Raw genomic sequence first — 104,994 nt, 5'->3', positions numbered from 1 at the left:
ATTGGTGTCTGTACCAAATTTCAGGCAGTATGTCACAAACGTGGCATGAATGTCTGTAGAATATTTTGTATCTCTCAATCTACCATGAGATTTTACCAGATAAATGAAAACTCTTACCTGCTTTGGTGCTGTAAGGAACAATTCTGGTGACACTGGGACCAGATACAGTATCTTTTAGTTCATGGCAACCCATCAAATAGTTGTTGAAATATTTCAGTGAGTGTTTTCTTTCTCATATACAAGAGGGCTCAGTCTTAAGATAAGATAAGGTTTTATTTTGTCACGTGCACAGCTATAGTACAATGCACAGTGAAATTTATTTTTGTACCTGCAGCCAGTGGTAAAAAAGTAATACAGTAAAACAGTAATAATTGCACATACCACTATTGTTTATTATTTAGTGGGTCTTTGTGAAATGTATTTGTATTTATGTCTTATTTAAGTCAAAGGTCTATGAATGTCACATCTTCTGTGCTCTGCACCATCATGTCTAACGCTGCCATTTATAAATGCTTATCTCGCCCGACGTGAGCACACCATGTTCTTCTAGTTCCACATTTCAGAGGCTATTACACCAGCCATGTGCAAACCAGTGTATGATCCAGCCATCCTCCTCCTCAGTGGGCTGTTGTTCCATTGTTTCTTCAAAACTCTTCAGCAGGCTCTCATATAATGCTTAATGTCAGTCGGGGAGAAATAGCGGCACTAATCTCAGAATGATGCCCTTATTTCCATCATTACAATGAAATGAGAGGAAAAAAACAAATGTGGTTTCGTTTTATTTTCTCGCTCTCTTTTTTTTCTCTTAGGGCTGGTGTTTCTTCGACGTTTTATGGAGCTGCTGTCGTCTAAGTGGCAGCCACAGTTGTAGCAGACTGTGGCGAGCCGTTGGTGGCAGGAGTTGTGTTGTGGGCTTGTGACTCACTCTGTTATTGTTCTTTGGGAAGTTTTGCACTTGCCTCGGCTGTCTTCTTTGAAGATTATCTTCATCCAATAGTAGTAGAGTGGAAGTACTTGTCAGTTTAGATTAAGATCTCTCTATTATCACATCTGTCTTCCGGTGTAATACAGACTTTTCAGCTGATATCACCTGTCAGGCAATTTAGCCTCCAACACCATCTTGGCCTGTGCAGACAATAGATTCTTCTGTAAAGCAGAGCTACGCCTCTGGCTTGGCCTGCTGAATTAGGCAGCGTAGCTGATTCATATTTGGGTGTTTTAATTTGCCTGTGTTTTATAGCAGGCTGCTGAGCCGGCGGTTTCCTCATTAAAGGACACATGAAAGCGGGCTGTAAAGGAGCCGTGGTGAGACCGGCCTGCGCTGACGTCTGAAGGGGATGCGAGCGACCGAGGTACCGACCGAGTCCCGAGCCAGCCGGTCTGAGCCGGAGGGCCTCACCCTCTCAGCCAGGCAGCCAGTGGTGGGACACCAGACACACCGCACTGACTGTGTCAACAGCAGGATATAACAACAGACTCGTGTGTCAGCAAGAGTTCAATGTTCGATTCGTGACTTGTATTTTTATTGAGGGACTCAAACTGTTTTAAAATACTGAACTCTGAGATACACGGCATTTATTTCTTTGTCAAGTAGCCTGCAACCCTTTCATGGCTACATGCACTTGTGCTAGAAAATCTGAATACTCCTGAGCTAAATTAGTCTTGAAAATAAATTTCTGTACATTATACGCAAATGATGAAGTTTTGCATTACTCCAGTTTCTGCTTCTCAAACTTTGTTGTTAATTTCCCGCCTGGTTAAGCCCCCTCTGTGCCATTTAGAGATTAAAACGGCCTCGGCTCTGGGAGTTGCTGCTGTGATAAATACCTGAGGCAACAGCGTTCATTATTTCCCCATTATAACTGCTGGTGGATCCTCTCGGCTGTTTAACGACTTGCTCTTTAAGGAAGTAAGAGCGGTGGGGTCACGGGGCAAAGAGGGTGGAGGGGGAAGCGAGGCTCCTCTAAGCACCCCGTGATTCATATCAAACGCACGTTAAGTGGCATGTGGCTAAATTAGTGGCTGGAATCTTTGCAGGTATTATAGCTCGCCCAGTGGTGTGTAACGAGCTACTGTCTCGCTGCGTAGTAATGTGGCCTTGATATCTTTTACATGAAGCCACCAATAATATCCAGGCCATTTAGCCCCGGCTCATATCCACACCCACAGCGTCTGCACATCAGCAAAACACCCACACGTCTTCTTCCTGTTTTGTAGACATCATTCCCCCATCCTGAGTCACTGACTCCGCTTAGGTTCATTAGTGAAGATAATTCCATTTCAGACAGCGGGTCAGCACAAAACATGTCATGCCGACAGCGAGGCGCATAACAACAGCTAATTATAACTAAGAAGTCCTCATTAGAATATCTGTGGGGGTGTGGTGAGTTGTTGTTGAACACGGACCCACTACCTGGTCAAAAGGTTACATCTCAACAATATGAGTAAACATGTGGGGCCCATAAAATATGCCCCCTACTCGTCTTGTCATGCTGGCTTGTTTTCATTCACTTTCACTACTCCTGCCACTGCAACTTGCTCTAAGTTGAACATGTGGGGTTCAAAGGGGGTGCTATTAATCGGTGATTGATTTTTAAAAACTCACCATCCTTCTTTCTTCAACATCATCATCAGTTTGCTCTGCTTCTCTTGCTTTCTTTTTCCACCCTTTCCTCCTCTTGTACTCTTCTTTCTTCACATTACCCCCCACACCCTCTGTCACCTGTGAGTAACGACAACACGCACGCACTATTCATCACACACTACTGCACATGCTCAGTAGCTCTTCATTATATTAATTACTCTCATTGGAAGAGTGATCATCAGCCCCCGTCAGAATCCATCACCCCGGTTCCCACAGAGGCCCAGGCCCGGTAAATAATCACTGGTGTCGGTAACAGGGCTCTGGCCCTGCAGTTCCCGTCAGACCGACGATGGTGGGCCCTAAATACCCAGGGGGAGGGCACAGCTCCCAGCGTGCCATATTTATCTCTGCCACAAACTGGGGGAGAAGGGAGCTGAAACACCTGATCCAGGTGCGGCTTCAGAGCTGTAATGGGTAAGGGCGGGTGAGAGGAAAGTAAAGTTGGTCTGATTCAGGATCAGCGATCAGAAGGAAGTAACACATTTAGTTTTGCAGCAACTTCTGGAAACGTGCATGAGGATGTGTGGAATCGTTCATGTGGGGTAATAGTGATTTAAAGAGAAAAATGCAGTCTTGTATCACACCAAATTTCTACCTGCAACCAGCCAAGCATAACTGGAGAGAGTGTAGGGTTGAGTTCACACCAGGCAGTCATGATGTGGTTCATTACGAAATTATGAAACTCTTTGAGTATTTTCACAGTAAATCATGTCAGTGGATTCCAGGTATACACACAGAAAAAGGGCACCTGAATATGTATAGTACAATCTAATAGCTTTCCCAGTAACATCTTAAATTTAAAATATGTATACTTGATCTCCTTGAACATCTGATAAATCAAATCAGTGCATCTCCATTGAACTGGATTTTATTTTAAAATACAAAGCTAGGGTATTTAAGATATTTTGGTGACAGCAAAACAGCAGCCGAAACAGATCATTAAAGTCTTTGGGCAGTTTGTATTTAGGTATATGTGAACCCCCATAAATCAAATGAAAAAGAACAAGCCTTTTGCACAAGGGCTCTGAGAGTCTTAGATGAACAACAGCAGCAGCAACATCTGAGGTGCCGGTGGAAAATGTTTGGGACTGAACGCACAAAAATTCCAACCTTTAGAGGTCCTGAGTGTGGCAACTTTGCGATGTCCTTATCTCGCTCTGTTTAAAGCTCTCTTCATGGCCAATTGGCTTGATACCTCATTCCCGTCTCTGGCTAATTGAACAGTGAAGGAAAGGGAGGGAGAGAGCGAAAACGAAAGGCGAGCGAGGAGGAAGGAGTGATGTGATGGAGGACGAGCGTTGAGGGGAGAAAAGCGAGCGGTGGTGTAGCGTGCAAGGCCTCATTGATTAGGTGGTGAGCGGTGCAATGTTTCTCTCCTGACACTTACGCGCATTAAAGCTACATAAACACCCATAATTGGTTCGTTTAGAGCAGAGTGGAGGGAAACGGTGCACGCACACACAAACACAGCCATCATTGTCTGCATGTGTGCGAGGAATACAAAAGAGAAAAGGGGAGCAAAATTAAATGCTCTCGGCAAAGAAAAAAAAAATAATAATAAAGGTGGTCGGTGTGGGTGGAAAGATGCTTGAGAATGTTTGTGTGTGCCTCTCAAGTCCCAGTGCTGTACTAAGCAGGAATGATAAAACCATCCTCAGAGACTTGGGATGACAATAACCCTCACTTGAGGGAGAGTAAGGAATGGGAGGGACGCTGCTGACTGTGACAAATTAGCTCTGAAATATCGAGGCAGCCGATTGGCTGTGGGCGTCAGGAGGGAGAGATACGGTTGGCTGGCTGAGTTGATGGATAGTTATTATGTCATTCTAATAAAAGAAGATGCAACTTTGGGGCTTTTCAGTTCAGTCGTGGCTGTGGAGTTCTGTTCAGCACTGTCATTTGGGAACCTATGTGCTCGTCTGTGCATTTGTGCAGTTCTGTCTATGTACTAAAACCCAACAGTGTAGCACTAAGAAAATTAGACTGCTGCATGTGTGGCGCATCCTGCAGCACTGATATAAGTGAGCTTATCCGCTCTTGGATGACAGTGTGTGCCAGAGGCAGGGTGTTCTCTGCGTCCCACAGCGCCGCATCCATCAGGTCATAAGACCCCATGACGGGGTGTAACTGTCACCCTCCTATATTGCCCCACCCTCGAGGGTCATGTCAGTGGCCGAATGGAGCGCTCCCTGGACGTGGAATGATGGGATTCCTCAGTCTTGGCTGTCATCTCTAATCCAACACTCTAACCCACACAGCTGAATCTTCATCTCTCTCTCATGTCGTGCGCTTGTACACACACACACAGCTATCCTGTTTTTTCCCCCCATCCCCGCGCTCTCTGGGCCACAAATAAATTTGCATTCGCTGCCAACTCAGATGCTGCATCAACATCGCTGAATCTACATATTGTTGACGTGTCCAGGTGCTAAGTCACCATTATGTCTCCCTCCAACACACTCGTGCGTGCGCAGACACACTCCGGCGGGCAGGTCACAGTGGCCCCAGAGCACTGGACTGTGCTAAGCAGATAAATATAGCGAGGACAGGCTTTATTAGAATAGAAAAGGCTCTGCACTGTGAGGGATAAGCATGACCAGTTGGCACAAATCTGTAGCTCCCCGTCTGACAGTCTTCCTCAGCTATTCTAAACCACAGCTTCCACGTCTGCGTTCTGTACCTACTCGCAAAAGAGGAACTTGGGATGTGAAGTCATTTTATTTAACATCACAATACAAAAAAGGATGTGTCCGCGTGCGACATCTTCAATTTACCACAAATGTTCCCGGTTCATAAATACCAAAAAGAAATGTGCGTGTCACGTCTCTGTAATGTAACTGCCCCGTAGATTACTGCATCTGCCTCTGAATCAATACACTCAGCGGTGAAAAATAAGGCCCATGCTTCATCTCGGGTCACCTCTGCATCCGCTCGGCGCACGCACACAAAGGGACACGCATGCATTTTCACATGCATGTCTGCGATGGCGTTGCAGTGTATTGACAAATCTGGAGAGCATGTGCAGAGCGTGTGCAGAAACGGAAAGATGACGAGAGAGAGAGAGAGAGAGAGACGAGGAGCTGAGATTGTGCAATCCTTCTGCTCCTGTCACCGCTAACAGAGCCTCCACACCAGGAACCATCCATTCTCAATCCTCTAAAGCTCATTGATCCTATCAACATCCAGACTGAAAAAGGACCCCCCCTCCACCCTTTTGCATCGCTTCGCACTCACTCTATAACTGGGATCAATATTGATTATCATCCTTAAACTGCCTGTTTTTGACCATGTGGTTTGTGCTGTATCTAAAAGGGGTTGTGGAAAACTGAGGAAACAGTGAACGGCTGTGATAAGGTTTGTTTTTCACCTTCCGTTTTGGTGTTTTGTGATCAAAAGCTTGAGAAATGAGATAGAAGGATATTACCAAGATGGTAAGTTGTAGATATAAGAGGAAAATTTACTCTTCTAATATGTAAAATGGGACTTGAATCTCTACGTATGTGCATTTTCTCTCAACATCGCTCTTAACTAATCTGACTGCTTCACAATTACCAATGAATACAAGAACATATGAGCATCAGAATCAGTGTCCAGCTCCCCTCTGTCCTCCTTTATCCCACATTTCTGACACCACCCCCGTCAATCATGCCCCTCAGATAGCCCCATGATCACAATCGACACTCAAATGATGGAAGTGAATAAAACTCATTACTGACAGTCAGCGTGAGTCATGGACGGGCATTAAAAGTTGCGTCTCGCCCGCGGCCATCCATTCCTCAGCCGTGCTTTATGATGGGGGACCTGGTCGGGTTCCCATCGCATTTCTGCGCCAATCTCCATCAATCCACTGCACCTACGGACACCTCCGCCTCCTCCGTACATAATGCACCTCGCGTTGTCAGACATCCAGTCGCTTTTATTCTGGTGGTGGGAAGAGTTTCAAGCTGTGGAGCTGAGGCGAGTGGTGTCAGAAAAGGATTGGTGTCTGGAGGTTGCAAATGCGGTTGCTGTAATAAAACAAATGAGCTACCACTATTTTTATGTACAATTAAACACCAATTGCTGCCCTCTGGAAAGTGGGACCAATTATTTCTCACACTACAGAAGACGTGGTTGGACAAAGTACTTCACATCTCAGCCATTAATGCCTTTAGACTGCCGTTGTCCATTTACTCTCCACCTGACCACGCTAACCACTGCCTAAACAAGTCTTTACCATAACGTAAACTAAAGTGAGTCACCCAAGGGAGAACTCCTCCAAACTGGTCTTGTCCTCATAAAACCAGCACAGAGAGAGAAAGAGAGGGAGAGGGATGTGTTTACAGAAACACAGGAGCGGCTCACCTCTGATCTGCCCTGTGATAGAGGGTAAGACAGAGTAAGAGACAAGGACGCGGAGAGAGAGAAACAGAGGAAAGGAGACGCCAGGGGTTTCATGATTGCAGAACAAACTCATAAAAGTTCCATTAACCCGCGAGGAGTTAAAGAGGCCCTGTTTTCATCCAGCAGACAGCCCTCACAAACAGAGCATCACCGTAAACCCTATATCTTCCTTCCTCGCCGCCATCTTTCTCTTGATCTCTAAAGCCCTTCCACACGGTCTTCGTCTCATCGTCTTTTGTCTGATTCTTTGTCATATTCTCACACTAATATATTTTACTCCTTGCTTTCATATGGAGTGAACATGCACAGACACACACAATCTGTAAAACAAGGATTCCCCCATTGCCTCTCATGCTCCCTTCCTCCCACTCAGTCTCCCACTCGAGGCTCCCTTGTTATGTCCTTTCCACTCTTAATCTGGGTGCCTGGTCTCTGAGTCACAACCTGAAGACGCCACAGGTCTATCTGTCAGCGTCGGCCTGTCTGTCTTATTAAACCAGTCTGCCGTTTGTTCATTCGTGTGCATTCATCACCGGCTTTCATTTTGACATGACTGCTTTAATAGACACATTTGCATCAGACTATGAGTTACAGTTTCACAAATAATTGAACAGGGCATGCCGTTTAATTGAATATCCACACACACGGGCGACATTTAGTTGACTGAACTGGTAATCTAAAATCGGACCGTTTCAAGTCTGTTGCCATCTTTGGTATTGAGCCGAGCTCTTTTCATCTCCAGATTTTCCAAAGGATCACTATAAAAATCCCTCATTCGCTCTCAGGCCCACTTTGCCTCACTCAAAGCATCACATCCTGCTTGGGAGACGCAAGTCACACTGACTTTTCAGAAAAGTGTAGCCAACATGAAAGTGCTCCTGATCAGGGAGTGAGCCCAGCAATTCATCACTAACCGGGTGACCTTGAGGGAATCTCACATTGTACTTGATCTGACTAATTCAAATGGAGATTCTGACACTAAACCAAAACTGGAGTCTTTGTCACATATCTTACAGAAATAAAAACAAATTGGGCAGAAGGAATACTTCCTTTGACTGATAAGTCTCTCAGTGCAGATATGGTAATAAAAATATTGCACTGACATAAAACATAAGTGAATCGGCTTTATAAGGTCCTGCAGATGAAAGCATATAACATCACCTGAATGAGAATAGCTACAGAATGTCAAAATGGTAAAGGCTTAACAGATGCAATCAAATGCAATCACGTTTTACCATCAAGGTTAATAATCAGTCAGGACGATCATGCCAGCCTTAATCCTGACATTACTGGTACTTTGCTATCTTAAATGCGTACTTGTAACCTAAATAAGCTTGTTTGTGGAGATCTTTGGAGCGCTGAACGCAAGCAGTTAACCCCACGTCTACATTGTCAGTCGGACTTTTATAGTTTTAGGGAGGCCTGCTCCCAGCCAAACAGTGTGAGTGTTCTTTGAAACCCTCCATTAGGGCACTAAGCACAGGCTCTTAGCTCCTCTTCTGATGCCCTCACTATCTGGTACCACCATCTCTCCTGCGCCCTTTCCCATGGTGTAACCTTACCTCCCAAACCTCTCTTGCCTCAGCACATGGTCAAACACACCTCTCTGCTCCTGCATGAAAGCCAAATACTGCATGTGTGTGTATATATATCAAAATACACAGCTTTAGTATTCCATTGGTAAATATCAATTTGCTAAGCTGAGTCCACCTTCACATGACATTTGGTTTCCAGCAGACTCGTTTTACAACAATTATTGCCTGTTAGAACAAGTGTCTTGTAAAATGGACGGTAAATATGGATCCAGGCTAAATGAGGGAAGACAAAGGATCAGGTTTGACATGACGAGCCCAGTTGTAAACCTACATAAAATTTACGTGAAATCCACATTGGATACATGTATTAAATATTCCATTTGAAGGATCCTGATTTAGGATTTATTTCAAATGGTAACGTGTTCTGGTCGAGATGTGGGATATGATGATATTAGTCAGGTGTGAGGAGGATGTTTTTTGGACATGTCAACAGCACATTCTAAATATTCATCTATGTTGCATTTTTATAGTCTGCAATGCATGGCCACTTCCAGATCTGTGCATTGCACACAACGCGACAGTTTGCAGGGCTGTAGTGGAGATGCATGCCCGAAGAAAATCTCACATTTGTTGGAATGAGAAAAACATTACGAGAAACTTGGAAATTAAAAGGTTTTCAGACGAGTGCTAATATCACACCTGAAACCTTTTCCATAGAATGGTTAACTGTTTGGTTTTCATTTTCCATGTAAACAGCTTAGTAGGAATATTTAGAATAAGGGCAAAAAATGAATATGTATCGTGTGTGTTTGTGTTGTCCATATTTTTCTTATGAGATCCTACACCCGATCCCTCAGCGCTTTCAAAATGTAACCTTTTAAAGTCCAGTTAATTATACCACAGTCACTGGTCAGCAGCAGTGAGAGGTCAGTACGACTCAGCACTTCACACTGTGTGCAGGCCAGGGGATGTGGGAGGTTTGAGTCAGACGGGTAGGGGATTGGGAGATGGAGGAGTGGATAGAAGGGGAAGCCCAGACTTCCCAGTCTCCCAGGAGAGAACCAGTAGGCTGGGTGTGACGGTCATGGGATGGGGGCATAATGAGGATGCATCACTGCAGCAATGAGGTACTCTATCACAGGCGCACACACCAACCGGCAGGCATACACATGCTTACTGTGAACAGACATTGCCAGTGTTCAGCGTGGACACCACATTGCCATTCCCACTATGCAGATGATGCTAAACAAGGCTCAACTTCTGCACTTTCCCACTGTAAAGGACAAAATGCTGCATTTTGGGTGATGCAAGCCCATTGTAACTGTGGGAACTTTTTCTCCCTTATACTTTGCACTGGAGTCTGTTTGACTCTCTTGGAAAGAGGGGGAACAACTTTTTCCTGTCGCCCTCAGCCACCGCCGTTGCTGAGCAGTAAAGCAGCCAGCGTGCAGTAAAATAAAGTGAGGTACGGAGAGAATTGGACTGATCCGCAAAGCTATTGGCTGCCGAGAGGGTCGTAAAATAATAACACGGCGTCGTAAAACGAAGTGGTTATTAAATCATCTTAAACAATATCGCACAAAGTGGTGCTCTCTGTGAGCGACTCCACAAAACACAAAGATCTCACAGGGAAAGCAACTGAACAATCAAATGAAATTTAATAAAGTTGATCATCATCGTAGCGCTGAGTAAGACTTTTGGGAGACCTTAGTGGCTGAGCGTCTACCAGCACCATCAATAAAGTGACACTTGGCCATTATGTGGCCATTACTTGGACTTTAAGAGACAATTGTATTTCAGGGGAGCACAGGCTCTTCTGCATTTCTACACCAAGTCTCTGGTGTTTCTGTGGTCTGTGAGGTGGCAGGAATAACATACAAATAAATTCTCAAGGTCATAAATGTGTACATGCAACATTTATATTGTAAAGCAACTTGCTTTGTATTACATTGTCACCCCAATGTAATGACACTCCTCTCCAAACTGGTGGCCTGGATTTGTCAACATTAACATACCTGTACATCCCAGTTGTTACCATCTGCTGGACTGATTTAACCGTGTTTCTCACCACAAGTGCAATGGAAGCCGGTAAACAACCTCACGAGGCCTGTAAATCTGAAAAGATGTTTCCATCTGTGGAAAAGAACAGTAATGACAGGATGTGAAGTGCTTCAGCTCATGAGCACAAGCCATACAGTGTGCACTCATCACTTGAAGGGCCAGCGTCGTTATCAGAATCATTTCAAGAAAAAAAAAATCTGCACAAGTATGTCAAATTTATTGGCTTTAAGGCATTTGTTTTGATAAATCCTCTTATTATGAGTGTGAATAACATGATTCCTGAGAACATTAAGCTTTGTGCATGCCGGCAAACTGATGTTTAAGTATTTCCGAAAAATAACTGAACAGTCTTTTCTTGCAAGTCACTACAAAAAAGGATTAAAAGTCTCTGATCTTCAGATTTCTTCAATGCTATTACTGGAAACTCATCAGGAGGCTGGCTCGGTTACTTATGTGGAGCTGGATAATTTGCATGCAGCCATGAGCCGGTTACCCATGATGGACAACCCCCCCCCCACCCATACAATGCTGGGGTTAGCCAGCATGCTCCGCTGAACACCACAGGAGCTTCGTACTCCATGTAGTCCATCCAGTTATACAATTCCTCCTTCAATGTCAGAAATTTTAATCTCCCACAACTTTGAGCAACCGACTCATAGCAGCTGCAAGGATTAACATTTTTATTGCAATATTTTACCGTATCCTTCATTACTAAAATCAGTATTGAATCATTTCTTTGATTTTATCTTTGTTACATTTCCTTCCTTACCGTCTGATTGAAGTAAAGGCAAAATACTAACATCTAACCTCTGAAATGAAATAATTCCATCTTTTCTCTTGCATGTTGCCACATTGTGATCATTTGTCTGCGCTGACAAGAAATTGGACTTTGACCCGTGCAGCTGTAAGATGGTGATAATAAATGGACCTCTATTACTGTGACTAACTCTGGACAATACTTCAGCTCTGAGTAGTCACCTTCTCTTTTCACAACTATGACCTTAGTTTGTACACAAAGCTGCTGAACAAAGACGCCACTGTCCGCAGGGCAGCATGCAATTTGTCCCTGAAGTATCAGGAAGATAAAGCTTTGACAGGCAAACTGTAGATACATCATATTATCCACTGATGAGGTTAAAATTAAACAATTTATAAAACAGCTATTGGGTTGAGGGGTTGTAAACAGAACAGTCTCGTAGCAGGAACCTTATTCAGATTAGTGTTTCATTTTATCCCATCTGCTTTTTAGAAGTTTCAGACAGAAAATGCAAGGATAGCGTTCATCATACTTTAAAAGGATTTTGTCTTGGCTCATAGTGTGCCAGCAGGTTTTGTGTGGATATTAGAGGGCGATTAAGTCTCAAAGTTCATCTTGGAATAATGGCTATTTCAGGGGGAGTCGGTTATTCCATCTTTTCCAAGATGCTGACGCTTTGGTCGCCAAGAGATAAACAGTTGGTTGCTGATTACACATGGCGTACTTATGCAGAAACCTAACATGAAGCTCTGCAGCCTGAACAGGAAACCGTTTTGGCAGTAGAAAAGAAGTATGCAGGTGTTGAGATCTGTACTCTGTGGATTATAGTCCGTAATAAAATGCTGATTTACAGACTGGTTGTGTTGGCTAGCACAATTGTTTTTCCAGTATTGTTGCTTTTCTTTTTTATTATGATGTACAAAAAAATAAAAAAAAATAGTTGACTTCATAACTCACTTTGCAGGCAGTACAGTCTAAATCAGCTAGTAAAGGGAACTGCTTTTTCCAGATGGGGATGGGGATGGAGCAGAAGATTTCAAGAACATTTGACTCTGGCATTACTGTTGCAGTCAAATTCACAGGTGAGGAAAAAAAGTAATCCTTATTTCTGCACATGGTCACGACTCATGTTTGTAGTAAAGAAAAGAAATTGAGTAAATTAAAGTAATTGAGAAGTGAGGGATGTTTGTTCTTGAAGGGTGTCGGCTTGCTGAAGGTTTTCTCCTTTTGAGTTTAAAGCTATGTTATCATTTCACCACCCTTATTTTTGTACACAAACACTTAAAAAATTAAAACGGACTCAAAACAGTGCAGAGTAAAACTCATTATTTGTCTCAACATCTCCAACTTTAATTTGGTCCCTCCCAAACAAAGAGAAAACCTGTAACTGATCTATAGGATGCCATGAGCTTCAGGGAAGGGAAGTGATCAAACTGAAAACCCTCTAAAATAATGTGGGGACGAAGTAATGACTAGTCACGGAATAATTTACAAATAAATGCATGTTATGCATCTCCATGTCTTGTCGCATATCACGTATGCCATCTAAAAAATGGACCTTTCACGTCGCTTCATATATGTTTTTTTTTTCGTGTTTGAGGAAGAAACATAAAAATCTAAATAAGTGAAACGTAGCCTATAGCCTAGCTTTAGATAAACACGCTTACCTTCTCAGCACTTTAATTAGGTTGCAAGTGTCAAACGGATCTAAACGGCTGCACACCTCTTTATAAGCTAGAGGAGCAGACCATTTTCACAAGGACGGGGGGTATATGAGAAGGATGATCTGATTTAAGTTGCCAGATGGCTGCTGTATGTCGATCTCTTTTTGGGATACAGTTTTATGTGGATTTGTTGTATTCTGATGAACATTATATAAGTTTGGTGTAGATGCTGCGTAAACATTTGTCTTCTCATTTTCTAGGTTCCACCAACATGGTATTTTCCGACTACTCACCTGGCGGGAAGGTAGCTCACTGAGTCAGGTATACCATAAAATGACACATTCGGTACTTTACGGATGTGAAGTTGCTGCTGTCATATTGTTGGCCCTCAGTCCAAAGTCGGTTAAGTGTAAGCAAATATATATTTTCATTATATTGTGTCGGTTTAATAAGCTGCAAAGAATTTCGTTTAAATTCAACTTCCTGGTGCGTTCATGTAGCGGCCAAGACCCCACAAAGCGCTTGTGATATTTTGGGCAAGGCCTAGGCCTAAATATTAAGATTACTCGATAAAATGCGTGTACCTTGTCAGGTAGGACAATAAAACAACTCAGTTTGTACATTTCGGTTGGAAAACTATCACCGCCAGTGGTTATTAATGTTTGCTTATATTACTTTTTATTATGTAGACGCTCTTTTCTGTTTTCCCACAAACAAGTCACAGTCTCTGAATTTAAACAAAATTCTACTTCCGGACAAAACCATGTTAGCCGCCAAGGGCTAGGCCTAAATAAAATTAAATGTTCATCGAAGAGGGTATTTGCAAAGGATGTTTATGGCTTTCTTTTGCTCACAAACTGTCAAGTTTAATGACTTTGTGCTGACTATAAGGAATAATTTGATTTTAAATCAGTCTAATTTTGGAGTGTTATCTATTTTTTTTGCTATTATTTATTTATTGTTGCACCCTTCAATAACATAAATCATTTCACAAAGTAGAACCTTTTGTTACAAAAATAAATAATTAATTTTGTTAAGATTACACAGTTCAGCATGAACAGCCTGGGAATTATTTTGGCTCCGCTTGATTCAAACAACTAATGAGTCGGGCTTAAGAGGACGTTTTGATGGCCTGATTCCATCCCGCTCTGTTTTTCTTGCTCTTCTATGTCACATAAGCGCGCAGCAGCCGGTCCATTTTCCTGCTGCATATCTAGCTGTCTCCGGTGCACCGTAAATAATGTTGATAAAGACGCCGCTGAAAACGACTTTCACGCGTCCCCCGATTGATTTAACGTGACCTCCGTTTCTAAACGATATTGGAAGCCTATTTAAACAGATGAAGGCTTAAATTGTCTTGCTTGTATGCGCATTAATCTCCCATTCATCATCATTACTTTGTGATTGGTCCGTCCACGCCTCCGCCAGCCTCTCGCGTTACGACAAGGGTTTGTAAATTAGGATGTAATCCAATTTGAACAGCAGTAGCAGCAGCAGCAGCCACAGATCCATTTTTTTTCCTTCTTCTGAATTTGCTGTCGGTGGACAGCTGCACTGCACCGCCCCTATCAAAATGCTTTGTGCTAGTTCTGGGAGCTGGGGAGACCTGAGCCAATTCCCTCTAATAGGTTCTTATAAGGCTGATGTAATTGCTGTTATGTGCGCAATCTATGAGCCCATCATATCTTGAAGCTCAGTCATACGCAATCTTCCCCCGATTAAATGGCATGTTGATGCTGGATTAGGCCGCTGAGGATTCATTCGTGTATAGTTTACGCAGTGAAGAGAGATCCATATGTTGCTGGATGAATGTGGTTGTAATTTGCCTCACTTTAATGTGTCATTCTGGCACGGTGTTACGTCGGGTTTAGGAGATGATTGTGTGTTCCTGCTGCTCGATTGAGAACCTGCTCCAAGTTGTGCAGACTGTTTTAAAAATAACCCAGGGTTTCTGAGAGGCTGCGTCATTTGAATATTCAGTTGTCCTCGCGCGTTCGTCTTTATTTTATGTGTAGCTGCGAATTTTATTATGCACAAACCGAAGTCGTTTTCCTGCATGACCCGTGTCCCTATCAGGCTTAAAGACACCGGCTGATAGTTTACATAAATCTGCCTTCTGGTTTCGCCCCGACCCGGGAGGCTTAAACGGTGTATTATTCCAAACATATGCATTTTAATCAGCTCGGTCACACTTACAAGAACTGCAGTTAATAAGGCCATCAATCAAGCGCGTGTGCTGGAGGAGATGGGGAGGTGAGGGGGGGAGAGGGTGGCTCATCGGCGCGGTGTTTGCGAGCGCTTCTCTGATTAGGATGAACCTTTTACCCCAGAACAGAGATGAAAGGAGGATGAAAATGTAGCCTTCACAAGACACATTTGGTGTCTATTATTTTTTATTCTTTGTGTTTGCGATTATGTGGAAGAGAGTTTTGGAACGATCCCATAGAATAAAGTCTGGAGGATAAAATTTAAGTATTTTTGAAAATGCAAGCTTGCTTGTTAGATTTTAGCTATAATTACGCAATTGTCCAATATTCTTTTTGCCTTCAAGGCTTAATGGCAGACATTTCTCCGAATATTACCGCAATAACTTCTAATCTGCGGCGTAAAACCCCTTTTTAAAATGTGATTTGTGTGTCTCTCTGCGGGCCGCGGCGCTTCTCCAATCCTATTACGCTCAGAAAACTCTTTTAATTTGCGAGGCCCCCGGTCAAACGCAGGCCAATTAAGATCCCGCTGATTGTTGGAGGTCCTCTCTGAATGATCGATCTCTTTGCATTTCCAATATCTCCAGACAACTAATTCCGTCGTGTCTATTAAGTGGTCGCGGAGAAAATATGAGTGGCGTTAACGGAGCCCGGGGACCACTTAACTGTCACGGTCAATCTAGCGGTCCCACCAGGAAATACGGGGGCGCACTCTGGTGTTTTGACAGCGACCACTTGAGAGCAAAATTAGTGTTATTATTGAACGGGGGCGGTGGAGGGGGTGAAACAATTGCTGGTGTAGAAGATCCTTATCAGATAGCTTGTACTGAACGAAATCACACGAAGTAAAATCACCTGAAGGGAGCAAAACTAGTTTGGATCGGTTCTATTTTGATCCCATCGATTAATTTAAATTGCATAAATCCTCATTTGGGACCATGGCTATTTAAATAAATCATGAAAATTGTTTAGAAGACAAACACTCCATTTGTTCCATTGATTCTGTTGACAGTGTTTATTGCAAATTAGACGTTGATGACATCCCAGCTAAAACAAACAACAAAATTACAAATAAAAAATATTATAATAAAATAAAACAAAATCGGTCATTTCTTAGTCCGTATTCTCCACGAAATGCCACACAACTGGCGCCACTGTAGCAGTGCAAAGCGAGAGAAGGGTTAAAAAAAAAAAGCCCATAGGCATAATTTAATCACATTTTATCAGATTTAAGAATAGTCTCTTATATCGTTATAAGGGGAAACGGAAAGAAATGAGTGTTTGACGGCCATAAATATGCTCAGACTTTATTCTTTTTCCCATTTTGATTGTCCTCTCTCCATCCTCTTCTGGGTCCTTCCTCCTCTCCCCCCTCCTCCTCGTCAAACCGTGCGGGCTTGTAGTAATCCGTTCCCTTGGCGCCTTGTTACCTTTTGGCAGCAAAGATCCCTTGTATAATCATTAATTCAACACTCAGAATTCGCCGGGTCGTACATATACATCACTTACTAATTTTACTAGCATCTGCACATTTCGGCCCGGACCGGTGTAAGGGCCCCGGTGTGGAGAGTTGGTTATAATGAGACTGCCGCAGTCTGTTAACAAATCCCCTTGTTAAAAAGAGAGATGGAAAGCATCATTCTTGCGTAACTAACAATACACGTAGGCTGATTTGGACGCGAAAAGAGTCGACAGGTAATGATAAAAACCATAACGCCAGCCATGACGGAGATTTAAACGTTTCTCTGGACCCCCTTCTCTCATATACATCAAATTAATCTTTTTTTTTTTTTTTTTTTTTTTTTTTAAATCAAATCTGGTTTTGTGTCCATGCGGTTATATCTCAACCCACTGCCCTGTCTCTGTAATGGGATTATTATATTTCAGTTTTGGAAGATCTGTTGTGCGTTTTATAGCTGAGGATCTGGCTTATTATCCTCCCCCAAGTTTAAGCTGGCTTCCACTGCTTGCTTACTACCTCTTCATGCTGTTTCAGTCCTGATCTTATAATATGTTCGGTTAAAAGCATATGGTAAAGGCTTGTACAGATAATAGTTGATTAGTTTGGGTTCTATCTTGTCAGAGGCACTTCTTCCCTCTGGTCTAATGTCACAGATGAGGATTTGCTGAGCACTGAAGGCGTGAAAGTGACAAAAGCATCTGTCCTGCTTGTTGGGGAGCAAGTGAAGTCCGAGCCGGAAGGCCTGGTTGAGATACCGTTGGACTGACTGGAGTGGCAAGCCAGGCAGGAACAAGGACTTCCTCCAGGGCCCAGGCCGTGAGTCGGTCCTGGGTACAAAGAAGGGTGTCTGAAGGCGCACAGGAGCTCCGGCCTCTGGTAGGGATGAGACAGCATCCGGAAACTGTCGAGAGAGCGCAGGGGGGTTGAGAAAGGGGTTGTGGCGGCAGCAGAGCCAGCACCGACACCCAAGTGGGAGTAGTAGGGCAGCGGCAGGTGGGATGGGAAGGGGTAAGGCAGGTTCCCCGTGGCCGCCGCGTGGCTCATCATGTAGGTGTAGAAGGCCGGGTCGGCTGGGTGAGGCCAAGTCATGGCCAGACGCTGGCGTTTGTCTTTCATCCTGCGATTCTGAAACCACACCTGGAACAGAGACACACTGGGTCAAACATTAACCGCAACCCCCTCTGATCTGCAATAACAAAAGCACTTATGTCGATACGGTACTTCCGCTTTTAAGTACACCCAAATTTAGATTTGGGTTACATCGAGTTTTATTTATCTTTTATTTATTTTTTGTTTTAATTTATTTCAGCTAGTAAGTTGTATGTGCTGCGTCTCGTTCCACCTCTAATATATAGATAGATAAATAAATACATAAATAAATACATCGATAAAATCCAATCATCTGCTTCCATACCGCGTCATCTGCCGTTTTAGGAAAACTTTTTTGTTTTGAGATAGCTTTTTGGTCTTGTCTAGGTAATGTGCTGTTTCCTCTCTGCCGTTTCTGTATAGCCTGCAAAATTACGTTTCAGAATTCAAATTATTTAAACGCAAAATAGTTTTGCAGCACCCTGGTTTGGTTTTTGCATCAATGCAAGATCACAAAATGTGAGCTTGCGTTTATACTCCAGAGGCCTGACTCAGTTCCTGCTCCTTGGAGACAAAAATCTTACTTTGATGGTGGTTTCAGGTAGATTCAAGGCGGCCGCAAGTTCGCATCTCCGCGGCCTGGACACGTAGTTCTCCCGGTAAAATTCCTTCTCCAGTCGTGCGATCTGCTCCCGGGTGAACGCAGTTCGGTACCGGCGAATCTGGTCTGCTGCGTAGGATAGAGAGCCCTGACCCGGGATAGTTTTACTCGGATCAACACCAGTCTCACTTTGGTGACCCGGAGAATCCCCATTTCGACCTGAATCAATATGCAGAATAATTCATCATATTTAATTAGCATTCAGTGCATAACACCACAATGACAGCATAATTTAAATGAAACACATGCTCACTGAAGAGTTTTATTTATTTCATTCGTTTGGTATTTAATTGAGCATTTTCATAAGAGTTTGCTTTTGAAGACCAGGTTAATTTCGTTATTTTTACTACCATGTGTTTCACTTGTAATGTTGAGGGCCTTCCTGCCAGAGCTCTGGTATTGATCTCGTGGTGTCTTAAGTAGCAGCTATTTTTTATTTTATTTTATTTTTTTCCTTTATTTTAAGGTTTGTATTTTGATTTGACATGAACAGTAACTTTAATGAGTTAAAAATATGAAGAATTATGTTGTCATTCGTCTGCCTACTTTCTATCTTCTAACAACTACAGATTATTCTTAAATTACTATTATTTTTAATATTTACTCATGCAGTTTTCCTGTAGGATATAGTGAAGTGAGCCCTGAGTCTTTACGCCTTAAAAGATGAAGCCTGAAGATGAACCTGGAAGATGCCTCAGAGGCTCTCATAGTCACCTTCCAGTCACAGTTTTGCTTGTGGTTTTGGCTGCTTAAAATCCGAGATTATTCCTTATGCAGTAAATATACGTACAGGCAGATTTACTTTACGAGTATTGTCAAAGTCTGTGATGAAAATGCCTGGTTAGATTGTGGGTGTCACCTCTGTGTTTCCAGCCACAGTAGGCACTTGACAGAACAGCTGTGCAGCACCGACTACAGTGTAGTCTCTTATTGCGGTTTTATTGAGCGCAGATTATAATTTTCAATTTCACTGCAAGTTTTCATTTAAATTGTTGGATATTCCAGTCTGCATATGAAATAATTGAGTTGGATAATTTAGAATTTGGAATTCAGTCAACTTCATTAGAACAAGCATGCAGTCAGAGAAAACCTGCATGCAGCTCCCAAACACTGCCTACCTTTAGCTGTTGGGTAGTCCATGCTCTCAGGCGTACAGCTGACATCAATTTCCTCATAGAAGTCAGACTCGGTGTCTGAGCTGCTGCCGTCTTTGTGGGGATGATCAGATCGGTGCCTCTCTCCGGAGGAAGACGTGCCTACCGGCCTCATGTCGGCGCACATATTCCTCCGTGCGCTCTCCTCCACCACGAGCTCGGTCCTTTCCCGGGAGTAGGGTGCTGCGCCGGGGCTCAGACAGCTCCTGTGCACCGATTTCCCCCGCGTTTCCCGAACGGGGCTTCCTATACCTTCCGACAAATGAATGCCGTTCTTGCCAAGCTGGCCACCTTCCGCCACCATCTCCTCTCTGCTTTCCATCACAAGCACGAGTTGGAAAAGCTCGACTTCGCAGGAGAGTGCAAGCCGTCAAAACCAAGGCGTTGATTCTCAGGTTGGAGGGGTGTGCGTAGTGGTGGTGATGGCGGTGGAGGTGGGTGGGAGATTGATTCCTAAGCAGTAGGAGAGGCTTCTAGAAAAGAAGGGATGCAATCCGGTCTGACCCTGAGAGAAGACCGCTCCAGAGTGCTGAGAGGGAGCTCTGGGAGGGATCACCATTTACCCTCTCTCTCTCTTTCTTCAGAGCTGTCATTCTTAATAGGCCAGTCGTCATGATGGTCCCCCCTGATGACGACACGCTATTGATTGGATATGTGGGTAAACAGAAGGAGCAATGGTAGCGGCGAGATAGAGGTGGGGGCGCGTCAGAGGGCAGCATTTGAAACAATAAGAGCATCTACTGTATCTGTCAGTCTGTTTGGTGTTGAACTATGCTTTAATTTAATTTTGTCTGTTTATACAGACATAAGTAAAACAATTTAATAGAATCGAATTTAACGAATCTACATAAAAAAACCAAAAAACATATCAGTATATTTAACCAGTCACTAAGAATTCCGAATTCACCAAAAACGGAGACAAATAAATAAATAAAAACCAATAATCATTTTCCTACCATATATGTCATACCAAGAGTGCAATTAGTGAACCCCTCTTCCTGCTCCCCTCCATGGTTTCTCCTCTCTCCCTCTTGTCCTCATCTTAAGTGGAGTCAAGTAAAGTCCTCAGAGGTCAAGTCTTGCGGTCAGAGTTTAGATAAGGGGCCATTTGCCATGAAGTTTGAAAATTCAAAGCACAGACCAAGACAACCAGTCCTTAGTTCATTATTTGAACCTAAAATAGTTATGATATTATCTCGTAATACGTGTGTGTATAGTCGTTTTTTTTATGGGCTATACTGGGAATCAGTCTTTAATTTGAAATAAATTATCCATAGCATCATGGTGTGGCACCATGAAAATACTTGATCAAAGCGCAGTGATGGTTGGAGCTTTGGTTAATGATGGGTGTTTTCTCCCCAACTCTTTTGATATAAGATATGCAGCATTTACAGTAAAAGTTACTGATCATTGGCAAAAAAATAAATAAAAATACTGTAGGCTAGATTGCTCTTGTCCGATGGCTAATAATTTGTCTATTTTAACTTCCTCTGCCTTCAAGGGACAAAGATGTCAACCTTGCAGAGCGCAAGGCACTAATGCCGAATGCAATTAACGTAGTTGTGGCAAATTAAGTTTCATTACATGCTCGGTTTAATTGTGAAGCATGCAGTGCACTGAATGTCCACTGGATGTGTGTGAGCTCCAAGCCTCTTCAGCCTAATCAATCCATTAAACTGTCAATAGTTAATTTAATCAAATTTCTTTCTTTCTAATTCGCTTTAGAAATCTGCCCTGGCAATAGAATGCGTCAAATATTAGAAATAAAATAAAATAAAAAGAGCGTTTGGCATCTATTACTTAAATAAATACACATGGAGACTGCTCCTAAGATAAATGTCGTTTTTAGCTTTAAAAATACAATACATTCTATATTATGTTATATTTAAACAAATTGCAACTTCTGCTTCTGGGATAATAAATCGGGTTACATTTTGTAAAGGCAGGTGATATCACAGGCAACTGACCACACCTGACGTCTCTGAAAGCAGCCTTTTTCTTCTTTTCCCTACAGATTTTGTACAGATTTGGGATCTGTAGGTGCAGGACTCGAGGGTGTGCTTGGATGTCGATGATGTCGTTAAAGAGAGGTGGTGTCATGTGGTCTCACAGAGAGGGGAGAGTGGCAGACTGGAGAGTACCAGGAGCCTCCGCTGTCCTTGTGCGCCCTCGCCTGTCCGAAAAAGGGAAAAGGCCCCGAAGCAGCAGGCTCCCCCTCCCCCAGGCCGGCGGCAGAGGAGTGAGGGAAATTCCTTTGGCTTTCTCCCCCGACTCTTTCATCTGGAAAAAAGTAAACCTCTCTCCCTCTCTCTCTCTCTCTCTCTCAATGCCTCTTTCTCTCTCTTTCTCTTTAGCGGTTCCTTACTCTGGCTATTGTTGCTGCGTTTGAGTGTGCAAAAACCTGTCTGTCTGTTAATATACCTGGCTGACTTATATCTGTCCGTGTACCATTAAGCTGTTATATGGATCTGATACTGAAGGTAATAATTACAGGCTGCTATTTTTATTTTTTAGGACAGAAATGAACATGAGTCTTTTTATGAACCACAAATAGAAAGGAAGGAAAAGAAGGACATTTACATCTTAACCAAAAATATCCATAATAAATATAACTTATAAAAGTTAATCTGCATATACTGCGTTGGTTATACCTGATAAACTCTATTAATGTGATTCGATATATTCTGTAGGCCTGCAGCCCTTATTTATATGTTTACATTTACACAAGAACGTTACTTTCTGTATAGAGCCACCCGCGGAGGCAACAGCAGATTACTTTGTAGCCTGAAAAATTTGATTGTACTTAGAAATTGGTTTGCTTCTGCTTTCAAAATCATAAACACGGCTTATCGTGCAATCTAAATGAAGCACCAAAAGCTGGCAGAGATCCTATTCCGTTGCTACTTGTACCAGGAGTTATGCAATGGGTCGTTGCCAGGGCAGATGGGATCTTGTGATCAACCACAGATAACACTCAGAAATGGTTTTGCGCAACAGAGGAATGACCTTGCGCGTTAACAGTAGTGTCACTTATATTGTGTGTGTTCAAGATAGTGAAGGACACCGGATGGGTTTGGAGAGCCAGCTGATTGTGGAACTTGTTTTTCTTTCTTACATGAATAAAGAACGACGTTATGCATCACAGTTATCTTTATAACAAATCCTGCACGCTCTTGTGGCTTAAGTTCAGAAAACCGGACTGCAGTGCAGCCGTGTGCCATAGTGTCTAGTTTTGCAGGAGAAGATCAAAGAGGGGGAGCGCCCCCCGCGGCAGACACTGCAGAATGCGCCCCTCAGTTTTACTAGCCAGCCCAACTTGAACTTGACCATGGAGCCTGCGCAGTAAGCATGTAATCCTATCCGAGGCCCTGGCAGTGCAAATCTGGCAGAATGTTTGCTTTGAGAAAGACTAAAAGCGTTTCAGTATGTGATAGTCTTGCGCATGAATGGACTTGGTGGATTTTCAGTCTTTCCGCTGGCTAAGGTGCACCACATTTCACACAAGGAACCTGGAAGAAAATAAAAATCTAGCCTATCCTTCATTATGGTGGCCCCTCCCGTCTCCGTTGCTTCAACTTGGCCTTGAAACGGGATGACGCAGCTACTAGAGAGTTAACTCGTTGACCTTGGAGCGAAACGAGTCCTGATGACTATACAGCTGGAAATATCTGCGCTGTAAGATCCTCTTTATCGCTCTTCATAGCTCCATCCTACGCTATTACACGAAGGGCTTAGCAAGCCACTGAGATCAAGCCTGTATTACCCAATTAAAGGGGAAAACATCATGGGGTATGGCTTACCACCAATTCAGCAGTAGCTGGTCGACACACCAGGTGCAAAGCCCTGACGTTTCACAAGAGTGTATGCGATTCTTTAAACTGGTGTGTGAGTCTCTGGCATCTTTGCGAAAGGTGATATTTACAAGTCTGTCCGGTTGCAAATGGCTTTTTTATTTTTAGAGAGTGTTGCTGTCATCAGTTCCTCTTCGAGTCTATGTCCCACTGTTTCCTTTGTGTTGTCTAGACGTTTTCAGCTGGTCATAATAGACATTACAGGCCACTGCTGAGAAGAGTTGCAATGACATTTCTATTCGTAAGTCTGTCCACTGTTTTCAGTGGATTTGCGATGGCTGAAGCTTAGTTGTTTTGTGCGAGCAATGAACACTCAAACAGGCATCCGGCTGATTAACATGTAATTGAAAGCGCGTTTCATTCAACCATGCTCAGCGTTTTTGAATTGTGGCTTTTCAATCTTCTGTCTAGACTTATGGGTTAAATGTCAGCATTTACCTCACCTCGGTTAAATAATAAAAAACAATACATGGAAATTGGCCGTCACCGCCGTTAACTATGGTGGTGTTTTTGTGCGCACTTATTCGGGTTTGCTTTGTTAATCTCATGGAAGGATTTATTCTTTTCTCTTTAAATTGCAGAGATGAAATGTTTTTATCCAGAAAAAAAAAATAAAAATTGCAACACTTTCCTGAACATTGTGTGTGCATTAAGAGTGAATGATTGCAGCCATACATGAAATATCTATATCAATCACGAAATTTACCAGTTTTTAAGAATACATTAAAGTAAATTTGTAAAAAGTAAATAAGTAAATAAATGCAACTAAAATCCTCAACATTCAAGATTTATTTTAAAATTGATAATTAGCATGTTTATGCTCTAAAAATCAAATTTCAATGTAAATACAAATATTTCTAATATGATTTAGGATTTTAATATTAGAAAAAATCTGCTAATGAACGTTTAGCAATTATTTTCGTTGTGGGTTTATATTTTTTCTCTTTTCTTTTCTTTGACAGATTTTTTTTTTTTTTTTAAAAAAGCTAAATTTGCCTCACTACAGTATCTGAGTTCACTTTATGTAAGAAAACACAGAAAACATGAAATGTAACAGGTGTAGATACGCGTTGAAGCTAGTTTCATTACTTTATTCGACTGATAAAATCGCGTGTTATTGAGGACAAATCAGGTTTATCTTTAAATGCTACTCACTTGCAGTGATTTGCGGTGCACTTAAAGCAGGACCGGAAAATATATTTTTTTCGGTCTTATTTGAAAGATGCTGGTTACAAAAGATGGCCAAAAAACAGCTTCTGTAGACCTAATATGACTTAATAATAATTACAACAATAATAATAACAGACAATTAGGCCAGTAACTTTTTCCATAGAATGCAGAAAAAGTAATGGCACTCAGTATATGCTTGATGTTACGATGTGTTACCATCTGTCTGGTTTACAGACCTAAGCCACTATAATGGCATTTTAAAAGTATATGCGATTCTCATACCCCTCTGTAGTTGTAAGTCTGCAATCAAAAACACAACAGATGTGGAACTGAATACCGGCTGAACATTCAATGAAACAAAGTGCAGACCTTTGTATTTACTGAAGTTCCTGCATGCCAATAAATGATTTCACATGCAGCTTACAGGCAGCAGGTTTAGCAGGCTGTTAACGCAGCATTTAAAACTTCTACTGGAGGAATTGAAACAGGCCGAAATTTGCAGCAAATGTGTCAGTCAAACGCACACATTAAGAACACCTTGGGAGTGGAACTTAACCATAGACCTCTGGTTGGCTAACCGAATGTGTCCGAAAGTGAACTGGGCCAGCTTTTTTTGTTATTTTTATGCAGTCCTTCATAATCACACCGCAGGCAGCCGTCCAGAAAATATGGAAAAGTCAAGTGTGTGACCGCCCTGTGGTTCCCTGCTTTGACCACAAAAACATATTGGCTGTTATGTTTTGACAGCCTTTTGACAGCCATTTACTTTAAACACGTGTCATCAACAGGACTGGAATTCGCCTTCTTAGCAGCCCGTTTTATATCGTACTTTATGTTATTAAGGATATAAATTTATTGCCTAGCATAACTTTATATAGACCTTTGCTTGCTTTACTCGGGCTTCAGGCGCCGAGGCCGTGGAATAAATGTGAGCTTTCTTTCTCTTGCTGCGTAATTTGGATGCCAGTACAAACAAGGGGTTGAGCCATGATAATGACCTCGGAGAAAAGCCTCCAGGCTGTGCTGCCAAGTCCTAAAGTGCAGTTCACGAAGCTTTCTTTTGGGATCTTTCAGATTAATGAGGGGGATCCATATCAAATTCAAAAGTTTAAAATCGCCGTTATCCCATATGGAACTTGCAAAAAACAAAACCAAAAATTAATTTAGGTTTATCTAACCTCCACGTTTTCTATATACAAGTGAATAACAATTTAATGCTAAACAAACATTTTCAGTAACAGTGGTTACTGGTACACAATGTTAGATGGAAACATCTTAATTGTGTGTCTGTTTGCCCCCCGTCAGTAGACTGCCCTCATTGTACTTGAGGACGTCTCCTGTCTGGGCTGACCACATGTGTGCGCCGACGGCCACCTTGGTGAGGACGCAGGGCTGTTGTTACACAAAGAATTGGATAAAATGCATAGTCCATTTGAATAAAACGCCCGTCCGTGGCATCAAAACAAGACCTGATAGCGGATTGTTATGGCACTGATAGATAGCTTGACATATAACGCATCGAACAGTTAATGATTAATGCTTGTCATTTGCTTATTTTGAATCTTTGTTTTTATACATTGACAAAGACACCTCAAGGCAGTGCGCAACAGGCTTGGCCTTGTACCATGACTCATAGTTGTTACTGCACGTTGTTGGTGAATGATTTAATTACATAGCCTTCCTTGTGTGATAAGACAAAATCTCGACTACTGTGCACAGTTTGTAAAGAATTGCATCATATTTCACCTGAGCAATACAAATATTACAATTTACTGCATTCACTCAAACTTGATTTGTCAAATTGTAACCTAGAGAAATGATGCGCGTAACTTTGTTTAACGATTAATATATATATATATATATATATATATATATATATATATTAATAAGCAGAAGTTTTGAAATCCTAATTCAAAAAAGGAGATTTTTCATTTTGAATCCAAAAGGTGAACAATGTTTTCTATGTTACCATTAACATAAATCTTTGTTTAATTACTTGAATACTTGATGTTAATACATTTTTTAAAACCCGCAACATCAGATCCTATCCGTTTAATACTTCTATTATTTGAATAAAAGGCGGTCAAATGACTTTCAGTCCGCCCACAATGAAGCACCTCGACCTCCCTTATGATCAACAGAAATCAAGCATCAAAACATCACGAAACGCCAAGTACACTTTGTGTCGGTACACGCACTGTACCCTTCACTGTGATTTCTTAGATTAAACAATCACTGTGGCTGTGCTTTTTTCAGGCCTAAAACACAAGACTATTCCAGTTAAAAAAAAAAAAAAAAAAAAAAAAAAAAAGATCAGTCTTTTTGGTTACAATTCATTGATCTCTGTATGTAACATTTTGTGTTGCACTTTATTGCGTAGGTGTCCATGTTTGTTTTTTCAGATGATATCAAATAATCTTTAAAATTTAGGTACATTGTCAATGTCTGTAGACTGAAACCATATGTCCACGTCCATGAATGACACTCACACGAATTACGGCGTATTTTTGAATATTTTTTATGTCCCTGTTGCAGATAACATACCAGTACAATGAGGCACAACAAGGCCCCTGTTTGGGAAAAAAAAATCCAGTGAAAGCTCCACTAGGTCCATTTCCCCCAGCACAGAATAGACGGGGAGCCACTGGTCGTAAACACAAACCAGACATACACACACCGACACACACTCCCTGTTTTCAGAGATCAACATCATTTTCACACATATCTGTCAAAAAACACCTCCAAAAGATCCGCAAATAAAAAAAAAAACAAAAAAAAAACACAAGAGCATTCCTTTTACATTTCCAGCGCTGGGACACAAAGGTACGCACCACCCAAGATATGCGGGTACAGACTAGTTCGTGAGAGTAAACGGTGGAGAAAACAAAATGATAGCAGTAAAAGTTAATGTCCTCCAATAGCTTTCATTGGGACAGGAATTCTCACCCCTCTTCCGCTCTTTTCAAGAGCTCAGACGGTCCCTTCAAAGCCTGAATAGTCCGACTGGCTGGATGGCTAGACGGCAACTTTCAACTTGACCTTGGCCTCCAGCCGTGTCTACCTTCTATGTAAAGCACGCACTGCCAAGTCAGAGCTATTTTCTGTCTTTGCATATTGAAAACTTGTCGGACGTCGAGTGTCTAGAATATTCCCCTCAAAACATGACGTTATATCCAACTTTCCTTTATTTTTTTTAACCTTAATTTGGCAAGGAGATGTTAAAGTGAGGCCTAACCGTTTTATTTTCCCAGAACAACAGTGTATGCTTAAATTAAGTTACTTGAAGGCAGTGGACTGCTTCTTTTTAATATTTCTACGTCCATGTGATAATGCGCAGAACACAGCTGAACAAGTAAATTATACCACATAGTGCATATGCATCGGCGGGCGATAGGAGTATGCTTAAATCCATGTGAATTGTGTACAATGCTGAAATATAACATACTTAAACATACACAACACATGTATACATATATATATATATGTGTGTGTATATATAAATGGAATATCATGTAAGTGAACATGTAAGAATACCGTGACCATTGCGACGCAGACAAAGGCTCGTCAGTATGTGCGCATAAAAGGCCATATCTATGCATATTAGTCATATGAAGATGGCTGATTCATGGCTGTTTTTTAAATTGTTGATCACTTTTCAATAATCGACTCCTATTCGAACTTTATATCTAAAAACAAAGAATTTACGCATCCATATTACCTAATTCTCTAATTTGAAAAGCAACAAAACTGTCTAAATAAAGTAAGATTATGTTATGCGTTCCTTTCTTTTTAAAATTAAAAACACCATCTCGATTAAAGTAGATGACAAAAGCTGAATCCCTTGTTAGGTACGGTCACCTTACTTCGCCGCATTTTTCTCCATTTAATTATCTGGTGATGTTTACCGTCCTCTTTGCATAGCCCGGTCACGTGACGACATCTGGACCAATAACAGCGCAACCTCTGCGCTCTTATGCGCGTCAGAGTGGCTTTACTCTCTGAGAACCAGTATCTCCTTTTTTCAGTCTGTGGGCTTTTTAAAAAAGAGCCAGAAGCTTCAATGTTGGATGCCGTGCTATGACAACGTCACTGCTCCTCCGTCCTCGCTGGGTCGACCCGTCGGTGATGTTCCTCTACGACAACGGCGGCGGTTCCGATGAAGTGAGCAAGAACATGGAGGGCTTTGCTGGTGGTAACTTTGCTGCGAACCAGTGCAGGAATCTGATGGCGCACCCTGCGTCTCTGGCACCCAGTACGGCTTACTCGTCCAGCGACGTACCCACCTCCGGCATGGGCGAACCAGTGAAACAGTGCAGCCCCTGCTCTGCAGCTCAGAATTCATCCAGCGCGTCCCTGCCATATGGGTACTTCGGTTACCCGTGCAGAATGTCGCATCACAGCAGCATAAAGTCGTGCGGAACGCAGCCCCCGTCCGCATATGGAGACAAATACATGGACACGTCTGCCTCGGGCGACGATTTCACCTCTCGGGCAAAGGAATTTGCTTTTTATCCAACTTACCCCTCAGGTCCATACCAACCTGTTCCCAGTTACCTGGACGTTCCTGTGGTGCCAACTATCAGTGCGCCATCAGAGGCCAGGCACGAGTCCCTGCTCCCTATGGAGAGCTACCAACCGTGGACTCTCGCCCCCAACGGCTGGAACAGTCAGGTTTACTGCGCCAAGGAGCAGCCTCAGCCTGGACACATGTGGAAGTCCTCCATACCAGGTAGGTTACATCAAGCAGAATCCAGCTTTTTCAGGATAGAGCTGTTTGACATGTTAGCGTTAGTACAAACAAGGTACACATTGTACAGCGGTGGATATGAAATGTCAGCACTGCGTTAGCCTGCAGAACAAACACTATAGACTATATAACAACCTGTAATAATAACAAATACGTTTTTAAAATATAGTAAAGAGTTTTAGAGTGATTAATGATTATTGTGAGTTAAAACTTTCTAGAAGACAAAAATATATTACTATCATTTTATTAATATTCTGTTATTATCACGTAAGTTTCAGGCTTCCCAACATGTTTTAGGAATTTAACACTTTATTGCTCATAGCTAGTCTTGAAATAATTGATTAGATTTTAAAGCAAGTGGAAGTGTGTCACTCAATTAGGAAAGGGAATGTATTTATTGGAACAGAAATCTAACCTTGATGGTGACTTTAAGGGTGAACCACATGTTGAGGAGCAGTTTATGACACCTTATGTTGTATATTTTTCTCCCCTCTCAGACGCAGTGTCTCACTCCGGGGGAGACTCAGGTTCTTACAGACGTGGAAGAAAGAAGCGCGTGCCATACACCAAGGTGCAACTGAAGGAGCTCGAGCGAGAGTACGCCGCCAATAAATTTATCACGAAGGACAAAAGGAGGAGGATATCTGCTCAGACCAACCTGTCCGAGAGACAGGTCACGATATGGTTTCAGAACAGACGCGTAAAGGAGAAGAAAATTGTCAACAAATTGAAACCCATCAGCTAGTTATTTTTATTTTCATTTTTTTTTTCTTATATACGGACAAAATCTGTGAGAGATAGACTTCCACAGATATACATACACTTGCGTTTGGACACATGGATTGGGACAACAAACTCCTTCCTAACTCAACATGATTCATATAGGCAGATGATTTCCCGGAGCTTCTGAAACAAGAATTCCGGGCCCTGTGAATGCCGGGATTTCCATTTCCTGACACTTGTTGTTGAATATTGTTTATGAACTCAAGTGGAAGAAAACAAAGAAATATCTAGCTGCAGTTTGTGTGAATAATTTTCTTATTTTATTTTTTATATTGGCATGCTTACTCTCAAAGCAGGAAAACTGACCCCAGATCAGAGAAGTGTGCGCCACCGAGCTACACCTTTATCTACAACTTTAACGAGAGTGATTAACGGAAGATTCACCGGAAGTGGCCGTGCCGTGGATTTGGACCTTGGGAATGTTAAATATTAATCACTCCCGTCTTCCTTTTTAAAACCTACTCACACGCTTAGCTTGTATGAAGTTTTTAGTCTTATATGAATCCGTGCTCTCATTCATATCCAATCCATGGTGCAATTGTTACTATAATGCTTAGATAATCGTCCGGGATATGTGTTTATATCAATCATAGCTTTTATAATGTGTGCGTATTCATGTGGTTGTATATAAGTATAAAAGTAAATTCCGGCATGATATCCAGGTTGTGTGTGAGTATGTCGGTGTTAAAGTCCGTCCCAATAAAATATGAACTTGGTTGAATTTGATCCAAGTCATGCTGGAAAATGGAGCCGTTTTATGGAATAAGACCATTATGAAAGCTGTTCATATTTTTACATTTATCCACTTTAAACTTTGGAGGAAATTACTGTTTAATTTTTGCTATACATCATTTTAGAATATTCTGAACTCCCAAACTCTCGCTCAATGTGACAGTTTAGGTTTCAGTAGTTAATGTAACTCTATTTGGCTTTGCTGGGCTTGTTGTAAGCTTGATACAGAATTACTATATACAAATTAAATTTAGGAAGTCAAATATTTGAACTGTGTGGGCCCAGTGGGTCATTTTTGACTCTGGGGAAAAAGGAAATAAGTCAGTAGAGGGTGGTCTGTGCTGAAATGTAGGCTGACATCGCCATCTAGCGACGACTTTGTGACATAATCTAGAGGACAATAAGTGGTTAAATATCCCATTTTCAATTTTAGAGGCCTGCTTAATAATAATATCTATAATTATAATAATGACAATAATGGTGGTCATAATGAAAATAGCTTCGATAATGCCGTAATAAATATTTAATCTATGACATTGACTAACTACGGAAGCCGTAATAAATGCACGCAAATGAAAGTAGAAAAAGAGTAGAAAAAAAAGCTCTTTTATTATTATTATTATTTTTTTTAATAGACACATAATATAAAAAGAACAAATACAAAATATCCCGCTGCTCACTCTGTGTAACATTTTATAGTGGAGAAAATTGCTTATGTATATTAAAATATGTCAAAGAAATTTAATGTTGAAGGGAGCCGAGGTGAATTTGTGGTTTTTGGGTAAAACAAAAACAGAGAAATAAATAAGATAATCGATATATGCACATAGATATTATTTGAAAAGATATGTGAATTGGGTCAAATGGCGCGGGCGGTCGGGCATGAATGTATTTTGCATGTTACTTTAAGACTTGCCTAAATATCCATTCTCGTCAGGCCTTTTTGCGTTTCCAGTTATGTATAAAATTAAGATTCAGAATCACAATACGACCTACTTCATCTGTTAGGTTGTGAAAAATTAGAAATATTAAGAAGTAAAACATGTGAACTGTCGAATATCTCGCGTCCGTCATTTATTTTGTAAGACGGAACTGAATTCAAATGGGCGGATTTAAATCAACGGTTTGCACGTAAAATGTAATGTTAAAAATAAATTAAGAAATGTATAATTTTAAGTTGCACTTTACGATTTACTTCCTAACATTTTGTCTTAGCCGTAGATGAAAGTCTGCTGTCACGCCACAAGATGCGTTTTTATTTTATTATTTTAAATGCAGTGCGACATTATATCCTAAAACATTTTCTATGTGCATCTGCAACCAAAAACCCATCCTCCATGCTTGACTGAGCTGCATTAGATGATTCAGGTTTACAGGCAGTTGAATGTTGAACATGAAACCAAATCCAGCCATTTTCTCTAGCCGTCTTTCCCACCTGTAAGGCAGCTTTACTTGGCAACATAACGGTTTTAGTCTATTTTATGTTAAATGTGCTACCACAGTTAACATTCGTACGCTTTAAGTATTTTGATAGTAGGCTAACCTAAATGTGTAGTTTTACACTCTAAAAAATACATTAATAATAATAATTATCTTATTACTGCAAACCTATAATTTTTGTAGTCATTATATAAGTCAGATATTATAAACACTGTTATATTGTTTAAACTGTTAGGTAATAAGTATTTACAATTAGTCAATTTCCTGTTTTAAAAGTTTTCATTTATTGGTTATTTATTCTTGTATGTTCGTTTGGTGTGCCTGTTTCAAACATTTTAACATTAGCATGTGTGTATTTACTCTTCAGAACCTACTTGTTTCACAGTCGTGTAAAAACAAAAACCCTTAACAAACTTTCGCTCCGGGTTATTTACGCTTGGTCAACAAAGTGAAGGATTTTGAAATTGAGAAATTCGCGTGGTCATGCGCATGCCCAGTTGGATGAAAACAAAACAAAACACACAAATAGCAGAGAAATGAGAGACTGTACATGGGATGCGGCGTCGATATGCTCCCACGTTTTCTTACGTGTTCACGGCGGGGCGCGCTCGTATTAATCAATGAGATCGTATTAAGCAATGAGATCAGAGATGGGAGAAAAGTGAGTGACTGCTGAGTGCCTCTCCGAATCCATAATAAAGGAAACACGGAAGAGAGGAAGCTGCAGAACGGAAGTTTGCTCCTCTGACGGGCAGGTTATTGGCTGTGAGGGAGCAGAGCGGCGTCTTATTGGCTTAGTGAGAACCAAAACAACTCTGTAAGTCCCGCCTATTGCGTGAGACATAACGTGACAGCCCGAAGCTCACAGCACAACGCTCCGCCTATCCCTCTTTCCTAACGAGCCGTCTTTGATTGGATGGCCCATGGACTATGGCAGGAAAACCCCGGAGGTTTGACTGCGTCACTGCGTTCAAGAATGGAGTTCTGCTGCCACACTAAGGAAAAGGAGAGAATTACAGTTAATTTTAGTTCTTAAACTGGCCCCATTTAACCCATTTTAATCAAAACAAAATCCCATTCACGTTTACTGTAATCTCGCACGAGTAAAGAGAGTAAACTAAAAAGGAAAAGACTGCCTATTTAGATGCACTTTCAAGCAACTTTACAATCCTTCAAGTCACGCCAATAGAAAAATTATTAATTTAACAAAACGGAAAAGCTCGTGGCTATAGCTCCTCCTTTTTAATCAAATATAGCCAATGAAATAACAAATAAATTACAGTTTGCCTCCGGACATAATGATTTAATTCAAAAGTATTACTGACAAAACGGATCAGTGTTTCAGCTGATATACCCACCAGTAAGCAGTTTGTCACTCGCCTACCTCAGACGTGGCTGAGCACAGACAGGGCCGACAGTGGACATTGCTCTTTACATTGACCTTCGCTGACTCTGTGCGTAATGGAGGCGAGGCCGGCAACAATTCACTCGGTCAACAAAGCTCTGGGCAAGCTTGGAAGCGGAGTTTAGAAGATTATCTCGTAATACACCCTACAGATCTCAGCAGACATAAGCTCATCCAAGACCGTGACAGCGGTCAAATAGAAGCACTTGACCGAGATTATGCGAAAGCCTCCTCAATCTCCCAGTCGGCGCCTTATGGTTGCAGACGGGGGGTTTCCTCTGTCCTGCTATTTGGTCATGTCATTTGGTTTGAAATTTAAATGCCAAATAATTTAATGTCGTCATCCTTTAAGGATGACTGTTTTTAAAGGAAAGACACACAGCGAACATGCGTGTGTCAAGGATTAGGCCTATTTGCGTAAAACTACACATTAAATCGCCTCAACACAAAGTATTTGGTTTTTTAATTGAGTTAAATTATTCAATTTACCAAAGAAACTATGCGGTTTTGTAAAATAGATCCCGCTTGACCTACAGTCTGAATGTTGAAAATGTGATTTCCCCCGTCGAAAGCGTTTACAGACACTGAGATTATAATAAGTTTGGTTCAGAAAAAAACGCTGTTTTATATTAGTAAACAGTCTATACGATGGTCTAACGTGAGAGAATTAATCATTTATAATAAGTAAATGTAAAGTAATGACACATCTGGTCGTAGTACGTGGTCTTTAGCGATCCAATTTTTTTTTTTAAGGCGGTAGAAGTTGTTATCGTATGACAACGGTTTTGCGCCATAACAGCCGTCAGGTATATACATCTATTAGGCCGTGTATACACACACCTTGTGAACACCATATAGTGTTGCAAGATATTCAATGTTGTCTGGCAATTTGGGATACAAGTTCAATTACTGAACAGTATTGTCATCAAAATGCCAAAATTAAGCTAACACAGTGCGGTGTTCACAGGGTATGTGCGTGTATAGTCTGTAAAGGGTAAGAGCGAGAAAATACATTTATGTTCAGAATTTCGCTGGATTTTGTACTAGGATTAAATAAACATGATTAGTATGAGTCGCAATATATTCGACGTAAATTCGTTACAATGGACGCAGATGGTATGCCAAGATTTTCACTTTCGAAAAAAAAAAAAACCCAAACACGTTTTTGACATGAAAAAAATCTATATATTGGCTACATTTCCTATTAAAGCGAATTGCAGGTGTTCCTCTGGTTTGACTGAAACATTTTCCGAATGTGAGAGTCTGTTGTTGAATTGCCTATTCTGTTGTGTTGTGTTGTGAGGGCTCTCATGTAAAACACTGGGAATTAAACATATATTTAGATCCGTTTTTAAATTCGAAGTAGTAGATTATTCAAGTGAGAATTATGCGCTTTTAAACTATACTCACTCTTTTAACACACTTGAAATGTATCATAATGTAACACAATTAGAGAAATTGAACGTAAATGACGATTCAGTGTCTATTGTTCTAAATGTGTTTTTGTTTCCTTCCTATTCCTAAGTGAAAAGCAGTCGGGGAATTAAACGTAGGTTTTCTGGCGCAATTTTATACATGTTGTGAGCTCCTTTTTCAAATTAAGTCGAAACCCTATCAGTAGACTTAAACTGCAATTTAGTTATTTCAGTGATTTCTTTCCTTATTTCTGTTTTCCTCTGTAAATGCTCATTTATTCCCCCACTAAAGTCCATTTTATGTCCTTTCCTTCCAGTCCCGCTCCCCCCGCCGCCTTATTTCCCAGGATACCATCTGAAGGCTCTAATCCGGCGTTGTGATTCTCTCCTGGTTTGCTAGAGGTGCTCCCGTTGACCGTGGATTTGATCAGTTTCCCTGCATGACCCCTGTGTGGTCCGGCAGGCCCCTCTGTCGTCGCCATCGCCGTCGGCCCACATTTCTGTCACCTGTGGATAAATCAACAGTTGCTCGCCGAATCAGGTTCACATTTACTCACATATTCCTGCTCGTTCATTTACACGCTAACTGAGTGCAAAATCTGGTTGTGTCATGTTTCAGCCGAATGGCTTTATAATCCCCCCGCAACTGTAGCAGCGACATAATAACTGCTCAGCCAAGACTGTGCACAATTCAAGTTCAAAAACACTTTTTATAAAGTGTGAGATCTATCCGTTTTAGGGATAAATCCTATTTATAATTTCAAATAATATTTTGACTGAAAATGCCATGCCTTTTAATAATGATAGTCTTCCATCTGAATCCATAGTTTATTTTGCTTGTGGAAACACTAGTTCGTACACGCATTACACAACTCAGTGTTTAGTTAAGTTGTATTCTGTGATCTGTGATAATGAGAACACCTAAGAATGCACTCATTACAGGTCACATTTGGCACCCGTCTTCTTATTATATTGTCAGGCAGCTTGTGTATACTTCGGCCCCCTGCTCAGTACGCTATACTAAAGACAGTGTTTCCATTTTAGATTGAGATTCAGACGTGGAGGCCCATTTTTCAACCATAAAATGAAAACAAAACGAGCCTGTAGTAAAGCGCTGAGCTTTTTATTTCACTTGAAGACTTAAACTACAGGAGGTTTCTTTGCAAGCGACTGAATGCTCCTTTTTAGTCTCCTTTACAGCCTATAGGCCTACCTGACGTGGCGTTAAACTGTACTTTCAAATGCTCCCCACACTTGATTGTTTACTTGTTGTCTGACAAGATTTTATGGCACAAGGATTGGGCTATCCACATGTCGCAGTCTCTTCCTGACAAAACCTCTACTCTCCTTGCAGTCCAAACGAAGGGCTACTCTTAATTTAACGTGGCAGGATAAAATCTAGACAAGACTATAACTTTAAGTGTTAGTGTAAGTGTAAAGTCCAAATAAGTGAATCCAGACTGAGTTTATGTAAGTGTGCGGTAAGTTACCAAGATGTAGCAAGGGGAGACTATTGGGGCAAGAAAACAGTGTCCCTGAGTAAATACTATGATTTGTCGGAGTGTCGCATCGACTGAATGGTCTTTCTGTTATTTATTACCAAAATAAGTCAAGACGACTGTAAGCAAATAATTAAAATGGTGTGCCCTATTTTTTAAACAATTGAAGCAACTAAGATATTATGAGCCTAAGTCGTTCTGCTGAGCACAAGCCTCCTAAGTAACATCATTAGTGTATTATTAGTGTGTTTCTTAACTGTTTAAATATGTATTTAAACTGTATATTAAATCCCTGCATATCTAATGACATCCCTATATTATGTATGCGAAGGTGAAGGTCGTTTGACTTTTTCTTTGCTTGCAGTTGTAAGTTCACATTATCAGCCAATCTTGTAACCCAAAGCCAAGCCTAGACGCAAAGGCAATTAAAGCAACTCCATCCGGGGCACAGTGGGCCCTTTTCTCTTTGTGAAGGACCCTCTCCCTCCCCCGAACTTGAAGTCGACCGTAGAGACAAAGCTTTGGCTTTGAGAGCTTTTACGCAGCGCCAGACGGCAGTTTCGCTGGCCAAAAACAGGACAAGAAAGATGGCCAAAGAATCCACAAGATAACATCCGTCAATCAGAAACACATTTGACATAAAACATGCTCTGCCTTTTGCTTCCGTCAATTTTTAGGATAATTTTTAAATTAAAGTTTGCAGCAATTTCTTTACAACTTGTTAGATATAAGACACATTTATTGCAAGAAGAAATCTTACCTTAGATGTATACAGACATACAATCTGTTTCTATATCCCCCAGCTGCTGACTTTGAGTCCGTGTAGGTGGCGACTTCCTATCACGCTTGACCAGTTTTGTGGTGTCTGTCTGGCTAGGGGAAAAAGGCGCAGTAGAATACTATAGCAGCAATAAAAACGCAGGTCTGTGCAGAGCTGGCTTTGGTTTTCCTGGGCATCCTGTCCTCAATTACAGCTTAAAAGCTTCGGCACAACTCATAGAATTTGTCTGGATTGACTGAGAGGCGGAGCGTGTGGTCGCAAAGACACTCGAGTTGTTTGTTTCCCTGCAATTTATCCAAATAAAATTGCCTGCAAGCGGGACGGTTCGTATCACAGACTTCATGGGTTTTCCTGTTCTGATACACTCACGGAGCGTTAGCTGGTGCTTGCACAATATTAGTGTGTATGATATTTCAAGGTTATGTTTCATATGTGCCATCAGGAGCCCCTTGGATTCCTATATGCACATCGGGCTGTGGGGCCAGACCAGCCACGGCGGTCTTAATCCGAGCTCAGGTCTCTCATTCACAGCACATTAGAGTCAGGTTGCAGGCTTTCCAAAACAAGCTCCACGGTGGCCTCAAAGCAGAGAGCCGGGGAATGTGCACTGTGGCGTGTTTACCAAATCAAATAGGAAAAATGTATTTCAGGAGATCCTGCAAATTGTATTTATTTATTTTAATTCATTCTCCTACAGGGTAAGGGTTCAACGTTTGATCCACAAATGTGTATGTTAGTTTGTATGTTAGTTAGCCTCAATATAATATTTGGAATACTGACATTCAGGAACTGAAAATAAGTTTCGAGAGGAAATGTTGGTAAAATATTCCGAACCATAAACTGTACATGGTAAAAATACAGTTGAACACGTTCTCCGTTCATGAACGACGCTCAACTTTTATTTTCTTTGTGTGTTGATGGAATTTACGCAAATGTATGCAAATGTGTGCCATGGGAATTAAAATACTGAACTGAAAGAAATTATTTTTCATCAAAATATAAAAGTATCTTGTAAAATTCCGGAAGCTGTCTAGCTCGCTGGCTAACGCCAATGGGAATATTTGCACCAAACGCTTTGAAATAGCCGTGCGTAAAAGTGGAGCGAGCTCGAATGTTGTGACTTTTGGAGCTGTCAGTGGATTCATAAAATGTTAATGTGAAGCAAAACACCATAGCTGGACGAGTAATTTGAAAATGTTACAATTTAATTTTTCAACAACAGAATGTGACTATTGAAGAAGACTTTAAATAATTTTACGCGCCAGACATCAACCATTAATTCATGCGTATTTTCCACCATAAGCATGTGATATCTGTAAGTATCTTTCATTTTCTTGTTACTTTGACTGACAAGTGTCTCAGTAAATCTTAAAATTACAATGCAAGATGGATGTTTAATGGTGCGAGGTTTTATAGACAGCAAAATAACATAGTCTGTGTTTACCTTAAATATTGTGTCTTTTCTTTTGGCAAGGAAATTTAAAATGGCCTCCATTATTTATTTAGTCAAATTTCTGCCTCTGGTCTTATACTGGTACTAACACAAGGTTGTAGTGAGTTGAAACATTAGCCGCTACTTTGAACATGACCCTGATAACCAAATGCCCACAAAGCCAAATGCTATGTTGTAAAACCACCAAATGATGATGACTAAGACATTTCTAAAAGCAGACTTTGGAGATAAGCAGAGCGTCTCTTTCCTCCAATTCAAGTCTTACGTATACTGGTTTAGTCAATATCATTGTCAAGTGGGGTTCCGACCACATAGTATTCGGAATCTTTTTTTTAAATTTTCCATTCGTTGTACGTAAAATTTAAGATCAACAATCCTTAGGAAAGTGTAAAATGCGCACACAGGTTTTTCTAGAAAAGACTGAAAAGAATGTGGAAGCCCACATACCATCTGGGAAATTAATATTTTAGCTAAAACTTGTCTGAAATATATTGCTTTTTTTAACAACCATCATCCAGTTATAGATTTGCCCTCCACTGACTTCCTTAATATTAAAGAATTCAATTTTTAACCGATATGGCGATAAACCACCAATGTCAAGCTTTAGGACACAGAGCAGTCAGATTTCCTACACTCCTACACACTCTTTCCTACATTTACACACCCACAGGCAGGCAAACACACACACGCGCACACACACACGCAGCTTGAAAATCTGTCAATTTCTACCGCGTGGTCACGTGACCTCCTCCTCCGTGGAGTGGATGGAGATGGCTCTCCACGTCAGCTTACGTCTCCAAATTTCTGCTTAGCGAACCTGCTTCAAAGAGGCAGGAGGCACGGCGCTTCAGAGCCATGTTCAGGGCGGTTATAGAGGAATCAAACCCTAACATAGAGTTATAGAAGAGAGTGAACTACGATGATGGATTTTGACGAAAGGGTCCCCGTCGGATCTAACATGTATTTGCCTAGTTGCACTTATTACGTGTCGGCGGGGGCTGATTTCTCCGGTCTTCCCTCGTTTTTATCTCAGACCCCGTCCACCCGCCCCATGACATACTCCTACTCCTCTAACCTGCCGCAGGTCCAACCCGTCAGAGAGGTGACGTTCAGGGACTATGCAGCCATTGACGCGTCCGGTAAATGGCCGCACCGGGGGAACTTACCCCAGTGTTACCCCAGCGCAGAGGACATGGTGCACCGGGACTGTCTGTCGGCGCAAAGCGCCGTCGTAGGGGACATGTTTGGTAAAAACAGTCCTGCAGCCGCCGCTGCCGCATATCACCACCACCACCACCACCACCATACAAGCGCTGGCTCCGCTGCCACCAATTTCTACGGAAATGTGGGCAGAAATGGCGTATTGCCACAGGCTTTCGACCAGTTTTACGAGACGGCGTACGGGAACGCGTCGGAGAGCTCATCCACAAATGGCTACTCAGGGGAAAAAACGGCGACTAAGCCGCCCAGCTCTGTGCCGGAGGAAGAATCCTCGTGCCGGGACACCGAGGCAAAGGAGCAGCGGGATGAGACAAGCAGCCCAGAGTTATCTTCCGGCAACAATGAGGAGAAATCCAGCAGCAGCAGTACGTATTAAAGTCAGCGCCTTGGTTATGAGAGAAAGTTTGCAATCTTGCGCGCTGCTGTTAAAAATTTTATATGCTGTTTTATAAGCATATAAGGTTTATAGAGGGCCTGTAGACCCCCCCACCCCCAACAAACTTTGTTATAAACTGCAGGATCACGTGTTTGGAATTGAAATTGGCCGTGAAAGACATCAGGCCTGTGATTTTTCTGTAACACTCTCTGACATTTCAAAAAAGCGCCCTGTTATGAATGTGAATTTCTACAGAGACGTGTGTTAGTTCCCTCTATTATGAACGTGCTTGTTTCACGCTTTCTTAGCGTTAAAAGAGCCCTTGCATGTAATGAGGGTGGCGCCTCTGGTTTAAGGTTTAGCACACATGAGCCCTTGTGTTAAAGCTATCATGAAGTTTGTGTTCCTACTTGTACATTTCCCCTACGTGTTCTATAAATCCAATATTTTCATATAAACTGCTTAATGCAGCACATACTCATTTCCCTGTAACTATTATTTGCCTATATTTAAAGTGAACTTGTTGTTGTCATTTGCTAGAAAAGGTCAAACCCAAGTGTAGTGAGCCAGCAGGGAATGGTATGGCAGTCTTTGTAGCCTAATAATTTGTAGCCTGTTATAGTATATTTGACAATTGAAATGTTGGAATGGGAAATATCTTGTTAATGCTTTATGTAGAGGAAATCAACTAATTGTTTTTCTGGGCAACCTCTAAGGCGTATACTTTTTTGTAACAAAGTCACGGATAATTTGAAATGTTTGTATTTTCTGTGACCGCTTTTTCCTTTTGTGCTTCTCAGGTGGACAGAGGACCCGCAAGAAAAGGTGTCCGTATTCCAAATATCAGATCAGAGAACTTGAACGAGAATTCTTTTTCAGTGTGTACATAAATAAGGAGAAACGGCTGCAACTGTCTCGGATGCTCAACCTAACCGACCGACAAGTAAAAATTTGGTTTCAGAACCGTCGCATGAAGGAGAAGAAACTGAACAGAGACAGATTACAATATTACACGTCTAATCCTCTGCTTTAGGGATCAGATCAACATCGCAGCTCCAGTAGTGCTCTGCTGGGACTGGCTACGTTTACAGACAGACTGACTCTGCGGCTGTGACTCTCTGTGTACAGTGTGTATCACAATGGCCGCGGCAGCAGCAACGACGCTGCTCAATGGTTAATTTCAAGTTCGAGGACAACAGTATCCCGTGTTATGAAATTCAGAAAGAGTGATCTTGAATTAAGACAGTCTGTGGACAATGATTTCGCTCCCCAGTCTCCCATGTGTTTTTGTCCTCTTTAAAAACTGTGTGTCTGCAAAGGCCCTTGTTAATATTATGACTCACAGACGCCTTGTGTATTTTCCTTTCACACAGTCAAAAAACAAACAAAAACTAGTTATCACTAATTGACTGATTCTGTGTATTTTGTAATCAAAAGATTTATTTGATTTTATTTCTGTTTTTAAAATCAGAAAAGTGTTGCATTTAGACTGGCAGCGAATGCGTGACTTTGAATAGTCTAACCTGTATTGGTGTGACCAAATAATGAATCCGAACGGATGAGAATAATGTGTTTCTGTTTTGTGTGCTTATTTATTTTGTAGCCAATCGTTTACTATCTCCTTTAATGCCACGGCTATCCAAGTCAAAGGCCATTATTACAGGCTATTGGGGTTTCGTGATGAGTCTGAGCTGACCTCAAAACAAGTTTTTGTCTCCTCTCTTGTATCTATATCTTGCGTATCTTTCAATACCCAAACTCGTGTTGTCCTTTTGGTTTCGAATACTATCAGTCGATTATTGATAACGCAGGCCAAACCAGGAGATAAGCTTGTCCACTGGATCCGTGTGGAGTTGCACTGAGGTACACGCCCAACACATTCACACAGGTAAACTATATATGCAGCGGGCCTCTTCGGTCTGAAACTGACAAATTGTTTTCATGATTCGTAATTCATGGGCACTTGCGGTCTAAAATGATTGTGGAAAAACTACATTATCAAGTGTGCTGTCAGGGCAGTGCTGGTCAGGGTCATCGCATTGAATCAATTGCTTGGTATGCCCAAACTATTGTGTATTATACTATATTTCCAAATAAAAACAAATGAAAATATTAATGAAAAAACAACGTGTGCATTGTTATTGTTTTCTCTCCATGCCGTTTGATTTTAAACAGGTATAGACCTGCATAAAGGCCATTACGCGCATGTGAAGCATTTACGCACCAGATATCGGCACACTGAACTCACGCTTACAGCAGATTTTTCACAATTAGTGCCTAGGTCTGTAGCAAACAATTAAAGCATTGAGGTGCTATAAGTTAGAAGACTCGGACGCAAATTACACACACACACACACACACACACACACACACACACACACACACACACACACACACACACACACACACACACACACACACACACACACACACACACACACACACACACATTACCCTGCTACTGCAAATACATTAAGTGGATTTTTATTCCAATCATTTAATAAAGTAACTCATTAAATAGTAGGCTGCCAATTCATTTTCAGTAGTGTTGTCAAATAATGTCAAATATTTCATTATGAATCTTAGATCAAATATAAATGGTTTTTAGACTAAAAAATCCATCGTCATTTTGTGCTCTCAACTGATCTTTGGATTGTTATTTTCCAATTATTTTTAACAGTGTGTCAAAGTATTTTCAGCTATATAAGATATTTTACAACTCTTGCGTTCCATCTGAAGGAGATCTTTATCATTGAACCACTGTAGATAGCTTATAGATCCACCTTTACTTTCTTACTCAATAACATTTATTGTTGCCAAACAGTCAACATTGCGCCAGGTACACTTTGTTTTCTAATGGTTTCTCTCTGAGCCCTTCTCTCTGTGAGAGTGCAAACTGTCATTTTGCTGATTGTCTTTGGGAACACTGCTCCGACAGCACTCTCCTTTGGTGAGGGTCGCCATGTTTGCTGCTGTTATCGCTGTGTTTATGGGAGCTAGCCGCAGCGCATTGGCGTTCATATATGACAGTCAAAAGGGCAATAAACGCGGGGAGAGAGGCTGAAGTTTATGGTTGCCTCTCTCTGCCATAGTCCGGCCTTGCCTTGCGCATCCTTTACTGCGCGCTGGAATTCCGTCCCTAATTACGGGACATCCTCCCCGTTGCCGCAGCAACGCGGTCATAAAAGCTGTCTGAGAGTCTGGAGCATTTGTACAATTGGAGTGCAGTGCAATAAACCGTCTGAGACCCAAGGTTATTAACTGTGTTACCAAGGAGGCGACAGCAACGACAGGGAGAGGACGGACAGGAAAAGCTTCTGCTCGCTGGCCGCATCGGCTTCATTTGCTAGGCTTTTCCCCCTCGTGTGGTTTGTCCACCTCGAATTTGTTCAGCGGCTGCACTCAGGATTAGACTCTGCCACCACCGGGCGGCGCTATTGGGACCAATGTCATGGCCTTGGATCTTTAGGACTCCAAGCTCACCTCAAATGCACGCAGGTAATAGTTTTCGACATACTTTGGACGTTTGAATGTGTAATGGCAAACGTTTTTGTGATCATTTTTATAGATTTCTTGCATGCAAGTCATGAGATAAGATTCGTCATGTGTTAGTTTCCACATTTCTCTCTGGTGCCCACTGGGCCGTGCGGTAGAGAAACTCTTCCTGGGGGCCCTAATAAGGCAACACATCTGTGCCAAGACTTCATGCTGCATGTGCTATTCATTTTGCTGAGCTAGAGCCTTTTAATGGTTCAAGTATAGCATAGCCGGCTTGTACCTGGAGAGATCTGCAAGTCCTTCCAGTCTGACCACAAATGTTTCGTATTGAAATAGTCTGCCTCAGTTATTAAAAGGTGGACACAGTGAGTGGGACACATTGGGCACACAGCAGTATGCTCTGGATGCTTAAAAACAACTGATTCAATTTTTCAGATGGTTCTCATGCTAACGCGGATCATCTTAAATCACAGCAGCTGGCTTGAACGCTCATTCGTCTTATTCTTCCTCTTCAAAGAATCCGCTAAAATCATTTGACATCCTTCCAACACAGATTATTCTCTGTACGTGCCAAATATACAAAAGCTGTTATTAGATAGGTCGATCTGATTGTGATAGGGCAGCAATCGTGTCTCCATTTCCTTCCTGTCATAGACACAGAGCTGCACTCTGAGGCTATTTGGTGTCAGTCCAAGTGGCGAGTGGCTATTCTGGACCTTAATACGCGTGGACCGAATCTTTTTCTCCTTTGTCTCTCGTGAAAAATAAATGCTTCCGCTGGATGTAATAAAACGCCGCGTTATTGTTCATAACTGCACTCGGGACGAACATGATACGACTCAAACGGCCTCTTCGGCCACGATTATATGGGCCTGATCAAAGCCAGTGGTCAGAGTAAACTGTTTTCAGGATATAATAGCCGGGCAGCTGTGAAAATTAAGATTTAATAGCTACAATTAATAACTGTAACCCAAAGATATCGATAGGCCCCCATGCCAGTACAACATCATGAAGTGTGGAGGCCAAAACAATTTAATACTGGGCACACATAATTAATTGATGTATTTAGTTTCCTTGCTGGCTCAAATGTCCCGTAAGGAACAGGCCACTTCGGGGAAAAGTGCACAGGCTTTGGACCTAATGCTGGTAGTTTATCTGTGTTTAGTGGGATAACATTATACCGAATTATTTTGTTTTGAATGGAAGTTACCACAGGAACAAATGCTCAGCGCACGCTCTTTGTCTTCTCGGCAACTGCTTCAAATACTCGTTTATAATTTTCAGTGATATATCATTTTACTTTTATTTTATTATATGCATATACACATAAATAACCTACAACTAACTTCAGTCATTTGAGTCATGTAAAATATGTGCGTTCTGAGGAGCAGTGATTGACAAATGTCCAGCGTCGACGTGGTGGAAACTTAAACCCATGTTCTCAAATAAGCCGACAGTGACGGAGTTTCAAAACCTAAATGGACTCAGTTTATGAATATCTCCCAAATTCCCTCATTTTACTACAACAAGCTGCAAACAAACCCAGGGGGGCAGGGGCCACCTGGGCCTGGTAATGGCAAAGCTGGCCAAGATTAACTTCAACCTGGACAGAGCAATAGAGTGCACATGGCCAAGGACACGAGGAGATGGAAGGAGAGTTTTATTGTGGCCCTTATTGCCCCAAATTGGAACGACAGGATGGCTTGTGTGTGGACGCTTTGTTTCTGCTTTACTGTTGGACACTGGGAATGTTCCTTCAAAACACAGTGATAAATATTTTGGCAGATTAACTAATTAGAATGTGTACACTGACTTCATTTTTTCACTGTTTATATATATATTTATATATATATATATATATATATATATAGATATATAGATATACACGATTACTGAAAAAGGAACTGTATTTTGATATTATAGTCTTTGAACCAAAGTACATTAGGGTTAACCTTTTTTTACGCTCTGCGTAAAGACTATTCCGATACGCACTAGCCCTTTTCCATATCTATAATTACTGTAAACACTCAGAAATATAGCTGTTACGTTTTATTTTTTTATCCATTTGTATCTTTTGAGTCAAATGTAAAATTATGCACATAAGTTTTATGTTATTAAGAGAGAATCAGCCTTAAAGAGGCTTCAAGTCCCTGGCTGTCTTCGGGAAGTTGCTCCATGTCCCATTAGATTTAATATTTCAGGAATTTCATGTTAAAATGTTTTGGTAATTGAACTCGTATTGAATTAAATATTTTCGCATAGTTTTCTCATTGTGACTTTAATTGATTGTCTTGTGAACGGGAATTTTCATGCCGTTGTTTACCCACGGAAATCGTTTTGCTAATCCAAGGGGATTTTGAGGCCTAATTCAAAATTAGTCCCAACTCTACGGATAAAACGGTTTATATTTAATATCATTTATCATTCATAACAAGACAGCTGAACGATGTTAACGTTCCTATAAACTATTCCCGAGACATTCCCTGCGAAAAAAAAAAATAATAATTACAGGAAAAAATATAATTTGATACTCTAGTCCTCGGCAACATTATTTTTGAAACATTTGCTTTTGTGCTGTTGAGCTCAGACTGTCTTGAGGCTAAAGGATGCAACGTATAAAACGCCTTTTTTGCCATGTCATTTTGCCAAAGGCGAACTCTCCCTACAGTTAAAAAGACTTTATTACCACTAACCCCCATGGCTTTGTTACTTTGTCTTTGTTGATGGGTATCACCAGCCCTATACTTTTAAACTTGATTTGCCACCTTAAGGCCATCTTTCTACCGTAAAGTACTAGTTCAGTGTGTTTGTAACGAAAATGCGTATTTTTCTTTTATTTTTGCACTTGCATCGCTATAACTTAAGTTGGTATCATTTCAGAGGCTTGAGTTTTTTATAACTTTTATGCTTCTCACTGTGTTGCTGAGCTTTGTGGTAAAATTTGATTTGTATGTAGGGGAAGGGAAGTCGGTGCTTTACACTTAAATGGAGAAAGTCTACAGTGGGGTAAATGTTTTAGAAATGTGTTTACACCATGCAGTCATGACCTGCGTCCTTTAAAAATATAATTATACATTTTAAAACTTTGAATCCTGTTGGACCTCACCCCTTCTACAAGGTGGTGCATTAAGACGAGGTAAAGGAACACACTGATTGCTGTGCTGTCTTCTTTCTCTGCCATGATGGATATCGTTCCGGGTGCTACGTAGCCTCAGAGTGGGAGGGTCTGCCCTTATTCCGGCATTTCCATTGGTTTTACCATTCGCTCGGCAGAGAGGGGGGTGCCTCTAATCATATCCAGCATGTTTTGTACAAGAAATGTCAGCCAGAAAGGGCTATCTTCTCCCTTCGCCAAAATACACCACAATAATGTCATGTTCGGACAGCCCGTCAGGAAATGCGTTTTTAGTGGATTCTCTGATCAGTGGCCGCGCCGAGAGTGGTGGAGGTCACTACACTGGGAGCGCGGTGTGCGTGCCTCACAGCACCGCTACAGAAGTGCCTTACGGACTACACAACTATGGATACTTCCCAGGTGTGGGTAAGCGGCCCGAAGTGGGTCCCCAAAACATGGTTTCTGCCTCAGGAGCGTACATGTCCAGCATGGAAATGTGGATGGACGCACAGAGGTCATGTCGAATGGACCAAGAGCACCCGGTGGGTCCCCAGGTCGCGCCCTGCTCGTTCCCGCAGAATATTAAGGAAGAGAGCACCTATTGCCTGTACGAGCAGCCGAAATGCCCAAAAGCCTCCACCGCCGAAGATCTTACATATTCAAGGTTAACTGCAGCCGGCCTAGGGTCGAGTTCTTGTACAGTTACCGATGGTGGCGGCGGGGGCTCAGTGCCTGTGCCGGGCTACTTCCGCTTGTCTCAGACGCACGCACATTCTCATAAACTTTACAACACCAACGGCCCCCAGCCGAACCCTTCCCATTCTCATTTTGGCCTACACCCCACTGCTCCCGCTCGCTTCCATACGCCACCAACCTCGACTTCTGCTCCAGCCACGGCACAAGAAGGGACACCTCGGAACACCGAGGAACCCGTGTCTTCGAGAAACGCAGACCTGCAGCCTCACGCTGCATCGGGGACCGAGGAGACACGGGACTCTTCGGATGGAGAAGCCTCCTCAACTGAAGAAACAGAAGAGAATGACAAGAACAGGCCGGCGAAGACAAATAAAGGTAATCAGTTCATCTTAGGTGTGGTCTTGCACTGTTGTTTTGTTAGCATGCAGGTAGTGTGACACTTTTTAATGACACCTGTCAAGTTTTGTTTTACTGGTTAGGCTGCAGTGACAACTCAAGACACAGATACTGTATGTAAACATGGTATTTACATATCATTTCCTTCTCTAACTGTACTAAGTTTTTATGGTCGGACCGCATTAAAATGTGTATTCATGCATGAATACGCCCAGAAGTATAAAGCGTAAAATCTGAAAACAACTAGCCCTTGATTTGGTGTATTTATTTATAGTCTATCATGTGCTATAACATTGAGGACTTAATTTTAAATATGTATAATTCATAACAAATACCTATAGCCTTTGCCAATGTATCATTTTGCTGCTGCGTAAATAGTGCATGGATCCACATGTTGTAGTGTAGGTCTATTTTGTGCAATAATGTTCCCATAATTTTACGCCACCTCTGATGCTAAAAAAAAGTTTGTTTCACTGTACTATTGGTAGAAATGCTATATGCAGTGTAATAATACAGGCCTGGTGAGTCTAAAAATAAACTATAGTTTACGCATGACACACACGCGTGCAGACATTCACACACAGTGTAAGTCACTATTTAGCCTGTAAAATAGTAAACAAACATATAATACGCGGTTCATAACACTTCTGTCCTCATATGCATGTATTAAAATATTTAATGTACAGCAAATGTCCAACAAAGACATTTGTATTATTACAAGTGTTTATTACTACAATAGGCCTATGGTAAATCTATATATTCATACTTTGCTTATACACCACGCCACATGCCTATAGGAGAAGTTGGCACGCACATCAGTAAATATATCTGCTTAGACCTAGGCTACATTTTAACATGTTATAAATTAAAACGGAATAAAAGTTGGTATAATGCTTGCCGCGGTGGGGACTGCTAGTATGTGCGTAATGCAACACTCCAAGATGATCTCTCTTTTTTTTATTCTCTATCTCACACACAATACAGTTCCTCACGTTGCAGTGCGTAAAACCGTTTATCTGCCATTTTCTTTAGGAGACTCAAAAAGTGAGAATACGGCCAACTGGCTGACAGCAAAAAGCGGCAGAAAGAAACGCTGTCCATACACCAAGCACCAGACACTGGAGCTGGAGAAGGAGTTCCTCTTCAACATGTACCTGACCCGAGAGCGCCGCCTAGAGATCAGTAAAAGCGTCCACCTGACGGACAGACAGGTTAAAATCTGGTTCCAGAACCGCAGGATGAAACTGAAGAAAATGACGCGGGAGAACAGGATCCGGGAGCTCACCTCTAACTACGGATTTTCGTGATGAACGAGTTGATCACGCTGAAACGGAGGGAAATAGGTGAAATCAGTGACACCCGCCCTAATACACCCCCAACCTTCCCTCACCACTTTGTCCACACAATGACTCATTTCACTGTGGGGTGCAAGTTCCTTTAATTTCCAGACACGCGTAATGTCAGTGCATCGTCCTCTGTGAGCTACTGAGAAAAGAAAATGAAAATAACAGACTGTTATTGGTTCTATTTGAATATTTCCTGATGTTGTGATTTTGTATCGTTGGTCCGTTGCTGTCACCTCTCTCGTATGACTGGATAGTGTCGTCAGTACAGTTTAAAAAAACAAACAAACAAAAAAACAAACACACCCTTTGCTCTGAAATTTGTCCACTTTTGCCTCCCCGCAGGAGAAAACATTTGACCTAAATTTAGACAAACATGACTCTATATTATTTTAATTGGAATTGCATGGTATAACGTTTTCTACCTTTTTAGCAAATTTAAAACACTCTGAAATTTAGCGCCCTTATATCACAATGGGGAAAATAATAAACCCCATCACCTTAGATGTAGTCTACCCTTATATAGGTTTAATCTGTGTGTGAGCTAAATGTATAAATTACCTCTTTATTCACGCTGAGGACGTTTAAAGCAGTGTGCAAAGTGAAGGAGGAATATTTTCATTGTATATTTCTTTGTAAATATGACATTGTGATTTGTGTAATGCTTAATAAATTATCAGCTCGCAATGAGGAGTAACTGCTTGTATTTTGTATCCTGGTTATATATTTTTTTAGTTTGCACAGGAAAAAAAAAGTTCTAAATAATCTCCTTCACTGGAGAGTCGCTTAGTTTTTGTGTAGCAGTCGAGAAAAAAGTGCTTCTAAGAGGAAATGTACCGGCCATCGGAAATAATTAAGATATTAGGCTATAAGCCGAGCTGCATGGCCAGCCGGCTATTGTAGAGTTTTATGACTGGCTGGTATATGAGGTTTCTCCCTCTCCTCTAAGAGCAGCTTCAGTCGTGAGAGAGCCTTTCGCACGGAGAGGAGGCCCGGCTCACAGCTAGAAATCTGAACTGTACAGAAACACTGAGGATAAGATTATTTTCTGATTTAGTCTGGAAATACTGGGATTAACGTTTCGAGGATCGGGTAAGTCCCTCCATCTCAGAGAATTTGTCCATTTTGCGCCTTGTTGCAGCGACTTCTTTATAGTATGTACAATACAGTTGTACTTTCTCAATACAGACGATTTTGGGGACACATGATGACGGAAGCGACGACCACGGTGCATTATGAATTGGCTGATTGTGTTTCACTTGAGGCCCGGATCGACTGTCGAGTGGTTTAGGTAGTTTCATGTTGTTGGGGTCCATTTCAAACTCTGCAACATGAAACTGTCTTAATTGCCCCAGTTCCATACATCGAAACCGAAAGGAAAGCATATCTGGGACATAAAGATTATGAGATTTGTTTTAAATTGTGTAGTGGTGTTTTGGAGCACGTTACAAACCTGTGTAGCGTAGAATTCGGGGAGGATGGCTCACTGTTGTGTATATTCGTAATCTGTGTCCTGAGGTGTTTTCTTTAGATTCATCTGCTTGCTTTTTTTGTTGGTAAAATAAGACCGAAGGGGCATGTGTGCTGAATATCAACGTGATCAAAGCGGGGCTGCAGTATGCGTCGTGGACTTGGGGATTAAGTGTAAAGCCGTGAGTGTTTTCCGTGTGTAGTAGTGACGCAGACACGCCAGACAAGGCCTCGGTTACGACCACTGCAGTGGAGGGGAAGGGGAAGGTGAATGGGGCAACAGCGACCTCCGTGGGCAATGAGACCGGATGCTTCCGCTGCGCAATAGTGGCTCAGACAAAAGGAGGGGAAGGGCTTTATGGCGATATTTAGATCCGCCAGACAGGCTGTTATCTGCAGAGGCAGAAAAGAAGTGAATAGCCCCTGCGGTAAACTGGGTGAAAAAACACCCTGATTTAGGTTTACAGCCTGAGAGCCATTGGCATAGTGGCGTCTTTTCCTGCTCTGAAGGTGTTTGTCTATTCTAAGTTTTAGTGCACAAATAGGCGCACAGCCGCTCCTTTCCCCCCTCGGCTTGTTTGATGTCTGTTGACCAAATAATGTGCAAGCACCAGTTAGGTGATTCCCTGCGACTTGTATGCACACCGTGGACACCTTGTGCTTCTTTTCGTGCTCCTCTTTTAAATGCAGTAGTAACATCAGTGAAATTCCTGCGTATTGAATTGCCTGTGGCCTTGTGGGGGTGTTGGCCAAGCTCTCGGTTTATTTGCTGGCAATAAATGAAATGTATGTGAAAACTCAAGGCTGCTGCTTTGAAACCTGCAACGATGGGCTTATCTGATATAGCCTAATGCACGTTTATATGCACACAGCCACCCCCTTTTAGTCGACCTTAGAGTTTAAGTTCTGCTTTCCCTGTAGTCTGCACACAGTCTAAATAGTAAATATTCAGTTTAAATTCTTTTGCCTGAAGTATCCTCTACACTATATTTTCTGCTAAATGTATTTATGCTATATTTCTTACATTTTCCATTGAATGTAATAACACATATGTATCTGTATCTTTTGCATATATTTGATGTTACTCCGAATTAGCGGATTTATTTATTTGTGTCTCTTTGCGTGTTTATGTCATTTATTTATCACAGTTTGTAATCTAAACCACTTCCAATTGCAGTACAATTTAAATGTGCTGTTGTCTCCTGGTGTTAGCCACTCCCCGCACCGTTTAATTTTAAAAGGAGGAAACCGCAAACACCACATTACGCTTATTTTTAGCTCTATTTGAGTGTAACGTTACACCGAAGCCGAACCCTGGCTGCAAGCTGGCGTTAGTTCATTTGTTAATGGCAGTGAGGATACCAACATATAGGCCAATACAAGTGATAACGGCGGTGTAAACGGGAAAGTTAAGCAATGCCAAATCCGTCATTATTCAGTTATTTACTAGATTTTATCCAAATTAAGCGGTTGAATTCAGTGGATCAAAACAGATTTTTTGCGTTACATTTTTTTTTTTTTTTTTAGTTTTATAATTTGTAACTCACATATACATTTATATGACACACACTATATGCAGTTCATTTTATTTGATATGTAGCGTTAAAATTTATAGTGTTTTTATTATATCAATGGTAAAAAAAATTAAATAAAAATAAAAAAATGTCAAAGCATCTAACAATACTCGAAAAGCTTCTCCCTTTTTTCGTTTTGTCAATCCGGTTGAAATTTTGAAAATAAAATATTTTGAATTACACTGACAAAATCTCACGTTTATTTATTTCCTTTCTCATCCTTTCTTATATTTACAAAAAACTATATTTTTCATTAAAAGAAATTAAGCATAGTCCTGCATTATTGTGTTTCTTGTAAAACGATATCTCGTAATGTGAATTATTAGACAAATAAATGGCCACAACAAATACAGGGGCATGAATATCCTTGTCTCAGTCGGGAAGGATTTATACTGCAAATATTTTCCTTAAAGGTTTTGCGTTCTTTTTAAGTCAACACACTCACGCGTACCACCATCTTGTCTAAACTGAAAACTATTTCAGCTTGATATTAGACATGACGTGCATAGCCTGCGTTGGTGGTGTATTCTTTAGGCTCTACAGTATATTTAATATTTTAAGCTCTAAAAATGTAAATATGCGGACACTGGAAGAAATCCACAGAAAAAAAGAACAGAATATGAAAATGTGCAATTTGCGCAGTTGTAATGTTTGATGCAGTTCTTGTTTAAATCCTTGAGCTGCAAGGTTTTTGTAATCCGGTGGTGTTTAAAATGTGTTTTGGTGAGAAGCAATGGTAGGGTGCTTACGTGTCCTATAAAGTATCTCGTAAAATAAGGCTTCCAAATACATATTGTAACGTTTTGGATAACCAAGGGGGTATTGTAACAGCAGCAAGTGGCTGTAATACTATAAAAGTTTTTTTTTTTTCATTCATTCACATTTTTCATCTCACAGATAGCACATCTTTCTTATATGTTGATAATTTTTTAAAACTCGAGGTAGTTATAGCAGAGCGGGTGAGTATTTAATGACCACAGGGATTGATTTATCCTTTATTGTTCAGCCTTATGATCACGTGTGTCCGCTGCCCAATGGCATGGCAGCCTGTCTCCCCATTAGTTTCCCACTGTAGTTCTCTGTGGGGCCAAGTTGCTACTTGATTTCTCCACATTGTTATTTTGTGAGGCTGGGTTTACTGCGTGTGTATGTGTGTGTGGTGTGTGTGCGCGCGTTTTACTTTTGCATGTATCTGTTGTATGACTGCGTACATGTGAAAGTATAATTTTTCTGCCATGTCGACATCCGGAACACTGACTAGTTACTACGTCGATTCCCTCATTCTGCCCGAGAGCGAGGAGCTCTCCGTGCCGAGGTACCCCTCCGGTCCTGGGCTCCAGCACGCCAGACAGCCCGCTTCAATCAGCGATCACGGTGAGCTTGGGACTTGCACTTTCCCGGCCAAACCCTCGGTATTCGGGCCGTCATGGAGCCACGTCCCGGCTCAGTTCCCAGGCACCGTCTCCTCTGTATATCACCATCACTACGGCCACCCCCAAGGCCCTGTGGGTGCAGACACAGATGGCCGCTACCAGTCTTGGCTTTTGGAACCCATGTCCGGTTCGCTGCCCATGACCGGATTACCTACGACCCATCACTACGGAATCAAACCGGAGGGATTGGGGACGCGAGCTGACGGCGCGCTGCCCGGATCCCATACGGCGCTGCTGCTCTCCGATTACGCCAACGGCACGGTGGCGACAGTATCACCGGTCGAAAAGGACGAACTATCCGTCCAGGCAGGGGACACGAGCGCAGATGGCGATGAGAAACCTTCCCTGGATCCAAGTAAGTCGCTGCAGAGTCCTTTATGTAAACACTATTATACCACATAAAGCTGTGAGGATTGGGGTGCGCGTCCTAACAGATGCTGCTGTGAACGTGCCATTTCCTTATGGGGGCTGTTTATGTCTCAGCTCATATTGCTGTAGGGTCAGATAACATTTTGCAGGTTTTATAGTGAAAGTGAGCAGAGAGATAGAACAATAGACGTGTGTATCCACTTACATAGTTCGGATAGATTATTTTTTCTTTTTTTTTTCTGAGACAGATTCTGAGTGATATGTTTTTACATTTGGTCAGTCAGAACCGGGACCTCACACCAGTGTCGCACCCCACTCTTTTCAGATAACCCAGTGTCCAACTGGCTCCACGCGAGTGCCACAAGAAAAAAACGCTGCCCGTACACCAAGCATCAGATCCTGGAGCTGGAGAAAGAGTTCCTCTTTAACACCTACCTGACCAGGGACCGTAGGTACGAGGTGGCGAGGCTGCTAAACCTCACAGAGAGACAGGTTAAAATCTGGTTCCAGAACCGCAGGATGAAGATGAAGAAGTTTAACAAAGAAGGCGCACCGAAAGACGAGTGACTGAACCGTAGAAAAGCAGTATTTAGGCTGATAGTGAGCTTTGTGTGCAAAAGCTCTTAACTCTGCTGGACCTTGTTTTTAAACTACGTTGTCTTATTGTTCTATATAACAGCTTTAGGATTATTTGTCTTGTAAAAAAGCATGTTGGGCTTTAGTTTGACTACCTTTTAAATTGCACAATTTTAACAGTGCCCACTCGTTTTTTTATTTGTTCTTTTCTCATGTTTATTTGAATTAATACCTCGTTAAAGTGCATTAGTTGGCCTGGTCCCTGTGCTCGTTTGTGTATGGATGTTTCTAGCTGTGTGTGTTCCGGTTTGTAGCTATATTTGTTGTCTATCTCGGAGTCACCTGAGCGTATAGTTTGTACAATGTATTAATTTTATTGTTGTTTCTCTCTTAGAACTGTGGCTGATGACCATGAGTTTGAATCTAACACTAGAACCGTAGACAAACAGGCTGGTCGCATTTTGGAAAAAAAGGCGCATAATCCTCTTGAAAATTATTAGGAAGTTACAACAACATCTTATAGAAGCTATATTACATGACATGATTGACTACCTATATGTCTTTCAACTACCTGCAATAACCCATATTTCCAATGGCGGATTCTAGATTTGCTTGCATTACTGAACTAGTCTGACTGAATTTCAGGGAATAACGTTTTCAAAGAGCATAATGTTTATTAGTGAGAGAAAATTAAGACACTGTAGGCTACGTATTGAATACCTCGCGGTCTGCTGACCGTCTGACTTTTGGTTCACAAATGTAATTTGTACTTTATTTATTAAATAAAACAAATTATATCTGCGAGTATAAATGCACCTTACATTCTTATTATTTGGCCTCACGTCGACATCTGTTATTTTATTGTATCCTAATTCACTTGCTTCACCTTTACTGGTGCTAATTTGCACCGCAGAAATACAACACACACACACACACACACACACACACACACATACACATACACCACTCACAGGAAAATACTGACAGAATATAAAAAACGGCATTTGCATACCCGAGCAGAAAAAGCAAATTAACAAGTTTTAAAATAAATATTTTTCATTTTGCAATCAATTTGCAGACGCACACTCACAAATGAAAATACACACCTATAGGTGAATGTTTGTTTGTGTGTGTGTGTCTGGATTGGGGACAGAGCTGCGTCTTGGCAGAGGATGTTGTTAGCTGTATACAGCCATAAAAGACAATTACTGCTATAACCTTTTATGGGGTGCAAAGCGCTGCGAGGCGAGAGGACACAAAACAAAAAAAAAGACATCGAGGGCTCCGACAGCTGAAGCCCAAAATAATGCAGCCGATGTGTTGCTGTTCAGCTCGGATGTGACAAGGCCGTTCAGCTTAACCCTCCGCCGTTAGAGCCATCTTGACGCAGGGTTCGACCAATTCACTACACAAACATGGACTTTATTAATACGTTAACACAGAATATAACAGCAAGAGGAATTTATGATCTTGTACACAAACATTGTGGCCTCAAATAGTCTATCAAATACTTATTTGAGACGTTGTATAGATCTTCTATAGCCTCTTCAGTGTAAAACTAGTTCAAGTCTCTGCATGTTGGAGAAAATATTTGGCGTTCAAATTGAAAATGTAAGAAGCAGCAAAACGGATGTGAACCAGCCTTAAAAGCTGCAAAGTCTCCTAATCGATCAAAGACAAGACAATTACAAAGGGTAATTAAGCTCCCATTAAGGACTGCACAGAAATGGATAGATGTCTGTAGTTAGAGGGTAAAACGGACTTTAGTCCAACTAGAGCGCTGTTGTGACGCGTTAGGTGGACGCAGATGGACCCAAACTTCAAAGACTCGGCCAGAGACAGTGCAATAAAACGCCTGGTCTGCTATACTGTCTGGCATTCCAGTTGTAATGGTTTTATGGCCGTCCAGACACAATTAGGCCGTTTCCAGAATGGCACCCATTTGTTTTTTCTTCTCTTTCTGTGTGACTGGGACCTGGACAAAAGGCCGAGCGGAAATGATCAGCTTTATTGGATTCTCCCCGACGGGGACGCGTTGGACTCATGGTCATTTGGAGAGATCCTTTGTTTCTACCTGGGAACCTTCCGCCCTCTGCTCCTTTGCTGGGCCTTTCCTAAAGGATAAGGGGCAATAAAGCCAGAAGCTAGTTTCAAACACACAGTAGTGGGCCTTCAGCGTGTAGCAAAATGCATCTGGACAAGCCTGTTATGACGCCAGAGCTCTACGCAAAAAGACCACTAAAGAAACACAGTGTTACATTTGTACGTCATTTCTTTTTATTCCCCTATTTTTTTATTTTTATTTGATTTTATATATACTCCGGATTGCCGCAGAAAATAAAAGCGCCTGCGCAGTGCAGGCTCTCCACCCTGCAATCCCTACACGCCACCAGAGGGTGGCGACACTGTTCCACAACATCTAACCACTACTTTTAACAGCCTCCCCTAATGAACCTGCACTGGGAAGTGTTGTAACATTTTAAGAGTCCAGGAAAATAATTTCACACCTTTTTACAGTCTCAGTGCAGGAACAGCTTCCTCAGCTGTCGGCTCTGCGGGGAAGAATGAAACGGCCTGCACAATGATGATGCTTAATCTGATTACTGATTTTATTGCCTCAAATTGACAAGATGGCAATTTTTGATATTTTCTTGTGTTATGAGGCACATAATTTTGAACTAAATCACTTTTGTTTAATAGCAGTATTCACACCATTAGGAAATCTGAGCATTTCATTTGTTGATTTAAATGTCCTCTATAGATGATATTTTCCCTCCTGGCAATTTTTTATTGAAGTTTAAACACAATACACTAATTTAAATTCATTGATGCGTACGTGTGTAACAATGTAATAACTATATTATTATAACAATAACAAACATTATTATAATTATTTACATAATAACAGTAATACTAACAACATAATAACAATAGAAATATTTTTCCAACGTAATTCTCACATTTGCTTTTTACAAAACTAGGCTTTATACAAATGTGTTGCTCATTTATTATTATTGTTAATATTGTTATTATTGTACTTAAACGTCCCTTTTAAAGGCAATGCACATCATATTCAACATTATAATATTCAGAGGCCTTTAAACAAATCAATTTGAATCTTTTTTTTGTTGTAATTATTTTTATTACAACTTATTACTATATTGTAGTGTACAATGAGTCATTGTAGATTATAATTATTAACAAGGTTAAATATTCCGCTCCACGAAATAAAACAAACAAATGAGAAAAGAAAAAAGCTTTTTAACTCTGAAGAGTTGGTAAGAAAAGCAACATAAAACCTGAAATTCCGTAAATTATCTCTGGATCGCTGGGATTGTGTGAATTTTTGTCGTTTGTGTTTATATGTGTGTATGTGTTTATGTGTGCGAAGTGTTAATCCGCTTTGCAGTCCTGTGCCATAATGAAATCGACGTCGACGCTGATTGGACGAGAGCGACCAGGCCGGAGTCACATGGGTGAGTTCTTTGGTCCAGAGTTAAAATGGGGTTTGGTGTAAATCTAGGGTGTATTGCTGTCATATATCACACTACCTCGTAAAAACGACACTGAGGATTCTGGGCCAACAAATCAGAGAGAAAAAAATATGAGTTCTTATTATGTGGATGGTCTTCTTAGCAAATCTGCGGCGGGTAGTTCTCTTTTCCCAAATGTGGAGCGAGCTTCTTGCGGTATTGGACCCAGTGGAGACGACCATGGCTCGACACGGACTGCTGCGGCCATCGCGTTTGCGCCGCCTCTCTCTGGAGTTTATGGCGTCAGTAATTTAATGTATCAGAGCCACCCCGCGTTTACCTCGGGCTATGGCCAGGGGCAAGACGCGCACACACTGCATTGCAGTCCGTTTGACCAGAGCCGCCTGTTCAGCGACAGCTGCTGTCATCCGGGGCCGGGACCCCTCACCTCGCCGCCGGACAAACAATACCGGATGTACCCCTGGATGCGAGCATCAGGTATGCGCTATTTCAAAGCCCTTGGGTCAATGCTTTTACAAAACATTGTGATACTAACATTGGCCGTTAGTGATTCAATTAATTTCGTGAAGCCATTGGTGTTGCATTGGAAAGAATCGTAAAACTTTTATTGCGCAACTAATGAGTTCTGCAGCCATAAATTCATTTGGCCAGCGCTTCTGTGTGTTCAGTACGCAGAGACCTTGCCGCTGGGGGTTTTCTCTGCACTCCTATTACTCTTACAGCCTCTTCTCCCCTTTGTGGTTGTAAAAAAAAAAAAAAAGACCGGCCTGTTGTGTAAATCAGTTCTCTTGCACTCTGCAGCTCCTTTTCTAATTGGATCTGCACTGCAGAGGCTCTGTTATTTTCTGAAACTTGGATCAATATGCGCCACAATTACTGGTTATATAAAGAAGTCAGATTGAGGTGGAATACGATGAATCATTGGAATTTTCTTACAGTTTTGAAGGATAGTGTTTGGTGCTGTAATCTAATTACTTATAGCTCCTTCGGTGTGCTGCGCGTAGCTGGCTTTTAATTGAAAAAACATGCAGAGTATCAAAGGAGGTATGAGCCAAACACCCCAGCAGGACTACTTTAAATTGGAGCAGAGAAGTTAAAAAAATAAATAAATAATAAAAGTGTGTCCTGTGAGGGAATGTGTGTGGGCATGGGGTAATGTAAAAGTATGAAGCACAATTAATTGACAATTACAAATAAACCATTGGCACCCAGTGTTTCCTGTTGCAGGTTTTATTGCCAGTAGCTGTTTCAGCAACAATTTAGATAATTGTTTGTACAGTGCCATATTTCATTCACAAACAAATTCATTTTGAAGTTTACAAGGTGCATAATGTTGCGCATCTTATCTTCCACAGATCCACATCGAAAGCGTGGGAGGCAGACTTACTCCCGGTACCAGACCCTGGAGCTGGAGAAGGAGTTCCACTTCAACCGGTACCTGACCCGCAGGCGGAGGATTGAGATAGCCCATTCTCTCTGCCTCTCAGAGAGACAGATCAAAATCTGGTTTCAGAACCGCAGAATGAAATGGAAGAAAGATCACAAGGACGAGTCTGTGTCGAACCCAGGGGAAAAGAACGATGATAATCAGGCCGTGTCTGAGGCCGTGAAAACCGAATCTGGAGACATCCGAAGCGCCGGCGTAGAGTCAGAAACGGCTGTAAAGTAACGAAAGACACGGGCAGAGAATTAAATCAAAGAAACGCATTGTTAAGTTTGGGATGTAACGAATATGTTTTCCCGCACACATCAACATTTAAAAGGGGATTACAAATCTGCATTTCACATTTAAAGCGAAATGCATTAAATGCTCAGTATGAAAAGGGAAACATAAACTACCTATCTAAAGTAGCCTGTTTATTTTTATTATTTGCATTGGTTATACTACTGAGTCAACATTCCTCAAACGAAAAACTACCTAATATTTACCTCTATTTACTTTCAAGCACCGACGTAGGAAATGTAACATAATTTGAAATTTGAAATCCAAATAATCCACCTATTGCAGTAATTGTATTTCCTCCACACAAGGGAACAACCATAAAACGTTTTTGCACATATGTGCCTTATTTCCAATCGGCTAATTCTAAGCAAATTATTTTTATTTATTTTGTTTTATTTTATTTTTTAAGTTAAACTGTTGAACAACGGTGATTTGGATCATTTATCCATGCCTTTGAATTTAAATACTCAATTTATCGGTAAGTATTAAGATTTTCTGCATCCCTGTACTGACGGAAATAAATATTTAGTTGAGAACTGATGAAACCTACCTCAGAATCCCAGAAAGTCAACCTGCTTATTGTACTGTAAACAGAAATAGACTAGTTTAAATGTTTTGAAGACGTAACTGTGTACTTACTGTAAAATGTTGGCATAGAGTTTCAAGCTAAAGATATTAAAATTGTGTCCTATTTGTGAATACCAAGGGGCTAATAAATGCATGCGCTGTTATTTAGAGAGCTTTAGGTTTCGCTAACTTTTAACAGTGTTAAAATTAGTTATTATAATCCACAATGTGCAAATACTGTCATAAATCAAAGTATAATGTGAACAGAGAGCCTAAATATAAAACAATCCCGTATCACTGGGAATGGCCTCAATCTGTAAATGTACATATAATCATTTAATAAAATAGCTGTACTTGTCTATTTGTTTTCATTCAATATTTGCTCACTTAATACTATGTAACCACGACCATCAGTCTTAGCCTGATCACCCTAGGTTGAGTAATAATATCTTCCAGTCACCAGTAAGTGCAGTTCAATATAAGGTTGCATGTAATGAAACATGTTACAGTCCATTATGAGGGTTAAGTAAACACTGAAGTTGGGGAATGTGAGCTATGAGGATGCGAGATGGGACAGGCTGCAGATGAAGCTAAATTACTGTTGAACTCTGCATTCCCTCTTCACTCGGTAAGATGGCGCCTGACGGTGACCTGCCCCCTTCCTTCTCTGCCTCCCTCTCTCTTTCTCTCTCTCTCTCTCTCTCTCTCTCCCCCTCCCCTCCCCTTCTCTCCATCTCTCCCTCCAGCACTGGGGTCATAAATCCGCTGTTGTTTATGAAAATTTACAACATAGCAATACAACTTTACGACGCGGCCGGGCCTCCTATTGGCCGCAGCACGTCACGTGGCAGGGAGCCGTGAACATGAACTTTTTTTATATATATAATTTCCAATAGCGGAATAGAGCAGCCTTTCATTTAACTGTCTCGAGCTTCCACGCGGCTGTTTTCACCAGTGACCCTCTACGTTTTTGTGCCGCTCACGTCTCAACCTTTATGGAGTTTTTGTTCTTGGTCAGGCTCGACGCGCCGGAGCTTTCATTTAAACTGGATTGTTGTGGTGTCCTGACATCTTTTGGCAAGATGAGTGGACGGATCCCCGGTGCGTCACTGACCTCCAGGGAGCCCCTGTTTCCGTCCGGGGACTCAGCTGGAGACTTTTCTCCGTCACTACCCGCCTGCACCTGCACACTCCCTCCCCTTACCTTCTCTATTTACATGCAGAAGCCTTCACAAGGTAAGACAGCTGAAGCTTGTCAGTCTATTCCACGTATTTGTTTTTAACTGATTAGATAAGCATTTCAGACCTACTGTCGTATTTGTTTACTGTTTAAATATTCCGAGGTTGAAATATTGTGATGTAACAGTATAATCACTGTTTTATTGTAGGCCTATTGTATCATTAGAATTGGTTCATGGTAATTCTGATCAGTCTGGGTGGGACAAGGTATTCTTTTCTGCACGCTGGCTTTCTTTTCGTGGCGATCGTCGCGTTTTTGCATGCCGTCTAGACTTTGTTTGTTGTTGGATTTAAATTGGGATGGTCTTTCTCCTGCAAAATTCATTGGGTGGATGGCGGCCAAAGTATGCGCTCTTTGACGCCCTCCTGTGGAGGTACTGGGGGTATTGTGGCTGCAGCTTTGCCTGTTTTGCTGCAAATGTCTGTCTGCAGGCTGGACATGTTGACCTCTTTGTGTTCACACAATTTTCTTTAACGTTATCTCCTTAATATAAGTGTATGCAGGCCTCGACTCTCTGTGCATTCAGTCGATAAAAAGGATCAGTGATCCGAATATATTCAATGTAACCGCTGGATGACCTTTATATTAGACGAAGGGATCTCCCTGTCGGTGAAATTTAAAAACACAAATTGTTTGAACATCGATGTTTCTCGTGGTGTTGCTGAACACAAAGCAAAGCTGATGGACAGCACCGTGTCATTGAGGTGATTTAGTTATAGCCCTGCAAACATCTTAAATGCAAAGTATGAAGGGATTTCATTTGCATTATATCAATTGTACAAAAGTGAATGTGCAGCTAAATGCATCAATTAACCAATGAGGATTTTCCATTTAGCGCATTCAGTGATTTTATATGTGCATAGAAATTATACTTTTACATTCCTTTTCTGGTTTTAGTTTTATTTGGAAAATATTAAACCGGCTAAGATTTATATTGTAGTCCAGTAAAAACAAATGAAAAACAAAAGTAACTGCACTCAAATACGTCCACTTGCATTTGTTTTAGCTTTAATTTTAAATGCACCGTGACCTGGATGACTTCTCCACGAGGCTAGCAACTATATGATTATTACGAGATTTAATTTGTGCAATCCAAGGCTAAAGGGTGCTAGTGTATGAGTGTGCCTGCAGAGTGCACTGCCCTCCCTTTTCTCTGCACCATTGGCCATCTAAGCCCCTCAGCCCCCCCGTTCCGGCCCGACACGTCTGACACCAATGTGCAGCCACTTCTTTCCTTTCTTTTGGTCCTTACTCAGTTCCTGGGTGTGTCCCTGTCTCAACTCTGTGAAATAATTTTCGTGGGAACTTTGTCGCCATTGGCCAACCATAAATCAGCTGCTAGAGCATGACTGTTTGGCCAACACACACTCCGCGTTGGTCTCCTCTTATTACTTCGGGCCCACTGAGGGTGTGCGGGCCCGGTGTTCACCCTTCCTAACACCGTGCCTTCTGGGTGTATGTTACCGCAAAGGGCACACATACCTAGGACAGAATAAATATTCTATGTCAGTGTTCCTGTCAGTAACACAGGAACGGGCTTGTGCTGGGTAAACGGGCTGCTCTGGGGAAATGGCATGTGGAGGAAACCAGAGGACAAAGGTGCCATAAAAATTCCACAAGGAGAAAACCAAACGGAGAGCCCCGAACGCAGCAGCATGCCTTTATTTAGGCGTCACGTCTGTGTGAGACTTTGCTCTGATCTCCTGTTTTTCGTCCATCCTTCTGATCTCTCTCATGACTTGGATAATAACCGATAACTGATTAGCACTTTTGAAAAGGCGCCTTGGTCCGGCTATGATAATATGCGAAACTGTGCCGAGAATTTTGAATGCAGCAACGATTTTAGGACAAATACTTTCGACATACTTTGTTGCTTCTTTGCTCAACAACATATTTTCTGTTTTGAGACTCCAACTGTAGTCGAAAATAATGTTGTTTTTAATTATTATTTTACAAGTCGAACAGAATGGGTATGCATTCACAGGGACGCAACGTCTAAGTAAATACAAATATGGAAAAGTACAGAAAATGTACATATGTACTTTACTGTGTGTGAGTGTTGATTAAATACTGTACTTTTTTCGGGCATTTCTAAAGAACATCGGCTTCATTTTAAACCAGGCATTGCTTCCAATATATCATTTTTCAATAACTTATATTTTCTTTTCTTTCTGATTTCTTCAAATTTCAATCTGACACTGACTAACAATAAAACCCAGCGCTGCTGCGTTTCTTATACACAGAAATAAAATGTTATTACACATCATATACTAATAACATACAAACAAACTAGACTACTAGAAGTGCGACGTTGTTAGACAGACGGTTTAAAAGTCAAAATGACAGAGCAGTCGCCGTTAAAGAAGACCGAAATAACGCCGGCTTGTGCGCAAAAAAAAAGCTTACAATCATCTAAATGATTGTTGTTCTTGCGTCTTTAAATTTTAACCTGCTTATAAACGATATTTGCGAGTTCATATAAAGCCTATATTTATAGTTATTATTTTGCAAAGTGGTAAAAAAAGGGGCCTTGAATGGCAGTCTGCGTAGCATTATTCGATAAAGCGATGTTTGGCTTTTATCTTTCCTTCAGATGTTTATTCATTAGCCTTTTTTTCACACGAGGTCGTTCAGTTATTTTATGATTCTAAGAAAAAGTGTGGAAAAAAAAACACGTCCCCGTTTCCAATGGGTTTTTATTTTATTAACTGCGCACACTATTTCCACTCATCGCCCATCGCAACATGCATAACAGATTCCGATCGAATTATTTCTGTACACTATCATCGCAAAGATTGCATTCTCAGCGTGTCACTTGTTGTATTGTTTAGGAGCCCGTTGGTTTTTGCCGCAATGGTCGTTAACCTCTGAATGACCCCGTGTGGAGCCCACGCCTCAGAAAGCACCGCAGACAGGCAGTGCGACGGTTGCGCCAGAGGATGGCGCACCACGACAATTCAAAACAGCTAAACCACGGCTCCGAGTTTGCCCTAGCCACGAGCGCATGGAGGCGCGCACCCTCCACATCCCACCCAGTATTTCCTGCGTGCACGAGTTTACCTCTGGAGGTCACCAAGCAGGATTTACGACTGGTCAACAAAAGCACGTGATTCTTCGCCGTACCCCATATTTGGGTGCCTACGTAAGAGAGAATCAAGTCCATGTCCCACTCATTTCCATAATTCATCATAAATTGTGCAAGGGTGCTATAGGACGCGCTAAACCATAAGAGCCACAAATCAAGAACACAGGTTTATGCTATTTTACCTCCTAAAATAATAACAAACAACAACAATATCTACAACGAGGAAACTGTCAACAAATGAGCTCCTATTTTGTGAACTCATTCTGCGGTCGCTATCCCAATGGCGCGGACTTCCAGTTACATAATTATGGAGACCATAGTACGGCAAACGAGCAATACAGAGACTCAACAGCCATGCATTCCAGCAGGTATGGGTATGGCTACAACGGGATGGACCTAACAGTCGAGCGGAGCAGTACCGGACACTTTGTGGGCAACGAGCGGACACCGGGTTACTCTCCGAGTCACTCAGCGGCGACAACACCCTCGGTGGAGCCTGTCAGGTACAACCAGTCCGCGAACAGCACCGGGAACTCGTCTCTGTCGCCTCCACCTGAACCTCTACCGTGCTCCTCGGTGGCCAGCTCGTCTCCGGTCACCGAGACACAGCCCCAACACAGAGCCGTGAAAAACTCAATAACGACCCCGTGCTCGAGCTCCAACGGAGGCACGCTGCTGCTCACCCGGGACTGTGTTTCCAAAGCTTCCCCCCTCGAGGACGAGAAGCCTGCGGGAAGCGCACCACCAACTCCTCAAAATGTCACCGACTCAGCACAGCCTCAGATATACCCGTGGATGAGAAAACTACACATAAGTCATGGTAAACTGCTTTGTTTAATGATCTTGTATTGAGTTTGTACCTTGTAAAGAGACCCGGTGCTGTTATTGTTTGATAAAATAGGTGTCTAGCATGTTAAGCTATTTAACTAGTTTTATAACTACCAGCAGAGTAAACCAGTTTTCGCTATAGCCTTTTGCAGTGATTTCTAAAGCACAAGTAAAAGTCCAAAGTGTGCAGTTGGTGCTGTATGCGTCTCTCACCTGTTTGGTATCTTTCTGGTTAGCAGAACTATCAGCGTTGACCAGGTACGGCATAATTCAGCAACATAGCATAAAAGATTAAAATACATTCGATTTTTATTCAGTATATGTGTTTTAAGCTTATTATACTGTGTTTTTGTTGAGAATGGGAAATATTTTAAATGATTTAAATATAATATTACCTTATATCTAGCTGGAATTGGATAAAATAGTTCACTTTACTTTAATTATTGTTGTTTTTAATGATATGTGTTTATTTGGGCACCATCTAAAGCTAAGTCTCGTGTCAGCCTTAAACCTTCTCTTTCTAATTTGCATAGACGTCTAATATCCAAATATCCCGGAAATGTGCTCAAAAAGTTTGGTGCACTATTTGTTTCTTTCTTTACAACTGCTGTGCCTGATTTGTTTCCCCTGCTTTCTGTCCTAGATTTGTCTGGACCAGAGGGAAAGAGAGCCAGAACCGCATACACTCGGTACCAGACCCTGGAGCTGGAGAAGGAGTTCCATTTCAACCGGTACTTGACCCGCAGGCGGAGGATCGAGATAGCCCATGCCCTCTGCCTCTCAGAGAGACAGATCAAAATCTGGTTTCAGAACCGCCGGATGAAATGGAAGAAAGACAACAAGCTGAAAAGCATGAGTATGGCGGCTGCAGGCGGGGGAGTCTACAGGCCTTGATATTCACACCTTTCCTCCTCATACCGAGCACTACAAAAAATAAAAGATTGTCATATCAACTTTTCCTCCTATTCCAAAAGAAGCGCAGAGACTTGGTTGTTGGCGGGACAGGGGACAACCCTATTATATTCTATAATTTTCTTTTTATTCTCACCGTTGTTATGCTTATGTGAGTAAAAAAAAAAGCATTATGTACAGTTATGTCTAGATTTAGAGGAAAAAGATACACATGGAAATAAATGTTTGTTTAAATTATTCCTTGTTCAGACGAAGAAAAATAAAAAATAAAGACGTCAAAGCTTGAAATGCAACCCTGCATATACCGCAAATAAATCCAGTAAATTCTGTGTGATGCACTCAACAATAACAGCATTAATAAATAGAGGGTCGAGGTTGAGCTACATTTGTGTTTAGCCTTCGTTTTCTATGTATGTACTGTATATGTATGTATTTATTTGTTTGATGTATTGTACCAACGTGTCAGATAACTTGCTTCCAGAAGTAGAGCCAGCAGAGTACGTATAAGCTTTGTGTGACTATTGTATGCGTTGTGAACACATGTATGGACAGAGGTGCGGACTCACCCTTTGTGTGTACAGTAGCCGTGCCTTGTATCTTTGTTTTTGCAGGAGCTGCTGTTTGCGTTGCTCACCTGGGCGCAACATCTTAGTAAAAACGTGTTTCGTCTCCGTTTTTCTTTCGCTGTTTTTATGTGGAGGGTCCCACAGTAAATCCCATTGCCTATGTGTATAACTCCATCGTGATAAGCTTTTTGTAAATGTTTTTCAAAGACTGGAAGTCAAAATATGCTATAATAATGATGATGATGAGGATGATGGCCGTGATAATAAACTTTCTACTGGAACGGCAACAATACAGTGAGTGTAAGTTTTTATAAAACATTTAAGATTAATTCGTTTTTTGTGTGTCTGGGCTACTGCGTAAAAGCAACGAGGAAATCTTGAAGTCACTTGTATAGACTATTCAAAATTGGCTAACTTTACTCAGCTTAGATCTCTTTGAATTCAACAGGTCCCCTTGCTCGAAAGCGTCTAGTTTTACTCACCTTGCTCTGGCGCTGGAAGCTTTTTTGGGGGGTCCTTGGCCACTAACAAGCTTCAGGGGCCGGCCGTCCCCTTGCGCAGAGACTCCTGAGCTATTCCTGCAGAATTAGCTCGACTTTTCAAGCTGTAAACTTTATTAAGGCCGATTCTGGCTCTCTGACATTTGGGCGCTAAATGAATGGGGGTTTTGTCTATGAATTAGATCGTAAAAATCATCCGGAGAGCGGCCAGATAGGCTCACTGGCCATAAACGGTCACGTGGTGGCCATTAAAGTAAGTTTTATGGTTTTGGGGAGTTGACAGTATATTGCACATAACATATAATCGCACTGACGGCGAGGCTTCGTCTGACTCTCTCTTTGCAGGCTGTAAGTGTTACTTGACCGGTACAGACCATCTCTGTTGCTCAGTCTGCGTCAGTATGGACCGGACGCTCTCCAGGATGAGGACCGCGTCTCTGGGTAAGTTTCTCCAGACTAGCCGGTAGCCTGAGAACAGTCAGCCTGTGTTAAACAGCGTTATTATTGTATTCGCTCCCTCTATCCGTCCCTATTAGTCCATTACACTAATTTGTCAGTTGTGGAGTGCTGAATACTGGTCTCGGCAGATGTTGCGCAGGGTTGGGTCCGGCTCATGGCTATTTAATTGCTTCCTTCCCCGTGTAACTTGTTTCCCTCCATCTGTGGTGTAAGTCATAATCCATTTTTACATGTTGGATAATTATCTCTGTGTCCATTTCCACCCCCACAAACTTCTAGCTGTTGTCGTTTTATTACATTGGAGAATTCACAGACCGTGAGCCAGAAAGTTTCCAAGGGGCGCGTGGAGTGTGTAGATTTCCTTGATAAAGTTAAGCGCTCACGCAGGCCTACAGATTTACAGCTCGCCTCGTTTGATTGGATTCTCTATGTGCTGATGACTTTTGGAAGTTGTGGGTCTATCCCTGGAAAAAAAAAAAAAAAGTTGCAGCTCGGCTGAGCGCTGCCTGAGCTCCACATGTTGGCACCGCGTATGGATTTTAGGGCAGGCTGTAAACAGTGTCAAGTAAACACAACATGGGAAGAAACAGCAGCAGGGAGACGTTTAAAAGGAATTCCGTTTTGTGTCAACCTAGTCGTTTTGTGTTTAGGGTTGAAAAGTTCAAATGACCTCTCAAAAGTCACTCTCGCTTTGTGGTGACCTCTTGTCCGATCAGAGAAGGGGCGCAACGGTCACCAGTGGACACTGAATTCAGAATACATTAACATAGAACGGGAGGAACAAAAATGAATATTGTTTATTATTTTTTAGGACGAACTGAAACCCTTTTTTTTTCAAATGTTTTTTTTCTTTCAGTCAGTGCGTGATCCGTTCCTAGTCACACATCCGAATCTGCTCCGAAAATGTCTAAAAATGACATTACCTTTTGAGCTTTATGTCAGTTTTGATAGCCAAACACTTTGCAAATAACAGCTGAACTTTCTTAAAATTGTTGCTTGGGCGAATTTGCAAAGGTCACACAGTCCGCCAGCCGCAATAACTTAACTAACTATATTTTCTTTTTGGTGCTGAGCCTTTCGTCATACACTTTAAAATTCTTACAGGTTATTTTTGAACCCTGCGGTGTAAAAACACACATTGGTCGCCATCTGACTTTTTTATTTATTTATTTACTTTTTTATAACTTTTTTTATAACTTCTTAAATATGTTTCCACGAACGCTGGGGTGGAATTTAAAACGGGCACATTTAAGAATGTATTCTGGAAGGATGAAGCGGATTTTTTCATGTATAGGCTATATTTTTTCTTCTTTATCATTTCTTAGAGAACACCAAAAATGTTCTTTTTGCATTAATTAACGCGACATCTGGGTCATTGTAACCGTATTCACTCTCAGATTCATTGCTTAAACCAACTTAACAAAAACACAGTTTAACACTCTTTCCTGTTTGATTTTGGACTCACTCGAAAATAAAACAGGACAGACTGAGAGTGCGGTTATTTGGAAATTAAACCCCTCGATAATATTTCAAAAGGATAAATTTCGACAGGCCCCCATGTGCGGCGTACTGCCAGGCAGAGAGAGAGGGGAGCTGTAGGTTCATCTGGAGGTCAGCCACAGCACCAAGATAAATCTGCATCCTCTCAGAGCCACCAGCAGAGCTCGCTTTAGGCCAAGTTCACTGTCACCCTGCTGTATAGAGAGAGGAAAACCACTCACACACCCACGGTTGTGCGCGCACACACACGCCTTCGCGTTAATGGCACGTTTGCTTGGCGTTGCCCATAAGCATAATGCGCATAAATGAAGTTACCAAAGGACGAAGAGCCTGTGGTAATATCCTGCACTGGAGGAAAACACAATGTGAAGAGAAAGAGAGAGGGTAAAACTTGGATGTGCTGCCTTCAACAAATACTTTGGCAGTTTTGTTTGCTCAAACGCTAATGAATTATTTGCATATTTTACAGCCCTATTAGTCTTGAGTGTGAGCCTGTTGGACTTATCTCGTCATTCTGTCGTTCTGTCACAAAGCCACAATTGCATTTTAGATCTTGTGCTGGCATCCTTTATGAAATTTGTGAAAACGATCTTTGTGAGGGCAAGAGATGTACACATTGTTAAAATCAGCTTTTCGTTTCGAGGGTGGGGGGCAGATATCTCACTGACTGATGAGATGGAGATAGCTGCAGAAGAAGAGGAAAAATTGGGGTCAAAAGTTTACGCGCTGAACAAGTCTCCGTCATCTGTTCACTCGGAGCTTGATGCCAGCCTTATAATAGCGATCTTGACTCTCCACACAAAAGACAGAATAGCTTTGCATTACATATGTTGCACGGTGCACTCCAGGTGAACCCTGGAAGCGCAGTGACCTCGCGTTTGGGACCGGGGGAGGGGACCCCCCACCCGTCCCCAGCAACAAGATTGAGTGGCTGGCGTTTTATTAGGGCGGTTGATTGGTGAATTTCCTTTGAATAAATTGCATTTGATATGTTTAGGGACCAGGGCAAAATTTGCATTTTGAGGATTGATATTCTCGACCCGGTCACAGGGTAATGGGAAGGCCCACAGCCCCCAAAATGAGCCCCCGGATCCCTTAAAAAACATTTAGCTCCTCTCTTCCTGATCAGCTGAATAGAATCCTTTTATGAAAACAGAAATGGCACAGATGTTTTTGGGACTCGTAAAGAAACCTTTTTCTTTCTTTTTTTAATGTTTTGCGCCAATATATTCCATCTGTGTTTTATTTTTCACATGACATATTTATTTAAACCTTTTCTATATATATTATTATAGCAAGTTATAACACCAAACGTTTGGTAAAAGCACAACGGAAAAAATGGGATTAGACGGACCAACTAAACAAAGACGAAACTCATTTAGTCAAAATTTTGATTTAAAAAAAAAAATAGCTTAATCGCTATTTTAACTAATCGTAAAGCGTCTTACATTCAGTTGCAAACGCAACACACAAGATTAAAACACGTTTTTTTTTTTTTTTTTTTTTTTTTTAAGTAACATAAAAACGGAATTATAAAACTGCTTTTCTCGACAAAGGGCAATTAAAATCAAATCAGAACAAAATGTCATTTTCGATTCTAGAAACTTTATATGGCAGTCTTAACATAAATTTATAATAAATATATATATATATATATATATATATATATATATATATATATATATATATATATATATATATATATATATATAAAATAAAATAAGCACGATTTGGAAAATGTCGAAAATCGAGGTTAACGTCTCCGTGCAAACTCTACATATTTGTACATATTCTAATTTGTTTTTTAGTGATTGCAGAGCACACACCACATGTAGTCTACATTTCTGGACTGTGTAAACAATGGACGCTTTAAAATGTCCAAAAATAATAAAAAATAAACTGAAGTTGTATTATTTGTTTAAACATAAGTTTGTTTTATTAGCCCCCATTGAAAAGTTAGGGGTCGTCAATGAACTCATTTGTTCACACTGCATGAAGTGTGTTATCATACATGTTGAAATCTTAACATACTTAACATTAACGATTTTTCAGTGACTTCAGTTCTTTTTACATTTTGAAATATTCTTGCGCGTCTTGTTGCGTAGCCTCGCTCTGGATTGCACTGTCTTGCCAATGTTGCTTTTACTGACTTGTTTAAACAGATTTCTGGAGCAGTCGATACGCACAGATTCTTTTTGGGTTATGTGAATATTAGTTTGTATAGGTGTTGCCTCAGATCCTCAATTTTTTCTCATTACTGTCAACTACTGTTCGCCCTTTACGCACAAGAAAAGGCAGTATGCCCATGCGCCTTCTAAAGGATGTAACCGCTTTTTTCCCCACCCTTTAACCAACTTTAAGGCTTGGAGATCTCTAAACTATGAATCTAATCAAAATGAACAGCTGTGGACAAAAGCTAGTGACCGCTGCTGTTCTTCTTTTAAACTAATTAAGTTTTCTTTGAGTTTTTTTTTTCTGTATTAACCAAATGGAGTACAAGAAAATCACACATTACACACTGTGAAAGAAAAAATATTTTATTACCAGTGCTTGTCTTAATCAAAACATTTCCATGGAAGCATGAAATGTGTTTTTTAGTCCGGATGAGTGGCACATTTTGAGTGCAGAAAGATTTTCTTTTCTTTTTTTCGCTCCGCCGTCATTCAGGGATCCTTATAGACAGGAGACCTTGTGAGAGCACATCTGCAATCTGTCACCATCGTCGCAGCACTTCTCTGATAATCTAAATTTACAGTAAACTGTCAGCATGATATATATTGGTTAAATAGACCTTCACTTCACAGTATATGCTCTGAAAGCTAACACCCTGCTCTGGCCGTTAGCTTATTTTGATCTAACATAAATCCTGTTCGCATCAGTAAGAGAATGGGTCCTAAAATTGGTGGAAAATCACTTAGTGTGATCTCAACATTGTTACCAAATACAGACCTTTGATCAACTGTTCAAAGGAATGATTATAAGCCCGTGTTATTATATTTTGTCATGGCTTGCATTGACATTTCCAGGTGCTACATTGCATTCAAACTGCATCATCTTGCAGGCCTGCACTAGATAACAGGGATATTACCAGCACTGTTATCTAAAGTCTCTTCTGTTGCTGCACAGAATTGGATTCTTGGGCCTTCCTAATAATAGGTTCAAATAAAGTTATTCACAGCTGAGCATCGACGTATAATCCATAGCAACAAGTAGAATGACCAGGAGCCGTTATTCACGCAAGGGTAACTTACAGTAAGTGGATAATAGCCGAGATGACCTGGCCCATATTTATACAGGACCTATATGTACTAGAATGGCAGCAGACTGTAAATTTAGATATCATGCGAAGTCGTCTTACCCGCTGACATTATGCTGACATATTGCCTCTCAGGTGGTCTCTTGGTCACAGAGAAACAGCGGATCTTTGGCGCAGAGTACATCAGCTGCCATTTACAATGAGTTAGGTGCAGGAAAGCCTGTGAGATACACAATGTAGCAGCTCTGCCTGCAGCAACTGTGCTCTAACATGAAAACTGTGGCAGATTTCTGAAGAGGAAAAACGGAGAGTTTTCAGTCGCCAGCACCAACCATTTCAGTGATGGAAAAAAGCACTCTGAAAAATCAAATCAAATCAAATTCATTATTATATCAGGTCAACTGCAGTAGATCGTTGCAGCATTAAGGTCCTCATTTCCCACAGATGTACACTTTGTCTCATAGCAGCTACTTCGACGTGTGAGCGTCTTAAATAGTTTTAGGTCTTTTGCACATTTTTTAAAATCCTTTGGGGACCCTCCTGGGTGCTGACCCGCGCTAACTGCTCCCCCCATCTCCCCAGAGTTGAACAACTGAAGTCCAAGTCCGGGGTGAACCCCAGGTCACTGCGTCTAACAGATATGAAAATGTCGCCTCTTTGGGAAAAAAAGGGCACGCCTTGTTGTTTAACAAAGACTGTCAATGGGCAAGATTAATCAGAAACAAAATGGAAACGGTGTCACTGTGGGGTCAGGCAGGAGTTATCTCTGTTTAGGGGAGCGAATAGAATAGGGGTGACAGGAAAAAAGAAAAAAGGAAAAAGGGAGAGAAAAGAAAGCTTTCAATATTTCCGAAGTTTGGCCTATTGTTTCTTCATGCAGAGGCCTTGTTGACGTGGACAGTGTGGATTAGCTTTGTGAGGAGCTGCTGCATCTTGAAGGGACACAGATACAGTGTGCAACCTCGGACATGGAGAGGAAACAGGACCTGGACGTAAAGGCTGATGGCGAGGAGCACGGTCAGAGACTTTTATATCGTCTGCCTTATAAGCATGTAGATATATATATATATATATATATATATATATATATATATATATATATATATATATATATATATATATATATATATATATATATAAAGATTATATTGTTTGTATTTATTTAAATATATGAGAGCCTCATAGAATAGTTATATTATTATTATTATTGCTATTATTGCTATTATTATTATTATTATTATTATTATTATTACTACCACCACCACCATGCTGTCTGGTTCTTGCTTGCTACGTAAAAGTGGTGCCCAACTCCGAGTTTTCTTATCCCAGTATTGTAGTGCTGGAGGCTTCTATTGAAATGCTGCAAAATAGTTTATGACAAATGATTATTTATTTATTTATATATGTGTATTTCCAGATTTATTCAATATTAAATAAATAGTTTGTGTCTTAGACGTGAGTTTATTTCTGCTGTACATACTGATTTAGGACGACAGCTCTCACTGTAATGGGTCTGTACTGGTTTAAAATCCCACGTTTTGTTTTGGCATCCGGCTGTAATGCAACACAGGTGTCTTTAAGCGTTTGTCCAGTGTCTGGATGAACATTTTAATCATGGGTGAAAGGCAAAAACTCCTAATTCAGGGAGTGCAAGCCGTCATCAGACAAGCTAGATTTAATATGTACTAAAAAAATAGCTCCTGGTCGTTGTCATGTCCAGGAAAACAAGAGGAAATAGATATTTTTACTTTTACATAAAGAGCTAAGTGGTGCGTAATGCATTTACGCGTTTGTGGAGAGTAAGAAATGAGGGATTTTGTGTATTTCGTGTGTTAAGCTTTTATCTCCCAGGTTTTATAAAGACACAGGGCTTATATTCAAGCTGGCATGTCCGCAGAGAAGCGGCTCGTCAGTGTTGGCTAGGCAGGTTTTTACGCTTACGTTGTTTTTCGATCATTTGAATGGGATAATATGCAACATGGCAATTTGGTTTGCAGTGCTGTCGTGTGTTTTCTTTCTCTATCCACCTCTTTATTGCGATGCATCAGATTTTAAACTCCCACAGCCAGTATTCATGTTTGTCAGTGTTTTTTTTGTTGTTGTTAATAAGCTGTATTATCTCAGGGCGTACATTCCGTGTCCACTTTGTGTTCCGTTTTTTTTTCCACATGCGGGAAAGCCTCACCCGCATAAGTTAGGCTCCATGCAGTAAACAAGTTAGTTGATTGGTTTTTCTTTATATACTGTGATTTAATAAGGAAAACACCAACGTAAGCCAGTCCGAGCAGTGTTGGTGGTACCAGTGCCATGCTTTCCATTGGTTCCTGTTTACATGATGCCCACAGGAGACGCGGTGATTGGTGGCTCTTCACACGTGACCAGGCAACTTTGTACATTTGACAGGGAGTAGGAGGGTTTTGTGGAGATCAGAAAAACGACAGCGCGATAAAAATTAGTATTGTTGCACTTCACAAATTAATGACCATGAGTTCCTACTTGATAAACTCCAACTATATCGAGCCTTCCTTTCCTCCATGCGACGAATATCAGCAGAGCGGATACATCCCCAACCCTGGTGACTACTACGAGCGGCCAAAAGATACGGGCTTCCCCCATCACGACGAGCCATCCTATCCGAGGTCAAACTACACAGAATCGGGATACGATTACGGTAACGTCCCCGCCACGGGACTCGATGATTTCGGCGATGGGCATCACGCACAGCCGCAACCGGTTCCACAGAACCACGGTCCTCGCCTCACCGCGGCCCCAGATGGTGGCGCAGGGGCAAATGCCAGCAAAGACTGCAGCCTCGCCGGTGAGGTATATCCCGGCGTAGCGAAGGGCAAGGAGCCGGTTGTCTATCCCTGGATGAAAAAGGTCCACGTTAACACCGGTGAGTTATCGTCACGGTTAGATAGCAGAACCACTGAGAAACAACCACTGGAACACACGCAAGCCTATTGAGGCAGCACTAGTAGCAGCCCTTACAACAGCAATTTACGACTATCGAGCAGCAGGGTCGGTAATTAAGGACCCTCGTAAATTTTATTGCCTGTGTTCGTCTGTCGGGGCCATGTGCCTTTGTTGCTTTTTAACCCAAACTACCTTCACCACTGGAGCCAAGCCAAAGTGTAATATTCAACCCCGCTGTTTTGTTAATCATTTCAAAGCTTGATCTGTCCCTGGATGCGAGTGCTTGTGCACTCGGCATCTCCACATTAAGGTCATGTCCGTAAACTGAAACAAGACAGACAGTTAAGCAAACAAAGCGTCTGCAGTTTCCCATCAAATCCACAAATGCCCTATAATTTCCCACCATATGATATGTCCAGTGGCGGAACTAAGGGTTTGGAATTAACGCTATCAACCTGCATGTAACACCTGCTTGCTTGCCTGTGTATGGCTTTTTTCCCCCTCCCAGTCAATGCCAGTTACAATGGAGGAGTGCCCAAGAGGTCCCGCACTGCCTACACCCGCCAGCAGGCTCTGGAGCTGGAGAAGGAGTTCCACTTCAACCGGTACCTGACCCGGCGCAGGCGGGTGGAGATTGCGCACACCATGTGCCTGTCCGAGCGCCAGGTCAAGATCTGGTTTCAGAACCGCAGGATGAAGTGGAAAAAGGAGCACAAGCTTCCCAACACCAAGATCCGCTCCTCCAGCTCGGCCTCGTCCTCAGCCTCGGGGGCCCAGCAGCAGCAGCAGATCAAAACAGGCCAGCAGCTCGTCCCCACGCCGTGCACCGCAGGTCTATAGTGCATGAACGAACCTCATCCCCAGAAAAAACCCAATCCAGACTGAGATGGCAAATAACACAAGTGGAATTTGATGGACCGATTCTCAGTATTTTACACACATGGGTGTTATCTCTTTCACCTTGCCTCTGCCATTGGGCCCCTGTCACGTCCTTTGTACCCTTTCCCTCTCCGGTCGTCCTCTTCATATAAGCTTGAAATTCACCTTTAATTGCCACAGTGGCAACTGAAGTGTTATATATTTGTTTATTATAATGAAAGAAGGATAACGCACATTCAAACGTAGGACTTGGAGCAAAATGTATCGTTGCAGTTAAAATTATTTGAGGCAAAAGTAAGTTTGAACTCATTTTTCTATGTTCTCTTTGAATATTGTTTTATCTGTTTTTTATTATTATTGCTCATGGAAAGTTCTAATATACTTGAAAGATATTTAGCGAGAGGCTATAGATGCCTGTTAGAAAACCAGGCGGCTGTTTTAGAGGTATGGCATCAAGTCAGAGTAGTGTAGTTTGTGTGTTTGAGTGGGCTGGTTTACTGTTGAATGTAGTCCAGGTGACTTTCACATCTAATGTACATAGACAAATCATAATGAAGGCACAATAAGGAAAGCATTTCGTCAAGTAAGATTATGTTTGTTGGTGTTGTAAGGTCGAGTTTTATTTGTGCTAGTGCGTCCTATGTTGTGCTGTGTTCTAAACTGTGAATATTTGTATGTGTTGTCTCAGTAATGACCATTGTGATGTAGGTTAGTGTAGGATAAATCTGTCCTTGTGAAATAAATATGTACTTCACTTCTAAGGCTGGCGTGGCTTCGGATGTTTTGTCACGGCTGATATTGATTTTGGCTTCAGCGCAACATGTATTTTTAAAGCCGTTCGTATTAACGCGGCATTTAGGAGCCTCCTCGTTTTTATACGTCTATTCTCATTTTTTTTATAAATTTTTATTGAGATTACAATTTCAAAAAGAAATATTTAATTAAAAAAAAAAAATAACTGCGTGGACGTGTTTTTAAAGAACGTTTACTGTTGGGCCAGTCATCTAAGGATTGGAGGTACGTGCGTAAATTTATAATAGTGTTCGAGTATTGAATAATTTACGGTGTCACACTTTGAAATTATAGGGGATGTCAAGTTTTACCGTACTTGAATAGAATAAAAGTCAATTTGCTACGTTTTATTATTGTTTATAGAGATGTATGACTTGGTAAATCAATCTTACACAAATAACACCTACTTAGATTTATATAGAGAAAATATTTTCGTCTTATGAATGTTTGTAATATGTTCAAAATTAAGTCTGTTCTAAGATATTCATTACCACGTAAACACTGACGAAAAGAGTGAATGCATGCCTAATTTTGCCATGTCTTTCAATGCTCCACTGCTATAAATTATAATGCGTAAAATGTGCATGAATGTCATGCGCATTTTCATGGATTAATGTGATGTGGCAGAAATTTATGATGGAGGTATCAGCTGTGAGCTCGAAAGCTTTCCAGGTTTTACTTAGACGGGAATCACACCAAACCCAAATGGTTAAATGTATCCGGCTGCACATATTGTTCTAACTTGCCATTATAAGGAGATCTCAGGCAACCTCCGTGCACCAGAGTGTGAGTGTTGGTCACTACCTGCTACATCCAAACAATAGAGAGTTCAACTCGGGGACACGGCCGACACTGGCCAATCACCAGCTCGCAGCACTTCTCCTGACCCCTGACCTTTCGACACACACAATGTTCAGACCATACATCAGCGCTGAGACCTCCGAGAGCTTTTTCTTTTCATTTAAGATTTGCCCAGAGACGGCGCGGAAACAAAAAAGCGGTGTTGAGGTGTGAATCCGAACCATGAATTTTCCTAAAATTATTCTAACAGACAGCTCTTCTGCAAATCACATACACGCACTGTCGGGTCGAGTAGAGGGGGCAGATATGAGCAGAAACATGTTGGTGTTGTTATTTAGTCGGATTTTCTACATATGCTGACAATGACTTTCAGCACAGTGATGATGCCACTATTTTCATAATGGTTGTGTTTGCAGTGCACTAAATAGTAAACTCACTGGCATTCAGAAAAAAAAAAAAAAAAATCCAGTTAAAATCCTGAGAGATACATTTATGTATATTTTAGAATCAGATTTCCATCTGCGTGATTCTTGTTCCTAAATGCATTTGTCGGCATTAGAAAAACAGTCAATACTTGCTGCAGAAAGGCTCTCCAACACTGTGTGGCAGTTGCTGCAGACATGAGAGCTGTGCAGGAGATGACGCTGAGGTTGATTGGCACCAGTTTCGCGCAGACTCCAAGAAGTCCAACTATAGTTAAATTACAGAGTTCAAGTCATTTGATTCACGAATAGAGGTCACTTCCAAAGTACTGAAATTTTAATTCGCCTGTTCACGTGACTTGTTGAATAATGAATACCCCGGGGTCAGAAATAGATCTGGAAATCTGACTTATTTTCATTTGAAGAGATCCTCTGCAAGGTGCAAGCCAGATTTCTTCCCCCCCGAGAAAACCCTGTCCTCTGGACACAGACAGTCATGACTTGTGAGTAGATTTGATTGCTTTTTACTTTATCTTTGTTGAGATAGCATGCAAAACGTATCAGCCGTGAAGTTAGATTTCTGATCTTTTTGTGCGTGTTCGTGGATCCAGTGATGCGGTCAGACTTTTTCAAGCTGTACGTGTTTGCTAATATCATGTTATTGTTATTAAAGTCAAGTAATCTTGATATTAAAACATTTCGGTTGATTTAAAAATGCATGGATTAATATTTGAGGTGTATGTGTTGTGTGCTAAAACCTCAGACAAAGACACTTGTCCATGTCCCATTGGACGGTAAATATGATTCAAAGCAGCAGGTTTAACTTCTCTAAACTTAATTCAGCAAACCAAGACGAGAATTACGATGTTGCCTTCACCTTTATAAAGTCCATGTGGCTGAACAGTTTAGCAAACTTGTATTTTAAATGAACTAATATATTGTAACTGCAGGTAAAATGTACTCTGGCTGAAGAAAAAAAAAACGTGTCTGGGGTTAAGGCAATAGAATTTCAACCTTTGCGTTGAATAATTTTAAAATAAACAAAGTGCATTTATGTTGGCACGGTTTAGCGCCAAATAACTGTATGCCCTCAAGCATACACCAGAAAAATTAATAGCTGTTTCTAGGAATCCTGACAGTGAAAAGTTGATCATTTACCAGCTTGACTAATTAATTAATTTCGCACGTGAAAATAAAAATGGCAGAAAATGTGTTCAAATAGCAGTGAAGGGCTCATCTGCTGCTTCAACTCACAATAAAAGACGAAAGCTTTCAGTGAGAGTGAACACTAAGGTCACTTTATACCAAGTTAAACATTAATGGAGTCCTTGGAGTACTTGACTGACTTTATTTATATTGTCAGGCTTATTATTAATAGTAATAATTATTATCATAATATTATTACTGTAATCATTTGTAATACTAGCAAGTTGTCCTGCTCTGCATCCCTCCAAAAAGTATCTGACAACTACTGCACATTGCCCAAAAGCCTGCTGGCACATTTTCGGTCATAATAAAGGACGAGTTGAAGATAAAAATTAAAATTGCTTTATTCCAGTCACCTCTAAGCAAACAATTCCACTGTCCCTGTGCACCGCAATGTTGCTTCATTAGAGATGGCATCAGCTCAAGGCGTTGAATTTCGCATTAGCCTTGATGTTGGACGCGGTAAACCTCGCAGAAAGCCTTATCTTCGACTGAGAGTATCGGTAACTCAAGCCTGGCTGTTAAGAGCGCCCAGTGTCAACACCGTGGGAAGATATGGACCGCCGTCTGGCCAACATCCAGAGGTCTGCGCCTCTAACTCCTCTTCGCTGACAGTGATAAGCAGCCTTACGTAAAAACAACAACATCTGAAACATTTATTTTATGTTAAAACAGTCGAGATATAAAACACAATCCGTCAACTGCTACTCCCGTGGACATGGCAAGTGTGGAAAATAGTACGCAGTACTTAAAGTAAGATACCAGCCGAGGGCCTTTCATTTCCACATTTTCCTTCTTCTGACCCCCAAATAACTCCCCACTCGACACTCCATGTCTCTGCCCGGGTCAGGGAAAAGTTCAGGTGCTGTGGCGACAGGCAATGTGGGATTATCTTCCAGTGCACGGTCATGTCGAGCCACATAATCCTGGTGACAATTTGGCATCTGTATAAAAACAAAAGAACAGATTACAAACAGGAGCATTCGGTTTTAAATAAATAGGAATAGTCTTCTTTTCATAACCATGCTCCTAAAATCTGTGCTCTGACAGTTAAGCTTAATCCTCTGCGTTCTTCTTCTTCTTATCTCCCATTTTGCATTTGTTGAAGGTGAATTAATAAGACCGAGTGCTCCTCTGTTCCTGTCTTTAAAAGTTTACCACTCAAGTTGTAGTTTGAGAAGACAAAGGCTGATGTGGGAGTGGGATGCTGTCTATGTCCGCCCCGAATGATTAATAGTTGTGGTAGGGTTTTTCCACGCCCGCTGCTTGGTGTTGACGGAAAACAAGCGCCAAACGGTGCCCAGAAGAGAGAGGCTCTTCCGGGCTAGGACTTTTGGCAATACCTGAAGTGTCAGAAACAGCATTATATTCCATGGTGCGTTCATGGCACACTCTTTAGACAGGAGTTGTTTTAAATTATGGTGGACTTGGCAACCAAAATTCCATAAAACTACTTCGCACATGCTTGTGATTTCTCATGTAACTCAGCTGGTCATAGGAAACTGGTGAGTGCATGTAGGTCTAATGGGGGTCCATGTTCTGATCAGCGGGGTCGAGCAGCTACACTTTGGTTACTTCGCCTCCACTTTCCGCTCACTGCTGACTGACAGGCACTCCCACGAACACCAGGGCGCACCAGCCTCTTAATGCAGGACAGGTAAATGTGTAACGTTTTGTTTTTATTTACAAAGCAGCACACATACCTTGCTGACGGAGGACCAGGGGCTGACTAAGTGGTAGTAAGGCATAAGTCTGACATAGTGGACGGGGGGGGCGATATTGAGTTAAGTTTTCTGAAATACACTCTACAGCACTCACCGTGTTGTAAGGAGAAAGAAGAGGGTTACTGGAGTGATGAGAAATCATTACGCCGCCTTAAATGGTATTTTGTAGGCAAAGCATTCTCCCTCTCACATAGTGAGAATTGTCTCACTGCAGTGAAAACATTCTGGTTTCAGCCTGGCTTGGTGTTGCGTCTGCACTTGAAACTGGGCATAATACAGCACGATTATCTCCTTCAGCCGCTAACAGGCGCCAAATATATGGCACTTTAAAACTGACAGGACAGTCTTTTCCTCTGAATGGGCGACACGTGGAAAAGCTGCTTCTCTGTGAGAGGCTTGCGCCGCTGCCAGATACATTGCAGTGTCACATACCCCTCTTTTTTCTCCCTCCAAACTGATCCGTTTCTCCTCAGGGGCAATGACTGCCTCCATTAATGATTCACGGGCTCAAATAAAGGGGATTTAAGTTGACGTTGCGTCACGTGAGCGGGGCGCATAATACTGCGCGATGTTATGGCACTGGGAAGAAAACCGGAGCCCCGGTCTTGCCATATGATGCAGATTATATGCGGGTTACCCCCTCTTTCCGTGAGGGGAGTCCTGGCTTTGTAGTTTGTTTATCGGTGGGAGAAAAAGAAAGTAGAGACAGACCGAGAAAGAGAGAGAGAGAGCGAGCGATCCCGGGTTTCTGGATGTATTCTGCTGTCACGGACGGATATGTTTTTCCACGCGGACGGAGTCAGACCCCGAGCTTTGGGAGGATGGATTTTATTTTGAGGTATTTCCGCCGATTGTTCATTACTGTCGTGAGTTATTGCTGCGCGAGGCAGAGGTCAGTTAAAAAAAAGGGTCCAGGGTTTTTTCAAGGCAAGAAAATACACATATCAAGAAGGTATCGATATGTTAATATCTCAGATTCATCACAGCCAATCAAATGATACATAAGTAGACTTAAATGAGTTGCTTATCTTGTATGTAGGTATCAATTTAAGAGTTTGCGTGGGTCATTACGATTAAGAGGCATTATTCCATTTTATGTGCTTCCTAGGCTAGCCTTACAATAAATCCATCATTAATTTCAATGGAAACTTGGAATAGAGCAACAAAAAATGAAATATTTCTCTTTTAATCACATCCTTAACAGCCTGAGCCACCATTAGAATAAACAGGCCCGTGTTACCGTTTGTAAATAAAGCAGCCATTAAAATATGTGCTTCCAAGAAAAACCCAAACAAAGCGCACGTTCTATAAAACAAAACATCTCATGTTTTTATGTGTTTTGTTTTTTGTTTTTTTTTTCGTGCGTAAATGATGCATCAAGATGAGCTCCATAAAAAGTAGGGGAAAGCGGTGGGGTTGTGTCGCTCCGCCAGGGAAACGAGGATATAATGGAAGACGGAGTGCCATCCAGGACCGCTCGGCCGCGCTGAGGTCACGGCGCTTCTGCTTGATTTATGGGCGCAGGGACTTGGGGAAGATGGTGCGAGAGAGCTAATGACTATTCGATCCGTTTGTGTAGAAAATGCTTACCGGCCAGCAGGGAAACAACAAACACGTTATTTGCATGGGCTAAATTTTGTGTTATTAGTGGCATTGTGGTGATTATAGAGCACTATTCAGTTGTAAAGCCGTTTTGTCCAAGAAGAATCTAATTTTTATGGCCTTTATTTGTGCCTTTTGTTTTGACCGTCTTGTTGTTTCGACCGCTTAGCGAATATTGGTTGATAATTTGTGGGAAAATAAACGGCTTAAAACAGCTTTCTGTGAAAAAATCTTTCAATTTCCGGCATGAACTTAAATTTTAATTTTGGCCCAAAAATATGTTCGAAATGCTTGCATCGAAAAATGCTACATTTAGAATTTTGTATCTCATTTAACAGATTACGCGCGTCTAAAACACGGGCCTAAACAACTACGCGTGATAACAGTGCTCATATAATTTATGATCATATAGTATATTTAGGACTCGGAATTGAAAATAAAATCCACAATAATGCGATTTACAGAAGACGTTAAAATGTTGGAATATCCTCCCAGAAATTGAAAATATTTATTCCACTCCTCGTTGCAGAAATCCAGCCCAGTAAATTCAGGCCATCGCGCGGTCCCCGAGACACCTTGAACTGCCTTCGGTAAGTCCATATATCTTTATTGATTTGTGTTATGAATGCTTGATGGTGATATCCTTATTCAATTTCTAATAAGTACCGCACACGCCCACCAAAGCACTCGCAGGGATAGAGAAGCAGTCTATGGCTTGTACATTTCCTGGTAGCAGCAATATGACCAGCCCGAGAGCAATAATTCCTTCTCTTCCACTTGTCTTTGTGGTGTAATTTGTCACTATAAAAGTGACGAGGGGGATCGCAGCTCTTGGAGCGGTGCCTTACTCATTTCAAAAACTACTTTCTGTGAAAGCCATCTGCTTGTAGCTGCTGGAGTTTACTGCGCTCAAGTTTTAATTTTTTTTCTTTTATCAACATTTTAGTTTTTTCCCCCCTCGCATGTTGCTTTGCGCCTTATTACGAAGCACGGCAGCACACAAAGCTGACTTTTAACCCTCTCCTCAGGGCCAAATTAAAGAGAGAGGCGAATCAGCATTTTGGCAAAACACAAAGAAGTAAATAATTATACAATGTGACAACTTCGTAAAAGAAAAAGCCGAGTTGGCAAAAAATAATCCTCACGCGTGAATTTTTGTCCCACTCAACCTCCCACGCCGTCCATGTGTTCTGCTTGTTTTTAATGGTTTCATTGAATTTTGTCCCAGAGCCTGAAACCAGCAGAGAAGCTGCAGCTCTGGACGTGTTTACAGCCTGGGGAAGCTGAGAGGACATAAATCTATTTTTCTCAGGCTTTCTTTTTGGCTGCAAAAGACAGCATTACCATGAAGAGGGATTCCCCCTGCTGCCGTCTCCCTTCTCCCCTGTTCATCGCTGCATGTCCTCCGCTTTGCCTTTTGGTGATGAAACTTCTGCCCATTTTTCACACTCTGGTCCTAGTGGGATTTTCCCCTTGATATGCAGCAAGCGCAGCTTTGATCTGTAGTTGTGGTTTCCAATCTAAAAAACAAAAACAAAAAACAAACAAACATGTAATGTTATATTCTTTATAAGGGAAGACATGCAAGGAATAGCAGTGAAAACGAATCTGCACGTCCTTGTGTCCAAAAGCAGAATTGTATGCAAAAATGCGGGTTAATGATTAAGCGGTAGATAGAAGCCCTTTATGTCCCATGGAAATGGAAATGCAGCATGGTCAGCGCCTGATTATTCCTTTGTATTCTCGCTCTCTCTCTCCGACATCTCATCCACTGGGTTCATAATTCCACTGGAGGACCTAGAGTAAATAATAACAAAAAAAGATTTAAAACACTTTAGGGAAGGACTATGCTATTTGTAACGATGTATTATTATTATTTTTTTCTTAGACGCACTACCTCATTTGGTTGGGGGAGGAGGAGAGGCAACCACTTGATTTGAACTGGCTTTCCAAGGCGCTACTTCATTTGCATAATTTTTCTTGTCTATGGTGACGCTCTGGTTCGGGGCAGTTCACTGGTGACTGCATGGTACTGGTGAAGGATCACATAGTCCAGTATAGCTTTGGCTGAGTTTAATATTGCTATGAAGACCTGGCCATTGCTCTTTAGTATGACGACAAATTCAATCTTGAGGCCAGATAACTCTTATCTCGCTGACCTGTGTGCTCACGCCTGCTTTCGTAATCTCGGTTTGGCCATCCACGTCGAGTAGGAGAAGAGGAAAAGGAAAAAAGGAAAGGGGCTCCTCTCGGCTCTTCCCTTTTTGTTGTGGCTGCTAATGCCTGGTGTATGGCAGGGCGCAGTCTGCTACTGCTGCTTCACTCAGTCAGCCCTGCCTTTAAACTTTTCTCTGGATTACCGCTTTGATCGATTTCGTCGCTGAATGAGAAAATATTGCTTGGTGCTCTGCATTCGTCGTAAGAGGATAAGGTAAGCAGGCCAGAAATAGTCTGCCTCGGTTGTAAATGGCCGAGTTTGTGTGTCGCGCGGTGATTTATCACCGTATGACTTAGATCTCGGTTCAGGAAGAGTTCACACACACAGTCAGGCAGCCAGATTTCTCTAGTGCGGAGCAGAGGGGCTGTGCACAGAGCTCAAGTCTGTCTTTTGTCTTTCTTTCTCTGCCATTTATATCGCATTGGTTCGGCTGGAAATACAAACCTCTCTGATATCTTCTCCTGGTCATCATGAGTGCAGATACACCGAAGACACCTTCTTTCAGTCTGCGGTTTAGCTGCGTTGAGGGCAAGCTGAGGGCTCACTTTTATACTGATTTGCTTCTTGCTCTGCACGGCTGCACAAACTCAAGAGCTGCTGCACATTTTCATTTCATTTTGTTTATGCTTGTTTTATCAAAATGCATTCTAGTTTAACGTCTGCTTCCTGACTTTACCTCTGGAATGTGGAATAAACAAGTCGATTTATTGCATTTCATTTTAACATTGTCATGGCTGGGCTCACGTTTGCTATAATAAATAAAACAGCCGGGTCTATGAGTTTAAAAAGATACAGGTAGAACGCTGCAGCATGCATTATGTTAAATTTTATTTTATTTTTATTGATTATACAAATCATGTTCTCCTCCATTGGGGCGATGGGCAATTGTTAAATCCGTGTAGACAAAAGAAATCTATGATTTCAGAGCCGAGTGGCAAATGAATAGGAAGAGTTTAAATTTGTAAAATTGTATTTAAATTAAAAATTCGTGGCAAAATTTTGAAATAAGAATAATTATTATTACTTATGTTTTTTATATTTGAAGTTGTATTTGTCCTATTATATTTGGATGGGGATTGTAAATACTCAAGGAATCCAGAGCTCCGCTATTTTATTAGTTATTTAATATAATTAATTAAAGTGACCTGTGAATCTGTTTCTATTATGATTTATAGTTTCCCCCCATAATCCCCATGGTTACCTGCATGCAGTATGGTGCTTTAGCAGCGGGCTCTAAGTGTGCCATCTCCGGGTTTCTGTTCGCCTGAGTACCGGGCTTGGCTCCACCGGGCCGCTCATTCCGAGCAGGCGGTCCCGGCCCAGTGACCCCCATATATCACCGCGCCGCGCCGCCGCACAGACATCACCAACAGCAGCCATTATTATGGGCCTGCGAGGAAAAGTTCACAACATGGTCATGGAGATGCACGGATACCCGGCCCGGTTTTTCAGGTTTCCTCGCAGCCCTTCCATTCATCCTGCAGCATGCAAAGAATGGAATAGGAGAGAATGCGTTTGTTTATAGTTTGCGCCAGGTGGCCGGGCTAGCACAGTGAAGGCTGTCTTGTTACTGAAGAAAGATTTCTTTTTCTAATAATGAAAAAAGAAAAAGGGTTAAAAGTTTGTGGGACACGCGGAATGCTTTCACCTTACACACAGGAAATTAGATATACTGTTGACAGACCAGTTGGTAAGAAAACATTGTAACAGAAATATTATTTTCCTGTGTGGTAACCCGCTAACAAGCTATTTCCACAGCATGCTTTTAAACTACAGGGTTTTCTCTGTAAAGGGCTCTGCAGATATTCTGTTCCATTGTTAATCAGCGGAAAGGTTTCTAATGCCACGCAGTTTCTTGTTAGATTTCCAAATGATTTTACAATCTGAAAGGTTTTTGAAAAGGATTTTTTTTTTTTTTCTGTTTGGCACAGATGGTAATACAAGGTTAGTGCGTGCCTTTGTGCCCCGTGTAGGCCATAAGGTAAACGGTAATAGTCTACAGAATTGTTGGCCCTATCTTGCCTCCACAGTCTCCAGTGTCAGGTCTGTATTGAAAAGTAAGATGGATCGCCACCATTTCTTCTCCTCACAGTGCTTCTTGTAACCCTAGGTTCACCCAAGGAGGCCATTGGCGGAGAGGCGTCACGTGACCACGGGGTGCCAATGTTATTCTACAAGGGTGTCAAGACCCTGTCAGTTTCTGAAATAAATATTGGGAAACGGCGAGATGCAAAAGGCAACCTACTACGACAGCTCCGCAATTTACAGTGGCTACCCATATCAAAGCGCAAATGGCTTCGGTTATGATGCCAATCAGGTCCAATATCCCCGGGCCTCTCATGTGGAAAGTGAGTACCATCGACCTGCCTGCTCCCTGCAGTCTCCTGACGGCTCCGTGGCTCTGCAGAAACCGGGGGAGATGGCGGAGAGCTGCGACAGGACCACAGCCATTCAGGCGGCGCAGTCCAAGGTTCATCCCGAAAGCAATCAACCGCAGGTGCCGGTGTCAGGCCCACCCCCTCCCCCACAGTCCCCCGGTGCTATCAGCCAAAACACAAGCAACGGGTCCAACCAGCCCAGTGCCAAGAACGGCTCCCCGACCTCTTCCGCTCGCAGCAAACACATCTTCCCCTGGATGAAGGAATCCCGTCAGAACACCAAGCAGAAACCCACCAGTAGCTCCAGTTCAGGTACCCACAGCCGAAACACTGCTGCTGCTGACACACACATAACTTGATAGCCTCTGACCACAAAGTTACATAAGTTGTGCTGAGAGAGAATACAATACATAGGGGGCGTGGGCAGGTAAGAAGTCTGGAGGAAGGGGCGACAAACCACAACAGAGCAATACATTACCAGGGAAGGTTATAATTTCAAAGAGGTGTTAATTTTACGCCAACATTTTCAAGTCAGTGGTTTGTGGTGTGTGTATCATGTAGATTTGGTTCCCTAAGTTATTCAGAACTGCGACCAAGAATAACTACCGTGTAATCAACGACTCCATAAACAGACAAGTGTTTTACTGTATCCATATCCTGCAAGCATTTGGAGACATTGTCTTGAGAATTCTTTTTAAAAGTACCCCACACATTATATGCATGTACTAGTAGGCTGTAGAAGAACTGTGTGCCACATCAGTAGTATATCACACCATTTGTTGTCCCTGTGCCCTGCAACTGACCTGTCCCTACTGTAAACACGCATCTCCACTGATCACATACTGTTCCCGGAGAGACAACAAACAAACACTCACAACAGTTGTTTCAGTTTGTCCTGCTGTTTTGATTAGAGGAAGACTTGGTGGGCCAGCACGCTTGTGTGGGAGAGGGTTATTTAGCCTAAAAATGTAGATATGCACATCTTCCCACGACCTTCTTATTTTGTAATTTTGGTGCGTGATGTTTTAAGACAGGTGCAGATTACACACTACACAAAGAAATGCAAATCCAAAGTTGTGCCGTCACTATGGTGATTTCGCGAGTTTTTTTTTTTTTTTAAAAACAACCCGCAAAAGCGCTGACCATTTAAAGCGTATTTACGCACACAAGCTAGATCCATCCATTTTAATGAGAGAAAAACTGTGTAGATCAGGATTTGGAATTTGAATCTTATAGCTACTTACAAAATTAAGAGTTCTCCATCTTCTAAAGAAAGTGGGTAATTTGTATGTTGTCTCTTAAACTAATCCATAAAAAAAACAATAACACGTGACCCTCTGATTCATATAGGTTTTCATTTGTTTTCTTTGTTTTTAACACCGCATGGTACATGTATTGGAACCTTTTACGCACCTAATACGCATACATGCTTGCTGTATGGACAGCGCGATGGTTTGGGGAATTTGAACCTGAGGTATTAACTTGCATGGAGCTAACATAAAAATGTGAACATCTTTCTCTCTGATCTTTTATATTTAGTAAGGTAAGGTGAGAAAATATCTAATTTAGCAGACAAATATATCTAAAGACAAATATGCAAAGTAGTCTGACAGATTTCATTGTGATTTATGCTGGCAGCCTTTCATCATCTGGGCTTAACTCAAACAACTTACTGAAATACAAACATTTATGGGAAGCCCTTTACGCACTTTTTTACGCAAGTGCTCTATCCAGATCCCTCTTTGATTATTGACACATTCGGTGGGGCAAATTTGTATTTGTGTTTATTAACAATTCAGATGTAATTTTTACGCGGCCCTTCATCCCTTATGTATTTATTTATTTATTTATTTATTGATTGATAACTATCAAATCATCTTATGGGTCGCCAGTACTCAGAGTTAAACGTGTAAAGTACTTTGGTTTCAGTGTGACTTATGTTAGGAAGGTGTGTAATTAGTTTGGATAACACGTTCAGGTAATCGCAGCATTTATCAAATGTATGTTACGCACGCTTTACGCACGCACGCAAACCTCACTATAAACGCATAAAACTCACATTTTCCAATCCCTGTCTGTAATAAATCAAGCTAACTGGCCTAAATAATCATCAAATAACCATAATGGTCATGTGTGATTTCTGTTTACATGGTTATCTCTCACGGTCCTCGCGATAACTTCTCTTTGGCCCATGCAATAACATAATGGGTCAGGTTATGTCATGCTGCATTCCTCTTACTCCAGGTTTGGGCGACAGGTAGTGAAATTTATTAAGTGTTGGCCGCCTGCCCAAAGGTAGGTAGACCAACACTTTGCTATTCCGCAGCCAAGCTGCAGCCTCTTAGGCTTATCAGTGAGGGCAAGGCGAGCTGTTTCACACACCCCGAGGAATACGTATTGCCTATGTTTGCATTATGCGTGCGCCATGCAGTGTGGCGATGGGGGAAGATGAGGGTCAAAATGTTTAAATAGGAAATCTGAGGTTACCTGGTTCCACTTCAGATACTGACCTACTGTTCTCCATATTTTGTTGCTCTTTGCTTTGCACTGGCACAGTGTCAATACATTGTTAATTGTCCTATGGCGCTCTGATGATAACCCCAGTGCTTCGCAGTAGAAAGCGGATTTATCAAAATGTTGAGATGTTTGCAACACGCACGCAGATGGGGGAGGAACAGGAGAGTCGATGATTTGGGGAAAAAAAGTATTTAAATGAGCATATTTATCGAGTAAATAGTTCTGTCACCACCACCGCCCCTCTCTTGATCTTGGTCACAGGATTCTGCTTTCACTCTCACTGTTCGGTCTCTGCCTCTGTACCCCTCTCTGTGTGTGTCTGTAATGGATTACTGATTGACACCCTCCTCTCCTTCTCCCTGACAGTGGAGAGCTGCCCCGGAGACAAGAGTCCTCCGGGGTCAGCAGCATCAAAGAGGGCCCGGACAGCTTACACCAGCGCCCAGCTTGTGGAGCTGGAGAAGGAGTTCCACTTTAACCGGTACCTCTGCAGACCTCGAAGGGTGGAGATGGCCAACCTGCTCAACCTCACAGAGAGACAGATCAAAATCTGGTTCCAGAACCGCAGAATGAAATACAAGAAGGATCAGAAAAGCGTCGGCATGATGCCCTCTCCCGGTGGACAGTCCCCTCGGAGTCCCGTGGGCCCAGCTTCCGGTGGCGGCGGTGGGGGAGGATACCTCAGCTCTATGCATTCTCTAGTAAACAGTGTACCTTATGAATCCCAGTCGCCAACGTCTTACAATAAACCTCATCAAAATGCATACGGTATGGCTACGTCATATCCCCCTCCTTTAAACAACTGCCCGCCCTCCCAGAAGAGGTATCCCGGGACCGACTCGGCCACGCCCGAGTATGACGCGCATCCCCTCCAAGGCAATGGCAACTACGGGACGCACATGCAAGGCAGCCCCGTTTATGTCGGCGGAGGTTACATCGACTCAATGCCCAATTCCGGGGCCTCTGTTTTCGGTCTAACCCACCTCTCGCACCCACCGTCCGCAAACATGGAGTACAATGGAGCAATCACAATGGGCAACAGTCAGCATCACGGAGTGTGTGATCCGACACCGACGTACACAGACCTAACGCCGCACTACTCTCAGGGAAGAATCCAGGAAGCGCCCAAACTGACGCATCTGTAGCAGTGGCGCTGCCTGGATCACTCCGCCCATTGTCTTATCCACCTCCAGACACATTACTGCTTTGTTTCCGCGCCTCCTCACGGCTCCCACCTTCTCTGCGCCTTTGTTTATGTTTTCTATAGTTTTGATGTGTGAAGTAGCGTAGGTTAAATAATCACGACTTGCTTGAATTTTTCTATTTGCTCATTGTCATTGTCTCACAAAGACCTTTATCTTGGCTGTAGGACGTCTAGGACGGGAGGGAGGGGGGGCACAGTATATGCATAGGCCTATTTAATCTTTTTTTAAATCTTGTTTTAAAATCGAAACTCAAACAGGGTATTATGAACACGTTATTCATTTTATAATGTGAATTTGTCCGTCTTTTATTTATCCGCAGTTGAAGAATTGTGTTTTTTTGCATTTTGTTGCACTTGTGTAAGGATCCTCAAGAGCCACGAGCTGGGATTATGAGGGAAATGCATTTTCAAAAAAAAACAAAAACAAAAAAAAAACAAGGGTCATTAGCTTAAATGCAGCATCCCTTGCTTATGTCTTTGTTCTATTGGACTTTTTAGTGTTATTTATTTTGTTCAGTGTAAAGATAAGAGTCCTTTAGTATTATTTGACACCCCTCCATCTTTGTGTGGGGAGAAGGTTGGTGGAAAATGAGCGTCTCGGCCGTGTTCAGCCCATACGTGTAGTCTGCACATGCTCCTCAGCGGGAGCAGCAGCAGCAAACCATGTTGCTATCACAGGCTGTGTTTCCAATTATTATTTTTTCCCCCCTTCTTCTTCGTCTTCTTCTTCTTCGAGGAGGTGTTTTATTTTCCCAGCGAATGTAAAATCAATCAGTCATGCAATAAGGGTGGAAAGAAGGACACACAGTTAAACAGTTTCTTTATTGAAGAAAAAAGAAACACGCATCATTCATTTTTTTTCAATGTCATACATTCCATGCTGCTCCAGTTCGAAGAAATAAATAAAAGAATTGAAATATAATGAAATCATATCCTTCAATTTTAATTTAGACGTGCAGACGCATTGCATATTGCCACAGACTCAAACACAAGATATTAACTTGGATAAAATAAAAATAAACGCACTAGATTTCGTATTACTTAATCTATATTTCAAGGTTTAAAAAACTGGACGTGAAAAACCACATATGTATTTTCAGATAATTGGCAAAAAAGAGGAGGCTAGTAATTTAGGAGGAGACTAATACATTTATTTTTGTGCTTACACAATAATGGTGAATCATTGCCCATAATTGCTTTTCAATAACATAAAGGGATATGGCCGCAGATAAAGTCCAATATTAAATAAAGGCGGCTTGATTTTTTTTTTCTTCCCCTCCTGCTTTTTTCGACATGAAGGAAACTCGAGGGTGGCCCTCTCTCCCCTCCTCTCATCTGCGTGGGAACATCCATAATAATAAAAATGTCACCGGGGCCCTTCTGGAGATCCTGCAAGAAGACAACAAGCTAAATGAGAAATCGTTTAAAAAATAATTCACTGATATGTTCAGTCAATCAAATGCGGTCAGAGAGGATGCAGCCTGAACTAGAATCATAACGGAGCTTATTTGTCTCATTATTTCGCAGATTTGCAGATGCCACAGTAAAGCCAGTTCAATAACTCGGTTAAGATGGTGGCTACAGCACAAGGGGACTATCAGTATTCAATTCATCTGCGTTTATTTTGCTAAAATGAAAAGGTCGCATAGAAATAACCAAGCGGTTTTTTTTGTTTGTTTGTTTTTTAAAATGTGTCTATCTTTTGATTATTGTCAGCGGTTTCCTTGTATTTTCAAATATCCAAAAACCAATACAGAAACACGGGGAGCTAAAACGTCCACATCTTGGTGTGTAATCTGCTAAACATTTCTGGAAAATGAAGACATTATTGTTCTTAAAATGTTGAGATTTTTCTACATTTCTTTTGAAATGAGCAAAATCATTTTTCTCCACCAGCTTTTGTTCTGATTTTGTGCAGCTGCTACATAATTCTCTCTCGCTGACTTTGCACTAAAATCATTTTCAGCTCAAACTGATTGATAGTTTGGACATTACTAGCCCTGACATATGGTTAGCAGGGAAACCTAGAACAATTGAACCATGGTGTGTCACAGGAAAAAAAAAAAAAAAAGCTGATGTGTGGAGTATTTCTGCATCCAACACAGACACACACACTGAAACATACACGCACACTCATGTACACGCATAAACAGATACACAGCGAGACAATGATTTGACCCATATGCGCCCATCCCCAGGTAGCACACAAGCAGCGTTTTAACTGAAACAGAAGACCTGTGTTTGTTTCTTTGCATTTTGATCCGTGGGAAAGTGCTCTTAAATCAATCCTGCTATAAAGATAAGTGTGTAGGACAGGGCTGGGGTCCACTAAATGCCGCCACCCACTCCTTTCCTTGCACACAAAGCCTGTGCGTAATTCCAAAAAAGCCATCCGTCTCTTCCCCTAGCAACTCTGTCCTTCACCACGCAGTCTGCTCCACTCACAAATGTCTTCTAAAACGAAAAATACCCTCTGTTTTTGTAAATCGCATCCAAAATTCAAGGATAAAAGCCAGGTGGAGACGCTTTCGCCCTACTCACCGCTGGCGCATTATAGCCTCCTCAAAAGGGAAATGGTCGCATCTTGTGCAGCTAGGTTCTGATTTATCTCTGAAAACATCCCTCCAGCGACAACCAGGGCATGACTGCGAGCAGAAACTGGTTCTAATCTGAGTGGCCAGTGTTTCTCGCCGTTTCCTGGCTGCATTTGATCCGGGGGAGAGTTAGAAGCCTTAAATGTGTTGTGAGGGCACCAAGCTGTCAGACCTTTTGGCGAGTAAGATTGATCGCGCACAGGCTTCCAGGACTCTTTGTTTGGTATATAAGCAACAAACTGAGGAGAGGCCTACCACTTCTCCTCTTCCCTCTCTTACTCACCAAAGCCATATTTTTTTTTTGAATGAAAATACAACTTGTGTGCTACCCGACGAAAAACACCCCAAAATGTGTCTTTCACAGGTTATTCTGGAGAAGCCGTGAAGCCAAACACGACGGGGAAGGGCGATTCAATAACGTCAGGTCTACATAATAACGCTGCAAATGGACTGGTTGTAAATGGTCGATTGTAACTGTGTTGATGTTTGCTCCGCTGCAATTTCATGTCGAAATGATAATGGAAATACAGTGGGAAGCCTTTCTCAGCATTGTAGCCAGTGTACCTTCAATAATTCCTGGTTTAGCCATGTGGCTTTACACTCATAACACGAAACCGAAAGCGTTTTAACCACTGGGGTGGCGTTTAAGAGAAGACTGTCATTATTGTGGCTTTTAGTTATCGAAAAATGCAAAAATAGTAGAAATCACAAAACAAAGAGCCCCTGTGTGGTTGATATGGAGTTTGTGAGTATGTGCACACACATGGGCACGCATGACCTCGTTAAAAAAAAATCCACCTTTTGTGCAATAAACGAAAATCATTTGTGCCTTAATATCATATCTCTACCCCACGCATGTCCAGCTCGCAATAAAACAAGACTGCCTGTTTGTGCGAGTGCATACAATGCGCGTGTATTCGTTTACAAATCTCTGCACAATAGCTGTTAATGTTAAACTGCTGTTATGGCATGAAATGGCCTGAACGTGTCATATCCGTCAGCATTAACTTAACGGATGGGCTTTTTTATTGCAACACATGCCAATGGATGCACTGCTAGATGTCACCATTATGCATCTTTAAAGAATTATGTGTTCTCGGGGTCCGAGCTCACTGAATAGCCTGGATTGCTGAGGTTTGTTTCTGTCGAGAAGTCTCAATATCAAAATTTGGAGTTTGCTTTTTCACCTCTGAAGCCAGACCCTTGCCTATATGAATAGCAACCGGCGTGAAACGTGTATGTGTGTGTGTCTGTGTGTGTGTGTGTGCGTGTGTGTCTGTGTGTGGTGGGGGCGTTCTCGACTGACATCCTCAAACAATACGAGAAAGAGGAGTGCACGAATCCGCGCACCCTAGGCTGGGCTCCTTCCCTGTAATAGTGAGCGTCAGCCATTCTTAAAAAACACATTTTAGCTTAGTGGACTGGACTTGGAGGGGCGAGAGGAGGATAAACTCAGCGGACAAAGATGTAAATAAAAACAGTCGTCCCTCAGCTGAGCGAGGCGATCTTCACCAGAGTTTTTGGATCAATCAGGCAGACAGTGGCTTCTTTTGATTAAACCCCAAATTGTCATTGGGCAGAGGTAATCATGTGACAGGCAATTCGGTCCAATTTCAACCTTGTCTCCATGAATTCAATAGTTTAATAGTAGCTCGGTCCCCATACGGCCGTAATCAGTGACATAGAAAAAACACCACCAGGAGAATTTTTTTTAAATGATTTTTTCTTCCTCGTCACCGCTGAGCCGCGACATTTATAAAAATACGCGTGCAAACTTTCCTCGGCTCTCAGGGAGCGGAGATGAATTACGAATTCGAGCGAGAGAGCGGTTTTATCAATAGTCAGCCGTCGCTTGCTGAGTGCCTGACATCTTTCCCCCCTGTCGCTGATTCATTTCAAAGTTCATCAATCAAGAGCTCGACGCTTTCACGCCCGACACTGATTCCTCCTCCCTTTGAGCAGACCATTCCCAGCCTGAATCCGGGCAGCCATCCGCGGCACGGCCGGCCCAGACACAGCCCCGACGGATGCAGCCCGCTGCCCACCGCCTCCTTACCCCCGGAGTACCCCTGGATGCGGGAGAAGAAAGCCTCAAAGAGGAACCACCTGCCGACCTCCACCGCTACCGCCATCTCCAATGGACCTGTGTGCTTCTCCCCGAAAGGTGGGTGATTTCTAACCAGATATAGTGACTAAACCTCATAACTATCTGTTGCTAAATAGAGGGCCCTTCCTAAAAACAACAAATAGGCTTCAGTAGTTACATTCTGGTAGTTTCATGGGCGTCACACTGCTGTGATTGTGTGTGAAACAAGGAAAAAAAGTTTGCGTAAAGTTTGTTGATGTAAGATGATTTATTCCTCTAGCCGAAGTAGAGTTTTGATGTGTGACAGTAATGAAGAGTGATGGAGTGCCGTTGCCGAGGAGGGCAGCTGGAGCATTCATTAGTACCCCACAGCAGCCTGGACCTAGCTGCCTTTATAGCCTGTATACTGTGTTTGCTTCCTGCTCACGCTGGACATTATGTATCAAACTATCTGATGAGTGTCCTTACATGGTGATGATTTTCAGATTAAGGCTGTAAAAGCTCGGGTCAGTGTAGCTCCAGGCGCCATTTTGCTGCAGCGTCCCGTGAGCCACTCTCCGGTGGATTGCGATAACGTTAGATTCACCAGCAGCGGGGTTATGTAACTGTTGTGCCCTGCGTTTTAATCCCAGCTACCGTTTCGTATATTTTCCAGGCTCGCCTGAGATTGTGGAGAGCGGAGGGGGAGGAGGGGGCTCCCGTCGGCTGAGAACAGCTTACACCAACACACAGCTGCTGGAGCTGGAGAAGGAGTTCCACTTCAACAAGTATCTTTGCCGGCCGAGGAGGGTGGAAATAGCGGCCCTGCTGGACCTGACCGAGAGGCAGGTCAAAGTCTGGTTCCAAAACCGGCGCATGAAGCACAAGCGGCAGACCCAGAGCAAGGAGAATCACAACGGGGATGGGAAGGGCCAGAGCGCCGAGGACGGCATGCACAGCGACGAGGACGACGAGGGGCCCCTGTACGAGCAGAGCGGGGCCCTGCTGGAGAGAGATACCTGCTCCTTTCAGAACAACACACAGCAGCTCCACAATGGAGAGTCCCTGAGCTTTGCTGCTGCGCCGCTGAACAGCAATGACAAAAATCTGAAACATTTTCCCAACCCGTCACCCACTGTTCCGGGCTGCATGTCAACAATGGGCCCCGGCTCGGCATCTGGCCCGGACAATGGCGACAGTCCCCCGGCCCTGGATGTTTCTTTACACGATTTTCAACCTTTCTCCTCGGATTCCTGCCTACAGCTCTCAGATGCAGCCTCGCCGAGCTTGTCAGAGTCTCTGGACAGCCCCGTGGACATTTCTACGGACAGTTTCTATTTTTTCTCGGAGTCTCTAACTACAATCGACCTGCAGCACCTAAACTATTAACTAAAATCAATCACAATAACTTTTTCCTTTTTTTTTCTTCTTACCTGGGGACAATAAATATCAGGCTACGACGGTATTAACTCTGATGTTATTTGTATATTCGGCACATTTATTCTGTTGATATTTGACTTGACGATTAATACAAGGTAAGGACGAAACGAAATCACTGAAATAGCTCTACCCAAACGTGGCTTGTAATCACCATAACAACTTGATCTCTTGGAATGGAAATTATGAGTGTATGTGAATAATTATACAATATTAGGCCTATGGATCCTGGTCATTTTTATTTTTGTAGCTTCCAATGTCTTGGATATTTTTGTTAGAATACAATTAACTTGCTAAAATATTTTTTCCTGGTGTTTGAGTCCTTTATTTTTTACCCTTTCTTACAAGACTGAATATTTTTGCTCGAATTATTAATCTAGACGATATTTAAAATACAAGAAAGTAGATCAGGAAAAAAATAATAATAATTTAGTTATGCTAATTACCAACAGGTTGTTAATGAATATAAATAGCCTAGTGTGCGTGATAGTTGGTCGAGGCACCACACACGTTTGGATTTGACTTTAAATATAGAATTTAATTTCGACCTAATCCAATTTATTTTTAAAACTTTGCTACAGGGACTAAGAAAAAGTTTAAGAAATATATATATATATATATAAAAAAAATGAACTTTTTTTAAACTTTTTTAATTATAAGTAAAATTACTTTAAATATCTAAAATATTATCTAAATTATAAATTACTGATGTGCAATATTAGCATTTGCTTTGCTAAAATATATTTTGAATTATTCACATTTACACAGGAGTCTGCTTACTATTTAATGCTTCTCATATAAACACTATTAATATTTCTATTTTCACCTTCAAACTTAACACTTCATGGAGGAATTTTTTTTTTTTTTAAAAATGCCCAGCTCGAATCCGAGCAAGACAGGGCTCTTAACATTGTGCATGTTGCAGGCAAATACCCGAGCCATGTTTGCCTTCAGGAGCTCATAAATCACTCCGTGGCATGAATGAGACGGACATTAAGGAGACCAATTGTGGCGTAATGTGCACAAATAAAACCCCACTTACATTTTCATACGGGACTCCCCAATTCCTGGGCTAAAAGGGGCTGAGTCTCCGCATGCGTTTGGTAATAATTCATTTTTATGGCTTGTTTAAACACGACTCTGGCTCGTCGACAGAAGCAGCGGTAGCAGCCTGCTCAGGTTATGAGTCTGCACACTCTCCCCCTGAGTTAAAAGTAGCCCGAACTCCAAACACACTACACACGGACTAGATGCGATTTATCACACACATAATTAGGTTAATTAATTAAGAATAGCTTGCTCAGGGCTCTGGGGGATCATTTTAGCTTACTTTATCCAAAAAAAAGGTGTGTTTTGATGGATTTATTGCTACTTTAAAGCGCAGTTCAATATAGGGATTATGTATGATGTTGCTATATTACTTTGTATTTGGTTTGTCTTATGGGGATCAGTTGAGCTCGTGCATGGTTTAACTCAATAGTTTAGTCTACATTAATAGGTTTATGAGTGAAAACGACAAAAACAACCACCGGTTGCGATTCCAGGCTGCACGGATCGATTCAGAAACTCACACACGTGCGAAATTCACAATCTCGAAGGTTTATCGAATAATCTTTAAGCCATAAGAAGCTCATTGACTGGCTGAACATTAGCCCACTAGGCGAGTTGTGTGTGTTTGCGCAGGGGGTGCAGGGGTAAAAGCGGGGGCAGATCTTGCACTCCTGCACTCTGACTAACCACAGGCCCAGTATAACCAAATCATTCCGAGACAGCGCGCCTTTTCTGCGCGCATGTGTTCACACAAAGAGCCAAGAAAGCTCCAAGGCCTGGCGAAGTTTCCACTAGCAGGCGAGGCTAGATCCACTTCGCCCACTCACTACCATTGCAGAGGCAGCTGGGAAGAAAGAGAGAAGGGAGGGGGGAAGCAAAGCTAGGGGGTATTGACCCCACTGCGTTTTCTTTTTTTCTTTTTTTATTTCTTTTTTTTCCAACTCGTGGGAAGTTTGCACCACTACTTCACTTTCTTCTATTTCTTGGGCCTAAAACTTTCTAGTATAGCAAATTTGACAAGGCTGTTTTCAGGAAACTGTATGTTATCTCTATCACATACATTTACCTAAAAGCAGTAATTGTAGATTCTTTACTTAAAAACTTAAAATGATCAATTACGCAGTGTAGAAAGTTCTCCATAAATTATATTTCACAGTTTTTTCCCCCAATATAAACGTTAAATTACCAGCTTCAAAGTACATTTCAATTAATCAAAAGCAAACGTACTGAGTGACAGCAGAGAGTGCCCCTGCCATATCACAAATTACCTTATTTGATTCTGGGCAATAGAGCGTAAGGAGATGTTGAATGGTACTGTTTGTCGACATGGTGCTTGTTTGGTCTGTGCACTGTGAGTGTTTAATTAAACATAAACTGTAACATTCCTCTCTGACATGTAAGTGTGAAGTAGCACAAAATGGGAACACATGGAAACGTGCCACAAACTTGTTCTTAAGTAGTCTGACAGTAGTTAAATACTCTCTGTCTCTGCCTAAAGGCATCTTTGAAACACACTGAAATCAAATATCGAGCTATTCCAGTGCTCACTTGAATACTCTCACAGGCATTTTGGTTGCTTTACCACATATGGCCTTTGGGGGCGCTCACCCCTCCATGAGATTCTCCCTTCCTCCCTCCCTCCCTCCCTCCCTCGCTTCTTCCCCTCTCCCTCCCCTTCCCTTTCCTTCCTCAGTGAGAGGTTGGGCATCTCTGCAAGTCTCTCCCACGCACTCCCCCTCCTTGCTCTCCCCTTCTCGGCGCTGCTTTGCGTGGCCATTAATTTCTCCAGCAGCTTTATTTGATGAACTTAACAGGATAATCAGCCCACACTCGCACCTCGGGCCATATAGCCGCATTAACTCCACGCATTATCAGATCATTTGATCACCATACATGCATAATGAATACATGTGGGAGTGAAACCGGGGTAGATGGCAGACCCTGTGACCGAGGAGGGAAAAATTAGTACCACACCATCTTAATGTTTAATATGTTGTCTTGTCGTTTCGTCACCTGTGACCTGCCAGCAAGAACCGAAGAGCAGTCAAACATTTCTAATGCGACCTTGACGGGAGAAACAAAGTAATATATATATATATATATAAATAAAAGAAGGTCTTTGATGGAACCGAAGTATTTTCTCTCAGTATCAGGAGTGAAACCTTCTCGCCTCTCCCTCACTGTCACACTGTGACAATATTTGCTGAAAAAATCCCTCAGTGTTCAAGCGTGAAACATTTCGCATTGGAATGGGACACTGATAGCCCACAGATAGCCTGTGGCAGTGGCACACACACTCTTAGCCATCCATCTATCTAGGAGAGAATGACACTCTTATACAAGTGACATCATGACTGTTACGCGCGGCCAAATACAGGCGCTCATTTACGCACGGCCGCGTGCGCGTACACGCACCAATACACACAGACTCAAACATAATCTATGTTCTATTCCAAAAATACCGTACCTGAGGTCAGGGTCCTGGGTCGTCCCCATGAGGAGGTTTGTAAAGGGTGAGACGTTAATGTCTCCCCGGGTGGGAGAGCGCACAGCAGGGGTTGAAAGACGCCGTGTTTGCAGTTCCCCGCTCTTCATGCGACCCCGGAGCTGTCCACCGCCGTCTGCCTACCAGCTCATTGTTTGCTCGGCCAATACATTAGTGGCGACGCGCGTCACCTTGATCGACGAGCGCTTGGAATTTAAATAGCCACTCAAACACCAATCTGTCACCGGCTAAGGGGATAAGGACAAGTACCTCACTGGCTGACCCGGGCCCACGTGACAGCACCCGTTCATTGATATCGGTCCCCGAGCCCCCCTCCCTTCTCTGATAGGGGCAGAGTATAGGTAAAGGTTGGCACGGTCACTCAGGGTAAGAGGGGAGAAAGGAAGAGATCAGAGGGTGTTTGGGCAGAGGACGGTCCCTCGGTCCGGGTAGAACAATGCTACAATGAGCAGCTTCTTAGACTACACGGTGATGAGCGGTGAAGGTGGCTCTTGCTCTGTCAGGACTTTCCACTCGGATCACGGGATTACAACTTTCCAGTCCTGCGCTGCCTCTGTCAACAACTGCGGGACGGATGACCGTTTCATGCCGAACAGGGCTTCTCCTGACGGCATACCCCACCAGCCCGGGTCATACCACTCGACTGCGAGTCTCTCCTATGGGGCCCATCCGGCCTGTAGCTCCAGCTATGGGCCCCAAAGTTTCTGCGCCACTTACAACCATTACGCGCTCAACCAGGAAGTGGACTCTACAACTGCATTCTCCCAGTGCGGCCCACTGATGTATTCGGGTAACATTTCATCCTCCATGGTCTCTCAGCATCGCCATGGTTACAGTGCCGCCCCCCTGGGTCAACTGCAGTATACCCACGCTGCCTATGGCGGCGGGCACGAGCAATCAACTCCTTATCCCGGGTGTTCAAACCCGCTGTCACCTCTGCATGCAGCTCACCTGGAGGCTTGCTGTTCACCTCTGTCTGAGGGCACATCGTCTGCACAGACGTTTGACTGGATGAAAGTGAAGAGGAACCCACCAAAAACAGGTGGGTGATGAAACGCGTGTGTACGTTTGAAAAGGGCACAAAGTCTGGCACAACGACTTTTAACAATGCTAGCTTATAAACTGTCATGTAGCTCTTTAATCTGGAGTGGTGTCGGACAATGCTGGCATACATTTTAGTTTTTTTGTTTTACTGTGGGGCAATTTGATGTGAATACATGTAATCGCATTTGCCGAAATGTGGCCTAAAAACACATACAGTCTTTCTAAAGTTAGTAAATCCATAATGCATGTGTTAATAATATTTTCATGTACAATTTGAGTTTTCTTGTCCCGTGTTTTAAAGTACTTTATATTAATTAGCTGCTGCGTAAAAGTTGTTCCAGCTGCGTAAAGGTTGTTAGAACTGCGTAAAAGTCGTTTCTTATTGAGACACAGCAAGTTGTCTCATAGCTTATGCGTAAAGTGCTCAGATAAGTAGCAGGATAACCTATTCCCAGATGTTCACGGTGTCATCACGTTTGTATACCTGTCTGCAGGAAGGTCTGGGGAGTACGGTTATGCTGGTCAGCCGAACACGGTCCGGACCAACTTCACCACCAAACAGCTGACGGAACTGGAGAAGGAATTCCACTTCAACAAGTACCTGACCCGGGCGCGCCGCGTGGAGATTGCGGCTGCACTGCAGCTGAATGAGACTCAGGTGAAAATATGGTTCCAGAACCGAAGAATGAAGCAGAAAAAGCGAGAGAAAGAAGGGCTGCTGCCAGGCAAAGCTCCATCATCAGACACGGGAGAGAGCATTCACGAGAAACTGGACGATGGAGCATCCGAGAAGTCTATCTCAGCCCCATCTACTCCTTCGCCCACATCCTCATCAGTGTCTTCCACGGGGGCAGATCCTTACTCGTCCAACTGAGGACCAGCTGCCTCTTTACCTCTTTGGGCCACGGCGGCCTGTACGTACCAAATTTCATACCAAATGTATCAAAGCCAACGTCTTTGTTGATGGATGACAACTGTGGACATTTATGACGTGTTAATGCACTACCTGGGAACTCTGGAAAATAACATGGACCATTTCTGGGCTATTGATTTATTTTATATTGTGTACCGTGTTTGCAAGACCGATAGTACTGCTGTCCAAAGAAGTGCAAGCCATGGTTTCAAATGTGTCCGTTTTCTTTTGAGATCTGGCAAAAAATTGGCAGTCCGCTTCAATTATGTTGGTGCAGGAGGTCCAAGTGTCGTCCTTATACGTACCTCTCCCTGACCAGTGCTGCTAAACGTGCCAATGTAAACGTCACAAATCTGCGCACACGAACAAATACCTCAAATGTGCCAAAGTTCTGCATCCAGGCCACCGTCGGTCTGTATGACCTGGGTGACCTCAATTAGGCATCACACAATCAACGAGATGACCTCGTTTATTAATCGCTTTTGAGTGCATTGTTATAGTAACTGCTTAATCACTGTCACTTCTGTGTTTCAGGTCTACGTGTGTCGACTGTTTGAATGTATGTTGTGTGAGATTTGCATGATGCATAATGCCTTCATGTTATTATTAGTGGGACGCTGAGTTTTATCAGTTGCGGGACCGGTCATCCATGGCTATCTGTGTTACAGGCTTTTATCTGCTAGCTATTTAATCAAGTGGAGCACATACAAACTGTTTTGTCCAGAGAGACGTTTACGGGTCAATCATGTGTATTAAAGTGCGTTTACCTCCAAAGCTTTTCCTATGTGTCGTTTCTGAGGGACAAGTCTTGGGAGAGAATGAGTTGGAGTGATTTTTAAGTTGTTTCAGAAAACTAATTTTCCGCCAATCAGACGAGGAAACAAAGGCATACCTTTGTCAAATTCCCACAGTCGCACAGGCTGCTCGGTTCTGTTTCATAGTCGCCCCAGAGTCTCCGAATGTATGCAGCCGTGCGCGCTCCCGTCCCTGGGGCAAATAGTTATTGACACAGTGAAGGCATGTTTATCCACGGAGAAGATGAGAGCGCGGACGTCAGCGTCATTTGTGATGACAACCTTATCGAGCACTCGGCTTATTGAAGGGACAAAAAAGAAACGCTATTGATTGAAACATAGAGGTTAGGCCATCGACAAGGATGAGGCCCTACTCGTCCTGTCAGCGTCAACTCCTCTGTTCCCCAAGTTACACGGACGTGTCATCATCCGAACCTGAGATGAAGTGTGAAAACTTCCAGCACTGCATGTCATGCTGTCATGCAGGCCACAAATGTGTGCGCAGAAGACTGCTTTAACAAGAGAAATTTGTTATTTACGCACAGTTCAAAATTACGATTTTTAATGATTATTTTAAACTAATACAGACGAGACTGTCTTTAAAGTCACCCAACTTTAAAATGAAACTACTACTTATTGATAATTTGTCCACTCAAAATTGGAAACTTATAGAGATTTGTTTTAACTTCCCCATTACAGGTAACCTGCAGTCCTCATGTTCAAAGTAAAGGAGACTTTTCCTGATTCTCTTGTTTTAATTCCTGGTGTGCATGATGCGAGTCCATCCTACCATAAAAGGACAAAGAAATGCCGAAAGAGCCATGATTAATGAACATTCACCT

General features: G+C 42.0%; 10 protein-coding genes and 1 long non-coding RNA gene across 14 annotated transcripts; 9 read left to right on the top strand and 2 right to left on the bottom strand.

Annotated features, from left to right (window-relative positions):
• Positions 1-17,322: 17,322 nt before the first annotated feature.
• Positions 17,323-19,939, bottom strand: evx1 (even-skipped homeobox 1; the record flags this gene model as incomplete). Its single annotated transcript, XM_084562992.1, has 3 exons — positions 17,323-17,850; positions 18,387-18,622; positions 19,582-19,939. The coding sequence occupies 3 exons, from the start codon at positions 19,937-19,939 to the stop codon at positions 17,323-17,325; spliced, it is 1,122 nt and encodes a 373-aa protein (XP_084419118.1).
• An 8,690-nt stretch (positions 19,940-28,629) lies between these two features.
• On the top strand, positions 28,630-31,347 carry hoxa13a (homeobox A13a). The gene is made up of 2 exons (XM_084563420.1): positions 28,630-29,367; positions 29,883-31,347. Exons 1-2 carry the CDS (start codon positions 28,716-28,718, stop codon positions 30,128-30,130), a joined length of 900 nt encoding a protein of 299 aa, XP_084419546.1. The 5' UTR covers positions 28,630-28,715; the 3' UTR covers positions 30,131-31,347.
• Positions 31,348-39,741: 8,394 nt separating this feature from the next.
• hoxa11a (homeobox A11a) lies at positions 39,742-42,571 on the top strand. Its single transcript, XM_084564031.1, has 2 exons — positions 39,742-40,479; positions 41,291-42,571. Exons 1-2 carry the CDS (start codon positions 39,813-39,815, stop codon positions 41,521-41,523), a joined length of 900 nt encoding a protein of 299 aa, XP_084420157.1. The 5' UTR covers positions 39,742-39,812; the 3' UTR covers positions 41,524-42,571.
• Positions 42,572-47,187: 4,616 nt separating this feature from the next.
• On the top strand, positions 47,188-74,088 carry LOC311501668 (homeobox protein Hox-A10-like). Of its 3 annotated transcripts, XR_014699518.1 has the most exons (4): positions 47,188-48,174; positions 61,763-61,980; positions 68,221-68,316; positions 73,971-74,088. XR_014699518.1 is itself a non-coding variant. In XM_084563631.1 (2 exons), the coding sequence occupies exons 1-2, from the start codon at positions 47,307-47,309 to the stop codon at positions 49,500-49,502; spliced, it is 1,143 nt and encodes a 380-aa protein (XP_084419757.1). In that variant the 5' UTR covers positions 47,188-47,306; the 3' UTR covers positions 49,503-52,783. The 3 variants fall into 3 exon arrangements, 1 of the variants encoding a protein (XP_084419757.1); XR_014699519.1 differs by lacking the exon at positions 68,221-68,316 and having other exon boundaries at positions 73,971-74,056; XM_084563631.1 differs by lacking the exons at positions 61,763-61,980; positions 68,221-68,316; positions 73,971-74,088 and adding an exon at positions 49,228-52,783.
• hoxa9a (homeobox A9a) lies at positions 52,867-61,068 on the top strand. 2 transcript variants are annotated; one of them, XM_084562667.1, is made up of 2 exons: positions 52,867-54,370; positions 59,810-61,068. In XM_084562667.1, the coding sequence occupies exons 1-2, from the start codon at positions 53,818-53,820 to the stop codon at positions 60,121-60,123; spliced, it is 867 nt and encodes a 288-aa protein (XP_084418793.1). In that variant the 5' UTR covers positions 52,867-53,817; the 3' UTR covers positions 60,124-61,068. The 2 variants fall into 2 exon arrangements, with proteins under 2 accessions (XP_084418793.1, XP_084418794.1); XM_084562668.1 differs by lacking the exon at positions 59,810-61,068 and adding an exon at positions 54,710-55,778.
• hoxa5a (homeobox A5a) lies at positions 65,280-66,911 on the top strand. The gene is made up of 2 exons (XM_084562803.1): positions 65,280-65,889; positions 66,541-66,911. Exons 1-2 carry the CDS (start codon positions 65,307-65,309, stop codon positions 66,789-66,791), a joined length of 834 nt encoding a protein of 277 aa, XP_084418929.1. The 5' UTR covers positions 65,280-65,306; the 3' UTR covers positions 66,792-66,911.
• Positions 74,089-74,453: 365 nt separating the features above from the next.
• On the top strand, positions 74,454-77,615 carry hoxa4a (homeobox A4a). Its single transcript, XM_084563632.1, has 2 exons — positions 74,454-75,986; positions 76,515-77,615. The coding sequence occupies exons 1-2, from the start codon at positions 75,569-75,571 to the stop codon at positions 76,844-76,846; spliced, it is 750 nt and encodes a 249-aa protein (XP_084419758.1). The 5' UTR covers positions 74,454-75,568; the 3' UTR covers positions 76,847-77,615.
• Positions 77,616-79,633: 2,018 nt separating this feature from the next.
• LOC311501538 lies at positions 79,634-87,097 on the bottom strand. Its single transcript, XR_014699516.1, has 3 exons — positions 86,852-87,097; positions 84,777-84,952; positions 79,634-81,050 (listed from the first exon to the last, which is right to left on the bottom strand). It is a non-coding gene; the product is annotated as an uncharacterized lncRNA (long non-coding RNA).
• Positions 87,098-87,590: 493 nt separating this feature from the next.
• On the top strand, positions 87,591-91,879 carry hoxa3a (homeobox A3a). Its single transcript, XM_084562698.1, has 2 exons — positions 87,591-88,340; positions 90,912-91,879. The coding sequence occupies exons 1-2, from the start codon at positions 87,878-87,880 to the stop codon at positions 91,688-91,690; spliced, it is 1,242 nt and encodes a 413-aa protein (XP_084418824.1). The 5' UTR covers positions 87,591-87,877; the 3' UTR covers positions 91,691-91,879.
• Positions 91,880-95,987: 4,108 nt separating this feature from the next.
• On the top strand, positions 95,988-98,129 carry LOC311501537 (homeobox protein Hox-A2a). The gene is made up of 2 exons (XM_084563419.1): positions 95,988-96,507; positions 97,085-98,129. Exons 1-2 carry the CDS (start codon positions 96,144-96,146, stop codon positions 97,795-97,797), a joined length of 1,077 nt encoding a protein of 358 aa, XP_084419545.1. The 5' UTR covers positions 95,988-96,143; the 3' UTR covers positions 97,798-98,129.
• Positions 98,130-101,735: 3,606 nt separating this feature from the next.
• On the top strand, positions 101,736-103,429 carry hoxa1a (homeobox A1a). Its single transcript, XM_084563914.1, has 2 exons — positions 101,736-102,443; positions 102,940-103,429. Exons 1-2 carry the CDS (start codon positions 101,846-101,848, stop codon positions 103,317-103,319), a joined length of 978 nt encoding a protein of 325 aa, XP_084420040.1. The 5' UTR covers positions 101,736-101,845; the 3' UTR covers positions 103,320-103,429.
• The last annotated feature ends 1,565 nt before the right edge of the window (positions 103,430-104,994 follow it).

This window comes from Chelon labrosus, assembly GCF_963514085.1.
Source record: "Chelon labrosus genome assembly, chromosome: 16".
NCBI lineage: Eukaryota > Metazoa > Chordata > Actinopteri > Mugiliformes > Mugilidae > Chelon > Chelon labrosus.
The sequence above is the reverse complement of the archived record's forward strand: the minus strand, read 5'-3'. Positions and strand labels throughout refer to the sequence as shown.

Excerpts from the sequence above, each read along its gene's own strand:
- hoxa5a (XM_084562803.1), top strand. The coding sequence starts at position 65,307 with ATGAGCTCCTATTTTGTGAACTCATTCTGCGGTCGCTATCCCAATGGC. Across the intron at positions 65,890-66,540 it reads AAAACTACACATAAGTCATG|ATTTGTCTGGACCAGAGGGA; the intron begins GTAAACTGCTTT and ends TTTCTGTCCTAG.
- hoxa4a (XM_084563632.1), top strand. The coding sequence starts at position 75,569 with ATGACCATGAGTTCCTACTTGATAAACTCCAACTATATCGAGCCTTCC. Across the intron at positions 75,987-76,514 it reads AAAGGTCCACGTTAACACCG|TCAATGCCAGTTACAATGGA; the intron begins GTGAGTTATCGT and ends TCCCCCTCCCAG.
- LOC311501668 (XM_084563631.1), top strand. The coding sequence starts at position 47,307 with ATGTCAGCCAGAAAGGGCTATCTTCTCCCTTCGCCAAAATACACCACA. Across the intron at positions 48,175-49,227 it reads GCCGGCGAAGACAAATAAAG|GAGACTCAAAAAGTGAGAAT; the intron begins GTAATCAGTTCA and ends CATTTTCTTTAG.
- hoxa11a (XM_084564031.1), top strand. The coding sequence starts at position 39,813 with ATGATGGATTTTGACGAAAGGGTCCCCGTCGGATCTAACATGTATTTG. Across the intron at positions 40,480-41,290 it reads GGAGAAATCCAGCAGCAGCA|GTGGACAGAGGACCCGCAAG; the intron begins GTACGTATTAAA and ends TGTGCTTCTCAG.
- hoxa1a (XM_084563914.1), top strand. The coding sequence starts at position 101,846 with ATGAGCAGCTTCTTAGACTACACGGTGATGAGCGGTGAAGGTGGCTCT. Across the intron at positions 102,444-102,939 it reads GAGGAACCCACCAAAAACAG|GAAGGTCTGGGGAGTACGGT; the intron begins GTGGGTGATGAA and ends ACCTGTCTGCAG.
- hoxa13a (XM_084563420.1), top strand. The coding sequence starts at position 28,716 with ATGACAACGTCACTGCTCCTCCGTCCTCGCTGGGTCGACCCGTCGGTG. Across the intron at positions 29,368-29,882 it reads GTGGAAGTCCTCCATACCAG|ACGCAGTGTCTCACTCCGGG; the intron begins GTAGGTTACATC and ends CTCCCCTCTCAG.
- LOC311501537 (XM_084563419.1), top strand. The coding sequence starts at position 96,144 with ATGAATTACGAATTCGAGCGAGAGAGCGGTTTTATCAATAGTCAGCCG. Across the intron at positions 96,508-97,084 it reads TGTGTGCTTCTCCCCGAAAG|GCTCGCCTGAGATTGTGGAG; the intron begins GTGGGTGATTTC and ends TATATTTTCCAG.
- hoxa3a (XM_084562698.1), top strand. The coding sequence starts at position 87,878 with ATGCAAAAGGCAACCTACTACGACAGCTCCGCAATTTACAGTGGCTAC. Across the intron at positions 88,341-90,911 it reads CACCAGTAGCTCCAGTTCAG|TGGAGAGCTGCCCCGGAGAC; the intron begins GTACCCACAGCC and ends TCTCCCTGACAG.
- hoxa9a (XM_084562667.1), top strand. The coding sequence starts at position 53,818 with ATGTCGACATCCGGAACACTGACTAGTTACTACGTCGATTCCCTCATT. Across the intron at positions 54,371-59,809 it reads GAAACCTTCCCTGGATCCAA|ATCCACATCGAAAGCGTGGG; the intron begins GTAAGTCGCTGC and ends TATCTTCCACAG.